Genomic DNA, 144,179 nt, shown 5'->3' on the forward strand with positions numbered 1-144,179 from the left:
TGAGTGACCCTCCAAGCACTCATCACCAATTCCTACAGAGCTGGGATTCAGATTTAGTTCATCTAGGTTTAGAGCCTGAAGTCTTTACTGTCACTAGTCCCAGCTTTGCCCTGGAATTAGTGGGGGAACTAGCTCTAGAGCCCAGGTCTTCTGAGAGGGTAGTGGCCAGGGTTCTGCCCCGACACAGAGACGAGGTAAGTCTCCCTAGCAAGCCCGTCGATGAGAACTAGGGTGAGGTAGGAGGATATGCTTTCTGCCCCACATGCACTGCACCACGGAGAAAGCCCCCTATCCTGAGGCAGAAGCACTTCCCTAGACTTCACAGCAGAGGGAAGAGGAGGAGGTCTTCTCCTGGCTGCTCACCTTCTACTCCATCCTGGAGGGTCTCTTTCTTGATAAACTAACCACTAACATCTCTACCACCCTGTACACTTTATAAAGTTCTTTCATATCTCTCTTAATTGATCCTCAGGAAAACTCTGTGAGATAAGCAGTGTTGGGATTATTTACATCCCACTTTACAGGTGTGGAAACAGAAGTTCAGTACGGGAAAGAGTTTTGCCCAAGCAATTCAACCATGAATCCACTCATGCCAGGCTGATGTTCCTGTGGACACTTTCCCCTCCCTACTCAGTCTCTGACTTGGAGTCACTGTGCCTCCCTTCTCTGCCCCCACCCTGCATTGTGTGCCTGCCACCTTCTGTCACCCCACCCCCCAATGACTTTAGGACTGGATTGTCCAGGAAGGGAAGGCAAGGCGGGAGAGGAAAAATGGAGGGAGGGGGCAGAAAAGGGAAAGGAAGAGCCCTAGGCAGCTTCTGATACCAACTGAAACTGATCAGTGCTTGTAGCCTTTCTGAACAACTGACCAATTAACCATCTTTTATTCCACATTCATTGTGGTTAAGACAGTTGGGAGTTGAGGACGGAATGCAAAGAGGTGTGAAAAACATCTTTCCTGCCTTCCAGAAACATCAGGGGAGATGAGATGAAAACATTAAATCAAACAAATAATATGTTTCTCAGTTGAGTGTTACAAAAATATGTGCTCCAAAAAAGGTAGGTATAAACTACGAATATACTTTCTAAGCAACAGGCAAAGTCGCAGTGGATTGGCTCTTACCTATTTAATAGGAGTCAAATTGGAGTTTTGATAAAGGCCCCAACCAACTAGTGATTTTGATGGTCAAAAGCAAGTAGTCACTGAATCTCCCTGATTCAGTTGTATACATTCCCCCCCTAATGTGCACAAAGGTATCAGATTATACTTTTGTAAAGAGATGTTTATTGACTTTCTCAATATAATATTTAATTTAGAATATTCAAAATAAAATCTGTGATATAAATGTCACTACTTCAATCATCACTATCATTCTCATTTTCATTAGAGCTTGTGAGAAATTTTCATTCTGATCAGTGCTCGCTCAGGAGGAGTAGATGGTCCTAAGTGGGGTGTGGTGGGCTGGAGATAGTTCTGTGAGAACCAGATAAGCTGAGTTTGCACTTATTAATCACCTCTTTTCTATGACACAATATATAACACTCCACGTAGACAGTGAGAAAGCTAAACGAATGTGCAGAATCTCTAGTCATCCATCAGTCGCAGTAGGTGAATCGCATCTTCATTTCTGTGTTTTATCACAAAGTAAATCAAGGCCTCTGTTGTCCTGGGACGCAGCTTCCTTGAAGAACAAAGCGCAAGTCCTTAGGGAAAGTCAGGCTCCAGTTAAGGTCCCATCTCTGGGCTCAACCATTAGAATAATGGGGTCTTCTAGTTGAAGAAGTACCTGACGGCTTAATTTCAGGTGCATCTACAACAGTTAAACAAACACGTGAGAATCGAATAATGAAGCAAGGCCAGCAAGAGAAACGAAGTATTGATATAGAAGATACATTATGGACAAAAATGCTTTACAAACATATAACAGCTAGTTTTAGCATCGTATACCTTTGATTCTTTTTTAAAAACTACAAATTCCATGTATTTAATAGATACAGGGATGGTCAGCTTATCTGTTTTTCATAGGGTGAACTTTAATAGTCGTGTCTTTCAAGGAACTGGCCGCATTTATGTATAAACTATATGGAGTAAAGTTGTTTGCCGCATTCCCTTATTATCTTTTTTATTCAATTAAAATTTCCACCTATTGAGACGTAACTGTCTTAGAGGAGCGCATAAGTTTAAGGTGCACAACATAATGATTTGACGTACATATATCGTGAAATTATCACCACGGTAAGTCTCATTAACATCCATCAGCTCACGGATACGAAGAAAAAATATTGTTTCCTTCAGGTGATAGCTCTCAGGATCTACTCTCCTAACAGCTTTCCTGTACACCATACAGAAAGGTTAACTAGAGCCATCACGTTGTACGTGGCATCTCTAGTACTTATGTATCTTATAAACGGAAGTTGGTAGCTTCATCCAATCTACCCTCCTTATCTTTGATTGTTTATACTTATTCTTTAAGTTATGTCAAGACGAGATAGTGAAAGCATTCATCCATCATTCTTTCCACGAAATATCTATTGAGCGCTTATTTCATACCAGGCTAGAGACAAAAATCTGGTTGGTTTGTGTTCTTTTTTTGATTTAAATTTTAGGTACAAAGGATGAGGTTTTTAAATTTACCAGATTCTTAGGCATTATGGCCAACTATCTTGAGCCATGTAAAGATAATTTTGTGTCCATTGAAACTTGCAAGGTAATCCTAGTAGGAATCACACATGTTAATTACATCGGCCTTCCTCAACTTCTGCAGAGTCCAGTCACCTCTCCCAGTAGAACCCATCCAGTTTCATGATCGGAAGAGGTCGTTGTGAAGCATTATGCCTGTTTTTTTTTTTGTTTTTTTTTTTAACATTTCCTGTCTCCCAAATGCAGTGCAAATGGTGAACTTCTGACGACCTACAGTGTTTGTTCCAGTACTTTTAGCCCTTTTCTCACCCAGTCACTCCTTCAGTGTTGGGGGAACCAACAGAGTGACCTTCTAATCTCAGTTGACTGAAGGGCAAACAAATTGTCATGGAGGAGAGAAGCCCCAGCCTGTGGATGGCTGGGTGGAGCTTCAGGGAGTATCTGTCCTTCCCAGGTGTGCCAGAGGCTCCCTTTCTCTCAGGGCTGGGTTCCCTGTCTGTACACACCTACAGGACGGCCACACAGACTCCCACAAGTAAAACGGAAACTGTCTCTATCCTCCTCTTCCCTGAGAAAGCCTACCCAAGGGGAGGAGCTGCTTACTAAATGTGTGCCTCCTAGAAATAAGCCTTCTTACAGGGCCGTGCTTGAGATGAAAAAATGGTAACTGTTCTTTGTGTGCTTCAGGAGAGATTCCAGATCTTTCTATAAATGTAACATCTTGTTGTTTTAAAATTTCAAATGACATGCATATATGTCCCCTGCAGATAGACATACACACGTACACCAGGCATGTACACAAATGTCATTTGTTAAGTTTCAGAAGTTCAAGTTGTTCACAATTTGTATCCAAGAACTCTAATCCACCGCACGTCGAACTCCTTAAGCATTTGCTGGGTGACTGGGAGGCATCGTTCAGAGTTTACGAAAGGAATAAAATGAGAGGCTACAGTTCAAGACGTTCATAGGTATAAAGAAAACATAGGAACCAGACTGGATGGTTCCATGACAAAGTGTTAAGTTAGGTCGTAGGAACCGTGATGCCAGCCTGTGGTGACTGAGACAGAGCAGAGGGGAGAGTGGGCTGTGGACTGGGTGGGGGAGGCTCCATGGAGGGGCTCAGGATTGAGCTAGAACTTGAAGAGGGAAGAACAGAATCGGGGTGGTGGGGTGGTGGGCGGGGAAGAGCACGCATAGAGTTATTATTAGAACGTAAAGGGAGCCCATCTTGATGGCAGCAGGACCCCTGGAAGGTGAGGGGGCTGTGGGAGTCCTTCACATCTGGCAGAAATGCTTTCCATCAGGGGTTCTCACCATGGCTACACAGGAGAATCCGCAGGAGTGGTTTGAATGCCACACTCCGGGCGAATTATTTTAGAATAAACGAGATGACCTAGGCATCAGGATTTTTTAAAGCACCACAGTAATTTCATTGTACAAGCAGTGGCTGAGAACCACTGCCAGGAGAGCTTCTGTAAGCTCTGGTGGAGAAGAGATCGCTGAAGAGCCATGACTTTTCATTGTGTGCTCTCATGACTGCACACACTTCCCTTCATTCCAGTGGACTTGAAATGAAATTTAAAACATTGCTGAGGTTCAAAAGACTGCAAAGAATCATGTCATGCTAACTGCATTGACTCTAGATGACCTTTATAGTTGGGTCATTACAAAGCCACAGGCTTAGCCATCCAGAGCTGAAGGACAAAGGTCACAGATGGCTCCAAATACATTCATGTCCAATATGACGAATTATTCCTTGAATAGAACGCATTCATATATGTGTGTGTATGTGTGTGTGTGTGCATATATATATATGATATCTATCTATCTATATCAGTTTTAACAACTCACAATAAACACAATTAATGCAGCTAGGTAACTGTCTGACCTGTGTTTCTTTGCAAGGTTTGAAGGAGAAGTTCTGTAGGACTTTGACAATAGCAAGTTTCGTGTTCATGATACCAAGTCTCATACCAATGCAGTTTCGGGGTCCACTTCCAAAAGGCATGTATGTGTAAGGATTTCTGCTCTCCTTGTTCTCCTTACTGAACCTGGTTCCACAACAGTAAATGAAACAAATTAATGAAACAGAAAACCCACAAGAGCTCAAAGTCTGAGGCTTAACTTAAACACTCAACTAGCAGCATTAGGGATGCCTGTGCGAGCTAGTCATTGAATCCCGCTGTGGTGATTTTGCTATGAGAAAGGTAAACTCCAGATCCTTCCCATTCCCCGGACCCTATAGGAGCTTTCAGTCCTGTTGAGGAGATGAGATGAATGCTGTTTAAAAACAAATTTATCTCTAAACACTAAATTTACATTCAGGCAGTGAGATGTTCATACTCTGAACTGATTGAAGGAAACGTGGATTCCTGCCTCCACGCACACTTATGTCGGTCATGTGCTCATGGGGGAAGGCAGCAGGAGAATCAGCTCCCAGGATTTAAATTGTCATTTCCCCCTTGTATTCCCTTCCTTCCCATCCCCTTGTGCCTGTCTGTCTGTCTCCCCCACAGCACAGAATGCTTAGGTCACATTTCCATAACTATATGACGCTACTATAGAATAACCACTGATTTCCTTGTCTATCTGTTCCACTAGCCTATAAATTCCTTGATGGTTAGACCTCTGTTTTATTCAAATTTGACTCCTCAGTGTTTGAATATATTAAGGAAAAATATGGAATTGTGGAAAGTGATAATAGCATTGCGATTATGTATATTTTAAAGAGTCCCTACTTTGCAAAACGTTTTGGAATATTTACAGACACTGTGACTTCAAATAATATGGGTAGATGGAGGAGGGTAGCAGTAGCATGTGGATGGAGCAGAGACATGGGATGGTTGTTGGGCAGGGAATGGGCACATATAGATACATTAAAAGTCTTCCACAGGCTAGTGCCTATAGAATATACTTGTGCATACGTCAAAAATTCTCCATGATGGGCTTTTTTGTAAACATTTGGATTTCTCACTGCCTGGCCGAGTCCCTGACACGCAGGTGAGCTCTAACTCTCTGCTTGACGACTGAATGAATGAATCAAAAACGAACTGGGAGATCAGGATTGACATAAACGCACTACCACGTGTAAAACAGAGAGCTGGTGGCAACCTGCGGTACAGCACAGCAAGCTCAGCTCGGTGCTCTGTGATGACCTAGATGGGTGCGATGGGGGGGAGGGAGGTCCAAGAGGAAGGGGATATAGGTATACATACAGCTGATTCACTTTGCTGTACAGCAGAAACTAACACAACATTGTAGAGCAACAATACTCCAATAAAAAAATAAATAAAGTGAACCAAAATGAACAACAGCAAAAAAGAAATAACAGTGAGTGGTCTCTGGTTTTAGGCTCGTGAAGCTGCAGGAGAGGGAGCTACTGAGCTTCAGGGAAACACAGAGGTTCCCTGGGCCAGAAAACAGAGGACTTGGTCCACTCCAACTTCCTGTTTCAGGAAGTGCTATGTGTAGAGGTTACGCTAGCACTCAGGACACTAGGGCGAACAAGATAAAGTCCTTGCCATCAGGGAGCTTATAGTCAGGGGCTCATAAAAGTCTAGATCCCAGCTAGTGCCCTAAAATATTCATCTCAAATTTTGCTCACTGTACAATAAGTGGGAAAGCATCTACTCTTTCCAGAGTCCAATCTGTACCGAAGCCAGACCTTGACTCTGAATTCCCAGAGGATGCTCAACCCCTCCAAGGAGGAAGTCTCAGACATCTAGAGAGCAGAGGACTTCTCTTTGGAAGGTCACCAAGTACTGAGGTAGAAGGGAGCTGGCCCAGGTGTGCAGCCACAGACAGCACCAGGGCACCTGTGTGCACCTCGGTCCTCAGTGAGGCTGCCTGAACCACCAGGGATGAGACCTCTAGGTCCCCAGCCTGCTCTCTCACAATAATACTAGAGGAAATGTAGCCAGTGTTTAAAGAAATGGAAATGTGGGCACATTAGTGATGAATTCAAAGAGCTAAGGAGAACAGACAGGAAAACTTAAAGGAAATAAAAGGCCTATACACCTAAAATAAGATAGTGGTTACGTAAATTACGGCATATGCATATAATCACTTATTATATATAGAGAGAGATAGCTAGATAGATACACACACAATTCACATAGAATGTTGTTTATAGTTTACTGTTAAAGCAGTTCAAAACCAAATTAAATATACTACCATTCTAGTTTAAAAAATCTATATATGCCTAGACAAATGTCCATGCGGACATACATCACATTATCAATGAGGCTTATCTTAAGGTATTAGGAACTTAGACAGCTATAATTCTTTTTTCTAGTCCACAGTTTGTAAAATTTGATTCGAACAATGATCACTCTTATATTAAGAAAAAACATCAAACAATAAAAAGAGGCACAAATAAATGATGGTACAATCGCTCACTTGTCTCCTACAGTAAGAGGCGTCTAATATGCTGGAACCACTCTGGATCAGAGAGGGTTCCCTTCCCTGGGTTCTCCTACCTTTCAGGACGGAACTCCTCAGGCTCTGGCCAGTGTTCCGGATCTCTGTGAATAGTGAAGAGTGGCACCATCACCACTGTCCCTTTGGGAATCAACACCCCATGGACTTCCACATCTTTCTTACAGACTCTCTCAAGTCTAGCAGTAAGTGGGAATAATCTGAGAGATTCATTCAACACCATGTCAAGATATTCCATCTGTTCTAGGGACTCATAGGTGGGAGGCGCCTGGAAGAAAGAAATAGATTTTGATAAATTGAGATTGGGATCAAACTTCAACTCAGTCTAAGTAGTCCTATTGAAATGGTAGGAGCTCCAGAGAATAATTTCAACTGGTAAAGGACCTTAACATTTATAGATGTTATAATATCTATCATGTCCTTTGACCTGCTCAGTGGCCCACTGAGATGTGTGGAGTGGTTATGACTATACGAGAACATTGGGACAATGCCCTAAACAGGGCCCGAAATCCCGCACGTTATCATCTAGTGTATTTTCTTTCTCACGAGAACAAACACGACTAATAGACTATGACCCTGAGTCTCAAGTGAAATGTGCAAAGTCACTGTTTCCTTTCAAAAGAGAGGCCACACATCTGTACCAAGGGAAGAAATGTATAAGTGTAAATCTTCTACTCAACAAAACATTTTTTTTTAAATTTATTTATTAAATTTATTTTTGGCTGTGTTGGGTCTTAGTTGCGGCACACGGGATCTTCGTTGCGGCACGTGGGTTTCTCTCTAGTTGTGGTGTGCAGGTTTTCTCTTCTCTAGTTGTGGCATGAAGGCTTCAAGGCACCTGGGCTCTGTAGTTGTAGCGCATGGGCTTAATTGCCCCGCAGCATGTGGGATCTTAGTTCCCTGACCAGGGATCGAACCCGTGTCCCTTGCATTGTAAGGCAGATTCTTTACCACTGGACCACCAGGGAAGTCGCCCAACATAAAATTTTTACTTGAGAAATCTCGTTTACTAATTCTTTTGACTATACCTATAAAATCTGAAAATACTTTATGATGTTAAAACTCTATAAATAATTTAGGGAGAAACACGTTCCTTTCTAAACCAAATACAAAAACAAAGAGCAAGATTGGGTGCTACAAGGAACACAATTTCAGATCCAGGGAAAGTTACAAGAGGATGAGAACCCTACCCTCAGCCACAGCCTCTGTTGCTGGAACAGTCTCCTATTGTCCCTTCAGGGGTGACTGTAAGGTCTGAAGGTCTAAACAAGCCACTCCAGCCCCAGAGGCCAGCTCTCCTCACACCACAAAGAATTCCACTTTCGGCAGAGATCTGAGACCAGTGGGGGTGACACGTGGCTGTCACGTGGGGTTATATTTAAGGGGCAACATTGTAGAGGGTAAGAGTTGGCTCAGGAGACAGACACCCTGGCACATAGGTTGGCGTTTTCACCACTAGGTACACGACTAGTATGTGAAAGTATTTCATCTCTCAGGTTTCTGAAACGTTACATGGAGATAATTAGAGTTGACACTTCATAGGCTTGTGTGGCAGACACACTCACTGCTCACCCAGTATCCACGTAGTCCCTGTATTTCCCAGCCCACTTGAAGTTACAGGAAACCAGCTTTGCCAATGGGCTGTGAACCGAGGCGATTATGTCAGTTCGGGGACAAATCATTTGAAAAGCCAGTGAGCAACGCTCGAGTCCCTTATTCCCCAGACAACAGGAAGTCCTCATGTTCCAAATAAGGCAGCTACAGGAAGGTGGAGCCTCTTGGCCTGTATCCCCGAGTAACGCTGTGGAGCAGAGCTGCCCTCTCCCATCCTCCACTAACAATCCATGTTGGTCATGTAGATATGGGTTAGAAGTAAACCTTCGCTATGAAAGCTCCGAGATTTGAGGGCTCATCTGCTACTGAGGCGTAACTTAGCCTCTCCTGACTTATACAGAATTTTATGAAGATTAAATTCGTTTATAAATAGCATCTAGAACAGACATATATAGTAAAAAAGCAAATGTTGGCCAATAGTGTTCTTGTCATTGTATTATTATAAAAGAGGAAGAAGACAATGCTTTAGCAATTCTCTCTTGCCTGGTGACCATCTTATTACAGTGAAAAGAATTGCAATATGTGGTTTACCAGAGAAGACAGATCATCTCTAACTTAGGTAGGCACTACAATCTATCCTTACCTTATATTTGAAGGACCCAGGACCCTGAAAGGTGATAAAATTTGTCCAAAACCACAGCCAGGACTCAAACTCACGTCCTCTGTTTCCTACTTTAAGCCCTTTGTTGTTACAAGGCTCCTCCTAGTCTGCAGTGTACCCAGGGAGGTAGACTGAATTAATGGTCCCAGTTCTCCAGCCCTTCCTGGGTCCATGCCCTTTGCCACCTACCTTTGTGGTTCCCTCCCATTCTGACTCTGGGGTTGGCCAGGTGGTTTGCTTTACACCAGTGGAAATCTGGCTAAGTGTGATGCTAGGAGAGTTTTGAAACTCACCCATATGAGTGGACTTTTGGTTCTTGCCATCTACCATTGCCTTGAGAAGTAGACACGTGGAGATTGAGAGGCAGGAGAAGCAAGTGTGGAGTTGAGTCAGCCTAGCCAGCTTAGCCAAGGCCAGCCTAGATCAGCCAAGAGCCAGAACCAAGCAAGTCCAGGCAATGTCAGCAGATAACTATGTGGGCACTAGAGCAATAGATGCTTACTGTTAGATGCCACTGAGGTTTTGTGGTTTTTTTTTTTTTTTTGCGGTACGCGGGCCTCTCCCATTGTGGAGCACAGGCTCTGGACACGCAGGCTCAGCGGCCATGGCTCACGGGCCCAGCCGTTCCGCAGTATGTGGGATCTTCCCGGACCAGGGCATGAACCCATGTCCCCTGCATCGGGAGGCGGACTCTCAACCACTGCGCCACCAGGGAAGCCCCGAGGTTTTGTGATTTTTATGTGGCATTATTGTGATAACTGATATGCCAGGACCAGCACTTGTTTCAAACCACTTATACTTCTGTGAGTAGTACGCATTACCTAGGTTTTCCCCCTTTGTGTTTGACTCTTGAGGTCCTTCCTAAATAGCACAATTGAAAACTTTGATACTTATGCTTTTTGCAAAAATCTCCTGAGAAGTGGCAAGGAGACATTCGTGCTAAGGCTTCACTTTCCCCCTCCCTCTCCAGGTAGCATCACTCACCTTACTGGGGAGAGCTGCATCAATCTCTTCCTGCAGCTTCTGCTGGATGTCCGGGTGAGTGGCCAATTCATAGAAAAGGAAGGAAAGAGCCTCAGTAGTGGGCTCATAGCCACCAAAAATAAAGATAATACCTTGGGCCACCACTTCTGGGTCAGACAGAGCTAAAAGGGGAGGAGAGATATTGTAGGGAAAGCATGTCAATATAAAACATCACAGGTTAGAGGATGAGAAATCCAAATGAGACTCCCAAATCCCTAGGGAAAAAAATGGAAAAGCAATTCAGAGCAAAACTGGGAGTGGTTTGCACTCTCATGTCTGTTTTACAGAGCCAGAAACAGGCAAAACTTTTCTTAATCCACTTTTTCCTCAAGGTCTGTACTATACTTGGCCCTCTGCTCCTGGTTATGCCACAGTTTCCACCAACACAGCTGAGTAATTTCAAGAGATAGCATTTCTGTCTAACACACACAGCATTATCAGTATGCCCCTTGGAGAATCCTAAATGCACTCTAGCTACAAACAGTATGGGGTAGCCATGTTTTTCCTTTAAAAAATTATATTATTCTAGCTAAAGTATAACATGATTTTTTTTGAGAAAGTTTGCAATACTAAGGCTGTACTCTAGGGAAAATTAATAGAAGACTTGGGGCACAAGTCTTCAAATGGATGATCACAGATATACAGAAACTACAGAAAAAAAAAAAGCTAGAAGAGTGCTGATTGATCCTAGTCTAATCAATGGCATTAAAATAGCAGAAGAAAGAATGTGTCCTTAGAAGGGCATTGGCCAGCATACAATATAGAAAAATAGGGTCCAGGGAGTGGAATTAGCAATGCTTATTCAGTCATGACCTGAATGTCATCTTCCTCAGTACAAGCCCCCTCTCTTTGCTCTCCCTTGTGCTCAGCAAACAGCCCTTGTGATTATAAATCGGTCTCCATTTTTATTTTCTCCTGAGAAAATCCAAGCATGGTCAGGCTCCAATCTATTTGATGGGACTATACTAGATACTTAGAACACTCAGATCAACATGGTACCTGCCCAATCATGTAATTCACAACTAAAACAATACAAAATGAGTGGAAGAAAGATCTACAGAGTTCTGATTTCCCCATGATGATTTCTGTGAAGCAGTTGTGGGTAAATTCAACTATCAAATTCTTTCCCCCAGTTAGCATAAACCCTAGGATACTAAAAGTTTAGAGCTGTACTGTCTAATATGTGGCGATTTAATTTAAATTTTAATTGATTAAAATTAAGTACAATTTAACATTTAGTTCTTCTGTGGCATCACCCGTATGTTCAATAGCCACATGTCTAGTGATTACTATATTGAACAGTACAGATATAGAATATTTCCTACAGAAATTTGTATTGGACCACGTAGTTAGATAGATGTCAGATAGATAGATAAGTAGTTAGATAGATAGACAGATAGATAGACAGGGACATAATTGTGGATATATTTATAGTGGTGTGCTAGAGTCATCTCATCCCCCTCTCAAGAATCAATCTGTAAAAATCTAAGAATATTGTGAGATGGTTGTCAAACCATTGGTATCTTGAAATTAACCAAGTGTGAGTATTCATATCATGGAAATAAACTAAAAACGAGGGCATTCTTGTTTCAAAGAGACGTTCTGTTTACATCACTGGTTATGAGTAGATATAGAAACACTTGGGGCTCCCCTGGTGGCACAGTGGTTAAGAGTCCACCTGCCAATGCAGGGGACATGGGTTTGAGCCCTGGTCCAGGAAGATCCCACATGCCGCAGAGCAACTAAGTCCATGCGCCACAACTACTGAGCCCGTGCCACAACTACTGAAGCCTGTGCACCTAGACCCCGTGCTCCACAACAAGAGAAGCCACCGCAGTGAGAAGCCCGTGCACCGCAATGAAGAGTAGGCCCCGTTCGCTACAACTAGAGAAAGCCCAGGCGCAACAACAAAGACCCAACGCAGCAAAAAATAAATAAATAAAATTAATTTAAAAAACCAAGCAAACAAAAAAAAGAAATACTTATGTTCATCAGTCTTGCATAAATATATTTGATGATATGTTTGATGGTCTTATCTTTGTCCACCGAAAGGATGTAGAAGCAAAGAAACCATAGTAGAAATGAACACTCCTAGATCCCAGGTTTTGATTTCTAAATACCATTTCTCACTAAAGGAAACCAGAGCTCCTTGCAGGACTAGTTAAGGGAAACAGAATAGATACCTGGAACGTCTTGCATCAGAATAGACACACAGATGTAGAGAATGGACATGTGGACACAGGGGGAAAGGGGAGGGTGGGACAAATTGGGAGATTAGGTTTGACATAAATACACTACCATATGTAAAATAGATAGCTGGCGGGACCCTGCAGTATAGCACAGGGAGCTCAGCTCGGTGTTCTGTGATGACCTAGTTGGGTGGGATGGTGGGGGATGGAAAGGATGTCCGAGAGGGAGGGGATATATGTATACATATAGCTGATTCACTTCATTGTACAGCAGAAACTAACACAATATTGTAAAGCAACTATACTCCAATAAAAAAAAGAAAGCGAGGAAGTTCTCAGAAAATGATACTCTATATACTATAATGGTGGATACACGTCATTGTACATTTGTCAAAACCCATAAAAAGGACAACACCAAGAATGAACACTAATGTAAACTATGGACTTTTGGTGGTAATAATATGTCAGTGTAGGTTCATTGACTGTAACAATTGTACTTTGATGTGATCTTTTGATAGTGGAAGAGGCTGTGTGTAGGTGGGGGGAGGATGTATGTTTGAAATCTCTGTACTTTCCCCTCAATTTTGCTGTGAACCAAACTGCTCTAAGAATAGTCTATTGGAAAAAAAAACCATTTAAGAATAAAAAAAGAAATAAAAAAGGATACAGGAGCCTACTTAAAAGGGATCCAGTGGACACACCTTAGAGAATTTTAGAATCAAAGTTAAAAATGATATGAGAATAAACTAATGATGAAAAATCTGAAAGTGAAATTAAGAAAACACTCCCATTTACCACTGCAACAAAAAGAATAAAATATCTAGGAATAAACCTACCTAAGGAGACAAAAAACCTGGATGCAGAAGACTGTAAGACACTGATGAAAGAAATTAAAGGTGATACAAATAGATGGAGAGATATACCATGTTCTTGGATTGGAAGAATCAACGTTGTGAAAATGACTCTACTACCCAAAGCAATCTACAGATTTAATGCAATCCCTATCAAACTACCAATGGCATTTTTCACAGAACTAGAACAAAAAATTTCACAATTTGTATGGAAACTCAAAAGACCCCGAATAGCCAAAGCAATCTTGAGAAAGAAAAACGGAGCTGGAAGAATCAGGCTCCCTGACTTCAGACTATACTACAAAGCTACAGTAATCAAGACAGTATGGTACTGGCACAAAAACAGGAATATAGATCAATGGAACAGGATAGAAAGCCCAGAGATAAACCCATGCACATATGGTCACCTTATCTTTGGTAAAGGAGGCAAGAATATACAGTGGAGAAAAGACAGCCTCTTCAATAAGTGGTGGTGGGAAAACTGGACAGGTACATGTAAAAGTATGACATTAGAACACTCCCTAACACCATACACAAAAATAAACTCAAAATGGATTAAAGGCCTAAATGTAAGGCCAGACATGATCAAACTCTTAGAGGAAAACATGGGCAGAACACTCTATGACATCAATCACAGCAAGATCCTTTTTGACCCACCTCCTAGAGAAATGGAAATAAAAACAAAAATAAACAAATGGGACCTCATGAAACTTCAAAGCTTTTGCACAGCAAAGGAAACCATAAACAAGACCAAAAGACAACCCTCAGAATGGGAGAAAATATTTGCAAATGAAGCAACTGACAAAGGATTAATCTCCAAAATTTACAAGCAGCTCATGCAGCTCAACATTAAAAAAACAAACAACCCAATCCAAAAATGGGCAGAAGACCTAAATAGACATTTCTCCAAAGAAGATATACAGATTGCCAGCAAACACATGAAAGAATCCTCAACATCATTAATCATTAGAGAAATGCAAATCAAAACTACAATGAGATATCATCTCACACCGGTCAGAATGGCCATCATCAAAAAATCTAGAAACAATAAATGCTGGAGAGGGTGTGGGGAAAAGGGAACACTCTTGCACTGTTGGTGGCAATGTAAATTGATACAGCCACTATGGAGAACACTATGGAGGTTCCTTAAAAAATTAAAAATAGAACTACCATATGACCCAGCAATCCCACTACTGGGCATATACCTTGAGAAAACCATAATTCAAAAAGAGTCATGTACCACAATGTTCACTGCAGCACTGTTTACAATAGCCAGGACATGGAAGCAACCTAAGTGTCCATCAACAGATGAATGGGTAAAGAAGATGTGGCACATATATACAATGGAGTATTACTCAGCCATAAAAAGAAATGAAATTGAGTTATTTGTAGTGAGGTGGATAGACCTAGAGTCTGTCATACAGAGTGAAGTAAGTCAGAAAGAGAAAAACAAATACCGTATGCTAACACATATATATGGAATCTAAGGAAAGAAAAAAAAAAAAGCTCATGAAGAGCCTAGGGGCAAGACGGGAATAAAGACACAGACCTACTAGAGAATGGACTTGAGGATACGGGGAGGGGGAAGGGTAAGCTGGGATGAAGTAAGAAAGTGGCACGGACATATATACACTACCAAACGTAAAATAGATAGCTAGTGGGAAGCAGCTGCATAGCACAGGGAGATCAGCTCGGTGCTTTGTGTCTACCTAGAGGGGTGGGATAGGGAGGGTGGGAGGGAGGGAGATGCAAGAGGGAAGAGATATGGGAACATATGTATGTGTATAACTGACTCACTTTGTTATAAAGCAGAAACTAACACACCATTGTAAAGCAATTATACTCCAATAAAGATGTTAAAAAAATGATATGAGAGTAAATTACACATGAGAATGTACTGATATAGATAAATAAATAAATGATGGGGGAGAATGGAAATCTCTCCCTTAAAATAGAACATCAACTGATAAATACAGAAGAATGATGAAATTACAAATTCATTTTGCAAACATCACAGTAATGAAGTTTTCAGTCAAAAACCATCCATGGGTGGTAAGACTAGTGGGTAACAATTTGAAGAGGAACACTATATTTCCAGTCTCAAAGGTTTCTCCCACCAGCTGCTTGTTAATGACAAAGGAAAAAATTGAACTTCACAGTAGACTAAGCTAGTGAACACAACTTTAACCAAGTGTTCCAAGTTAAGGTCATCAACACTGGGGCAATGTTCCTCCTGATGGGATGAAGCCTTGATGCAAATTTCCAGGCAGAGGTTCTGACTCATTGGGTCCAGAGGAGCCTGAGAATTGACATTGGAAACAAGCTCCCCAGAGGTTCGGCTGTAGGTGATCCACAGACCATGACTGACTGATGGGCATGACATCCTTGTTATACTTGCCCTTCGAGCTCTGAACAAGGTTGTGCCTGCGTACTTCTAGAAAGTACCTCTGGCTACCATTTCTGTCTGACCACGTGTCTTCCTTCAATTAGGCAAAAATCTCCAGCTGCCTGGAAAACTTCCTGCACATTTTTAGGACCACACCCTAGCTCTGCGCCTCCCCACAGCGGCCCCTCGTAAGCTCTCCCTGGTTACCTTTACGGGTGTCCACATCTTTGGAATTCTGAGAGTTAATCATCAGCTGAAGAAGATCCGATCGATGCTAGAAACAGAAAGACAAATTTCAGTGACTGAAAGTCACCTGTGAAGTCAGAAATAAATCAGGAGTGTATATTTCACCTCTTTCCTGAGAATACGGCCCCTTAAAGAGCAGAAGGCTGACTAGTACTGACTGAGACCTCAGTGAACAAAACATCCACCTACATATCTTGGAGATCATGATGTTTCCTTGAGAGAAACCCAGCCATCACGCCAAACTGCTTTTTGGTCCTCACTCTCTCTGATCTTTGGTTTCTCTGGTTTTTGAAACAGCTTCTTAACCAAAGAGTTACCTGCTCTCTCTCCTGTCATACCTGTTTGCTCAGGAGAGCAAGAAGAAAAAACCTCAATCTTTTTTTTCCCTCCAGCTTTAATTCTTAAGGAATGGCCACATCAATTAACACCCAGACATTTGCAGAGTTCACTGGCAGCTTTTGTAGAAGCACCTTCAAGAGCCCCATCCTTCCAGATTGCTACACAGCTTTCAGTGCTTTCCTGGGATACCCAGCCCTGTCCCCCTGACCTGCAGACATCCTTGTGCTGGCCTCCAGGCCTCATGAGGCAAAGCTGGCTTAACCAGCTTGCAGCCTCATTGCCAGCAGAAGACCCCTGCCCACTCCAGCCTATGAGAGGGCTCGAATTTAACACAGACTACCCTCCGCCAGGTGCCTGATGGGGCATTCTATCGGAAAATCTATAAAATAGGAGAATCGGATTTGAAGTGATTCTTTGCCAATCTAATATTTATAAACAGTAATTTTTATCCTTTGACAATTTATTGAAGGGAAATGGTAAAGTCTTAACAACCATATTTATGCAGTGATATACTAATTGGCACACCTATTTTAAACTTAAACAGTTCTCTCTGACTCATTTTCTTATCTTCTTCCCCAAAGAACTTACCCCCAAAGGTAAATTATATATTTATTTACCCCCAAAGTTTAGAACTCTTCTACTCTAAAATCTGTAGTTCTCTACCTACCTTTAAAAGTGCTGAGATGTGCATAAGTCATGTGTGTACAGCTCAATAAATTACCAAAAGGTGAACACCCTCATGTCACCACCACCAGATTTTACCGTTTCTTTATCTTTGAGGCGACTTTCTTTCATCCTTTTTATAGATTTTGTGATAAAATTCACAGCATTTTTTGGAAACACAGAGAGATTTAATATTTCAAAGACTGGACGAAGGAACGGAAAAAGTGCTGTAAGGGAAGAGATAAAAGGAAAGCAGAGTAAAAATGCAAAATTTACCTGGAGCAATTATAATTTGCACTACCAATCAGAGAGTAAGAGACACCAGGGATCTCAACCAGGACCAGTCCCTCTATGACCTTTGCTCAGACTTCCAAGCCGAGGCCTGAGCAAGGGCAAGTCCACATATAGGGGTCATCACTGTAGTAGTGAGATCAGTGGTCCTCCCTCTATCTTTCACGTGACCAGAGGAACAGGATTACATTTTGGACTTCATTGACTTTTATCTACTGAACTACAGTTTCTTTGGATAAAACAGACCATAGTCTGCTACTTCAATTAATCATGGTGTTCAAAAAAATAATGGGAGAGATTTAATACAGTGTATGTCTTTCAACCATAATGGAATGTAATTTGAAATCAAAAATAGAAAGAAAATCGGGAAACGCACAAATGTGTGGAAATTAAACAATACACTCCTAAATAACCAATGGGTTGTAGAAGAAATCAAAAGGGCAATCAAGAATTACTTTGAAGCGAATAAAAATGAAGTCAAGACATACCAAAACTGATGGAATGTTGCAAAGGGAGTGCTCAGAGAGAAACATGGATGCACAAATCCTCAACAAATGAATCCAGCAAAATATAAAAAGAGGTATACACCACAACAAAGGGGGGTTTCATTCAAGGAATGCAAGGTTGTGTAATACACAGTTTCAATAGCATAAAGAACAAAACCATATGACCATCTAAATATACAGTAAAAGCAACTGACAAAATCCAACACCCTCCTGTGATAATAACACTCAGCAAAAAGGAACAGAAGGGAATTTCCTCAACCTGATGAAGGCCATCTACTAAAAACCCACATATAACGCAATATTTAATCGTCAAAGACTGGATGATTTCCTCTAAGTTTAAGAGCAAGACAAGGAATCTTCTCTCACCACTTCTTCTCGACATTGTACTAGAGGTCCTAGCCAGGAGAATTAGGGAAGAAAAAGAAATAAAACGTATCCATATAGGAAATGAAGATGTAAACGATCTCTATCATAAGATAACATAATCTTGTATATAGAAAATTATAAAGACTCCACTAAAAACTTATTAGAACTAATTAACAAGTTCAGCAGGGTTTCAGGATACAAGACCAATACACAAAAATCAACTGTATTTCTATACCTTGCAATAAGTAATCCAAAAGTGAAATTAACTCCATTTATAATAAAGTAAAAAATAGAATACTTAGGAATAAGTTAACAAAAAAGTGCAAAATTTCTACTCTGAAAACCGCAACATTGTTGGAATAAAGATCGAAGTAAATGAAAAACATCCCATGTTCATGTATCAGGATTTAATATTTAACATTTGCTATCTTGACTTAACATTGTCAAGATAGCAAATCCACAGATTTAACACATTCCCTGTCAGAATCCTAGCTGGCTTCCTTGTAGAAATTTACAAGCTGAATTTAAAATTCATACGGAATTTCAAGGGGCCCAGAAGAGCCAAACCAATATTGGGGAAAAAAAAAAAAGGAAATAAGTTGCAGGACTCATACTTCCTGATTTCAAAACTTATACCACAAAGGTGCAATAAGCAAAGCTCTATGCCCTAGCAGCACCCCAATATATCATATAGCGGTTTTAACTGTAGTCACATTGCACATCATACCACCAGTATTTATTTATGTTATAACTCAAAGTTTGTACCTTTTGACCACCTTCATTCACTTCCCCCACCACCCCACCCCACTTCTGGTAAATCAAAACTATGAAATAGTTCTTCTATGAGTTTGATTTTCTTCTTTTTGATTTAGCATTTAAGTGTTTGTCTTTCTCTGTCTGACTTATTTCACTTATCATAATACCTTCAAGGTATATCCACATTATGCAAATGGCAGGATTTCCTTCCTTTTGATGGCTTACTAGAACTCCACTGTGTGCGCACACACACCCACACGCACGTACGTATACCTACCACGCTGTCTTCATCCATATGTCAACAGACACTTAGGTTCTAAATATTATTGAATCGTACATTTTAAATGGGTGAATTACATGGTATATAAATTATATCTCAATATAGATATCTATAAAAGGAAGAAAGAGATGGAAGGGAGGAAGGAAGGAACGAACGAAGGAAAGAAAAAGAAATATACTGGTCCACATACCTGAAAAGAAAAGGAGTGGATCAAGGAAATCAAATCTCAAGAGCTTCTTAGTATATTTCAAAAAGGGATCGTGTGGGTTGCTGAGGGAATCAATGTTCACTCCAAATGCTGTGCCAGTAATCACATCCATGCTGTAGGCCCCAAAGAAGCTGAGTAGAGAAAGATAGGAACCACTAAAATCAACACCTCTTTACTCTCCTTACCCAACACATATAACAAGAAGTGCACGTAAAATCAGATGCCCAGACAAGGCAGGTAGAGAGGCACACTCTTTCAGAACCACCTGTTGGTCCATGGAAGAGTCTATGCTACTATCACTCACACATGAGGTGTGTCTGAGGTGCCAGTGATGCAGCTGGCCCTGTGCCAGGAGGGCTGGGGACACTAAGGCAAGTTAGACGTCCCCCCACAAACTCAAGGAGCTCAGTCATACAGGGATAGACACCCATAATCAGACAAAGTACAGTAGTGTGTTTTAACTACAGGCAATAATAGGTGTATAAGGACTGTGTCTGAGCAGAACCAAGGGTGTAAAATTAACTCATCCTGGGGGAGTCAAGAAAGGGGACGTTGATCATTGATCTGGATCTTGCCTCACCACAGAACCTGTGCTCAGAGCTGATTCCTCTTCAGTGAATTACAGAACAGCAGCACCCTGTTCTGAGTTGCCAGGAACATCAGCCCTCACTGTCTTACACCCCTGCTAAGGATCCTGAAAGACCCACACTTCCTCAGCTCCAGTGGTCTGTGGTTGCCCAGAGGGCAGACTCATTTCTGTAAAAGGTAAAGAGTAAAAATGATCAATTCTATGGTCATCCTACCCATAGCCTGTATGAGGCCTTCTGTCTTTTGGGACTGACAGAAAGGGGAGTGGTGGCAAGATTTAACATTCAGCATTTGCAGGTGTCCTCAGCCAGACTCTGAAGAGATCTAAGTTGTTCCGAGTCCCATATTGTGATGACTGTCTGTCACCCACTGCCTACCAGTATGTACCAAGTCTCTTCCCTGCCACCATTCCATGCCATCCACACTCAAGATTGGTGCAGTCACGTTTCTTCCTTCTCTCCTGGCTGTCCTGCTTTTTTTTTGGTGAGCCACCTCTCTTTCTGGGATGGGCCTTTGAGAGTTGTACCACCACATACCTACTTCTGTCTGGTCACTACCGTAACTCAGCAGTGGGAATCTGGCTCCCTGGCAGGCAGCTGGGGGGTCTCAGTGGAGCTCAGGTACCAGCAGCCTCACCCCTACTTACTCTTTCACGGTGATGGGCTTGCCTTTCTCTGCTTCCTTTCTCAGGTTCCTCACCAACACATCTCCATACGTGCTAATGATGGGGAACATCTAGACACAAAATAAACACCACCCGAGGTTAAATGTGGAGACTCAAGTCCTAGAAGGACCTGACTTTCCCATGAATGGAGCAGTGACATTTGATAAGGAATCTCATAATGTCTCTTCTAGGAGGTGAAGATAAAAGGCTATTTTAGGAAGCTCAAATTTAGTAGCCTCCTCCCTGGAAAAGGACTGCAATTTTATTTTCTACCTTATTCTTTAAGTTTCTAATTGAAAGTCCTCTTCTTTTCTTACCTGCTTGAGCTTTCCACTGGTGAAGGTTGGACACAGCAATGATCGTATTTTCTTCCATTGTTCATCCTCAGCCAGTGAGATGGCATTTTTCATAACTCCCACTGGACCAAACGTCTAGAGTTGAAAAAAACACATTTTACCCTACATAAGTTTTGAAAGTCTCGACATTTTTGGAAATTGTGTTCAATGTGCACCAACTATTCAACAAATATTTAGTGACTGTCTACTTGGAAGCAGGCCCTATGCTAGATGCTCAATAAATGTTTATCCCAAATGCATAGCTTCCTGTGAGGGTCAAGGAGACATCCAGCCACCAGACATCATTTCCAGACTTTATATGCCAATCTCCTTTTAAATGAAACGACCCACATAGTAGGAAAACTGTTCTTCCAGAGGAATAGACAGGCATAAGACCTAGTTCATCCTCCTGGGCTGTGCAAAGTACAAGGGTATTGGTGACAGATAGCCAGATAGCCTTGGCAAAGTGTATGTTGACTCAGACAAGTTCTGTCTTTACATATATCTAAAGCCTGAGCAAGTGGAAAAAGGGGTGTCTTGATATGGTGATTGTTTCTAAAAACACTTGAAAGATTAGGAATCTATTTGCTAGTCTGAAGAAATAATGCAATTACACAAAAAACATTTTCCCCTATATTTTTTGCCCAGGATAAGAAGGAAAAAAGGTAATTCTATTTCTCAACTTGGGACTGGCCTATCAAACCGAGCTGCTTGGAAATTTCCACATTCTTCCAAAATAAAATTTTGTTTTAAAACGGATATTTCCAACACCCATTCATGATGAAAACTCATAAACTAGGAGGAGAGGGAAACTCCCTCTACTTGATAAAGGGCATATGCCAAAAACAAAGCAAAACGAAACAAAACAAAAAAACTATAGCAAAAAAAAAAAGAGTCAGTACTTTGCAAAGATCAAGTAAATAAATTGAAGTACTAACTTAAAATCTCTCCATAAAATATCCCAGGTCCAAATGAGTTCATTGTTAAAATATATAAAACATTTAATGAAAAAATAACCAACCAAGAATACTTTTCCCAAAAAAGGGATCCTTCAGAAATGAGGGAGGAATAAAGAAATTTTTAGACAAACAAAAGCAGAAAGAATTTGTCACTACTAGAACAGCCTTACAAGGAAGGTCTTCAAGCTGAAAAGACAGAACACTAACTAGTAATATGAAATCATATGAAATAATAAAACTCACTAGTAAATGTAAATATACAGTCAAATTCAGAATACAGTAATATTGTAATGGTGGTGTGCAAGTCACTTATGACTCTAGGGTAAATGTTAAAAGACAAAAGAGTTTTTAAAAAGTATAGCTAAAATAATTTGTTAATAGATACACAATATAAAAAGATGTACAATTCACCCTTAATCAATTCAGGCTTGAACTATGCAGGTCCACTTACAGGTGCATTTTTTGCAATAGTAAATACTACAGTACTACATGATCCATGATTGGTTGAATCTGTGGATATGAAACCACGGACCGAGGAACCTCAAATACAAAGGAACCACATAACAGAGGACGGACTATAAGTTATATGCAAATTGACTACAGGGAAGGTTAGCACCCCTAACCCCAACACTGTTCAAGGATCAACTATAAACTATGACATCAAAAACATAAAATAAGTAGGGGAGGGAGAGTAAAAACATTCAGCTTTTGAATGAGAATAAATAGGCTGTTATATGTATGTATAAGATGTTTTCTGTAAGCTTCACTAACCAGTAAGTAAAACCTATAGTTGATAAGGAGATAAAGAGGAAGGAATCAAAGATACCACTATAAAAAAATCATGAAATAACAAAGGAGACAAGAAGAAGAGAAAAGGAAGACACAAAGAATCTATGAAACACCTGGATTAAGAAAATGGCAACAGTAAGTCTGACCTACAATCCCTTTAAATGTAGATGAACAGATGAATGGATAAAGAAATGTGTGCGTGTGTGTGAATAATTATATATATAATGGAATGTTATTCAGCTTTAAAAAAGAAAATCCTGCCATTTGCTACAACATGGATGAACCTTGAGGACAACACACTAAGTGAATTAAGCCAGACACAGAAGGATAAATATCACATGATCTCACTTATACATGGAATCTAAAAAAAACCAAAAAATTCACACTGATAGTAACATAGAGAAGAATGGTGCTTAGCAGAGGCTAGTGGGAGATGGGGCAGGGGGAAGGGGAGAAGATATTGATCAAAGGGTACAAATTTTCAGTTATCAGGTGAATAAATGGAGACCTAATTTACAGTATGGTGACTCTAGTTAATAATACTGTAATGCACACTTGAAATTTACTGAAAGAGTAGATCTCAAACGTTCATACCACTCACACACAAAAGGTGATCATGAGGGGGGATGTATGTGTTAATTAGTCTGTGGTAATCATTTCACAACATATACATATATCAAAGCATCATGTTTTGAGTATATACAATTCTTTTGTCCAAAATAAACAAATAAAAAAATTTAGGTGGTGAAAGCTCAGGAAAAATGCACCATTCGTTTCCTACATTATAAAAAGTTTGAACTAGTGCAGTGAGTTCTAGCTAGTGCAGCAAGACAAGAAAAATAAATGAAAGGCATACCGATTGGAAAAGAAAAAAGTGTTCCTATTTTCAGTTGACATAATTGTCAGTATAGAAATTCTCAAGGAAATAATAGGGAAACCTCTAGAACTAATAAATGACCTGAGCGAGTTAACAGCATATAAGATCAACACACAAAACTCAACCCCATTTCTATATGATAACAATGAATATGTGACAACACATTTAAAACACAGTACCATTTACAATCACTCTAAAGAAAATGAAATAATTTAGGTGTAAATAAAACAAAACATGTATGAAATCTCATGCTGAATACTACAAACTGCTGTGAAATGATCAAAGAAAGCCTGAATAAATTGAGAAACAATACTATGTTCATAGATTCAAAGATGTGACCTAGTAAAAATATAGATTTTCCCCAAGTTGATGTAAGGGTTAATTCAATTCTTATCAAAACCTCAGCAAGTATTTTGCAAACATAGATTAGCTTATCCTAAATTTGTAGGGAAAGGCAAAGGACCTAAAATAGTTAAAACAATTCTGAAAAATATTAAGTGGGAGCGATATTCTACTTGCTAAGACTTACTGTGCAAGTACAGTCATCAAGATTGTGAGGTACTGGGGGAGGGATAGATACATAGATCAATGAACTGAACAGAGAGTAAGAAATAGACCCACAGAAATAGGCCCTAATGATTTTTGACAATGGTGCAAAAGCTATTTAATGAAGGAAGGAATCTTTCCACAAATGGTGGAGGAACAGCGCAGACATTTACAGGCAAAAAACCCCAAAAAAAACCCCAAAGACAAAAGAACTATGACCTAAGCATCACATGTTATACAAAAATCAACACAAAATGGATCATAGACTTGGGCTTCCCTGGTGGCGCAGTGGTTGAGAGTCCGCCTGCCGATGCAGGGGACACGGGTTCGTGCCCCAGTCCGGGAGGATCCCACATGCTGTGGAGTGGCTGGGCCTGTGAGCCATGGCCGCTGGGCCTGCGCGTCCGGAGCCTGTGCTCCGCAACGGGAGAGGCCACAACAGTAAGAGGCCCGCGTACCGCAAAAAAAAAAAAAAAGATCATAGACTTAAATGTAAAACATAATACTATATACTGTTTAGAGGAATAAGGGAGAAAAACTTTGGAACCTAGGACTAGGTAGAGGTTTCAGACTTGACATCAAAGGTACAACCTATAAAAGACAAAATTGGCCTCATCAAAATTAAAAAAAAAAATTTTTTGCTGTGCTAAAGACCCTGATGAGAGGAAAAGACAAGGTACTCACGGTGACTATAAAAGAATAGTAGGAGGGAACGTTATGGTGATGGAACAGTTCTGTATATTGATGGAGGTAGTTACACAAACATAAATACATGATAAATTTTCATACAGCAACACACACGCAAAAATGAGTGCACAAAAAACTGATTAAAACTGAATAAGCTCTGTGGATAGAATCAATGTCAATTTCCTGCTTTGATACTGTACTATAATTTTTCAAGATATTATCATTGGGAGAAACATGACGAGGGTACATAACATGTATTTTTTTCTTTTGAGAACATGCTGTGAATTTATAATTATTTCAAGATGAAAATTTAATAATTAATTAATTAAAAATTTAAAGTGCATGCCTACCCGCCGGTTTGTGAAGACAGAATAACATTCTTTCACTAGCACTGTTTTGATCATGTCTAGATCTGTGATAGCCAACACAGGCTGTCGACCATCAAAAAACCTGTGTAGGGAAAACAGAGCTGATTAAACTTAATGAGCCAGTTTCTGCAGCTGGAGCCACAACCAGAAGTCCAGATTTTCAACTAGATGTTACATAATCCCTACTCCTAGAGATCATGGTTAGAAATAACATTAAAACATGGGTTAGGTCTAGGTGGTGTGTGTATGGGTATTTCCTATACCAACTTCATAATTCGTAGGGCTTTAAAATATTTCATATCAAAACATAAGTTAGCTTAGTAAATAATTGAAGGCAAGTTAATTAACTTGAAACAAAAAAATAATTAATTACGGAGAGTCCACCCATTCTGTCATTTTTGAAGATATATCAAAAGCATGAAAAATGCAATGATGTAATAGCTGAAACTTGTAGACACACTGATCATAAATATGTACAATGTGTCTGCAAATGGAAGAAGATTAAGAATGCTCAAAAGTGAAAGTAGGATTATGAAAGGTTTCTTTGCTCTATTTTCAAAAATATGCTTACTTTATACTTTTTTAAAGGAAATCATATTTTAAATAACAAGGAGATATCCTTGGTAGCATCAAGGATTTGAAACAAAAGGACTGAGAGAATAAAGTAATTCAGAGGAACATGTATAAATTCATTTTTAGAATATTTTCTTTTCACTATTTATATTTATTCTTCGACGTGGGTTCCAAGAGGGCCTAGGGCTCCATGTAGGTGACATCCATCAGCAGCTAGGCAGGCCCACTTTTGACACATGTACCACACAAAGCTGACTCCTCAGATGTGATACATCCCAATTTGGCCTGATCTCCTGACTGTCAGGATGCCCGTTCATGGGAATGGGCCACTGGCACGAGGCCGACTCTAAGTTAATCACACTGTCTTCCGACATTTTGTTTCCTCTATCAATCGTTTGCAATGGCTAGAACACAATGGAAGGTTTTCTACATGTTACCTATTATTCCTCTGACTTCACACAGGAATTTCAAATGGTTTTGTGATCACATATAAAAATGAATGAGAACTAAAACTGAGAGGGTTTAAGTGAGTGTCATGTGCATTTAGTGTTGAAGCAGTGACAGAAGGGATTGAGGAGGCACTTAATCTGCTTTTTCATCTGACTGACCATATTTCTTGGATGATTTCCCTTCTTCCCATCATGTTTTTTCAAAAACACCTGGGTGGAGAAGGGATAGTGGTTTGGGGTAACCCTTTATACTCATGATATCACTCCAGCCTTAGTATTTCTTACACTCTGAGTTAAAATTCAGATTCTTGGGCCCCATCCCAGATCCTCCAGGTTCAGTGTTGCTGGCGGGTGGGGCCCAAGGCTTAATTTTTAAAAAGCCCTCCCAGGTGGTTCTTATTTACACCTAAACATGAGAAACATTTTCTAAAAAGAGAACTGGGATCTACTATGAAAGAGTGACTCCATCCAGAGCTCAAAAGTACTAAATGTTGGAGGGGCATTTGGAGCTGGTCCAGTGGCAATCCAGTGCTATGTGTTTTTCCACGCAATCACGTTGCCTTTTGGGGTCATGGCAACTCAGCAGAGCCCTATGGTTTCTGAGAACTTGATGAGAGAAGATGAAGAGGTACAGTGAGGAAGAACTTTCTCCCGCTTGCTTTTGGCAAATAGTCACCACGTTACACCTCTCCTGCTGCTCACACCAAACCTCCAGCAGCTGCAAAAGAGACCAGCCACTGCAATCAGCTGGGGCCACTCTACAAAATCATCAAGTCCTTCAGCCCATCGGAAACACTCTGGGTTAGAAATATCCCACATCTCTTCAAAGTCAGAGGAATAGAGTAGTTAAAGCAATACCAGTACACACTTCTACTGAAAAGTCTTGACTTAAAAACAACAAACTAAACTACATAAGTGCAGAGAAATTTTTTAAAAGCTGAGCAGAAATGGTTTCCTTTTCTTGTTACCTATACACCCGAGTCCTTCTTTGAAAAGGACATATTAAATCCAAAATTTAGGTAAAGGAGTTTTGGTTTTTAATTAAAAGTGAATCACGTGGGAGACGATAAAAGCATACATTTGTAAGCAGATATTAGAATGTTCTGGAATAATGCATTTTATGCAATTAAAGGTGCCCCAAGGAAGGAAAAAATGGCGAAGGGGGGAAGAGCAAGGTACTGGACATAAAGCGATGTTAGGAGTCCCTGGGCCTCAAAGTCTGGAGCAAAGTGATGACCTGTGACTCTCCAGGCCTGACTCAGACTGTGGACCTGGACACCTGGTGACATCTGGGATCCCTGGTAGAACAAGGCTCCAAAGCTTTACGATAGATGACTTCATCCTAGGAAGCTCTGGACTGAGATTGTCCTCCACACCACGGGGGGGGGGGGGGGGGGGGGGGGGGGGCGCCACATCATAACAAGTCTACGCGATGGAAGTTTCCAGAGTACTCACCCCCACGTTTTCCCATACTTTTTAAAACATTTATTGTCAAAATCCCAAATACCCTGCAAGAAAAAAAATTGGATTATTAGTTTAAATGCATTGAACTTTACCTCTAATTAGGACAAAAATTACTTGAATCGCATGGTATCAGGCTTCCTATTTCCCACTGGCAAATGCAAGGAAACACTTATCCAGAGACATCTTAAGGGAAAGAAGACAAAATAGAGGAGATATTTGAAATGGAGAATTTAAAATCACTCGAATTTTCTTTGAGTATTGTAGATACTAAACACTTACCCTTGTCAATGAATACTAATTATTCCTTGTCTTTCTGAGGGCTTTTGCTTGAGCACCGTGTTGTCTCTAAAATCTCATAACCCTCTGAGTTAATCCTCCAGGGACAAGTGAGAAAACTGAAGCATCTCCTAGTTAAGCAGCCTTTTCATTTATCTCATGAGCCCCCTCTAGAATTCTAGCAGAATAAGGGAGTTAAGGCGCCAGTAACTTCTTTGGATCTAGCAGTAAACAAAACATCTAGGGCATGTGGTGAGTGAGTGAATGAATGAATGACAAAGTAGATCGCCTTCTAGTTTTCCAGCTCAGCACGGAAAAGATGGGGAGATACCACAACTACACAAAGGACAAAGGACAGTGCGATTAAAACACTTGCCCTGATTTTTCACTTCTGTAACTTAAAAACAAACAACAACAAAAACCTTCCTGTAGCTAACTTTCTGCTGTGATATTTGATGGTTTAACGATGCAAAAGAAAGTGCCAGAAACGTGGGTCTCGGAGTCCATCTACTAAGGAGTTTCATCCGGGAAAGGTGGAAAATAAATTATTGCTTTTTCAGAGAGAAAACAGTTCATGAAGTTCACAGGCAGTAATGAGACAATGAAGACCTCAGTTGGGAGAATCAGGATCTGAGAAACAAGGCTTATGTCTGCAGGAAAGGAAATCTGAGCCAGAGAGCAGCCTGCACACAAGGCTCTGCCCCCTGGACACATGGACGTAGCTCATGACCTTCATTTCAGGGGCCAGGCCCTGGGCAAGGCATCAGAGCTGGATTAATATCAAGGCTCAGCCAGAATTCATAGTCCATATGCCACCTAGTACATTCTGTTCAGTTAAATTAAAATTTTAATAATTTTGCCAAATCATGTCCTCTCTAGTGATTGTCCGTAAGTAATTCTGCCTTGTTTTTTTGTTTTTTAACCCACAGTTCATCTAGTAGTTAAATATCTGAAGTCGACGACAACCACTACCCAGTCTCCGTTATACTCTCTCTCTGCTCAAACTCCTCCATGAGGTGCCTCCTTTGAAGACACGGAAGTAAAGCAGAAAGTTCTTGTTCCATCTCTCAAATCTCCAAAATAGTCACCGGTACAAGAGGTGGATTAGAGCATGGAAATAACTGCTGGGGTTAGCAGTTCTCAAGGGAATTCAAGTATGTGCAAATTACTCAACGGTGAGTACTAGGGTTGCCTCAGAAAGTGAAGTTTCCAATCAATCCAGGAGGAATTTCTTTTAAAAGGGTACCCACAGCACATGCTAGCAAAAGGAAAGTCTGACTGTAGTGTACACAGCTTAATGAGTCATGGCTGGGCACCCCCTTCATGCTTTTCTCCTAAGGGGGATGGTGCCTTCCTGGGAATCTGCACCTAGCAGAAAGAAAATCCTCTCCACAATACTCACCGGGTGGAAAATCAAGTCCTGTGCTGAATCAGCTAGAGAGCTGGGCTGAGGCCGCAAAACCGGAGGCTCCTAACAGCTAAAAACAGAGGTGTGTTGTAAAATTGGCCATGTGCTGGGTGGGGCCCGTGATATTTCTGGAAAGTGTGAAACCTCAGAACTTCCTCCTGAGGAGGGGCAGTTTTACTATATTATTCAGCTGAGATTTGCCACCATAAGAAGCAAAGCTGGAGCTCAAACAACACACACCTTTCGGTAGGACAGAATATTTCCAAAATAAGGCAGAGGTGTTGGCCCAGGAATCCCCAGCTTCTTAAAAAGTCCATGTGAATAAGTCCCATATCTGTAAAGTGAAAGAGGAAACCAGGTCACAGGGATTGTGTAGTAAGTGCTGGAGCTGGCCAGTCACTGACTCAGAACTGGACAGTCAACCTAGGGAGGTAACATGTAGGTGATAACTAATAACAGTGATTCCAAAAGTGATATTCACTCATCACCTGCTTTCCCTCCTGCACTGTGAGACCCATAAAAAGTAATGATGACTAGATAAAAGCAGCTGAAGTCTTCACCGTCCCAATCCTAGAGTGAATACTTGATAAATGTTTCCAATTTGAGTGTTCCCGAGAAGAGGCAGGAATCTTCCAGGGAATTAATCATGTTTATTAGTTACTTGACTCTTCCATGATTTGGAGATTCTCATTCTAGGTAGAAAGGGGAAAAGGTTTTTTTTGGTAGTACCCAAAGCTTTAGCAACTTCTGGTCCATTAACTTGGATCTTCAAAACAGACGAGGAAAGGGAGACCTGATTAGCACCCCAAGTCCAAGATCACAGAGGAGACAAGCCTGGACAGTTACTCACATATAGAGAAGCACCAGGATGGTAGCCAGGAGAACCCAGGTTTCCGTGGAAAAGCTTGAGATTAGGTCCATGGCCACTTTCCTCTGAGTTTCCCTCCTTTGAATTTCTTTTCAGCTGTGTGTGCTATTCTTTGCAGGCCTTTGTGTGTGGAGTTTCCCTTCCTGGCCAGCGGAGATGCAGTGAGGCTGGAAGGTTTATGTTCTGGGAAGGGGGTGGAGCTGGAGCTGCAGCCAGTAGAAGGGCCACCTGTGCTCCACCTGCATGAGCCCTCCCTGCCTTGATGGTTGGCAAAGCATCAGGTACACACCAGTTTGACCTCCCTTGAGTTGGTATCTGTGACAATCCAATATCAACTCAATCAGTGTTATCAGTAAGCCCAACTTACAGAAACTCACATAAAGCCACTGACCGTATCTCCTCTAAACTACCCTCGTCTCCATAACTGTCCACACTTTAAAATACCTGAAATTCTTCCAACAAGCGAGGTCTACAGATCTTTACCCATGCAGTTTCCTCTGCCTAGAAATGTCCTTGTTTCCTCTATAAGTCTCCTGTTTATCCTTCAAATCCCAGCTCAGACAGAACCCACTGTTTTAGAGACTTTCCTAACCAACTTCCTTGAACAGATATAACCTCTTCTTCATCTGGCGAACTTCCGTCCTCTGCACACAATTCTTAATATGTCCATCACCATTGTTGGATTCCTTACCTAGTTCCCCCACCAGATTGAGAGCTTGTGCACAGTCTGGGTGTTCGTCACCATCATGTCCCTGGAACCAAGACGGTGCTTTCTGCCAAGTGGGAATGAGAAAGTTTGGTGGACTTGAGCTGGTGGAGGTAAGATCACTGGGCTACTCTATGTCCTTTTCAAGTGGCTCTTTGGTGACCACACCATCTTCCTGGATTATTACTACAACAAGAGAGCCTGGCTGCACCTCGGCCACCATCCCTGCACATTCAGGATGATCCATCAGGATTCTGTTGACAAGAGGGCTCCTGAGGGAGAGACAGGATATGGAGGAGATGGTGATGGTGCACTAAGGAGTACTGATTCAGGCTGATTCCTGTCCTGCCCTCAGATAGTCCCGCATTAGACAGCAAGTTAGACAGATTCTAGAACAAAGAATGGCCCGCAGTCTCTGGAGAGGCTGCAAGTCCAAGATCAATGGGTGTAAAGAGGAGAAAGCAGCCTGATAGCCAAGTGGGCCCCACCTCTTTATCCACCAGTGTTGTGGCACACACAGTACACAGGACTCCAAAAAGATGGTATGAGGTTTTTCTATGGGGCAAAGTGGGGTCAGAGCAGATGGCTTCCTGCTTTTTGACAAGTAGGGAATTTATAATGGGTATGAGGACCTGGGAAGGAGGAGGATTATATTAGAGGTCAGTGTCATCTGTGAGCCCGCACCCCAGTCCTTATGAGAGAAACCTGAGGATTGAGGGTCTGGAAATTACATGGCCTCATTGTCATTATTCTGACCCAGGTCCTGGGATTGCTTGGCCTGGAAAACCATGAATTACGTAAAAAACAAAATCTCAAAGATTCTTAAACTCAACAGAAACACAAGACATTTAAGCTGTGCTTGTGCACTTCCTTCTCTCTTTATCCTTTCTCGCTTTAAGTCCTTCTGCAGAAAGTGATACCCACCTTTCACCAACTCTTTCCCTCCCTCTGACTTGAAAGTCCCCAGGGCTCCTGGACAACAGCCCGAGAGGGTGGATGTCTCATTGGTAAAATGCAATAAGTCCCAACTATGTCACCTGCCTTCTTTTGTTTCCTTGGGGACTTCTCATGTAGCATGAAATTTCTACCATCATAATTTGTCATCTTTGGGTTCAGACTTTCTCCAGGAGACACCTGTTAAAATCCATAGCTGCCACTGGTAAGTAAAATGCATGAATACATCTATTCATTCGTGTGTTGATTCAAGGTCAAGTGGGCGAATGTCAGGTGCAGGTATTGTGCTGGGGTGTGGGCTAGAAGCCATACAGTCTCCTTCCTTGAGAGCAGCTTCCAAGTGGAGGGAGTGAGACACACAACCATGCTTAGTATGTGGCATACCTCTGGAATCTCTGAAAAAAAAATGGAGCCCTACAGAGAGGTAGTGAAGGAGGGAAGTGGCTGCAGGCTTGAATACCGACAAAGGACATACCTGGGAAACTGGAAGATGATCCCCAGGAAAAGTAGGATAGAAAGTCTCAGAAACTCTGATACATTTCTGCCCTCTTTCGGTACCTTCTCTGGGCACTCTTAAGTAGGGTCGTGTTACAGCCCCCAGGTTACAGATGTAGAGACTGAGGCTTAGTGACTGCAGGTGGCTTCCCAACAGCTGTTGATCAAAACCTGTCATATGTAAGCTAACATGAAGATAGATTGGCAAGTCTTCTGCACTGAGATGCCAGTATTCAATGTTTGCTATTTCGTGATAAGGGTCGCTATGGGAAATAGTGAGACCCAAGACTACAACAGCAAATTGTTTACAATCTGGCTCCTATCTCCATGGCTACCCCTGCCCAGGAGCTCCCCCATGGGTCTCCAGAACCAAGGACTCTATCTCACCTCACCAGGAATAAAGATAGGTGCAGGTCATGAGGACGCTAAGGGTCTTGTGTGTAGGATCAACCTATGTTCCCAACTGAGAGGAACATAAAATACATCCCACATGGGATGATTGGGGTGTTGTCTGATAACTACTGACAACTTAATTCACTCAACTAAACTCACAGCCTTTCTTATTCTTCTTGAGAACAAAACCATTTATAGAAACTATACGATTTCATCTTCCTCCAAAACACACACTTGGCTATGATGATTTTCTCACTAAGCCTTCTATGACCATTACCTGCCCTATTCACCGCAGGGCCGGTCCAGCTGGTTGGAATCTATCCCAATGGCGATAGGATAGTCATTTCCTGGGAATAAAATGTAGCCAGTACCACGTCCTAACCAATACAAATAGCCTTGCTCTGCAAGGGGAAGTAATAGAAGGCACGATCTTTGTGCCCCTTCATTCACAGCCAGGAAGACCTAACAGGAAGCGACGTATATACTAAGATTGTGAAGGAAGACATGTGTGCCTGAAGATCACCCCACACCCCATGTCTCTCATCTAGTCGTTTGTGTACTAATGGGCTCGTCATGTACTTTCAAAGCTCTTTTCTCAATGCCTAGGGCACAAATATGACTAAAATCCAGACAGTATTCAGGCTGAAGACAGAGACAAATAGGTAGTTATAGTACAGCCAAGGTAAACTAATTATACAAGTTTCAGAAACAACTATAAATGGCTTATCTTCTCAGTCCTTAGCAATGAGCTGGAGTTGAAAATCAAATAACACTCAGGGAGGCGTTAGGCTCACTAATAGGTGAACAGGGTGTCAGGGACTCAGTGATGCAAGAAGCACTGTCAGTCTGCTATTCCTGTCCTTTTATATTGTTTGCCTAGGTGGCTCCTCTTCTGGGAAGCCTGTCCTGATGTCCACTGGCTGAAAGAATTGCCCACCATATGGGGAGGCAGTGTTGCTCTGGAGTGATTTGTGTGTTAGACTCAAATTTCACAGGTCACAACCTGGAGCGTACAAACAATGAAAGCAAGATTTTGTGTTTGTATTATATCTCTGCTCCCATGCCCTCATTCTTCTCAGTAGGGCAATGGCATGGAGCATGCCATTTCAGGGTAACAGGTGATAGCTAAGTTTTGGTGGCTTGGGGAGGTGAGTAGACAACTTTTCAGGGTCTCCTAGTATCAAGGGTAGGGAGATAGTGACAGGACATTCTGTCCTGGCCTTAGAGGAGGTGGGCACCTCACCCCAGTGTCACTGTATGTTGGTTGGGATCCATGCTTGCGTTCAGGCCACATGGCAAGCCCTGAATATAAAAAAGTCAAAATCTTTGCTCTCATGAAGCCTACACTTAAAGGGGAGAGAGACATAAACAAATAACTTCTCAAATAAGTATTGAGTTACATATCAGGACATGTATTATGACGTAGAAGAACCCCTTACTTAAGCTCCCTTACCATTGATATAGTTGACTTTTCTTTCTTTCCTTAAACTCTGTTCTCCTTGAAAGATATGAAGGCAACAGAATAAGCAGAACTTGATGCATTGGAAGTGTGTGACCTTGGGCATCCCTGGGTCTGTTTCCTCATCTGTCTGTGATGGAAATTGACCAGAATTAATCTAAAAGGAACTTATTTCAACCACGTGGTCCCTTCACTGCCTGCCTCTCTCAGCCTCTGTGTCTGTGGAGGATTTTCTAAACATTCCCTCCATTATTCTTCCTCCCTTATAGGTCATTGAGGGTCCCCAAGTCCCCCAGCCCAGTCAGGAACCAAGGGTTCTTGAGGGCAAGATGGAGAGCCAAGATGGAATAGGATGGACCTGGGAGAAGACAACCAACCATTTAGGTCTTGAGCTCTAAATTCTAGAGTGGTTTCTCAACTGGGGCTGCAGAGAGGGGCATACACCACACACACACACACACACACACACACACACACACACACACACACCACACACGCATAGAGCAAGACCTAACCTCAGGCAAGGAAAGCTAACAATTCTTTTTTTTTTTAATTTTTATTTTTTAACATCTTTATTGGGGTATGATTGCTTTACAATGGTGTGTTAGTTTCTGCTTTATAACAAAGTGAATCAGTTATACATATACATATGTTCCCATATCTCTTCCCTCTTGCGTGTTGTAAGTACTCAGCCTTCATTAAGTGATTCAGTCCCCCCCCCCAACACACAAGCCCATGAGGTAGGTGTTGTTATGATCTCTCTTTTACAAATGAGCAAGCTGGGACATGACCACTCAAGGATGCATCACTGATTACTCACAGAGTTGGGATTCAAATTTAGATTATCTAGCTTTAGAGCCCAAGGTCTTAAATTAAACCAGGCTCAGCCTTGCCCAAGAATTTAATGGGAGCCTATCACTAAAACCCGGATCTTCCAAGAGGGTGGTGACCAGTGCTCTGCCCCAAACCAGAGACAAGGTGATGTCCCCTTGCAAGCCCATCGATGAGAGCTGGGGTGAGGTAGGAGAATATTTTTTAAGACCCACACACACTGCACCATAGAGAAAGCCCCTCCCCCATGCCCCGAAGCAGAAGCACTTCCATAGACTTCACAGCAAAGGGAAGAAGAGGAGGACATCCTCAGGGCTGCTCACTTTCTACTCCATCCTGGAGGGTCTCTTTCCTGATAAACTAGCCACTAACATCTCTACCACCCTGTACACCGTATAAAGTTCTTTCATGTCTCTCTTAATTGATCTTCGTGAAGACTCTGTGAGATAAGCAGTATTGGGATTATTTAATTCCCCCTTGACAGATGTGGAAATAGAAGCTCAGGGTGGAGAAAAGTCCCGCCCAAGCAATTAAACCATGAATCCATATCACAGAGCCAGATCTTGCGATTCTAAATTGTGCCTATGGCTTGTTTGCTGAGATTCAAGGGGCCTCCTGAAATAACTTTGCAGGTTATGTCATCTTCCCATGGGATAAATATTTCCTGCCACACATCCCATCATGCTTCCACTCTTGTTCCAAATGCTGCACAGCTGGTTGTGACTACAAAAACGATATGCACATCCTTCTACCCGTTACTAAGTTGGGTATTCACTGCACTTTTGGTGTCAGCAGTTAGAGGATGTAGCAAACGGTTCAGACATGTCACAATCAGAATCATTTGGGTTTCCAGGAGAGCAGAAAGTAAAAAGTGATGAAAAGGAGTAAAAGAGGAATCAGAGAACAGAGGCAAATATCGGACAACCATATGGAAAGGAATGAACGAAATAGGAAGAGTAAGATGAAGGAAAAAAACGAGGGTCTTGGGGCATGTTGGAAAAGAAAGGAAAAGCATTGGTCTCTCCTCATTGCTGCAGTAACTTCCTAACAAGTTTTGCTTGACTCTGTGCTGGCCTCATCCAGGGAATTCCCTTCTTAAGCCACCCGACAGAGCCTGGTAAAACACAGCTCTTGTAACATTCCTCTGTGGTTCAAATCCCTACAAACACTCCCATCATCCCCAAGATAAAATCTAAGTGCCTCAGGGTAGTATCTGAAGACTCTTCTTCATCTGGCCAAGAGTGGCTTCTTCAGACTTGTCTTGATCCCATCTCCTCATGCACTTGGCCAGAAGGAGAGAAGGGGAGAGGGCATCTCAGGATGTGAGAGTGGCCCACCTTACCATCATTATCATTGTTGAGTATGCTTCTCATTTCTTGGTTGAAAAAGACAGGGTCTAAATCAAGCCAACTTTCTTACTGCTAATAAAGGAGTGATCAGATCCCAGGCCAAGACAGGGATCCTCTGCTTCTAGGGTCAATGTCTCACCCTGGTCTGGTCAACAGGGGGCTGGAGAGCGTGCAAGGCCTCTGGAAAGAGCTATTGGGCTTTGCAGGCACCATAGTGACCTGTCTTGTACTTGATAGGGTACAGTCCTGGGATTTGAAAAGTTTAACTGAGGTAACACTCATATGGCACAAAATTAACCATTTTAAAGTGAACAATTTAGTGTCGTTTAGCACATGCAAAATGTTGTGCTACCTACACCACTATCTAGTTCCAGAATATTGCCATTTACACCAAAATCAAATTTGCGCCCATTAAGCACACACTCTCCACTCTCCTCCCCCCAGGCCCTGATAACCATCAGTGTACGTTCTAGATGTTTCATATAAATGGATTCATGTAATATGTGGCCTTTTGTGTCTGGATTCTTTCATTCACATTTTCAAGGTTCATCCCTCTTGCACCATGCATCAGTACTTCACTCCTTTGATGGCTGAATACTATTCTATTTGTTTATGAAAAAATTAATTAACAGTCAATCTAGGGCTTCCCTGGTGGCACAGTGGTTAAGAATCTGCCAGCCCATGCAGGGGACATGGGTTCGAGCCCTGGTCTGGAAGATCCCACATGCCACAGAGCAACTAAGCCCATGCGCCACAACTACTGAGCCTGCGCTCTAGAGTCCGTGCTCCGCAACAAGAGAAGCCTGCACACTGCAAGGAAGAGTAGCCCCTGCTCACTGCAACTAAAGAACACCAGTGCAGGAAGGAAGACCCAATGCAGCCAAAAATAAACAAATAAATAAATAAATAAAAATTAAAAGTTCCCTTAAAAAAATAGTCAATCTAAGAAAGAAATAGAAAATTTTATTCGAGCCAATCTGAGGATCATAACCTGGGAGACAATCTTTCAGAAAGCTTTGAGGACCGTTTCAACCATTAGAGGTCAAAGCACAGTTATGTAAGTTTTTGAGTCAAAGGGTTATACATCAGGGCTTCCCTGGTGGCACAGTGGTTGAGAGTCCGCCTGCCGATGCAGGGGACACGGGTTCGTGCCCTGGTCCGGGAAGATCCCACGTGCCGCGGCGCGGCTGGGCCCGTGAACCATGGCCGCTGAGCCTGCGCTTCCGGAGCCTGTGCTCCGCAACGGGAGAGGCCACAGCAGTGAGAGGCCCGCGTACTGCAAAAAAAAAAAAAAAAAAGGGGGTTATACATCAGATGACATACTGACAGTTTACACAAGCCAGATCTGCACATTACAACCCCTTACAAGACTAAAAGGATTGTTATCTCTAAGGAGTTATCTTGCTGGCACCAGAGAAAATTGCTCTTGACAATGAAGCAGGCATTCCTGTGTCTTCTAAGGAGGTCTGGTTAATGCACACGCACAATGCACTCTAAAGGGGGAGCGTGGCCCAAATGGCAGAGACGGAATTTTTAAAGATTTTTTTCTCTTTTGATGTGGACCGCTTTTAAAGTCTTTATTGAATTTGTTACAATACTGCTTCTGTTTTCTGTTTTGGTTTTTTAGCCTCTAGGCATGTGGGAATCTTAGCTCCCCAGCAGGGATCCAACCCACACCCCCTACATTGGAAGGCAAAGTCTTAACCACTGGACCACCAGGGAAGTCCCGGCAGAGAGGGAATTTTTTTTTTTTTTTTTTGCGGTACGCGGGCCTCTCACTGTTGTGGCCTCTCCCGTTGCGGAGCACAGGCTCCGGACGCGCAGGCTCAGCGGCCATGGCTCACAGGCCCAGCCGCTCCGCAGCATGGGGGATCCTCCCGGACCGGGGCACGAACCCGTGTCCCCTGCATCGGCTGGCAGACTCTCAACCACTGTGCCACCAGGGAAGCCCCCAGAGAGGGAAGTTAATGTATGAAAAATTTTTTTCTTGTCTTGCGTTAAAAATAAGTTTGTTTCATCATACTGTATACAACATATACAACCATTTGTTTATCCATTCATCCGTGGATTTTCCTTGTTTCCAACCTTTTGCTTTTGTGGATAGTGTGGCAATGAACATGAAGATACATGTACTGGTTTTGAGAAACTGTTTCCAATCCTGTCATCTCCCCAGGAGTGCAGTTGCTGGGTCACATGGTAATTCTATGCTTTCCTTGCTGAGGAGTGGCCAAACATTTTCCGTGATTGTTGCACCACTTTACAACCCCACCAGCAATGAATGAGCCATCCAATTTCTACATATTCTCACCAACACTTGCTTTTTACCTTATTTTTTATAGCCATCCTAGTGGCTGTGATGCAGTAACATTTCTGAAATTTTGACTTTTTGTAACCACAAAATCAAAACGTCCAAATGGTTAAGAATCTGTACGAATTTGCCAGGGATAGACGGGGAAAGCGGGGAGGAAAGGGTACGGATGGGAACCTGCCCCAGGAGGTCCCTTAGCTTCCTATGGACTCCAGGGACATCTATGCTCCTGTTGTGTAGACAGCTGGCTAGTAGGGATCCACAAAATGTGGCTGATATCAGGCGCTGGGTGAGTTATTTAAACCCTCTCAACCTCAGTTGCCTAATCTATAAAATGAGCATTCATAATTATGTCTTTCCCTCCTCAAGGAGCCCAGATCAGACCAGACCCTGGTCCCTGACCTGAAGGTTTTGGGGCCTGATCTGCAAGTCGGCCTCCTGGTGGCTTTGAGTGAAGAGAACATGTGACCTTGTCCATCAGATAACTGACCCTCAGCAGACCCTCTAGAAACGTTCACTCTTGTGAGCTCATAAACTGTTCAACTAGTGCTAAAAAGGACAAGAATTATAGCGTAATCACAAATTATGGAATGTATCTTCTGTCAGCAAGAGGAGGAGACATGAGCTGAAGCTGTAGTGAAAAATCATTAAAATGTTGGGAGTTTGCTGAACGTGAACTCTTCATTTCTTTCCTCCTTGTTGTGTTTAAATGGCTCCTCTTACCACCTGCTGTGTGTGGAGACACTGAATCATAAATGTTCAGGACATTAGTTCCTGGATTCTAACTGGGGCTGGGGGTGTCCGTCCAGCTGTGTGAGCTCAGGGCCCAGAGCAGGACCTCCAGCCCCACTTCGCCCCACCTCTGTAGGACCTCAAAGTCCCCTGGGGTGATGTCCCTCCCACTCTCCTCCTCCTACCCTGGGGCAAAAATTGTTTCTGAAAAGTTTCCAAACTTGAGTCCATTGCTGGCGAGCAAAGACAGATCCCAAGGGAAAAAATAAACAAACAAGAAGAATCAAGAGAGTTCATTCCCTCCTTACAGACACCGTGTATTCATGAAATTCAGCCAGGACTTCCAGGCAGTTACCAGATCCCTCACCCTGAGCTGCAAGTTCCTCCCCCAGTTACTGGGAGTATCAGCTGCTACTGATTAAAGGCTGCCCTGCTCTCTAGAGAACCTCCCGGGGCCAAATTGAAGCCACTTCAGCTGGGAGCTTGTGCCTCCTGGGGGATAAGAAGACCAGTCTATGATGGGGTACAAAAGGCTGGCCTGTGCCTCCAAGTGGGATCTACTCTATTACAAATGTCTTTCAGGCTTCCTATGGAATCAATCTCCACAGAGAGCACATCTTCACCCAGCTTTTCCCCTTGCCCACCCAGATCCCCTCATTCCCTTCCCCTGAGATCACTCTCTCAGTAAACTATTTGTGCCAGAGCCCTCAGGCCCTGCTTTTACGGAACCAGACCTAAGACGGTGGCTGAGCCCGAGCTAATGTGTGCACAGTGGCATTCAGCTGAGGGGCATAGAAGCACTGAAATTCAGCCCAAACTCTGTGGGCCAAGCAATGCAAGGAATGGAGGGGCTTGTCTGATTTGCCCAAAGCCACTGATTAGTCTAGACTCAGTCCTGGACGGACAGTCCTGGGATTCTAAACTCAGGGGCTCCAGCTTCAGAGCCACTCCTCGGTCATGGTCACGGTCACAGTGTAGTGCCACCTCCTTAGAAAAAAAACAAGACAAAGAAAACTAAGGTGAGAGAGGGGGAGAGCTGTATAAGCCAAAAGGTACCCTTGTGACCACCACCCTAAACAAACAAACTTACCGAAGTGTCTGTTGAAAGAACCACTTTCCTGACCCATCTCAGAGCAAGTTGCCAATCTCATATTTCACACACCCTGAGTCTCACACAGACGACGACATCTCTACATGAATACAATATGACCTCCTAGTCAGGAAGTTAACGCTGACACATTACTGCCGTCTAACCTCAGAGCCCCCAGTTCCCCACCTGTTCCAACAATGTCCTTGTAACAGAAGGATCCAGCCCTCGAGGTGTGTTTAGATGTCACCCCTCTGTGGTCTCCTTCTGGAATATTTTCAGTCTATCTTTGGTTTTCATGACATTGGCTCTTTCGAAGATTCCAAACCAGTTACAGACAAGGAGGAGAATGTTCCTCCCTTTGGATTTGCCTGACTCTTTTCAGGATTTCCTTCAGGTTTGCCTTCTCGGCAGGAATATCACACAGGTGAGATGAGCTGTTCTCACGGAGTCCCATCGGGTGAAACACGATCAAGTCGTCCCATCCCTGATGCTGCTCTCTGATGAGGAAAGGGCTGTCTGCCAGGTTCCTCCACTCTGAAGTCACCCCTTCTGCTCTACAATTAATGGGTATTCTGAGCAGCACTACTTTGAAGCTATGTAAGTTTCCTCGTCAAATTGCAATTTATCCATTAATTTATTTACATATATCTGTATGTACTCATGTTTTCCTATTTTCTTGAATGGCTTAACAGCTCTTACTATCCTTATTTATTATGATGCTCAAATGGTCTCTGATTTGGGCAGTGGAAGCCCCTCAGGCTGGCTTCTGGGTCCTTTGGACACACCCCCCTCAATGTTTACAGTTCCTTGCTTTCTAGCCCAAGACGGTCCATCGTCGTCATGTACTTTCCCAGCCCTGGAATCAGCCATTTCTCTAAGGAGCCCAATTCCTTTCAGTGGAAAATGATATTTATAATCCAAGATCTGGGCACAAGGTATGCTTATTGCTATTAGGGTGTTACTGTTTCTACACTGTATCAGTGGAAAGCAATGGGTGTTATGTGTTTTTGTAGCTACACAAACACACACACATACCTATCTATCTATATCTATAACTCTCTGTCATCTGTCTATCTATCATCTATTTATCTAACTATCTATCTATCTATCTGTCTATATCATCCAGCCTGCTATCATCTACCTACATAGAAAAGCATGGATTTAATATGACCCTGCAATCCCACTTCTAGGCATATATCTGGAGAAAAACATGGCCCAAAAGGATACATACACCCCAGTGCTCATTGCATCACTATTTACAATAGCCAGGACATGGAAGCAACCTATTTCCATCGACAGAGGAATGGATAAAAAATATGTGGTACATATATACAGTGGAATATTACTCAGTCATTAAAAAGAATGAAATAATGCCATTTGCAGCAACATGGATGGACCTAGAGATTGTCATACTGAGTGAAGTCAGACAGAGAAAGAGAAATATCGTATGATAACCCTTATATGCAGACTCTAAGAAGAAATGATACAAATGAACCTATTTACAAAACAGAAACAGAAAGACTTAGAGAACAAGCTTATCATTACAGGGCGGGGGGGATAGTCAGGGAGTTTGGGATTGACATGTACACACTGCTATGTTTAAAATGGATAACAAACAATGACCTACTGTATAGCACAGGGAACTCTGCTCACTGTTATGTGGCAGCCTGGATGGGAGGGCAGTCTGGGGGAGAATGGATACATTATATATACGGCTGAGTCCCTTTGCTGTGCACCTGAAACTATCACAACATTGTTTTGTTTTGTTTTGTTTTTATATATTTATTTACTTAATTATTATTTTTATTTTTGGCTGCGTTGGGTCTTCGTTGCTGTGTGGGCTTTCTCTAGTTGTGGCGAGCGGGGGCTACTCTTTGTTGCCGTGTGTGGGCTTCTCACTGTGGTGGCTTCTCTTGTGGCAGAGCACGGGGTCTAGGTGCGCGGGCTTCAGTAGTTGTGGCTTGCGGGCTCTAGAGCTCAGGCTCAGTAGTTGTGGTGCACAGGCTTAGTTGCCCTGTGCATGTGGGATCTTCCCAGACTGGGGCTCGAACCCATGTCCCCTGCATTGGCAGGCGGATTCTTAAGCACTGCATCGCCAGGGAAGCCCTCACAACATTGTTGATCAGCTATACTCCAATATAAAATAAAAAGTTAAAAAAGAAAAGCATGGATTTACACTGATACATTCAGTTTCAATTGCTGACTCCACGGGGTTTATTCTGGTTTTCTCGCTCTCTGAATCAGTGACTCTCTTCTCCAACAGTGGGAATTCTGCCTTCCACCACCCTTTATATATTTACTCACTTGATCACCCCTCCTTTATGTACCAAATCCATGATCCATCCCTTTCCACTCCTGATGCCCCCTCCCCTTACCCTACTTGGGTGCTCCACACCCTAGTTAGTCTCTGGCTGCTGTTACAGGCCACCCCTATGAGTGGGTATTTTGGGTTCCCACGCCCATGCCGGGCTGCCATCCCTGTGGACACCCTCTATTCCCTACTTTGCCTCTGACTTGGAGTCACTGTGAACCCTTCTCTGCTCCTGCCCTGCAGTGTAAGGCTGCCCACGTTCTGTGTCCCACTTACTGGTTTACGGCTGGATTATCCAGGAGGGCAAGGCAGGGGAAGGAAAAGGGAGGGAAGGGGGAGAAAAGGGAAAGGAAGAGCCCTGTACCCTTCTGATACCAAATGAAACTGACCAGTGCTTGTAGTCTTTCTGCCCAATCAACTGACCAATCAGCCACCTTTATTCCATGTTCATTGCATTAAGACAGTTGGGAGTCGAGGATGGAATACAAAGAGGTATGAAAACATACGTGCTCCGGGACTTCCCTGGTGGCGCAGTGGTTAAGAACCCGCCTGCCAATGCAGGGGACATGGGTTCAAGCCCTGGGTCCGGGAAGATCCCACATGACATGAAGCAACTAAGCCCGTGCGCCACAACTACTGAGCCTGCGCTCTAGAGCCCACGAGCCACAACTACTGAGCCTGCATTCTGCAACTACTGAGCCCGCGTTCTGCAGCTACTGAAGCCCGTTCACCTAGAGCCCATGCTCTGCAACAAGAGAAGCCAACGCAATGAGAAGCCCGCGCACCGCAAGGAAGAGTAGCCCCCGCTCGCCGCAACTAGAGAAAGCCTGCGCACAGCAAAGAAGATCGAACACAACCAAAACTAACTAACTAAATTAATTAATTAATTAATTTTAAAAAAGAAACAAAACATATGTGCTCCAAAAAAGGTAGATTTAAACTATAAAGGTAGATTTAAAAGGCAGATTTCTAAGCACTGGGAAAAGTCACAGTCAATGAACTCTTACCTACTTAATATGTCAACCTGGAGTTTTTAAAAGGCCCCACCCACCAGGGATTGTGATGGTCAAAAGCATTTAGTCCCTGAGTCTCTCTGATTCTGCTGTATACATTCCCCCTAATGTGCACAAAGGCATCAGATTATACTTTTGTAAAGAGATATTTATTGACTTGCTCAATGTAATATTTAATTTAGAATATTCAAAATAAAATCTGTGACATAAATGTCGCTACTTCAGTCACCACGATCATTCTTATTTTCATTAGAATTTGTTGAGAAATTTTCATTCTGATCAGTGCTCAGGAGGAGTAGATGGTACTAACTACCATCAGGAAGTGGATGGAGATGGTCCTAGGAGAGCCCATGAAGTTGAGTGTCCGGCACCTACTTGTCACCTCCTTTATATGACGCAATATATAACACTCCACATAGACAATGAGAAAGCTAAATGATTGGGCAGAATAACTAATCATCCATCAAGGGCAGTAGGTGAAGCCTATCTTCATTTAATGGTTTTATCACAAAGTAAGTAAAGTCTCAGGTGTTCCTGGATACAGCTTCCTTGAAGATCAAAGCCCACGTCCTTCGAGAAAGTCAGGCTCCGCTTACGGTCGCATCTCTTGACACAACCTTTAGAACAACAGGTTTTTCCAACTGCGTAAGTCCTTGAGTGAGCACTTTCAGGGGGATCTGCAACATTTAAACAAACACATGAGAACCGATTGATGGAGCCCCACCAACAAAAAAAAGCAAAGTAGACGAGATACATTAGGGACAATAATGCTTTACAAACATGTAAAAGCTACTTTTAGCATCATGTATATTCGATTTTTTTAAACTACCGATTCAGTATGTTTGATAGATAGCGGGACAGATATAGGGACAGCCAGGATGTCTATATTTTCTTGATTGAATGTTAATGGCTTGTGTCTTTCAGAGAACTGGTCTATTTAACGCATATTATAAAACATACGGGAATATAGTTGTTCACGGTATTCCCTTTTCATGTCCCATCAGAATTTAACTTCCATTTTTATTGCAATATAGTTGACTTACAGCAGTGCATAAATTTAAGGTGTACAGCAAAATGATTTGACTTACATATATCATAAACATTAAATATATGACATAAATATATCATAACATTACCACAGTTTTGTTAACATTCATCATCCCATATAGATAGGAAAGGAAAAAAATAAATATTATTTTCCCTTTGTGAGAACTCTTAGGACCCACTCTCTTATACCATACAGAAATATTAACAATAGTCATTATGTTTTGCATTATAGCCCTAGTACTTATTCATAACTGGAAGTTTGTACCTTTCGCACACCTTCATTCAGTTTCCCCTACCTATCTTTGATTCTTTATATTTATTCTATAAGCTGTGTTAAGAGGGATGGTGAAAGAATTCATCCATCATTCATTCAGCAAAGTATCTATTGAGCACCTATTCTGTACCAGGCTTGATACAGAACCAGGTTGGCCTGTGTTCTTTACTGATTTAAATTTTAAGCAAAAATACTGAGTTTTAAAAACATAACAGATTCTTAGGCATTATGGCAAATTTCTCGGAAAAGGATATAGAGGTAATTTTGTGTACGTTGGAACTTACAAGGTAATCCTGAATAGGTATTACAATTTTAATTGTAAGCACGTTCCTCAACTTCTAAAGCGTCCAATCACCTCTCCCAGTAGAATCCACCCAGTTTCATGATGGGACGAGGTCGTTGTGAAGCATTATGTCTGTTTCTTAACACCTCCTGGCTCCAAGTGTAGTGCAAATGGTGAACTTCTGATGACCACAGTGTTTGTTCCAGTACTTTTAGCCCCTTTCTCACCTTTAGCCCCTTTCAGAGTTGGGGGAACCAACAGTGACCTTCTAATCTCAGTTGACTGAAGGGCAAGCAAATTGTCGTGGAGGGAGAAGCCCCAGCCTGCGGATGCCTGGGTGGAGCTTCAGGGAGCATCTGCCCTTCCCAGGTGTGCCAGAGGCCCCCTTTCTCTCAGGGCTGAGTCCCCTGTCTGTACACACCTACAGTACGGACACACAGACTCCCACAAGTAAAATGGAAACCGTCTCTATCCTCCTCTTCCCTGAGAAAGCCTACCCAAGGGGAGGAGCTGCTTACTAAATGTGTGACTCCTAGAAATAAGACTTATTACAGGGCCGTGCTTGAGATGAATGAACAATGGCAACTGTTCTTTGTGTTCCTCAGAGGAGAGATTCCAGATCTTTCTATATATGTAACACCTTGTATTTTAAAATTTCATATGACATACATATATTTCCCCTGCAGACAAATAGACACACACACACAAAGCATGTACTTACATGTCATTTTTTTTATATTTTAAAAGTTCAAACTGAATATAATTTGTGTCCCAGAACTCTAACTCAACTGAAAGTCACTCTGCAAGCATTTACCGGATGACTGCAAGGCAGCATTGGGAGTTTATTAAAGAAATAAAGTGAGGAGCTAGAGTTAAGGGTATTCTTAGGGGCAAAGAAAACATAAGAACCAAACTGGATGGTTCCATGGCAAAGTGTTAAGTTAGGTGGTAGGATCCATGATGCCAGCCTGTGGTAACTGATAACAGAGCAGAGGAGAGAGTGGGCTTTGGACCGGGTGGGGAAGGCTTCATGGAGGGGCTTGGGATTGAACTAGAACTTGAAGGGGGAAGAATAGAATGGGGGTGGGGAAGAGCACACATAGAGTTATTATTAGAATGTAAGGGGAGCCCATCTTGATGGCAGCAGGACCCCTGGAAGGTGAGGGGGCTGTGGGAGTCCTTCACATCTGGCAGAAATGCTTTCCATCAGGGGGTCTCACCGTGGCTGCACAGGAGAATCAGTGGGGTCTCTTTGAATGCCACACTCCAGGTGAATTATTTTAGAAAGTCTGAGATGACTTAGGCATCAGGGCTTTTTTAAAGCTCCCCATCAATTTCGTTATACAAGCAGAGGCTGAGAACCACTGCCAGGAGAGCTTCTGTAAGCTCTGGTGGAGAAGAGATCGCTGAAGAGCCATGACTTTTCATTGTGTGCTCTCATGACTGCACACACTTCCCTTCATTCCAGTGGACTTGAATGTGGGCCACAGACTTAGCCCTCCATGGATATTGACAATTAAAGATTTCAGATGGCTCCAAACAGATTCTCTGGCTAACAGAATAAATTATTCTTTGAATTGATAACATGCTTAGATATATAGAGACCCATCAGTTAAAAAAAAGAACTCCCAATAAAATGTTATTCATGCAGAAAATTAACTACTGACCTGTGTTTCTTTACAAGGTTTGAAGGAGAAGTTCTGCAGGACTCTGACGAGAGCAAGTTTCATGTTCATGATAACAAATCTCATGCCAATGCAGTTTCGGGGTCCAATTCCAAAAGGCAGGTATGTGTAAGGATTTATGCTCTCCTTGTTCTTCTTACTGAACCTGTAACCATAAAAGTAGATGAAACAAGTTAATGAAACAGAAAAACCACAAGAGCTCCAGACCTGAGGTTTAAACTTAACTCTTGGACCAGCAGCGTAAGAGATACCTGTGAGGTCTAGTCATTGAATCCTGCTGTGGTTATTTTGTGTGACAATGGATCCTTCCCATTCCCCTGACTCTACAGGAGCTTTCAGTCCTGTTGAGGAGGTGAGATAAATGCTGTTTAAAGAAAATTTATCTTTAAACACTAAAATTACATTCAGGGTGGTGAGAAGTTCACACTCTGAATCGCAGTTAGGAAATGAGGCTGGCTGAAGGAAACATGGGTTCCCATCTCCACGCACACTTATGTTGGTCACATGCTCGTGGGGGAAGGAAGCCAGAGAAACGTCTCTGAGTATTTAAATTGTTATTTTTCAATTGTTTTCCTCTCCTTTCCCTTCCAATTCCCTTGTGCCATTCTCTGTCTCTCTGTCTTTCTCTCCCACACAGGGGATGCTTAGGTCAGAATATGTACATGGGCATATGACTCTACTCCAGAATAATCACTGACATCCTTGTCTATCTGTTCCACTAGCCTATAAATTCCTTGATGGTTAGACCTCTGTTCTATTCAAATTTGATTCCTCGATATTTGAATATGTCAAGGAAAAAATGTATATTTGGGGAAAGTGATAATGGCGTTGCAGTTATGTATATTTTAAAGAGGCCCTATTTTGCAAAACATTTTGTAATATTTACAGACAATGTGACTTAAAATAACATGGAGAAGGGCAGCAGTGGCATGTGGATGGGACGGAGACATGGGCTGGTGGTTGTTAAGCAGGGAATGTGCACATACAGGTACACTGAAAGCATTTCAGGTGGCTCCACCCCCGTTTCTCACACTTCAGCTAGGCCCGCGCTTTCTGTGCATCACCTCAGGGAGTGCTCGCCTACTGAAGAAGCTCAGGGTAAGGCAGGACTGAGAGCAAGTTGACGCCGGGAAGGAGACCCCAAAGAGGCCACAGCTGCAGGAGGCCAGGGTCTGGGCTGCCGTTGGCCTTCCCCGAGGGCTTCGACAGGGCCCTTCAGGCCGCTCGCCTAACGGACCCCACCCTGCCTCACTGACCCAGTTGCCCTCTTGCCAGAATGAGCTGAAGTCTGAAAATTGCTCAGCAGGACCAGGCATAGCACGGGACTCTTCTCTTGTGGTTTCACTTGCCAGTGACCACTATCTTGATAATTCCGTGTGGCTAACAGGGTCTTGGTGCTCTGGCCAGGTGTCAGGCCTGTGCCTCTGAGGTGGGAGGGCCGAGTTCAGGACACTGGTCCACCGGAGACCTCCCGGCTCCACGTAATATCAAATGGTGAACGCTCTCCCAGAGATCTCCATCTCAATGCTAAGACCCAGCTCCACTCAACGACCAGCAAGCTACAGCACTGGACACCCTATGCCAAACAACTAGCAAGACAGGAACACAACCCCACCCATTAGCAGAGAGGCTGCCTAAAATCATAATAAGGTCACAGACACCCCAAAACACACCACCAGATGCAGTCCTGCTCACCAGAAAGACAAGATCCAGCCTCATCCACCAGAACACAGGCACTAGTCCCCTCCACCAGGACGCCTACACAACCCACTGAACCAACCATAGCCACTGGGGGCAGACACCAAAAACAATGGGAACTATGAACCTGCAGCCTGCGAAAGGGGACTCCAAACACAGTAAGTTAAGCAAAATGAGAAGACGGAGAAACACACAGTAGATGAAGGAGCAAGGTAAAAACCCACCAGACCAAACAAATGAAGAGGAAATAGGCAGTCTACCTGAAAAATAATTCGAGTAATAACAGTAAAGACGATACAAAATCTTGGAAATAGAATGGAGAAAATACAAGAAATGTTTAACAAGGACCTGGAAGACCTAAAGAGCAAACAAACAATGATGAACAACACAATAAATGAAATTAAAAATTCTCTAGAAGGAATCAATAGCAGAATAACTGAGGCAGAAGAACGGATAAGTGACCTGGAAGATAAAATAGTGGAAATAACTACTGCAGAGCAGAATAAAGAAAAAGGAATGAAAAGAATTGAGGACAGTCTCAGAGACCTCTGGGACAACATTAAACACACCAACATTCGAATTATAGGGGTCCCAGAAGAAGAAGAGAAAAAGAAAGGGACTGAGAAAATATTTGAAGAAATTATAGTTGAAAACTTCCCTAATATGGGAAAGGAAATACTTAATCAAGTCCAGGAAGCACAGAGAGTCCCATATAGGATAAATCCAAGGAGAAACACACCAAGACATAAATTAATCAAACTATCAAATATTAAATACAAAGAAAATATATTAAAAGCAGGAAGGGAAACACAACAAATAACATACAAGGGAATCCCCATAAGGTTAACAGTTGATCTTTCAGCAGAAACTCTACAAACCAGAAGGGAGTGGCAGACATATTTAAAGTGATGAAAGGCAAAAACCTACAACCAAGATTACTCTACCCAGCAAGGATCTCATTCACATTCGATGGAGAAATTAAAAGCTTTACAGACAAGCAAAAGCTAAGAGAATTCAGCACCACAAAACCAGCTTTACAACAAATGCTAAAGGAACTTCTCCAGGCAGGAAACACAAGAGAAGGAAAAGACCTACAATAACAAACCCAAAACAATTAAGAAAATGGTAATAGGAACATACATATTGATAATTACCTTAAATGTAAATGGATTAAATGCTCCAACCAAAAGACATAGACTGGCTGAATGGATACAAAAACAAGAACCATATATATGTTGTCTACAAGGGACCCATTTCAGACCTAGGGACACATACAGACTGAAAGTGAGGGGATGGAAAAAGATATTCCATGGAAATGGAAATCAAAAGAAAGCTGGAGCAGCAATTCTCATATTAGACAAAATAGACTTTAAAATAAAGACTATAATAAGAGACAAAGAAGGACACTACATAATGATCAAGGGATCAATCCAAGAGGAAGATATAACAATTGTAAATATTTATGCACCCAACATAGGAGCACCTCAATACATAAAGCAAATGCTAACAGCCATAAAAGGGGAAATCGACAGTAACACAATCAGAGTAGGGGACTCTAACACCCACTTTCACCAATGGACAGATCATCCAAAATGAAAATAAACAAGCTTTAAATGATACATTAAACAAGACGGACTGAATTGATATTTATAGGACATTCCATCCAAAAACAACAGAATACACATTCTCCTCAAGTGCTCATGGAACATTCTCCAGGATAGATCATATCTTGGGTCACAAATCAAGCCTTGGTAAATTTAAGAAAACTGAAATTGTATCAAGTATCTTTTCTGACCACAACACTATGAGACTAGATATCAATTACAGGAAAAAAATATGTAAAAAATACAAACACATGGAGGCTAAACAATACACTACTTAATAACCAAGAGATCACAGAAGAAATCAAAGAGGAAATCAAAAAATACCTAGAAACAAATGAAAATGAAAACACAACGACCCAAAACCTATGGGATGCAGCAAAAGCAGTTCTAAGAGGGAAGTTTACAGCTATACAAGCCTACCTCAAGAAACAAGAAAAATCTCAAATAAACAACCTAATCTTACACCTAAAGCAATTAGAGAAAGAAGAACAAAAAAACCCCAAAGTTAGCAGAAGGAAAGAAATCATAAAGATCAGATCAGAAATAAATGAAAAAGAGCTGAAGGAAACAATAGCAAAGAGCAATAAAACTAAAAGCTGGGGCTTCCCTGGTGGCGTAGTGGTTGAGAATCTGCCTGCTAATACAGGGGACACGGGTTCGAGCCCTGGTCTGGGAGGATATCGTATGCTGCGGAGCAGCTAGGCCCGTGAGCCACAACTACTGAGCCTTCGCGTCTGGAGCCTATGCTCCGCAACAAGAGAGGCCGCGATAGTGAGAGGCCCATGCACCGCGATGAAGAGTGGTCCCCGCTTGCCACAACTAGAGAAAGCCCTCACACAGAAACGAAGACCCAACACAGCAAAAATAAATAAATAAATTACTAAAAAAACCCTCCTACCCCCAACATCTTCTTAAAAAAAAAAAAAAAACTAAAAGCTGGTTCTTTGAGAAGATAAACAAAATTGATAAACCATTAGCCAGACTCATCAAGAAAAAAAGGGAGAAGACTCAAATCAATAGAATTAGAAATGAAAAAGGAGAAGTAACAACTGACAGTGCAAAAATACAAAGGATCATGAGAGATTACTACAAGCAACTATATGCCAATAACACGGACAACCTGGAAGAAATGGACAAATTCTTAGAAAAGCACAACTCTCCGAGACTGAACCAGGAAGAAATAGAAAATATAAACGTACCAATCACAAGCACTGAAATTGAGACTGTGATTAAAAATCTTCCAACAAACAAAAGCCCAGGACCAGATGGCTTCACAGGTGAATTCTATCAAACATTTAGAGAAGAGCTAACACCTATCCTTCTCAAACTCTTCCAAAATATAGCAGAGGGGGGGGTTCACTCCCAAACTCATTCTACAAGGCCACCATCACCCTGATACCAAAACCAGACAAAGATGTCACAAAGAAAGAAAACTATAGGCCAATATCACTGATGCACATAGATGCAAAAATGCTCAACAAAATACTAGCAAACAGAATCCAACAGCACATTAAAAAGATCATACATCAGGATCAAGTGGGGTTTATCTCAGGGATGCAAGGATTCTTCAGTATATGCAAATCAATCAATGTGATACACCATATTAACAAATTGAAGGATAAAAACCATATGATCATCTCAATAGATGCAGAAAAAGCTTTTGACAAAATTCAACATCCATTTATGATAAAAACCCTCCAGAAGGTAGGCATAGAGGGAACTTACCTCAACATAATCAAGGCCATACATGACAAACCCACAGCCAACATCATTCTCAATGGTGAAAAACTGAAACCATTTCCACTAAGATCAGGAACAAGACAAGGTTGCCACTCTCACCACTATTATTCAACATAGTTTTCAAAGTTTTAGCCACAGCAATCAGAGAAGAAAAAGAAATAAAAAGAGTCCAAATCAGAAAAGAAGAAGTAAAGCTGTCACCATTTGCAGATGACATGATACTATACATAGACAATCCTAAAGACTTTATCAGAAAACTACTATAGCCAGTCAATGAATTTGGTAAAGTAGCAGGATACAAAATTAATGAACAGAAATCTCTTGCATTCCTATACACTAATGATGAAAAATCTAAAAGAGAAATTAAGGAAACACTCCTGTTTACCACTGCAACAAAAAGAATAAAATACCTAGGAATAAACCTACCTAAGGAGACAAAAGACCTGTATGCAGAAAACTATAAGACACTGATGAAAGAAATTAAAGATGATACAAACAGATGGAGAGGTATACCATGTTCTTGGATTAGTAGAATCAACATTGTGAAAATGACTATACTACACAAAGCAATCTACAGATTCAATGCAATCCCTATCAAACTACCAATGGCATTCTCCACAGAACTAGAACAAAAATTTTCACAATTTGTATGGAAATACAAAAGACCCCAAATAGCCAAAGCAATCTTGAGAACGAAAAACGGAGCTGGAGGAATCAGGCTCCCTGACTTCAGACTATACTACAAAAGCTACAGTAATCAAGTCGGTATGGTACTGGCACAAAAACAGAAACATAGATCAATGGAACAGGGTAGAAAGCCCAGAGATAAACCCACGCACCTATGGTCAACTAATCTATGACAAAGGAGGCAAGGATATACAAGGGAGAAAAGACAGCCTCTTCAATAGGTGGTGCTGGGAAAACTGGACAGCTACATGTAAAAGAATGAAATTAGAACACTCCCTAACACTATACACAAAAATAAACTCAAAATGGATTAAAGACCTAAATGTAAGGCCAGACACGATCAAACTCTTAGAGGAAAACATAGGCAGAATGCTCGATGACATCAATCACAGCAAGATCCTTTTTGACCCACCTCCTAGAGAAATGGAAATAAAAACAAAAATAAACAAATGGGACCTAATGAAACTTAAAAGCTTTTGCACATCAAAGGAAGCCATAAACAAGACAAAAAGACAACCCTCAGAATGGGAGAAAATATTTGCAAATGAAGCAACTGACAAAGGATTAATCTCCAAAATTTACAAGCAGCTCATGCAGCTCAACATTAAAAAAACAAACAACCCAATCCAAAAATGGGCAGAAGACCTAAACAGACATTTCTCCAAAGAAGATATACAGATTACCAACAGACACATGAAAGAATGCTCAACATCACTAATCATTAGAGAAATGCAAATCAAAATTACAATGAGGTATCACCTCACACCAGTCAGAATGGCCATCATCAAAAAATCTAGAAACAATAAATGCTGGAGAGGGTGTGGAGAAAAGGGAACCCTCTTGCACTGCTGGTGGGAATGTGAATTGATACAGCCACTATGGAGAACGGTATGGAGGTTCCTTAAAAAACTAAAAATAGAACTACCATATGACGCAGCAATCCCACTACTGGGCATATACCCAGAGAAAACCATAATTCAAAAAGAGTCATGTACCACATTGTTCATTGCAGCTCTATTTACAATATCCAGGACATGGAAGCAACCTAAGCGTGCATCAATAGATGAATGGATAAAGAAGATGTGGCACATATATACAATGGAATATTACTCAGCCATAAAAAGAAACAACATTGAGTCATTTGTAGTGAGGTGGATGGACCTAGAGTCTGTCATACAGAGTGAAGTAAGTCAGAAAGAGAAAAACAAATACCGTATGCTAACACATATATATGGAATCTAAAAAAAACAAAAATGGTTATGAAGAACCTAGGGGCAGGACAGGAATAAAGACGCAGACGTAGAGAATGGACTTGAGGACACGGGGAGAGGGAAGGGTAAGCTGGGACGAAGTGGGAGAGTGGCATGGACATATAAAAACTACCAAATGTAAAATAGCTAGTGGGAAGCAGCCACAAAGCACAGGGAGATCAGCTCGGTGCTTTGTGACCACCTAGAGGGATGGGATAGGGAGGATGGGAGGGAGATGCAAGAGGGAGGAGATATGGGGATATGTGTATGCGTAGAGCTGATTCATTTTGTTATAAAACAGAAACTAACATACGATTGTAAAGCAATTATACTCCAATAAAGATGTTAAAATTTTTTTTAAATGAAGTATTTAATAGGCTTGTGCCTATAGAATATTCCTGTGTACGTGTCAAATCACACATACTCGTGAGTATTTTTTAAATTCTCCATAATGGGCTTTTTTCCTAACCTTTGGATTTCTCACTGGCTGGCCCAGTCCCTCACCCACAGGTAAGCATTTATTCTCTGCTTGATGACTGAATGAATCAAAGGGAAGTACAGTGAGTGGTCTCTGGTTCCAGGTTCGTGAAGCGGCAGGACAGGGAGCTACTGAGCTTGGAGGAACTGCAGAGGTTCCCTGGCCCAGAAAACAGAGGACTTGGTCCACTCTGACTCTTCTGTCAATAAGTGCTATGTGTCACCATTGTGCTAGCACTCGGGACTCCATGGCAAACAAAACAACTCTTGGCCATCAGGGAGCTGATAGGGTGTAATAAAGGTCTAGATCTCAGCTACTGGCCTAAAAAGTTCATTCCAAATTTTGCTTACCATACACTAAATGGGAGAGCATTAACTCTTTCCAGGGTCCAATCTGTGCCCAAACCAGATCTTGGCTCTGAATTCCCAGAAGAGGATGCTCAAGACCCATCCAAGGAGGAAATCTCAGACATGTAGAGAACAGATGACTTCACTTTGGAAAGTCATCAAATACTGAGGTAGAAGGGACCTGACCCAGGTGTGCAGCCACAGACAGAACCAGGGCATCTGTGTGCACCTCCGTCCTCAGTGAGGCTGCTTGAACCATCAGGGATGAGACCTCTAGGTCCCAGCCTACACTCTCACAATAATGCTAGAGGAAATGTAGCCAATGTTTAAAAATATGGAATGTGGGAACATGGGGTGAATTCAGAGAGCTAAGAGAGAACAGAGAGAAAGGCTTAAAGGGAATAAAAAGACAGTGGTTTGGTAAGTTATGGCATATGCATACAAACATATACACATAGAATGTTGTTTATACTTTACTGTTAAATAAAGAAGTTCAAAACCAAATAAAGTATAATACCATCCTGTTTTTAAAATCTGTATATGCATAGAAAAATGTCCATAAGGACATATATGACATTATAAATGAGGCCTATCTTAAGGTATTAGGAATGTAGACAGCTATAATTTTCTTTTTCTAGTCTATACTTTGTATAATTTTGACTCACATAGTGAACACCCTTAAACAGAAAAATCTTCCAACAATAAAATGATATACAAATAAATTATTGCATGATCACCCACTTGTCAACTATAATAAGAGGTGTCAAAATATGCAAGCACCAAAAAGGATCAGGGTGGGTGTCCTTTCCTCAGGGTCTTGTACCTTTCAGGACGGAACTCCTCAGGCTCTGGCCAGAGCTCTGGGTCATTGTGAAGAACGAAGAGTGGCACCACCACTGTTGTCCCTTTGGGAATGAACACTCCATTGACTTCCACATCCTTCTTACAGACCCTCTCAATTCTACCAGCAATTGGGAATATTCTGAGAGATTCATTCAACACCATGTCAAGATACTCCATCTGTACCAGAGCCTCATAGGTGGGAGGCGCCTGGGAAGAGAAAAAGAGATTTTGATAAATTTAAGATTTCGGATCAACCTTCAACTCCATCTGTGTAGTCCTACTGAAATGTTAGGAGCTCCGGGGAATAATTTAAATTGGTAGAGGACCTTAGCATTTATAGACATTTTAATATCTATCATGTGCTTTGACCTGCTCAATGGCCCACAGCGGTGTGTAGAGTAGTTATGACTGTGGGCGATGTTAGGACAATGCCCTAAACAGGGCCTGAAATCCCGCACGTTATCATCTAGTGTATTTTCTTTCTCATGAGAACAAACGTGACCAATAGACTATGACCCTTAGTCTTAAGTGAAATAGGCCAAAGTCACTGTTTCCTTTTGAAAGTGAGGCCACACATCTGTACCAAGGAAAGAAATGTATAAAAGAGCAAATCCCCTGTTCAACATAAAGGTTTTTAGTTGAAAACTCGTGACTGCTAATTCTTTTCATTATACATATAAAGTTTGGAATCACTATATTATATGAAAACTCTATAAATAATTTGGGGAGAAACGAGTTCCTTTCTAAACCAAATACAAAAACAAAGAGCAAGATTGGGTGCTACAAGGAACACAATTTCAGATCCAGGGAATGTTACAAGGGGATGAGAACCCTACCCTCAGCCACAGCCTCTGTTGCTGGAACAGTCTCCTATTGTCCCTTCAGGGGTGACTGTAAGGTCTGAAGGTCTAAACAAGCCACTCCAGCCCCAGAGGCCAGCTCTCCTCACACCACAAAGAATTCCACTTTCGGCAGAGATCTGAGACCAGTGGGGGTGACACGTGGCTGTCACGTGGGGTTATATTTAAGGGGCAACATTGTAGAGGGTAAGAGTTGGCTCAGGAGACAGACACCCTGGCACATAGGTTGGCGTTTTCACCACTAGGTACACGACTAGTATGTGAAAGTATTTCATCTCTCTGTCGCTCAGGTTTCTGAAACGTTACATGGAGATAATTAGAGTTGACACTTCATAGGCTTGTGTGGCAGACACACTCACTGCTCACCCAGTATCCACGTAGTCCCTGTATTTCCCAGCCCACTTGAAGTTACAGGAAACCAGCTTTGCCAATGGGCTGTGAACCGAGGCGATTATGTCAGTTCGGGGACAAATCATTTGAAAAGCCAGTGAGCAACGCTCGAGTCCCTTATTCCCCAGAAAACAGGAAGTCCTCATGTTCCAGATAAGGTAGCTACAGGAAGGTGGAGCCTCTTGGCCTGTATCCCCGAGTAACGCTGTGGAGCAGAGCTGCCCTCTCCCATCCTCCACTAACAATCCATGTTGGTCATGTAGATATGGGTTAGAAGTAAACCTCTGCTCTGTAAAGCCACTGAGATTTGAGGGCTAACCTGTTACTGAACCATAACCTAGCTTCTCCTGACTTATACAGAATCTTATGAAGGTTAGATTCATTTATAACTAGAAAGTACTTAGATAGACATATATCGTAAGAAGCAAATGTTAGCCAATAGTGTCGTTATTATAAGTATTATTATAAAAAGGGGAGGACACAATGCTTTAGCTAGCCTGTCTCTTAGTGACCTTTTCACCTTATTGCATCAAAAGAATCCCAATATGAGATTTACCAGAGAAGACAGATCATCTCTAACTTAGGTAGGCACTACAGTCTATCCTTATCTTGTATTTGAAGGACTCAGGATTCTGAACGGTGATAAAACTTGTCTAAAACCACAGCCAGGACTCAAACTCACGTCCTCTGTTTCCTACTTTAAGCCCTTTGTTGTTACAAGGCTCCTCCTAGTCTGCAGTGTACCCAGGGCGGTAGACTGAATTAATGGTCCCAGTTCTCCAGTCCTTCCTGGGTCCATGCCCTTTGTCATCTAACCCAGTGGTGCCTCCCATTCCGACTCAGGTTGGCCAGGTGACTCACTCTGAACCAGTGGAAAGTTGGCTAAGTGTGGTGCTTGCAGAAATTTGAAAGTCACCCACGTGATTGGGCTTCCTGCTCGTGCCATCTGCCATTGCCCTGAGAAGCAGACATGTGGGGTATGAGACACATGTGGAGCACGTGTGGAGCTGAGTCACCCTAACTGCATAGCCAAGGCCAGCCTACATCAGCCAACACCCAGAACCAAGGAAGTCCAGCCATATCAACAGATAACTATGCAGACACTGGAGCAATAAATGCTTACTGTTAGATGCCACTGGGGTACTGTGATTTTTACATGGCATACTGTAATGTATGATATGCCAGTACCAGCATTTTTTCCACAGTACCTATATTCCTGTGTGTACCACACATAACCTATGTTTTCCCCTTTGTTTTGTACGCTTTAGAGCCTTCCTAAATAGCACAGGTTAAAGATTTGAGGCTCATGCTTTCTGCAAATATATTCTAAGAAGTGATGAGGAGGCATTCTTGCTAAGGCTTCACCTTCCCCCTCTCTCTCCAGGTATCATCACTCACCTTATTGGGGAAAGTTGCATCAACCTCCTCCTGCAGCTTTTGTTGGACGTCAGGGCGAGTGGCCAATTCATACAAAATGAAGGAAAGACAACTGCTAGTGGTCTCGTAGCCAGCAAAAATAAAGATGATACTTTGGGCCACAAGTTCTGTGTCAGACAGAGCTAAAAGGAGAGGAGAGACATTTTAGATAAACCACATCAATATAAAACATCACAGTTTAGATGAAATCCAAATGAAGCTGCCACATCCCTGGCAGGAAAATGTAAAAGCAACTGAAAATTAAACTGGCAGTGCTTTGTGTTCTCATGTCTTCCTTAAAGAGCCAGAAAAAGGCAAGAATTGTCTGAATCCAGCTTTCCCCAGTGCCTATACTCTCCTCGGCCCCTGCTGCTGACTACGCCACCTCCCTCACGGCACAGCTGGGTAATTTCAAGAGACAGCAATTTTGTCTAACTTACACAGTACTATTAGTATGTCCCTTGGAGAATCCTACAAGTGCTTTAGCTGTAATTAATATGGGGTAACATTCTCTTCCAGAATAATTTAAATTATTCTAGCTGAAGTAAAACTTGATTCTTTGGCAGATTTTACAAGACTAAGGCTATATTATAGGGAAAATGAAGTTATCTTTTATCTAAACATGTTTGTGGGAACTTAAGAGAACAGTATCAGGTTGTTTCTACTCAAAGTGTGTTGATGGACCTCGAGCATCACGAACATCTGGGAACTTATGAGAAATTCAGAGTCTGCAATCCTAAACTAGAACTACAGAATCAGAACTTTCACGATACGTGATGACTTGCGAGCAAAACCTGGCCTGAGAAGCATGGATTATACATTTGACAGGCATCAGGCAATGGAAGACCTGGGGCATCAGTCTTCTCTGGGGGATCTCAGATATGTACAGAAACTACAGGGATTGACTAAAAGCTAAAAGAGTTGTGATTGACCCTAGTCTAATCAATGGCATTAAAGTAGCAGAAGGAAGAATGTGTCCCTAGAAGGGTATTAGTCAGCACACAATATAGAAAAATAGGGTCAGGGAGTGGAATTAGCAATGCTTATTCAATCATGGCCTGAATGTCATCTTCTCAGTACACGCCCCCTCTCCTTGCTCTCCTTTAGCCTCACTAAACAGCCCATGTAATTATAAATAGGTCTCTCTTTTTATTTTCTCCCAAGAGACCAAGCGTGATCAGGCTCTTATCTATTTGATGGGACTGAAGTAGGACCTTTAGTTACTTAGAGCGCTCAGATCAATGTGGTACCTGCCCCAACCAAGCAATTCACACACACACACACACACAATACAAAATGAGTGTGAAAAATATCTACACATAGTTTTAGATATATTTATAGTGGTGTGCTGGCGTCAGCTCGTCCCTGCTCAAGAACAATTTTTTTAAAATTCAAGAATTTTGTGAGATGGTTGTCAAACCATTCATAGCTTGAAATTAACCACATGGGAGTATTCATGTCATCGAATAAACTAAAGATCAGGGCCTTCTTGTTTGAAAGAACAAGGCTGTTTATATCACTGTTTATGGGTGATACAGAAATCCTTATGTTCATCAGTCTTATAGAAATATATTTGATGTTCTTAACTTTGTCCATTGAGAGGATCTAGAAGCAAAGAAACCCTAGTAGCAATGAGCATTCCTAAGATCCCAGATTTTGATTTCTAAATACCATTTCTCACTAAAGGGAACCAGAGTTCCTTGGGAAAAAAATGGCTGATTCCAGGGCTACTCAGGGGAAATAAAAGAGAAACCTGGACTGTCTTACATCAGAAAGTGAGGAAGTTCCCAAAAAATGATAGATTAAAGAATACTGGATACTTTGTGTGCTGTAATGGTGGATATAGCTCATTATACCTTTGTCAAAAACCCATGGAATGTACAAAACCAAGAATGAACCCTAAGGTCAACTATAGACATTGGGTGATAATAATGTATTAATGTACGTTCATTGATTGTAACAAGTGCACAACTCTGGTATCATCTTTTGATAGTGGGGAAGCTGTGTGTAGTTGGGGTAGGATGTATATACTGGAAATCTCTGTACTTTCCACTCAATTTCGCTGTGAACCTAGCTGCTCTAAACAATAGTCCGTTAAAAAAAAAAAGATTTAAAAAGAAGAAAGAAGAAAAGAAAAGAGAATACAAGATCGCACTTGAAAAAGCTCCAGTGGACAAAACTGAAAGAACCTGAAAATCAAAATGAAGAGTGATGTAAGAGAGTAACTTAGTTATACATGAGATCATGCTGATATAAATAAACAAATAAATGATTGGGGGAGAATGGAAAGCTCTCCCTACAAAAGAACATCAATTCATAAATACAGAAGAACGATGGAATTAGAAAGTCATCATATTGCAACCACCATAGTAACAATGGTTTCAGTCAAAAACCATCCATGGGTGGTAAGACTAGTGGGTGACAATTTGAAGAAGAACACTATATTTCCAGTCTCAAAGGTTTCTCCCACCAGCTGCTTGTTAATGACAAAGGAAAAAATTGAACTTTACAGTAGACTAAGCTAGTGAACACAACTTTAACCACGTGTTCCAAGTTAAGGTCATCAACACTGGGGCAATGTTCCTCCTGATGGGATGAAGCCTTGATGCAAATTTCCAGGCAGAGGTTCTGACTCATTGGGTCCAGAGGAGCCTGAGAATTGACATTGGAAACAAGCTCCCCAGAGGTTCGGCTGTAGGTGATCCACAGACCATGACTGACTGATGGGCATGACATCCTTGTTATACTTGCCCTTCGAGCTCTGAACAAGGTTGTGCCTGCGTACTTCTAGAAAGTACCTCTGGCTACCATTTCTATCTGACCATGTGTCTTCCTTCAACTTGGCAGAAATCCCCAGCTGCCTGGAAAACTTCCTGCACATTTTCAGAACCAGCCCCTAGCTCTGCGCCCCACCGACAGTGGCCCCTCTGAAGCTCTCCTTGGTTACCTTTATGGGTGTCAATTTCTTTGGAATTCTGAGAGTTAATCATCAGCTGAAGAAGATCCACTCGGTGCTAGAAGCAGAAAGAGAAATGTCAATGGCGGAAAGTTACTTGTGAAGACAGAAATAAATCAGGAGTGTATATTTCACACCTCTTTCCTGAGAATATGACCCCTTAAAGAGCAGAAGGCTGACAAATACTAAGTCCTCAGTGACCAAAACATCCACCTACAAATCTTAGAGAGCATGATGTTTCCCTGAGAGAAACCCAGCCATCATGTCCATCTGCTTTTTGGTCCTCACTCTCTCTGATCTTTGGTTTCTCTGGCTTTTGAAACAGCTTCTTAACTAAAGAGTTATCTGCTCTCTCTCCTGTCATACCTGTTTGCTTAGGAAAAGATCCATGACATCAGTCCCTGTTTTCCCTCCAACTTTAATTTTTTATTTATTTATTTATTTATACAGCAGGTTCTTTTTAGTTATCAGTTATCCATTTTATAGATATTAGTGTATATATGTCAATCAAAATCTCCCAATTCGGGCTTCCCTGGTGGCGCAGTGGTTGAGAGTCCGCCTGCCGATGCAGGGGACACGGGTTCGTGCCCCGGTCTGGGAAGATCCCACATGCCGCGGAGCGGCTGGGCCCGTGAGCCATGGCCGCTGAGCCTGCGCGTCCGGAGCCTGTCCTCCGCAACGGGAGAGGCCACAACAGTGAGAGGCCCGCGTAACGCATAAAAAAAAAAAAAAAAAAAAAAAAAAAAAAAAAAAAATCTCCCAATTCATCACACCACACCTGTGAAGCCATCTGGTCCTGGGCTTTTGTTTGTTGGAAGATTTTTTTTTTTTGCGGTGCGAGGGCCCCTCACCGTTGTGGCCTCTCCCGTTGCGGAGCACAGGCTCCGGACGCGCAGGCTCAGCGGCCATGGCTCACGGGCCCAGCCGCTCCACGGCATGTGGGATCTTCCCGGACTGGGGCACGAACCCGTGTCCCCTGCATCGGCAGGCGGACTCTCAACCACTGCGCCACCAGGGAAGCCCATGTTGGAAGATTTTTAAGCACAGTCTCAATTTCAGTGCTTGTGATTGGTATGTTTATATTTTCTATTTCTTCCTGGTTCAGTCCCGGAAAGTTGTGCTTTTCTAAGAATTTGTCCATTTCTTTCAGGTTGTCCATTTTATTGGCATACAGTTGCTTGTAGTAATCTCTCATGATCCTTTGTTTTTCTGCAGTGTCAGTTGTTACTTCTCCTTTTGCATTTCTAATTCTATTGATTTGAGTCTTCTCCCTTTTTTTTTTTTTTTTTTTTTTTTGTGGTACACGGGCCTCTCACCGTTGCGGCCTCTCCCGTTGTGGAGCACAGGCTCCAGACGCGCAGGCTCAGCAGGCATGGCTCACGGGCCTAGCCGCTCTGCGGCATGTGGGATCTTCCTGCACCGGGGCAGGAACCCATGTCCCCTGCATCGGCAGGCAGACTCTCAACCACTGCGCCACCAGGGAAGCCCGAGTCTCCTCCCTTTTTTTCTTGATGAGTCTAGCTAATGGTTTATCAATTTTGTTTATCTTCTCAAAGAACCAGCTTTTAGTTTTATTGGTCTTTGCTATTGTTTCCTTCATCTCTTTTTCATTTATTTCTGATCTGATCTTTATGATTTCTTTCCTTCTGCTAACTTTGGGGGTTTTTTTGTTCTTCTTTCTCTAATTGCTTTAGGTGTAAGGTTAGGTTGTTTATTTGAGACATTTCTTGTTTCTTGAGGTAGGCTTGTATAGCTATAAACTTCCCTCTTAGAACTGCTTTTGCTGCATCCCATAGGTTTTGGATTGTCGTGTTTTCGTAGTCATTTGTCTCTATGTATTTTTTGATTTCCTCTTTGATTTCTTCAGTGATCTCTTGGTTATTAAGTAGTGTATTGTTTCGCCTCCATGTGTTTATGTTTTTTATGTTATTTTCCCTATAATTGATTTCTAATCTCATAGCATTGTGGTCAGAAAAGATGCTTGATATGATTTCAATTTTCTTAAATTTACTGAGGCTTGATTTCTGGCCCAAGATGTAATCTATCCTGGAGAATGTTCCATGTGCACTTGAGAAGAAAGTGTAATCTGCTGGTTTTGGATGGAATGTCCTACAAATATCAATTAAATCTATCTGGTCTATTGTGTCATTTAAATCTTGTGTTTCCTTATTAATTTTCTGTTTGGATGATCTGTCCATTGGCATAAGTGAGGTGTTAAAGTCCCCCACTATTATTGTGTTACTGTCTATTTCCTCTTTTATAACTGTTAGCAGTTGCCTTATGTATGGAGGTGCTCCTATGTTGGGTGCATATATATTTATAATTGTTATATCTTCTTCCTGGATTGATCCCTTGATCATTATGTAGTGTCTTTCCTTGTCTCTTGTAACATTCTTTATTTTAAAGTCCATTTTATCTGATATGAGTATTGCTACTCCAGCTTTCTTTTGATTTCCATTTGCATGGAATATCTTTTTCCATCCCCTCACTTTCAGTTTGTATGTGTCCCTAGGTCTGAAGTGGGTCTCTTGTAGACAGCATGTATATGGGTCTTGTTTTTGTATCCATTCACTGAGCCTGTGTCTTTTGGTTGGAGCATTTAATCCATTCACGTTTAAGGTAAATTATCAATATGTATGTTCCTATGACCATTTTCTTAATTGTTATGGGTTTGTTTTTGTAGGCCCTTTTCTTCTCTTGTGTTTCCCACTTAGAGAAGTTCCTGTAGCATTTGTTGTAGAGCTGGTTTGGTGGTGCTGAATTTTCTTAGCTTTTGCTTGTCTGTAAAGCTTTTGATTTCTCCATTGAATCTGAATGAGATCTTTGCTGGGTAGAGTAATCTTGGTTGTAGGTTCTTCCCTTTCATCACTTTAAATATATCATGCCACTCCCTTCTGGCTTATAGAGTTTTTGCTGAGAAATCAGCTGTTAACCTTATGCAGTTCCCTTGTATGTTATTTGTCATTTTTCCCTTGTTGCTTTCAATAATTTTTCTTTGTCTTTAATTTTTGTCAACTTGATTACTATGTGTCTCGGTGTGTTTCTCCTTGGGTTTATCCTGTATGGGACTCTGCACTTCCTGGACTTGGGGGCTAATTCCTTTCCCATGTTAGGGAAGTTTTCAACTTATAATCTCTTCAAATATTTTCTCAGGTCATTTCTCTCTCTCTTCTCCTTCTGGGACCCCTATAATGCAAATGTTGTCCCAGAGGTCTCTTAGGCTGTCTTCATTTCTTTTCATTCTTTTTTCTTTATTCTGTTCCATGGCAGTGAATTCCACCATTCTGTCTTCCAGACCACTTATCTGTTCTTCTGCCTCAATTATTCTGCTATTGATTCCTTCTAGTGTAGTTTTCATTTCAGTTATGATATTGTTCATCTCTGTTTGTTTGTTCTTTAATTCTTCTAGGTGTTTGTTCTTTAATTCTTCTAGGTTTTTGTTAAACATTTCTTGCATCTTCTTGATCTTTGCCTCCATTCTTTTTCCGAGGTCCTGGATCATCTTCACTATCATTATTCTGAATTCTTTTTCTGGAAGGTTGCCTATCTCCACTTCATTTAGTTGTTTTTCTGGGGTTTTATCTTGTTCCTTCATCTGGTACATGGTCCTCTGTCTTTTCATCTTGTCTATCTTTTTGTGAATGTAGTTTTTGTTCCACAGGCTGCAGGATTGTAGTTCTTCTTGCTTCTGCTGTCTGCCCTCTGGTGGATGAGGCTGTCTAAGAGGCTTGTCTCCAACTTTAATTCTTAATGAATGATCACATAAATTAATCCCCTGATATTTGCAGAGTTCATCGGCAGCTTTTGTAGAAGCATCTTCAAGCCCTTCACCCTTCCAGAATGCTACACATTCTTCAGTGACATCCTGAGTACCCAGCCCTGTCCCCTGACCTGCAGACATACTTGTGCTGGCCTCCAGCCCTCATGAAGGCAAAGCTGGGTTAACCCACTTGTGGCTCCATTGGCCAGAGAAGACTCCTGCCCACTCCAACTATGAGTGAGCTCAACTTTTAAAATGACTACACTGCATCAGGTGGCTGACAGGGCCTTCCATTGGACAACCTGTGAAATAGGAAGCTTGGAACTGAAGTGATTCTTTGCCAAGCTAATATTTGGTGAAATACCAGTGAAATCATTTTTAATCAGTAACTTTTATCCCTTAACCATTTATTGAAGAAAAGTGGTAAACTCCTTATCTCAATAATATTTATGCAGTGACATACTAATTGGCATGCCTATTATTATATTTAAATATTGCTCTCTGGCTCATACTCTTATTTCCTTCCCCAACTTCCTCCTTATTCATTCCCCCCAAATTTTAGAGTCCTCCTATTCTAAACTCTATAGTTTTCTACCTACATTTTAAAAATGTAGAGATATGCATAAGAAATATGTGTACAGCTCAATAAATTATCAAAAAGTGAGCCCCCTCATGTAACCACCACCAGACTTTACCGTTTGTTTATCTTTGAGGCGACTCTCTTTCATCCTTTTTATAGACTTCGCCAAAAAATTCACAGAATTTTTTGGAAACAGAGTAATATTTAATACTTCAAAGACTGGGGTGAGGAATGGAAATAATACTGTAGGGAAAAAGATAAAAGGAAGCACAGCGAAAATGCAAAGTTTACTTGGCGCAATCATAATTTGCTCTACCAATCAAAAAAGTAAAACCACCAGGATACTCAATCATGACCCATTGCCTCTATGACCTTTGCTCAGACTTCGAAGCCAATGACTGAGCAAGGCCAAGTCCACATATAGGGGCTATCACTGCAGCAGTGAGATCAGTGGCCTCTTCTGCATCTTTGGATTGACTAAAGGAACTGGATTACATTCTGGGACCTCATGGCCTTTAATTCTTGGACTAGCATCTCTTTGGACAAACCAGACTGTAATCTGTTGCTTCAACTAATTGTGCAGTTTAAAAAATAATAATCATGATAGAAATAATATAGTGCGTGTCTTTCCACCACAATGGAATGTAATTAGAAATCAATAACAGAAAGAAAATTGGGAAACACACAAATATGTGGAAATTAAATAACACACACTTAAATACCCAATAGGTTGTAGAAGATATCAAAAGGCAATCAGAAATTACTTTTAGATGAATAAAAATACAATATACCAAAACTGATGGGATGGAACAAAAGTGGTGTTCAGAGAGATATTTATGGCTATATGTTTAGATATTAAAAGAACAGAGATCTCAAATCAAGAAGCTAAATTTCCACCTTAATACACTGAAAGGAGAAGAGCAAACAAAACATAAAGTGAGGGCTTCCCTGGTGGCGCAGTGGTTGAGAGTCCGCCTGCCGATGCAGGGGACGCGGGTTCATGCCCCGGTCCGGGAAGATCCCACATGCCGCAGAGCGGCTGGGCCCGTGAGCCATGGCCGCTGAGCCTGCGCATCCGGAGCCTGTGCTCCGCAACGGGAGAGGCCACGACAGTGAGAGGCCCGCGTACCGCAAAAAAAAAAAAAAAAAAAAAAAACATAAAGTGAGCAGAAGGTAGAAAATAGTAAAGATAAGTAAAGAAACTATAATGAACAGGAGAATAAAAAACAATGGAGAAAATCAGTGAAAACAAAAGCTGATGTTTTGAGAAGGTTTTTTAGATAGATTGGCCAAGAAAATAAGAGAAAACACTCAAATTTTTAGCATCAGAAATTGCTACTGACATTTTAAAAATGAAAATGACTATAAAGAAATCTACATATACTCAATAACTTGTAATAACCTATAGGAAAAGAATCCGAAAAAGAATACATATACAGGGACTTCCCTGGTGGCGCAGTGGTTAAGAAACTGCCTGCCAATGCAGGGGACACGGGTTTGATCCCTGGTCTGGGAAGATCCCACATGCCTCAGAGCAACTAAGCCCCTGTGCCACAATTACTGAGCCTGCGCTCTAGAGCCCGCGAGCCACAACTACTGAAGCCCCTGCGCCTAGAGCCCGTGCTCCGCAACAAAAGAAACCACCACAGTGAGAAGCCCGCACACCACAGTGAAGAGTAGCCCCCACTCGCCGCAGCTAGAGAAAGCCCACACGTGGCAACGAAGACCCATCGCAGCCAAAAATTAATTAATTGATTTAAAAAAAAGAATACATATACGTGTGTGTGTCTGCATAGCTGAATCACTTTGCTGTACACTTGAAACTAACACAACATTGTAAATTAACTTTATTTCAATACAAAAAAGTAATCTATGAACAACAGTATGGCAATAAATTAGACAATTTAGATAAAATGTATGGATTCTTAGAAAGACACGAACTATAGAAACCGACTTAAACAGAAATAGACAATCTGATATACCTATAAGAAGTACAAAGTTTTAGTTAGTAATCAAGAAACCACCCACAGTTTGGCAAAGAAAAGCTCATGTCTAGATGGTTTCAGTGGTGAATACTACCAAATGTTTAAAGAATTAACACCATTTTTTTTTAACAAACTCTTCCAAAAATTGGAAGATGTTGGAACACTTCCAAATTGTATGAATCTGTACTAAAACCAGGCAAATCGGATAAGATGGTTCTTTGGGACACCAGTCCACCATCTTCCTGGTCTACTGGCTTTCCTAATAAAGTCACTATACCTTGCTTCAATCAGTCAATCAATCAATCAATCACTCAAACCAGCACAAGTAAAGAAAGCTACAGACCAACATACCTTATACCATGGGTGCACAAATCCTCAACAGAATACTAGCAAACTGAATCTAGCAACATATAAAAAGTGATACACACCATAACCAAGTGGGGTTTATCCCAGGAATACAAAGTGTTATAATAAACCGTGTCAAAGGAATAAAAAACAATGACCACATGATCATCTAATAGATGCATAAAAAGCATGTGACAAAACCCAACACTCTCTTGTGATAAAAATACTCAACAAACAGGAACAGAAGGGAATTTCCTCAACTTTAGAAAAGGCATCTATGAAAAACTAAGCTAACACTATACTTAATAATGAAAGACTGCATGCTTCCCCTAAGCTTAAACTTTCCCTAAGTTTAAGAACAAGACTAGGAAAATCATAAAGACAGAAAGTAGGCTGGTGGTTACCAGGGGCTGGGGGCAAGGAATAACAGGGAGTTATTGTTTAATGGGTATAGAGCTTCAGTTTCACAAGATGAAAACAGTTATGGGGATGGACAGAGGTGATTTTTATACAACGATGTGAACGTATTTGATACCGAACTGCACACTTAAAAAATGGTTAAGATGGAAAAAAAATGTTTATCATGAAATATATCAAATACAAAGTGTAAATAAAATACATATGTATAATTTAAAGAAGAAAAAAAAAGAACAAGACTAGGAAGCCTCTCTCATCACTTCCACTCCACACTGTACTAGAGGTTCTAGCCAGGGTAATTAGGCAACAAAAGGAAATAAAATGTATACGTATAGAAAATGAAGTAAAACTCCTCCACCATCAGATAACACGATCTTGTATATAAAAAATCCTAAATAATCCACTAACATCCTATTAGAACTAATACACAATTTCAACAGGGTTTCAGGAAACAAGGTCAATATACAAAATCAATTCTATTTCTATACACTGTAATAAATAACCCAAAAGTGAAATTAAGAAAATAACTCTACTTATAATAACATAAAAAAAGAATATTTAGGGCTTCCCTGGTGGCGCAGTGGTTGAGAGGCCGCCTGCCAATGCAGGGGACACGGGTTCGTGCCCCGGTCCAGGAAGATCCCACATGCCGCGGAGCGGCTGGGCCCGTGAGCCATGGCCGCTGAGCCTGCGCGTCCGGAGCCTGTGCTCCACAACGGGAGAGGCCACAACAGTGAGAAGCCCGTGTACCACAAAATAAATAAATAATAATAATATTTAGGAATAAGTCAACGAAAGAAGTGCAAAACATCTACCCTGAAAACTGCAATACTGTTGAAATAAAGAAAATCTAAGTAAATGAAAAACATCCCATGTACATGTATAAGAATACTAAACATTGTCAAGACAGCAACTCTACAGATTTAACTCATTCCCTATCAGAATTCTGGCTGGCTTCTTTGTAGAAACTGAAAAGCTGAATTTAAAATTCATATGCAATTGCCAGGGGCACAGAAGAGCCAAAACAATCTCGAAAAAAAAAAGAATAAAGTTGTAGGACTCGTACTGCTGATTTCAAAACTTATCATAAATCTATAATAATCAAGGCAATGTCATACTGGCATAAGAATGGACATATAGATAAATAGAATAAAATTTAGACTCTGGAAATAAATCCACTTGTCTATGGTAAACTGCATGTTGAGAAGGGTTACAAGACCATTCAATGGAGACAAAATAGTCTTTAATAAAAGGTTCTGGGATAACTGGATAGCTGCATGCAAACGAATGAAATAGACCCTTACCTTACACCATATACAAAACTAAACTCAAAATAAATCAAAGACCTAAACATATGAGCTAAAACTGTACGACTGTTAGAAGAAAACCAATGAATGGGTAGCTCTTCATGACCTCAGATTTGGCAATGGATTCTTAGACATGACACCAAAAGCACAGGGAAAAAAAGGAAAATAAAGAATTTGTGCATGATGAAAATAAAAATTTTTCACTTTAAAGCAAACTAGCAAGAAAGTGAAGAGACACCTACAGAAAGGAAAAAAAAACTTTCCAAATCATGTCTGATAAGGGACTCTTACCTAGAATACATAAAGAACACTTACAACTCAACAACAGAAGTACTGAATATAATCCAACTATAAATAGGCAAAATATTTGGATAGACATTTATCTAAAAAAGATTGTGGGGTAACAGTTTGGCAGTTACTTATAAGTTAAACACAGTTACTATATAACTCAGCAAATTCACCTCTGACTACATACCCAAAGAATTGAAAACAGGTATTTAAACGAAAACTTGTACATGAATGGGCACAGCAGCACTGTTCGTAAGAGCCAAAAGCTGGAAATGACCCAAGTGTCTGTCAACTGATGAATGGATAAACAAAAGGCAGAATGTCCATATAATGGGATATTATTTGGCCATACAAAGAAATGAAGTACTGATATATGCTACAATTTAGATTACCCTTGAAAACATCATGATAAGTGAAAGAAGCCAGCCACAAAAGCCCACATATATGATTCCATCTATACGAAGTGTCCAGAATAAGCAAATCTATAGAGGTAGGAAGTAGATTAGTGGTTGCTTAGGGCTAAGAGGAGTGGGAGGTTATAGTTAGGTACAGGGCTTGTGAGTTGACAAAAATGTACAACAATTGACTGGAGTGATGGTTGCACATATCTTTGAATGTACTAAAACCCTTTTTTTTTCAACCTTACTGAGTTATAGTTGAGATACAGTACTGTATTAGTTTGGGTACAGCATAATGACTTAACATACATATATTGTGAAATTAACCCCGTAAGTTTAGTTAACATTCCTCACCTCATATAGTTACAAAAAAATATCTTCCCTTGTGATGAGAACTTTTACGATCTACTTTCTTAGTAATGTACAAATATATCATACAGCAGTGTTAACTATACTCACATTGTACATTACACTTTCAGTACTTTTTATGTTACAACTGAATATTTACACCTTTTGACCACTTTTATCCAATTCTCTCACCACTCAACCCACACCTCTGGTAACCAAAAATCTGATCTTGTTTTTCTATGAGTTTGGTTTTCTTCTTCTTCCTTTTTTTAGTTTAGTTTTTTTTTTATTCTACATATAAGTATTTGCCTTTCTCTGTTTGACTTATTTCACTTAACGTAATACCCTCTAGGTCCTTCCACTTTGTTGCAAATGGCAGGATTTTCTTCCTCTTCTGGGTGAATAATATTCAATTGTGTATGTGTGTGTGTGTATATGTATATATATATATATATATATATATATGGAGACTCAAGTCCTAGAAGAACCTGGCTTTCTCATATATATATATATGTATATATACCTATATATACACACATATATGTGTGTGTGTATATTTACACACGCGCACATACAATATCCAGTTGTGTATACTGAATGTTGTATATATTTTGCCTGTCCATTTCATCTGTTGATGGATAGGTAGGATGTAAAAACCAATGAATTATACATTTTACAGTGGTGCATTATATGGCATGTGAATTGTATCTCAATAAAGCTATTATTTAAAAAAGAAAGATAGAGCTTCCCTGGTGGCACAGTGGTTAAGAATGCACCTGCCAATGCAGGGGACATGGGTTCGAGCCCTGGTCCAGGAAGATCCCACATGCTGCGGAGCAACTAAGTCCGTGTGCCACAACTACTGAGCCCACGAGCCACAGCTACTGAGCCCATGTGCTACAACTACTGAAGCCCACACGCCTAGAGCCCATGCTCCACAACAAGAGAAGCCACCACAATGAGAAGCCAGTGCAACACAACAAAGAGTAGCCCCCGCTTGCCACAACTAGAGAAAGCCTGTGTGCAGCAATGAAGACCCAATTCAGCCATAAATAAATAAATAGTTAAAAAAAAAAAAGAAAGATAAAGGAAGAAAGGTGGAGAGGGAGGAAAGGAGGGAGAGAAGGAGGGATGGAAGAAGGAATAAAGAAAAAGGAATAAAAAAAAAGGAATAAAGTAGTCCACATACTTATTGAGAAAATTAATGGAGAGAGGAGATTAAATTTTAACATCTTCTTGCTATATTCCACAAAGGGATCTTGTGGGCTGTTGAGGGAATCAATGTTCACTCCAAATGCTGTGCCAGTAATCACATCCATGCTGTAGGCCCCAAGGAAGCTGAGTAGAGAAAGATAGGAACAACTAAAATCAACACCTCTTTACTCTCCTTACCCAACACATATAACAAGAAGTGCATGTAAAATCAGATGCCCAGACAAGGCAGGTAGAGAGGCACACTCTTTCAGAACCACCTGTTGGTCCATGGAAGAGTCTATGCTACTATCACTCACACATGAGGTGTGTCTGAGGTGCCAGTGATGCAGCTGGCCCTGTGCCAGGAGGGCTGGGGACACTAAGGCAAGTTAGACGTCCCCCCACAAACTCAAGGAGCTCAGTCATACAGGGATAGACACCTATAATCAGACAAAGTACAGTAGTGTGTTTTGACTACAGGCAATAATAAGTGTATAAGGACTGCGTCTGAGCATAACCAAGTGTATAAATTTAACACATCCTGGGGGAGTCAAGAAAGGGGACGTTGATCTGGGTCTTGCCTCACCATAGAGTGTGCACTCAGAGCTGATTCCTCTTCAATGAATTACAGAACAGCAGCACCCTGTTCTGAGGTCCCAGGAACATCATCCCTCACTGTCTTACACCCCTGCTAAGGATCCTGAAACACCCATACTTCCTCAACTCCAGTGGTCTGTGGTTGACCTGAGGGCAGACTCATTTCTGTGAAATGTAAGAACTAAAAATATTTCTAGTTAAAAAAATAATAAATTACTCCAAATTTGACTTAGGGAATCCCATAGCTAAGTGATCTTATGTCCTCAGTTTTCCCGGGACATTCTCAGTTTATACCTGTTGTTACAGCAGAATTTAAAAAAAAAAATCTCAGTTTAGACAACAAATGCTATGATCACTCTACCCATAGCCTGTACAGGGCCTTCTCTCTTTTGAGGCTAAAGGAAGAACAAATGGTGGTTAAGAATTAATATTTAGCATTTTCCTCAGGAAAACTGTGAAGAGATTTAATTTGTTTCAAGTTCCATACTGTAACATTCCTGCCCAGTGCACTGTCTGCCAATATGTACGAAGAGCCTTCCCCACCTCCGCTCCACACCCTCTACACTCAATACTGTGCACAACGTTTCTCCTTTCTAAACTATGTGTTTTGCCTTCCAGAATACCCAAAGTGACAGTTAAGCAGATAAGTTCATCCTGGCTCATGTACACAGGAGAAGACCCTTTCTCTCCCCGCTGCCCTGCTTTCTTTGGCGAGCCACCACTCATTCTGGGGTGGCCCACTGGAGTGGTACCACCACACACTTACTTCTGTCGGTCACTACAGTAACTCAGCAGTGGGAATCTGGCTCCATGGCAGGCATCTGGAGGGTCTCAATGCAGCTCAGGTACCAGCAGCTTCACCCCTACTTACTCTTTCATGTTGATTGGCTTGCCTTTCCCTGCTTCCTTCTTCAGGTTCCTCACCAACACGTCTCCAATCTGGCTAATGATGGGGAACATCTAGATACAAAGTACAACATCACCTGAAGTTAAATGCAGACTCAAGTCCTAGAAGTACCTGGCTTTCCCAAGCATGGAGCAGTAAGTGGCATTTTATAAGGAATCTTAAACTGTCTCTTCTAGGAAGTAAAGATAAAAGACCATCATTAGAAAACTCAAAATCAGCAGACTTCTCTTTGGAAAGGGACTATGACCTTATTTTCTACCTGTCCCTAGAGTCATTCCTTAAGTTTCTAGTTGAAAGTCTTCTTCTTTTCTTACCTCCTTGAGCTTTCCGCTGGTGAAGGCTGGAGACAGCAATGATCGTAATCTCTTCCATTGTTCATCCTCAGACAGAGAGACGGCATTCTTCATAATTCCCATTGGACCAAAAGACTAGAGTCAAAAGCAAAACACAGAGTCTTATTGGCACTGTCCCAAGGTGATTGACCAGATCTGGGAGCCTATTCTTGAAGCTCCAAAGAAATAGCTATCTGGAGAGGGCAGAAAGCAGAAGCAAGAAGAACTACAATCCTGCAGCCTGTGGAAAAAAAACTACATTCACAGAAAGATAGACAAGATGAAAAGGCAGAGGGCTGTGTACCAGATGAAGGAACAAGATAATACCCCAGAAAAACAACTAAAAGAAGTGGAGATAGGCAACCTTCCAGAAAAAGAATTCAGAATAATGATAGTGAAGATGATCCAGGACCTCGGGAAAAAAATGGAGGTAAAGATCGAGAAGATGCAAGACATGTTTAACAAAGACCTAGAAGAATTAAAGAACAAACAAACAGAGATGAACAATAAAATAACTGAAATGAAAACTACACTAGAAGGAATCAATAGCAGAATAACTGACGCAGAAGAACAGATAAGTGGTCTGGAAGGCAGAATGGTGGAATTCACTGCTGCGGAACAGAATAAAGAAAAAAGAATGAAAAGAAATGAAGACAGCCTAAGAGACCTCTGGGACAACATTAAACGCAACAACATTCCCATTATAGGGCTCCCAGAAGGAGAAGAGAGAGAGAAAGGACCTAAGAAACTATTTAAAGAGATTATAAGTCGAAAACTTCCCTAATATGGGAAAGGAAACAGCCACCCAAGTCCAGGAAATGCAGAGAGTCCTGCACAGGATAAACCCAAGGAGAAACATGCTGAGACACATAGTAATCAAATTGGCAAAAATTAAAGACAAAGAAAAATTATTGAAAGCAACAAGGGAAAAACGACAAATAACATACAAGGGAACTCCCATAAGGTTAACAGCTGATTTCTCAGCAGAAACTCTATAAGCCAGAAGGGAGTGGCATGATATACTTAGTGATGAAAGGAAAGAAGCTACAACCAAGATTACTCTACCTGGCAAAGATCTCATTCAGATTCGATGGAGAAATCAAAAGCTTTACAGACAAGCAAAAGCTAAGAAAATTCAGCACCACCAAACCAGCTCTACAACAAATGCTACAGGAACTTCTCTAAGTGGGAAACACAAGAGAAGAAAAGGGCCTACAAAAACAAACCCATAACAATTAAGAAAATGGTCATAGGAACATACATATCAATAATTACCTTAAACATGAATGGATTAAATGCGCCAACCAAAAGACACAGACTTGCTGAATGGATACACAAACAAGACCCATATATATGCCGTCTACAAGAGACCCACTTCAGACCTAGGGACACATACAGACTGAAAGTGAGGGGTGGAAAAAGATATTCTATGCAAATGGAGATCAAAAGAAAGCTGGAGTAGCAATACTCATATCAGATAAAATAGACTTTAAAATAAAGAATATTACAAGAGACAAGGAAAGACACTACATAATGATCAAGGGATCAATCCAAGAAGAAGATATAACAATTATAAATATATATGCACCCAACATAGGGGCACCTCAATACATAAGGCAACTGCTAAGAGCTATAAAAGAGGAAATCGACAGTAACACAATAATAGTGGGGGACTTTAACACCTCACTTACACCAATGGACAAATCATCCAAACAGAAAATTAATAAGGAAACACAAGCCTTAAATGACACAACAGACCAGATAGATTTAATTGATATTTACAGGACATTCCATCCAAAAACAGCAGATTACACTTTCTTCTCACGTGTGCATGGAACATTCTCTAGGATAGATCACATCTGGGGTCAGAAATCAAGCCTCAATAAATTTAAGAAAATTGAAATCCTATCAAGTACCTTTTCTGACCACAACGCTATGAGATTAGAAATCAATCACAGGGAAAAAACCGTAAAAATCCCAAACACATGGAGGCTAAACAATACATTACTAAATAACCAAGAGCTCACTGAAGAAATCAAAGAGGAAATCAGAAAATACCAGAGATAAATGAGAACGAAAATACGATGATCCAAAACCTATGGGATGCAGCAAAAGCAGCTCTAAGAGGGAAGTTTATAGCTATACAAGCCTACCTCAAGAAAGAAGAAAAATCTTAAATAAACAATTTAACCTTACATCTAAAGGAACTAGAGAAAGAAGAACAAATAAAACCCAAAGTTAGCAAAAGGAAAGAAATCATAAAGATCAGAGCAGAAATAAATGAAATAGAAACAAAGAAAACAATAGCAAAGATCAATAAAACTAAAAGCTGGTTCTTTGAGAAGATAAACAAAATTGATAAAGCATTAGCCAGACTCATCAAGAAAAAGAGGGAGAGGACTCAAATCAATAAAATTAGAAATGAAAAAGGAGATGTTACAACAGACACCACAGAAATACAGGGCATCCTAAGAGATTACTACAAGCAACTCTATGCCAATAAAATGGACAACCTGGAAGAAATGGACAAATTCTTAGAAAGGTATAACCTTCCAAGACTGAACCAGGAAGAAATAGAAAATATGAACAGACCAATCACAAGTAATGAAATTGAAACTGTGATTAAAAATCTTCCAACAGGGCTTCCCTGGTGGCGCAGTGGTTGAGAGTCTGCCTGCCGATGCAGGGGACACGGGTTCGTGGCCCGGTCTGGGAGGACCCCACATGCCGTGGAGCGGCGGGGCCTGTGAGCCATGGCCTCTGAACCTGCGTGTCCGGAGCCTGTGCTCCGCAACAGGAGAGGCCACAACAGTGAGAGGCCCACGTACCACAAACAAACAAAAAAACCTTCCAACAAACAAAAGTCCAGGACCGGATGACTTCTTAGGTGAATTCCATCAAACATTTAGAGAAGAGCTAACACCCATCCTTCTCAAACTCTTCCAAAAAATTGCAGAGGAAGGAATGCTCCCAAACTCATTCTATGAGGCCACCATCACCCTCATACCAAAACCAAACAAAGATACTACAAAAAAAGAAAATTACAGACCAATATCACTGATGAATATAGATGCAAAAATCCTCCACAAAATACTAGCAAACAGAATCCAACAACATATTAAAAGGGTCATACACCATGATCAAGTGGGGTTTATTCCAGGGATGCAAGGATTCTTCAGTATATGCAAATCAATCAATGTGATACACCATATTAACAAATTGAAGGATAAAAACCATATGATCATCTCAATAGATGCAGAAAAAGCTTTTGAAAAAATTCAACACCAATTTATGATAAAAACTCTCCAGAAAGTTGGCATAGAGGGAACCTACCTCAACATAACAAAGGCCATATACGACAAACCCACAGCAAACATCATTCTCAATGGTGAAAAACTGAAAGCATTTCCTCTAAGATCAGGAACAAGACAAGGATGTCCACTCTCAGCACTATTATTCAACATAGTTTTGGAAGTCCTAGCCACGGCAATCAGAGAAGAAAAAGATACAAGAGGAATACAAATTGGAAAAGAAGAAGTAAAACTGTCACTATTTGCAGATGACATGATACTATACATAGATGACATAATACTATACTAAAGATGCCACCGGAAAACTACTAGAGCTAATCAATGAATTTGGTAAAGTTGCAGGATACAAAATTAATGCACAGAAATCTCTTGCATTCCCATACACTAATGATGAAAACTCTGAAAGAGAAATTAAGGAAACACTCCCATTTACCATTGCTACAAAAAGAAAAAATACCTAGGAATAAACCTACCTAGGGAGACAAAAGACCTGTATGTAGAAAACTGTAAGACACTGATGAAAGATATTAAAGATGATACCAACAGATGGAGAGATATACCATGTTCTTGGATTGGAAGAATCAATATTGTGAAAATGACTATACTACCCAAAGCAATCTATTCAATGCAATCCCTATCAAATTATCAATGGCATTTTTAATGGAACTAGAACAAAATAATCTTAATTTGTATGGAGACACAAAAGACCCCAAATAGCCAAAAGAGTCTTGAGGGGAAAAAAATGGAGCTGGAGGAATCAGACTCCCTGACTTCAGACTATACTACAAAAGCTACAGTAATCAAGACAATATGGTACTGGCACAAAAACAGAAACATAGACAAATGGAACAAGATAGAAAGCCCAGAGATAAATCCATGCACCTATGGTCAACTAATCTATGACAAAGGAGGCAAGGATATACAATGGAGAAAAGACAGTCTCTTCAATAAGTGGTGCTGGGAAAACTGGACAGCTACATGTAAAAGAATGAAATTAGAACACTTCCTAACACCATACACAAAAATAAACTCAAAATGGATTAAAGATCTAAATGTAAGGCCAGACACCATCAAACTCTTAGAGGAAAACATGGGCAGAACACTCTATGACATCAATCACAGCAAGATCCTTTTTGACCCACCTCCTAGAGAAATGGAAATAAAAACAAAAATAAACAAATGGGACCTCATGAAACTTCAAAGCTTTTGCACAGCAAAGGAAACCATAAACAAGACAAAAAGACAACCCTCAGAATGGGAGAAAATATTTGCAAATGAAGCAACTGACAAAGGATTAATCTCCAAAATTTACAAGCAGCTCATGCAGCTCAACATTAAAAAAACAAACAACCCAATCCAAAAATGGGCAGAAGACCTAAATAGACATTTCTCCAAAGAAGATATACAGATTGTCAACAAACACATGAAAGAATGCTCAACATCGTTAATCATTAGAGAAATGCAAATCAAAACTACAATGAGATATCATCTCATACCGGTCAGAATGGCCGTCATCAAAAAATCTACAAACAATAAATGCTGGAGAGGGTATGGAGAAAAGGGAACCTTCTTGCAGTGTTGGTGGGAATGTAAATTGATACAGCCACTATGGAGAACAGTATGGAGGTTCCTTAAAAAACTAAAAATAGAACTCCCATACAACCCAGCAATCCCACTAATGGGCATATACCCTGAGAAAACCATAATTCAAAAAGAGTCATGTACCAAAATGTCCATTGCAGCTCTTTTTACAATAGCCAGGACATGGAAGCAACTGAACCATCCATCAACAGATGAATGGATAAAGATGTGGCACATATATACAATGGAATATTACTCAGCCATAAAAAGGAACAAAACTGAGTTATTTGTAGTGAGGTGGATGGACCTAGAGACTGTCATACAGAGTGAAGTAAGTCAGAAAGAGAAAAACAAATACTGTATGCTAACACATATATATGGAATCTAAAAAAAAAAAAAAGCTCATGAAGAACCTAGGGGCAAGATGGGAATAAAGATGCAGACTTACTACAGACTGGACTTGAGGATACAGGGAGGGGGAAGGGTAAGCTGGGACAAAGTGAGAGAGTGGCATGGACATATATACACTACCAAACGTAAAATAGATAGCTAGTGGGAAGCAGCCACATAGCACAGGGAGATCAGCTCAGTGCTTTGTGAGCACCTAGAGGAGTGGGATAGGAAAGGTGGGAGGGAGGGAGATGCAAGAGGGAAGAGATATGGGGACATATGTATATGTATAACTGATTCACTTTGTTATAAAGCAGAAACTAACATACGATTGTAAAGCAATTATACTCCAGTAAAGATGTTAAAAAGAAACAGTAAGTGATTTCACGAAGTGTTTTAGTATGGATAAAATAATAAACTATAAAAATACCAAAAAAATTGCTCTACTAAGACCCTGATAAGAGGAAATGACAAGCTACTCACTGTGACTATAAAAGAATGGTTAGAGGGAGATTGATGGGGAAGTAACATTTCTATACATTGATTGTGGTGGTAGTTACACAAATCTACATCTATGATAAATTTTCATAGAGTAACACACACGCACTCACAGCAAATGAATGCACATAAAACTGATAAAATCTGAATAAGCTATGTGGATAGTATCAATGTCAATTTCCTACTTTGATACTGTACTATAATTATGCAAGGTATTAACCTTTGGGAGAAACAGGATGAAGGGTTTCCTTCACAGCACCTTCCTGTATTTTTCTTTTTTGACAATATCCTGTGAATTTATAATTATTACAGAATAAATATTTAATAAATAAATAATATTTAAACTTTAAAAATGGATGCTTACCCTCCGGTTTGTGAAGACAGAATAACATTCTTTCACTAGCACTGTTTTGATTATGTCTGGATCTGTGACAACCAACAGAGGCTGTCGACCTTCATAACACCTGTGTAGGGAACAGAGATGTGATTAAATTTAATGATCTGGTTTCTGCAGCTGGACTCACAGCTTAAGTCCAGACTCTCATCCTGACATTACATAATCCTTACTCCTAGAGATCATGGTTAGAAATAACATTAGAACATTTGTTAAGTCTAGGTGTTGTTTACATGGGTTATTTCCTATGCCATTCTCCATAACTTTTATAGGTTTAAAATATTTCATTATCAAAAAGGAAGTTAGCTTAGTAAATAACTGAAGGCAAGTAAATTGTCTAAGAATGAAAAAACTAATTAATTAAGGAGTCCACCCACTCATTTTTGAAGATATATCAAAAGCATGAAAAAGGCCTATGAAACTTATAGACACATTGATCATAAATATGTAAAATGTGTCTGCAAATGGAAGAAGATTTGGAATACTCCACAAGTGAGAGTGGGATTATGAAAGATTTTCTCTGCTCTATTTTCTAAAATTTGCTTTCTAGTTCATAATTTTTAAAAGGAAATATTATATTAACTAATAAGGAGATAGCCTTGGTAGCATCAAGGTTAGAAAAATTTGAAACAAAAGGACAAAGAGAATAAAGAAATTCAGAGGAGCATGTATAATTCATTTTTAAAATATGTTCTTTTCATTACTTATATTTATTCTTCGACATGGGTCCCAAGTGGGCCTCAGGCTCCGTGTAGGTGACAGCCATTAGCAGCAGGGCAGGCCTATGTTTGACCCACCTAACCACATAAAGCCAACTCCTCAGATGTGATACATCCCAATTTGGCCTGATCTCCTGACTGTCAGGATGCCCGTTCATGGGAATGGGCCACTGGCATGAGGTTGACTCTAAGTTAATCACACTGTCTTCCGGCATTTTGTTTCCTCTATCAATCGCTTGCGATGGCTAGAACACAATGGAAGGTTTTCTACATGTTACCTATTATTCCTCTGACTTCACACAGGAATTTCAGATGGTTTTGTGATCACATATAAAAATGGATGAGAACCAGTGCATTATTTCCCCCCCCCCAAAAATTCTAAAACTCAGAGGGTTTAAGTGGGTGTCATGTGCATTTAGTGTTGAAGCAGTGACGGAAGGGATTGAAGAGGTACTTAATCTGCTCTTCCATCTGATTGACCATATTACTTGGATGATTCCCTTCTTCCCATCATGTTTTTTCAAAAACACCTGGGTGGAGAAGAGATCGTGGTTTGGGGTGACACTTTATATTCAGATGTCACTCCAGCCTTAGTATTTCTTATATTACCAGTTAAAATTCAGATTTTTGGCCCTATCCCAGATCCCAGATCATATTGATTTGGTATGCTGATGGGTGGGGTCAAAGTTCTGTATTTATAACAAGTTCTCCCAGGTGGTTCTCATTTACACCCAAGCATGAGAACCATTTTCTAATGAGAGAACTGGGATCCACCATGAAAAAGTGACTCTATCCAGAGCTCACAAGTATTAAATGTTGGAGGGGCAGTTGGAGCTGGTCCAGTAGTGATCCACAGGCTATGTGCTCTGTCCACTCAATCACATTGACTTTTGGGGCCATGGCAACTCAGCAGGGCCTTATGGTTTCCGAGGACTTGATCAGAGAAGATGAAGAGGTACAGAGAGGCAGAGCCTTCTCCCATTTCCTTTCGGCAAACAGTCACTACATTACACCTCTCCTGCTGCTCTCATCAAACCTACAAAACTCCTAAAGTCTGTGAGCCCACATGACACACTCTGGGTTAGATATATCCCACATCTCTTCAAAGCCAGAGAAAAATAGTAGATAAAACAATAACTGAATACAATTACATTGGAAAGTCTTGGCTGAAAATGAAAAACAATAACAAAAAAACCTCCATACTTGTAGAGAATGTAAAAAGCTGAGCAGAAATTGTTTCCTATTTTCTTTACCTGTAACCCCCAGCTCTTTTTCCAAAAGAACATATTAAATGCAAAACTTAAATAAAGGATTCTTGGCTTTTAATTAAGTGAATCATGTGGAAAAGGGTCAAAAATGCATTTATGGGCACATATTAGAATGTTCTGGAATAATGCATTTTATGCAATTAAATGCAACCTAAGGAAAGAAAAATGGAGAAGGGGGGAAGAGTGACACTGGACAGAAAGCGATGTTAGGAGTCCCTGGGCCTCAAAGTCTGGAGAAAAGTGATGACCTGCAAATCTCCAGGCCTAATTCAGACTGTAGACCTGGACACCTGGCTGACACCTGGGATCCCTGGTAGAAAGAACAAGACTCCAAAGTTTTACAATAGACTTCATCTCAAGAAGCTCTGGACTGAGATTGTCTTCCATACCACAGGGGGCGCCACATCATAACAAGTCTATCCGATGGAACTTTCCAGAATACTCACCCCCACATTTTCCCATACTTTTTAAAACATCCATTGTCAAACTCCCAAAGACCCTGCAAGAGAAACAAAATTAGATTATTAAACTAAATGTATTGAACCCTACCTCTTTTGGGGACAAAAATACCTTGAAACCCATGAAATCAGGCTTACTATTTTCCACTGGCAGGTAGAAGGAAGTTCATATTCAGAGACTTCTTAGGGGAAATGAAGGGAAAAAAAGGAGATATTGGAACAGAGAATTTTAAATCACTCTTGCATTTTCTCTATTACAGATACTAAATGTTTACCTTTGCCTGTGAATACTAAGTACCTCCTTGTCTTTCATGAGAAAATTGAAGCGAAGGGTAAGTTAGATTGGCCTGTACACACTTTCATCTCCTTGTTAAGCAGCCTTTTCATTTATCTCATGAGCCTTCTCTAGATTTCTAGAAGAATTAGGAAGTTAAAGACACCAGCGACCTTTTCAGTCCAGCAGATTTAAGTAAGTCTAAGGGGTGTGTGTTGAGTGAGAAAATAAATGAGTGAATGAATGACAAAGTAGATCACCTTCTAGTTTTCCAGCTCAACACAGAAAAGATGGGGAGTTACCACAACTACAAACAACACCACCAATTAAAACACTTGCCCTGAATTTTCCCTCTGTTGCTTAAAGGAAAACGAACTTCCTGTTACTAAGTTTCTGCTGTGATATTTGATGGTTTACCTATGAAAATGAAGGTCCCAGAAACATGGGTCTTGGAGTGCATCTACTAAGGAGTTTATCCGGGAAAGGTGGAAAATAAATTATTGCTTTTTCAGAGAGAAAACAGTTCATGAAGTTCACAGGCAGTAATGAGACAATGAAGACCTCAGTTGGGAGAATCAGGATCTGAGAAACAAGGCTTATGTCTGCAGGAAAGGAAATCTGAGCCAGAGAGCAGCCTGCACACAAGGCTCTGCCCCCTGGACACATGGACGTAGCTCATGACCTTCATTTCAGGGGCCAGGCCCTGGGCAAGGCATCAGAGCTGGATTAATATCAAGGCTCAGCCAGAATTCATAGTCCATATGCCACCTAGTACATTCTATTGAGTTCAGTTCAATTTTTAATAATTTTGTCAAATCATATCCTTTCTAGTGATTTTGTATATGTGATTCTGCTTTTTTTTTTTTTTTTTTTTTTGCGGTATGTGGGCCTCTCACTGTTGTGGCCTCTCCCATGGCGGAGCACAGGCTCCGGACGCGCAGGTTCAGTGGCCATGGCTTACGGGCCCAGCCGCGCCGCGGCATGTGGGATCTTCCGGGACCGGGGCACGAACCCGCGTCCCCTGCATCGGCAGGCGGACTCTCAACCACTGCGCCACCAGGGAAGCCCGATTCTGCCTTTTTTTTTTTTTTTTTTTTTAAAACCCCACAACTTATTTAGTGGTTAAATACCTGAAGTAACTAGACAACCACCATCCTGTCTCCGTTACACCTACTCACTGCTCAGATGCATCCATAACGTGCTTTCTTTGGAGGCACAGAAGTAAAGCAAAAAGCTCTTGCTCCACCCCTCGAAACACAGAAGATGTCAGGGTTATAGCAAAAATGGAGTAGAGCCACAGAAATAACTGCAGGCATTAGTAGTTCTTGAGATAATTCAAGTAGGTGCAAATTACCCGACATTGAATACTCAGGCTGCGTTAGAAACTGAAGTTACCAAGCAATCCAGGAGGAAGAAAAAAATGCTACCCAGAGCTTATGCTACCAACAGGAAAGCCTGACTGTAGTGTAGGCAGCTTAATAAGCCACGACCAGGCACCCTCTTCATGCTTTTCTCCTAATACTAAGGGGATGGTGCCTTCCTGGGAATCTGCACCTGGCAGAAAGAAAATCCTCTCCACAATACTCACCGGGTGGAAAATCAAGTCCTGTGCTGAATCAGCTAGAGAGCTGGGTTGTCTGAAGCCGCAAAACCTGAGGCTCCTAACACCTAAAAATAGAGGTGTGTTGTAAAATTGGCCATGTGCTGGGTGGGGCCCGTGATATTTCTGGAAAGTGTGAAACCTCAGAACTTCCTCCTGAGGAGGGGCAGTTTTACTATATTATTCAGCTGAGATTTGCCACCATAAGAAGCAAAGCTGGAGCTCAAACAACACACACCTTTCGGTAGGACAGAATATTTCCAAAATAAGGCAGAGGTCTCGGCCCAGGAATCCCCAGCTTCTTAAAAAGTCCATGTGAATAAGTCCCATATCTGTAAAGTGAAAGAAGAAACCAGGTCACAGGAATTGTGGAATAGTGGTGCTGGAGCTGGCCAGTCACTGACTCAGAACTGGAACAGTCAACCTAAGGAGATAGCATGTAGGCAATAAAAAATACCAGCAGCTCCAAAAGCAATCATTACATTTACTCATCATCTCCTTGCCCACCACCAATACGAGACCCATTAAAGGTAATGATGATTAGCCAAAGTCAGCTTAAGTCTTCACAGTTCCAATCTTAGAGTGAATACTTTATAAATGTTTCTAATTGGAGTGGTCCTGAGAGGTTCAGGCTGGAATTCTTCCAGGGAATTCACTCATATTTATTTGGTAACTTGACTCTTAGATGATTTGGAGATTCTCATTCTAGGTAGAAAGGGAAAATTTCTTTTTCTGTTCCAATAATGAGATTTTGCTTAACTTCGTCTGCAAAACAACAGTTATTGAGAGCCTACTGTGACATTGTTCTTACAATTTGCATGGAGATTTTTATGCTTTTCTTTCCCTCTGTATCCTGACCCCATTTTAGGATTTAATTCTTCTTAAGTCCAACTTCATAATCAAGCCTTAGAGAATAACAGTGTCCTAATTTCTATAAAATACAAACTGTGTTCAAGGCTTCCATTGGCATCATAGAAATGTGAGCACCTTTCAGCTACACTCAAGTCTCTGTTGTCAGGCAATTTGCTTGATTTGCCCTACAGAGAAGGGTGACTGACCATATGTTCCCTGAATATAACTGTATAAGTGAACCAACGACTAGAGGATCCATTTCCAGACCGTTCTTTCTCAAATGGTATCTGGTCCTCCAACCTGTGATACTCACCTGCTAAACACAGTACCAGGTACACTCATTATTTTCAAGATCCTCTATCACAGATTAGTTTGTTTACTGCCTCTGTGCGCCAACTACCTCAAAAAGCCATTAAGGCTGGTGCTTCCTACAGCTGGTGTACGTGAAACTCATCTTCACGTGTTCTGTGTGGAATCCCCCAAATGGGGGGTTTGAAATCTTGCAGGTCTTCTCAGTCTGGTGTTTCTGAGAATTGACAGAGTGGAGGAAAAGAGAGGTTGAGGGGAAGAGGTTGCTGGCAATGGTTTTAGTGATGAAGTTGCTAGGCCGTCAAAACTAACTCTGTAGGGGCAAATTAGAAAGGTATGGCTGAAAGTGTGCTATGTAGAAATGCTTCAACATGCTCTGCAAGCCCTTTTAGCTAAAAGTGGGCCTTGCAAACTTCAGGTACCTCCCTGAAGACAGCAAAAGAGGCATTGTGCAACACAGAATGAATAACCATAAAATGTTCCAGAATGTTTAAGACTTTTTTCTTCTTTGAAGCTTAGTTTTTAAGGTCTTACAGGTTCCAAATATTCTGTACAAATCCATCAAATCTTATGTGATAAAATAAACCCAAAAATTGCCTAAAAGGAACTGTGCTTGAAGAGGCAGCAGAGGCACTTTGGCCAAGCCCAGCTGGGTGTTTAGATCCTTCCTCCAGAAAAGTTGGAGGTGTGAGCACCAACTTCCAAAATGGGAGTGACTTGGGCTATTCCAACCCCCGTTTCTTCCTTCACCTTCACAACCAGGGCAAATCAATTTCCCTTTCTGAACTTTCAACGTGTTACATGAACTCTCAGATTTCTATGCTGATGCTAAAGCTCTCAGAGACGAGAGGAAAAGCTGAAAGAAATGAATATAATTTCAAGGTTTCTGCCAAGTGTCCTCTCCTCTAAAGATTTCTCATTTGGGGGTAGATGGTTCTGCATAGTACAGGGTGGGGGAATTGAGCCTTGGAAGAGGCTGCCGTAGGAGGGACACAGGAAAGGGGGAAGAGCTGATATGAAGTGAAGGGCAATCAATTTCCAGCCCCTGGGTGACAAGGTGCCCTGTGTAAATGACATCTGGGGAGGGAGGGAAGGAAGCAGGAACCCCCTGAGTGACACAGGGGCCAATCCTTCTACACGGCTCTTGCAGCAGATACTGAACCCAGAAGGTGAAGATGAGACAAATCCCAAGTTACTTCACGCCTCCAGGATCCCCAGAGCTTGGGAAGGGGACAGCACCCCACTGCGCAGGGACCAGTTGTTTTAAATCTTCCCCTGGTGGATTCTGGTTGATTAGTCTGGGTCCATGGAAACTGGCAGTCAATCATCCCCAGGAGTAAACAACGTCACTAAACCCTCCCAGCTACAGAAGATAAAAACTTGGCGGGGTGGTGGTAGGGGGGGTGTTTGTTGATTACTCATTCAACAGAACTGGGTTAAGATCGATAATAACCCCTTTGGTGTTTGTAGCACCCACAGCTTAAGCAACTTTCCCTCCACTAACTGATCCTCAAAACAGTAAAGGGAAAGTGGGACCTGATGAGCACCCCAAGTCCAAGGTTACAGAGGAGATCAGAATCACAGATACTCACAGATAGAGGAGTACCAGGCTGGTAGCCAGGAGAACCCAGGTTTCCACGGAAAAGCTCGGGATCAGGTCCATGGCAACTCTCCTCGGTGATTCTCTCCTCTGAGTTTCTTCTCAGCTGCGTGTGTTACTCTTTGCCTGCCTGCTTCCTTTCACACTCAGGGATGATTCATTGAGGCTGAAATGTTTATGTCCTGGGAAGGCGGTAGAGCTGGAGCTGCAGCCAATAGAAGGGCTACCTGTGCTCCACCTGCATGAGCCCTCCCTGCCTTGATAGTTTGGCATCAAGGACAGTCCAGTTTGACCTCCCTTGACTTCATATTCTGTGGCCATTCAAGAACAACTCAATCAGTGTTATCAGTAATTTCAAAGGTTACAGAAACTCAAATAAAACCACTAGCCACAAATATCCTCTAAACTGCCCTTTTCTCTGTAACTGCCTGAACTCCAAAACTTGAAATCCTTCAGACATGCTAGGTCTACTAATCTTTACCATGCAGTTTCCTCTGCCTAGATATCCTGGTTTCCCCATAAGGCACCTACTCATCCTTCAAATCCCAGCTCAGAAAGCACATTGTTTTAGAGACTTCCCTAAACAATAGGAATAACCACTTCCTCTTCTGGATGACTTCTGTCGTGCCCCCCCCAACACACACACACACACACACACACACACACACACACACACACACACACACACACAATCCTATTATTGTCCTTCTATCCTCCAGAACCATTGTTGGTTTCCACACCTATTTCCCTTAAGAGATTGAGAGTTTGGGCTACAGTCTGAGTATTAGTCACCCTTATGCCCCTGGTACCTTGCAGAATGCTTTCTGCAGCATGGACATCAGAAAGGTTGGTGGACTTGAGTTGGTAGTAGTGAGAACTCTGGGCCCCTGTGTGTCTGTTTCCTGTGGCTATTTGGTGACCGCATCATCTTTCTGTATCGTTAATACAACAAGAGGGCCTGGCTGTGCCTTGGCCACCATCACTGCACGTTCAGGATGATCCATCAGGGTTCTGTTGACAAGAGGGCCCCCAAAGGAGAGACAAGACATGGATCATACGGTGATGGCTGCACCAAGGGGTATCCATTCAGTCCTCCTGTCCCGCCCCTCAGAGGGTCCTTCAGTGGACAGCAGTTACACAGATTCTTAACGAAAGAATGACCCCCTCTCTCCGGAAAGGCCACAAGTGCAAAATCAATGAGGGTGAAGGGAGTGAAGCGGAGAGAGCAGCCCAGTGACCAAGTGGACCTCCAACCTCCTTATCCACCAGTGATGTGGCACATACAGCAAACAAGACTCCATAAAGAAAACATGAGGTTTTTCTATGGGGCAAAGTGGGGGGAGGGGGGCAGTCAGAGCAGATGCTTCCTTATCATTGACTAGATGGAAAATATTTAAGGGGCAGCAAGGTGTTACTAAGGAGGAGGTCTGTAGTAGAAGTCAGTGGCATCTGTGAGCCTCCACCCCATTCCTCATGGGAGAAATTAGAGGACTGAGGGTCTGAAATTTACACTGGTTCACTGTCTTCCCTCTGACCAAAATGCTGTATCTCCTTGACTGAGAAACTGTGAATTATATGAAAAACAAAACCTCAAAAGTTCTTAAACTCAATAGGAACACAGGACGTTTAAGCTGTGTTTGTGCACTTCCTTCTCCCTTTATCCTTCTCATTTTCAGTCCTTCTGGAGCAAGCGATACTCACCTCTTGCCAATACATTCCATCCCTCTGGCCTGAAAGTCCCCAGAGTTGCCCAACACTGGCCTGAGTGGGTGGAGGTCTCATTGGTAAATTATAGTAAGTCCCAACTATGTCACCTGCCTTTTTTATTTCCTTGGGACCTTGTCATGCAACATGAAATTTCTACCATCATAGCTTGTCAACTTTGGGTTCAGACTTTCTCCAGGAGGCCCCTGTTAAAATCCATAGCTGCCACTGGAAATACAATGCCTGAATATATCTGTTCATCCACGCGTTGATTCAAGGCCAAGTGGGTGAATGTCAGGTGCAGGTATTGCGCTGGGCTGGGGGCTAGAAGCCCATACAGTCCCCTACCTTGAGAGCAGCTTCCCAGAGGAGGGAGTGAGACACACAACCAAGGTTAGTATGTAGCATACCTCTGGAACCTCTAGGATAATGGAGCCCTACAGAGAGGTCATGAAGGAGAGAAGTGGATACAAGCTTGAGTACCAACAAAGGACAGGCCTGGGAAGCTGGAAGATGATCCTGAGGAAAAGTAGCATAGAAAGTCCCACAAATTCTTATGCGTTTCTGCCCTCTTTCGGTACCTTCTCTGGGCGCTCTTAAGTAGGGTCATGATACAATCCCCAGTTTATAGATACAGAAACTGAGGCTCAGGGACTGTAGGTGGCTTCTCAACAGCTATTGATCACAACATGTCACATGTAAGCTAACATGAAGATAGACTGGCAAGTCTTCTGCACTGAAATGCCAGTATTCAACGTTTGCTGTTTCACGATGAGGGTCACTATGTGAAATAGTGAGACCCAAGACTACAACAGCAAATTGGTTACAATCTGGCTCCTACCTCCATAGCTACCCCTGCCCAGGAGCTCCCCCACGGGTCTCCAGAACCAAGGACTCTATCTCACCTCACCAAGAATAAAGACAGGTGCAGGTTATGAGGATGCTAGGGTCTTGTGTGTAGGATCCACCTCTCTACGTTCCCAACTGAGAGGAACACAAAATACATCCCACATGGGATGACTGGGGTGTCATCTGATAACTTCTGACAACTTAGTTCACTCAACTAAACCCACAGCCTTTCTTACTCTTCTTGGAAACAAAACCATTGTGGAAACTATATGCCTTCATCTTTCTCCAAAACACATACTGGGCTACAATGATTTTTCTCACTAAACCCACAGGACCGTCTGCTTCCCTATTCGCCTCAGGGCCTGGTCCAGCTGGTTGGAATCTATCCCAGAGGCGACAGGCTAGTCATTGTTTAGGACTGAAATTCTGCAAGTACCCTGTTCTAATCAATGCAAATGGCCTTGCTCTGCAAGGGGAAATAATAGAAGGCATGATCTTCGTGCCCCTTCATTCCACAGCAGGGCACACCTAACTTAAAAGTCTGACAGACTAAGATTGTGAAGGAAGACGTGTTCCTGGGTATCACCCCCCACCCCAACATCTCTCATCTACCCATTTGTGCACGAATGGGCTTGGCATGTACTTTCAAAGCTCTGTTCTCAGTGCTTAGGGTACAGATACGACTAAGACCCAGACAATAATCAGGTTGAAGACAGAGACAAATAAACAGGTAATTATAGTACAGTACAACCCAGTGAAAGTAATTATATAGATATAAGAAACACAGTGTCCGCATCAACTGTAAATGGCTGATCTGCTTTTTCAGTCCTGAGTAATCAAAGTTGAGTTAACAATTTTGTATTATAGTCTTGAAGGTTACTAAGAGAGTAGATCTTAAATGTCCTCACCACACACACAAAAACTGTAATTACGTGAGGTGATGAATATGTTAACTGACCTTATTTTGGTAATCATTTTGCAATATACACATGTATCAAATCAGCATGTTGTACACCTTAAACTTACAAAATACGTGTCCCTTTTTCACAAATAAGCAAACTGCAGCACAGAAAGGTTAAGTGACCAGCCAAGGACGCATAACTAACTACTAGCAGAGCTGGGATTCAAACCTAGATCTTCTAGTTTTATAACCCAAGGTCTTAACTTTACCAGGCCCTTCCTTGCCCAAGAATTAGTGGAACGACTGGGTCTAGAGCCCAGGTCCTCTGAGAGGGTAGTGACCCAGCGCTCTGACCCAACCTAGAGACAAGGCAAGGCCCCCTAGCAAGCCTGTCAGTGGGGAGTGGGGTAAGGCAGGGCTATGCTCTTTCTGACCCACACATACCTCACCATGCAGAAAGCCCCGCTACACACCCCCTCCCCTATGCCCAGAAGCAGAAGCACTTTCATAGACTTTACAGCAAAGGGAAGAAGAGGAGGAAGACTTCCTCTGGCTGCTCACTTTCTCCACAATCCCAGAATTTTTATCATTATAAACTAACCACTAACATCTCTACTGCAAAGTACAGTTTATAAAGTTCTTTCATGTCTCTCTTAATTGATCCTCATGAAATCTCTGTGAGATAAGCAGTGCTGGGATTATTTAATTCCCACTTTACAGATGTGGAAACAGAAGCTCAGGGTGGGGAAAGGTCTTACCCAAGCAATTAAATCATGAATCCAGGAAATAGAGCCGCATCTTGTGATTCAAAATTGTGCCAGTGGCATATATGGTTGGGCTCCAAAGGGCCCCCTGAAATAAGTTGGCAGGTTTATAGCTTATCACATGGGATAAATATTTCCTTCCACTCCTCCCACCATGCTTCCACTGTTGTGCAAATGCTACAGAGGTGATTTTGGCCACAAAAATGACAGCACACCCTTCTGCCTACTAAATTTTATGTATTCACCGAACTCATGGTGTCAGCACATAGGGGATGTTGCAAACAGTTCTGACATGTAGCAATCAGAATCATTTGGGTTTCCAAGAAGCAGGAAGTAAAAAATGATGAAATGAATGAGTGGGGCTTCCCTGGTGGCGCAGTGGTTAAGAATCCGCCTGCCAGTGCAGGGGATGTGGGTTCAAGCCCTGGTCTGGGAAGATCCCACATGCCACAGAGCAACTAAGCCCGTGCACCACAACTAGTGAGCCTGCCCTCTAGAGCCTGCGAGCCACAACTACTGAGCCTGCGTGCCACAACTACTGAAGCCCACACACCTAGAGCCCCTGCTCCACAACAAGAGAAGCCACCGCGATGAGAAGCCCGCGCACCACAATGAAGAGGAGCCCCTGCTGGACGCAACTAGAGAAAGCCTGCGTGCAGCAACGAAGACCCAACGCGTCCAAAAATAAAATAAATAAATTTATAAAAGAAAGAAAAAAGAAATCAATGAGTGAAAGGGGACTCACAGGCCAAGAGGCAAATTTCAGAAGACCACGAGGAAGGTAATTAATGAAACAGCAAGTGTAAGATGAAGGGAGAGATGAACATCGCAGGTTATTTTGCAAAAGAGGGGGTGAAGGGCTGGCAGTCTCTCCTAATTTTTGCAGTAACCACCTAATGAGTTTTGCTTAACCCTACGCTGGCCTCATCCTGAGAACCCCCTACCCTGCCACCAGACAGAACCTGTTAAAACCCATTAAAATGTTACACTTATAACATTCTTCTGTTGTTCAAATCTCTCCAACCACTCCCATCATCCACAGGATAAAATCTAAATGCCTTGTGGTGGCAACTCAAGAACCTTGTTGGACACTTAGGTTGCTTCCATAGCTTGGCTACTGTAAACAGTGCTGCAGTGTGCAAATTTATGTTTTCATATTCTTGGGATAAATGTCCAGAAGTGGAATTGCTGGGTTATATGGTAGTGCTACTCTTAGTTTTTTGAGGAACCTCCATCCTAGTTTGCATAGTGGCTGGACCAACTTATATTCCCACCAACTGCAGGAGAGTCCCCTTTCTCCATTTCACTGCCAACACTTGTTGTTTCTTGTCTTTTTTTTTGCGGTACGCGGGCCTCTCACTGTTGTGGCCCCTCCCGTTGCGGAGCACAGGCTCCGGACGCGCAGGCTCAGCGGCCATGGCTCACGGGCCCAGCCGCTCCGCGGCATGTGGGATCTTCCAGGACAGGGACACGAACCCGTGTCCCCTCCATCGGCAGGCGGACTCCCAACCACTGCGCCACCAGGGAAGCCCTTTCCTTCTTATTGATCGTGTTTAAATGGCTCCTCTTACCACCTGCTGTGTGTGGAGACACTGAGTCATAAATGTTCAGGACATTATTTCCTGGATTCTAATTGGGGCTGGGGGTGTCTGTCCAGCTGTGTGAGCTCAGGGCCCTGAGCAGGCCCTCCAGCCTCAGGTCTCCCCACCCCTGTAGGATGTCAAAGACCCTGGATTGAAATCCCTCCCACTCTCCTCCTCCTACCCTGGAGCAGAAATTATTTCTAAAAATTCCCAAAGTGAGTGCATTGTTGACACAGAAAGAACAAATCCCAAAGGAACCAAAAACAGGAGTAAGGAGAGCTCATTCCCTCCTTACAGACACAGTGTATTTATAAAATTCAGTCAGGACTTCCAGGCAGGGCAGGGAATAGGGCGAGGAAAGTAAGGCATTCCACTTGAGCAGAAATTTGCCAAAAATCTGTGATCAAGACAAATTATATTCTAACCTACTATTTAAAAAAATCAATATTAATGCAAAAAAATCTAGGAAGAACAAAATATCAAAATTTTAAAGAAAGATAGTATCAGTAGATCAGTTTTATTTAGTCATCACGGTTCATCTAGTTAATGACACTCCTGCTGCAGTGTTCACGGGTAAAGTATTCTCATTCTGCACGTACATTGAATTGAGTCAGAAAGTGAAATGGTCTGATGGATGGATAGAGGGATGGGAAGATGGGTGATGAAACAGAGAAAGCAAAATGCGAATTATTCAGTCCAGAAGGTGGTAGATAGGTGTTTACTATAAGATTTTTTCCATCTTTCTGTTCAAATTTTCTGTATTTGAATTTTTTAAATAAAATTTTACGAAGGAATAACTAACAATATTTTTAAGAGTTTCAATATCTTTCAAAAATTTCCTCTCTTCTCACTCCCCTCCCCCATGCAGACCCTCACCATTTCTGACCTAGACAATGACCACAGCCTCCTGTCTGATCACCTATCACAGGGCAGCCTTTGCACATCTAATCAGGGCATCCCCGATTGACCCCTCCCACAGCCCCACACGGCCTGTGCCTCATCTAGGTGATAGGTGACACCCCAGCTGTGTCCCTGACCCCCCGCCTCAGACCTTATGCTGCATTGGACTGGAGTTTTTGCAGGTCCCTGCACAGCCCATGTGACCTCATACCTCCCCACCTTTGCTCAGGCTGCTCCACCTGCTTATTCCCTCCTGAATGCCTCTTCAACATTCCTCTCAGAAGCTTAAACATGGTGGGTTTAACACAAGCATTTACTTCTGAAGCTGCCTGAAGCCCCCATAAAATGCACTAAAGAGCTTTCTTTTTTAAATAATTTTTAAAATATTTATTTATTTTTATTGGGTTGCACCAGGTCTTAGTTGCAGCTCGCAGGCTCCTTAGTTGTGGTTCTCTGGCTCCTTAGTTGTGGCACACAAACTCTTAGTTGCAGCATGCATGTGGGATCTAGTTCCCTGACCAGTGATCGAACCCAGGCCCCCTCCATTGGGAGCGCAGAGTCTTCACCACTGGGCCACCAGGGAAGTCCCTAAAGAGCTTTCTTAAAAGGCATAAATCCATAGGAACAAAGACAACCAGATAGGAGACCACAGCCACCAACTGTTTGAACCTACAAGTAGATGTAGCCAAGCGTCATCAAGAGCTCTTCGTGCAAGACACCTTCCTAAGTTCTCCCTTTAGTCCTCAGAATAACAGTACATAGAAGGTTCTCTCATTATCACTCCCTTTTTACAGGCACAGGGGAGTTAGGTCACTTGGACGAGGTCACACAGCCACAGAGCCAAGCTTTAAACCCAGGTGGTCTGGCTCCAGAGTCTATGCCCATGACCACTGTGTATCTGCCATGAAAGCACTCACTTGGCAGAGCAGAGAAAACTGAAGCTGAGCCCACAGCACTCAGGAGACCAGGAGTAAACAGAACCACGCCACTGGAGGCCAGAAAGACTCAGGAACTGCATGCACCAGGTACCTCTGTAACTGGAAGTGTTAAGTGAGGGTGAAAATAGAGGACTGTTTAAAGTCTATGTAATAAAGTATTAGACTTCCCTCTTGTACTTGGTTGAATAATGTTCCCCCAAAATTCATGTCCACCAGCAATTTCAGAATATGACCCTATTTGGAAATAGGACTTTCAGATGTAATTAGGTAAGTAAGATGAGATTATACTGGAGTAGAGTGGGCCCTAATTCAATGATTGAACAGACACACAGACACACACAGAGAGAAGGAAGCAATATGAAGATGGAGGCAGACACTGAAGTGATGCTGCCACGAGCCAAGGACACCAAGGATTTCCAGCAATCACCAGAAGCTAGGAAGAGGCATCGAGCAGATCCTCCCTCAGAGCCTCCAGGAAGAACCAACCCTGCTGACAACCTGACCCTGAGCTTCTGGCCTGCAGAACGGTGAGACAATACATTTCTATTGTTTTAAGCCACCCAGGTTGTGTTACTTTATTATGGCCACCTCCCCTAGCCTGTAGAAGACTGGGGGATATTCTCTGCACATGTTGAACTGGACGTACTCTGGACTTGGAGACACCTGGCAGAGAGGATGTCAGGATGCATTACTGAAAGCAGAAGGAGTCATGAGATTTCCACCACCCTCCGTCTCCTGGGCAGAAGACGAGGGAATTCCTTCTTGGGAAGCAGAACAGCCCAAAGGATCTACAGACCCTGATATTCAGGGATTCTCCAGCCAGATAGCTCTACACCGAAGCCCACCATTGACAACTCCCACACATCCTCAAACACAAGCAGACAGGCAAGACAGCATTAAAGGGAAAGATCCAAACGAACAGAAAAAGGAGCTCAGAGGAACAGAAGCAATGTGGGAGGAGGAAGGGAGCTTTGGAAAACAGTCACAGTGGCCTGAGTCCTGTGCTGATGTGAAATCAGAACAGAGAGCAAAAAGGCGCTCATAGAAATAAAAATAACACAAGATGTAGCATCCCATTGAAAGGTATGAAAGTGAAGTTAAATGATTCACTCCAAAAGAAAAATAGAGACAAAGATGGAAAATGGGAGAGAAAAAAATAAGAAAAATAAAGAACCGTTGCAGGAGTTTCATCATCTGACCAATAGGGGTTTCAGAACAGATAATTTTTAAAACTTAAAAGAAATAATTCAAGAAAACTTCCCAGAACCAAAGGGCAAGAGTCTCCATACTGAAAGGTCGTTGAAGTGCAATGACCAATCCAACATGGTAGCCCCTAGTCACATATGGCTAATTAAATTTAAATATAAATTACTTAAAATTAGATAAAACCAGACAAGCAGTTCCTTGGTCACATCAGCCAGATTTCAAGTGCTCAGTAACCTCAAGCAGCTGGAGGCCACAGTATTGAACAACACAGGTAGAGAGCGTTTTTATCAGCGCAGAAAGGCGGATGGACAGCTCTGGCCTAGAACAATGGACGAAAGCAGATCCACCAGGACACAGAGTCATGACATTTCAGAAGACCAGGGACAAAAAGAAAATCCCAAAAGCTTCCAAAAGGGAGTGGGGACAAGAAACAGGTCACACACAAAGGAACAGAAATCAGAGGGGCATTAAACTTCTCAACAGCAATACCAGAAGCAAGACTCTGTGTCTTCAAATTCAGACAGAAAATTCTGCCCCACCTAGAATTCTATGCCCAAACAAGCATGAATGCAAAACAGAACATTATTCAGACACGGAAGTTCTTAAAAAAAAAAAATTTACTCCTAGGCATCACTCCTCAGAATGTGACGAGACGATGCCCTCTACCAAAACAAGGGACAAAACCAAGAAAGAGACAGATCCAGGTAACTCAGTGCAGCAGAGAGGCAAGGGGAATGCCCAGCATGACGGCCATGTAGAAGCAAGCAGCCTAGGCCTAAGCAAGGAGAGAGCCTGGGGAGGGCTTGAACGTCCTGAGAGGGGAGTTACACTTCTGGCGGAAAACAGGTGATAGATTGGGACACAGAAAACTCGTCACTACTAGAGGAATTATTGGTTCCAAGGAAAATGAAAAGATGTCAAGAACAGAAACAGAAGCATAGACGTGTGCACGGCTTCAGTGTGAATAATGAGAACTTAGGTCATAATGAGGCAAACAGCAAATAAGAATTCCATTCCTTTCCCTGTTTTGGGAAGGCGGGAAGTGGGTGTGAGGCAAGAAGGATACCGGAAACCTGAACTCTCATCTCCCAGAATAAGCAAGAAACAGTAGGATAAGCATGTCATTTAATGACATGGCAACAAACCCCAGAAGAAACTTCTAAGTGGGGTGAAAATGGACACTGGAGGGAAAAACCAGAGTGGGGATCAGGTAGAGCAAGGCAGCTCTAATTTTGTTGTGAACTGGGTAGGACTGTTCCGCTTTTTAAAGCGTGTATGTCTATGAATTTGGTTTTTCACAATAAATTTTAAAAGCACCAGCTCAGCGGTCACTTCCTCCCAAACCCCTTTGGGACGAAGCGCTCTGTCTCTTGCTCCCAAAGCCCCGGGACCAACCTCTCACCATATTGAATTGGTCTGTTCATGGGTCTGACATTTCCCCACCAAACTGGAAGCATTTCATGCCTGACCCAGAGAGGTACCCAGGAAATCTCTGTAAATCCAAACAGAAGCCCGGACAAGAACCCCCTGCTGACCTCCCAGGCATGTTTGAGGTTCAGATGAAACTCCTGATAGCGGATGCTTGGAAATCCCCAAATGGCGTAAGGATGAGCGGTGCCCCTGGGCGTCCACAGGGTGTTTCACAAACAACCAGGAGATGTTTGCGCAAACGGCCTGCAATGTGCTTAGCAGCGGGCTGGGCCCTAAAAGGACACCCATGGGGCCAACATTAGCCTCAAAGCCCCCATGCCCTTTGGGTGGTTCATCCCAGCAGGGGGACTGATGAGGTTGTTTGGAACGAGCACAGCTTAATGATTAAGGTCACAGGTCTGATTCTATCTGATCTAAGAGACACCCCTGCTGACCTGGGCCCTTCTCACTGGCCCGGGTCCCAACCCCTCACTCCACCCAGCCTTGGTGACAGTACACACGCACTGCTGCAGGTCCCTTTTGCCCTCCTGTGACAGCTATGTGCAGGCCCACGGGCTCTCTCCTGAGATCCTGTTATGGGCTGAATTGTGTCCCCTCCAAATTCATAGGTTGAGGTCCTAACCCCCAGTACCTCAGAATGTGACCGTGGTTGGAGATGGGGCCTTTCAAAAGGTAATTAAGGCTTAAACAGGTCATATGGGTGAGTACTACCCAATACGACTAGTGTCTCTTTTTTTTAAATTAATTTTTATTGGAGTATAGTTGCTTTTACAATGTTGTGTTAGTTTCTACTGTAAAGTGAATCAGCTACACATATAGATATATCCCCTCTTTTTTTGCCTTCCTTTCCATTTAGGTCACCGCAGAGCACTGATCAGAGTTCACAGTAGGCTCTCACCAGTTATCTATTTTAGACATAGTTTCAAGAGTGTATATATGTCAATTCCCATCTCACAATTGACTGGTGTCTTTATAAGATGAAGAATAGGACAGACAAGCACAAAGGGGAGACCATGTGAAGACACAGGGAGAAGACTGAAGGAACCAACCCTACTGACACCCTGATCTTGGACTTCCAGCCTCCAGAACTGTGAAAGAACACATTTCAGTTGTTTAAGCTGCCCAGTCTGTCACACATTGTTACGGCAGCCCTGGGAAACTAATACAGTCCCTTCTCCTTCCCTCATGGAGGACTTCTGGGACCCTGTCACCACACTTGGAGCAGAGGTTCCTGGGGGCAAGCAGGGGAGGGAGACCCGTGGGCTTTCTGCAGACTAGGCTCTGCGTGCAGGGCCACACTCCAGACGTCTCGGTGCAGCTGGGGCTCATCCTGCCCAGCAGCCTCCTCCCCCACCAAGACATCTAAGTGAGGAACCTCAGTGTCCCACCGCCCCTTCAGCCTGGAGGACCCTCCCTCCAGGCTGGAAGCCACAGAGCAGAGCTCAAGTGAACCCCACTCCTGCCCATGGAGGCCTGCGAGGCCCACTTTCTTATTCCCAAAAGTCCTAACCCCTCCCTACACACCAGACATCATCTTGGAGGATTTGGGAAACAATGAGTCAGTTGCCAAGACTAAACTCAAGGAGCTCAGGTTACCCAACTGAGACTGAGAAGCCACTAACTAAGCACTTTAAGGCATGAAGTGGGCAATCCAGTTCCCCTGCCTGGCCTCTTGTTCCGCTTTTCTGGGCTTTAATCTCTCATAATGGAGCCCCAAAGAGTCAGACCTGAGTCCCCAAAGCACAGCAGGTATGTATGGCACAGGCCGGAAGGGAAGCCACTGTGAGTGACGACAGGCTGCCCAGGCCAGGACCCTGGGTTCCTCTCTCACTCACCCCTACCTCCAGTCCATCCTCAAGGCCTGTCTATTCGTCCCACAATACACATTTCTGCTGTGTCTGCTCTGAACCACCTCCACTTCCTGAATCTTTCACCTGAATACCTGGGCAGCTCCCAGCCAGCCCCCCACTTCCACTCTGCCCCCTCCTGGCCAGTCTCCCCACTGCCCCTGCAGGGGAAGCACCCTGTGTTGCTCTCCTGCTAAAGACCCACAGGTGGGTTCCAGATGCACTTATTAAAAGTCAGCCTCCTGCCACTGGCCCCTGAGGTCCCTGCCCACCCCTTCAGCCTCATCTCCTTTTACTACCTGCCTCACTCATGGCCCTCCAGACACATGGTCTTCTGTTATTGTCAGACAAAGCCAAGACGTTTCCTGCCTCAGGGCCTTTGCACTTGCCGTTTCCGCCACCTGGAATGCTCCTCCCCTAATTCTTCATGTCTCAGCTCAGAATACTGCCTCCTCAGAGAGGCTTCCCCTGACCATCGGGGCTAATTGGGTCCCCCGTTACTTGCCATCTCAGCACCACGTTCATTTCCGTCTTGGCGCTTAGGTGATATGTAATTGCTGTATTTGTCTCCTCATTGTCTCTCTCCCCACTGGGATGTGAGCCCCTTGAGGGCAGGGACCCCGTCTGTCTAGTTTGCCCTCACATCTTCAACACTGAAAAAGTACCTGGCACACAATAAGAGTTCAACAAACACTGATTGAAGAAACTAAAACTCTGGAATGCTATGGAACATATGCAAGGTATGTCCACATGGCTCCAGTCTCCTTTGACAGAACCGATGGCTTCTGACAGTGACTGACGCCTGGCATGACCAGGGCCCCTGCGAGGGCATTTCCTCTCTTTACTCTGAATGAGTGAGCCGCCCAGCTGTCCCCAAGGTCTCATGCCTCTGCAGGAAATGGAACTGGTTTTCTGCTGATTCAGCACCCGTCATTCCCTTAGGAGGGAAACTTAACAGACTAGTTAGTCACTGGCAAAGGGGATGACGGCAACATGCGGCTTTGACCAGTGATCCATCACCTATTGACCTTGCCACTCAAATGAAATTTCTGTTGTTTTAAGCGATCCAGTTTATGGTACTTTGCTAGGGCAGCCCTAAGGCATTAATACAAGTGTCATTCAAACCTGCCTCTAATAAGATTGGCTTCCACTGGGCATCTTATGAACTTCCTGCTGGAATGAAGTCATCAAGCGTCACAGTTCTGAAGGGAGAGACATGCTTGTCATCTCAGGAAGTGCCAAATCATTACCAAAGAGCCCCAAATAACAGGAGAAACCACAGGTGAGGTTAGCATCCTGATTAACAAGTCATATTAGCAAAACCGGGGAAGAGGAAGGAAGGCAGGGGAAGAGGAAACCCTGGGAGAGCCTGAGGGTGTGGGACTTTCGAGAAGAGTCATTCATTCAACAAGCATTTCTCAGCACCTGCTCTTGCCTAATAGCCTTCAGAACTTTCAGGTAGAAAAATCATAGGAAAAAGTCTTTCTTTACAAGAACTCAAAATCTAGTTTAAAAACTATGAATACTTTAACTTGATTAATGGTCATTTAAAGCTAGAAGAGATATTAGAAACTAGCCTACGGTGGTCCAGATTCCTTCATTCAGCAAAAAGCGTTTATTATTCATGACTATTCTTTGCCATCCTCTGTTCCTGGCATTTGAGATACAACATGATCAACAAAATCTCCACCCTCAAAGAATTTATATTCTAGAGGAGAAGGTAGACGACACACAAACAAGAAAACAGATGGCAAAGAGCAATGATGACACAAACCAAGGCAAAACGGTAAGAAATGATGAGGGTAGTTCAGGATGGTCGGTTGGCAAAAGCCTCTAAGGAAGTCGTGTTTGTGCTGGGTCTTGAATGACAAGGAAGAGCTATGAAAGTGTGCAGTAAAGGATTAACTCAGCAGACCTGAGTTGTCCAAACCCTGCACATTCCAAAGAAAGGTCTGATCCTGTCCAGCTCCAGGGAGATAACCTTTAAATATGTAAATGAGATTTAGGCCAAGAACAACCAAGGGGTCTGCCCAAGGTCACACATTGATGTGGAGGAAGAACTGAACCCAGAGCTTAGGTCTGCTGACCCTGACGCAGGGGGTTTTCCCTGAAACAGTAGAAATGGTAGAAATGGGACAGGCTTAGGAGTCACACAGACATAGTTCCAAACACTGGTTCTACCCTCATTAGCTATGTGACCCTGGGGAATCTTTTAACCTCTCTGAACCTCAGCATCCTCATCTCTAAAAAGGATTCGATGTATATTCCATGGCTTGTGTGAAAAGTATATAAGAAAATGGATATAAAACCCCAGGTACGGGCTTCCCTGGTGGCTCAGTGGTTGAGAGTCTGCCTGCTGATGCAGGGGACACGGGTTCGTGCCCCGGTCCGGGAAGATCCCACATGTCGCGGAGCGGCTGGGCCCGTGAGCCATGGCCGCTGAGCCTGCGCGTCTGGAGCCTGTGCTCTGCAACAGGAGAGGCCACAACAGTGAGAGGCCCGGGTACGGCAAAAAAAAAAAAAAAAAAAAAAAAACATACATAATAGGTACATAATAGGTACATAATAGGGCTCTTAGTTTTAATTTCCCCCAAACAGACCCTGAGATAAATACTTGGATATAAATAGTTAATTTAGAGGGTGATCCCAAGAAGTATTTTGAGAGGATAAAGAATTGACTCAAGGAAGGTAGGAATGCAAATACAGTGTAGTCATACCTTGGAGATACTGCAGGTTCGGTGCCTGACCACTGCCATAAAGTGAATATCGCAGTAAAGCAAGTCACACAAATTTTTTGTTTTCCCAGTGCATATAAGTTATGTTTACAATCTGTTGTAGTCTACTAAGTGTGCAATAGGTTATGCCTTTAAAAAAATAACAACAATGTACATACCTTACTTTCAAAATACTTTACTGCTGAAAATTGCTAAACACCATCTGAGCCTTCTGCAGGTCATAATCTTTTGCTGGTGGAAGGTTTGAAATGTTGTGAGAATTGCCAAAACATGACAGAGACACGAAGTTGAGCACATGCTGTTGGAAAAAAATGGTGCTCATAGACTTGCTCCATGCAGGGAAGTAAGTTTGCTTTTATTTCTCCACCATCAAGCACGATGCCTGGCAAGAGAGCTTAGGAAAACATGCTTATCTAACTGAATGACAGTGAGGGCCTTTTGAGGCCCAGCCTTTCCCTCCTGCCCTGCCAACTGCTGACGCTGGCCCTACCTCCTGTTCCAGAGCCTTCTACAAGCCACTCTCAAGTGCCTACAGCCCTCCCCATGGAGCCCGGCACAGCCCTGGAAGGCAAAGTCTCTGCAGGGAGACAATACACAGAATTGCTGGGTTGGAACAAAGGACATGTCTAAGAGATGAAAGATGGAGCAGAAAGGAACAGGGCAGCAGCTTAAGTGAGCACTGCAAGATCAGCCAAAGGGTCAAGTCTGACCCTCTGGATCAGCTCTTTTCAAGCAAGGACCACCCCTAAAGGTGGGAAACAGATGTCAGAAGATGACGATGCTAAGTGGACAAGGCCCAGGCCTCCCATCAGCTTCACCCAGAACAGCTTTGTAAACTGAGGCTAAGCATTCCTTCTAAGAATGTAGTCAAGGGCCACAGAGGGTCTCTGAGGCACAGAGTGACCTATGGAAGGGAGCATTGGAGAAGGCAGGGAGTGGAAAGCAGGAACCAGCTGGATCTGACCAGACATGAGATTACAGAAGAAATGAAGGAATAACCGGAACAGTGTTGTTGGGAGGACGTCATCGTGAGAGTCCAGACCCCAAGGTCCCACTCCAATCTGTCGTTCACTCACTTGATGGACAAGACCCTTGCACTCTCAGCTCCCTATCTGTCACATATGGAGGTTGTACAGCATGTTCTCAGCGCCAGGTACTAGGATTCCATGAGCTAAGTTCAAAACTTCCAAGGTTAGAGACCTAGAAGACAGAGATACAAGGCAAGGGTGGTGACTGAGATCATTAACCAGGTGGAATATGTTGCAACACAAATCCAGTCGCAGCAGTGCCAACACTTAACTGATGTTTTCCTGCAGCACTGCTTTGCTGGCATAATCCCTGTTGAATATTAAACAACAACCTCAATGTGGTAATGAACTTTATGAAGTTCAGAGTATAATCAGACTAGTTTACGAAAGTTGAGAATATGCATTCAGCTCACCCCAGGAACACACTATTATGGGACAACTCCGGTGCCAGCCACTAAAAGTCAAGATTTCTTTGACAGTTTCAATTCTCTAAGAATATGTACATTGAAAGGCAACCTAAAAGTTTGTTACCTGCATGCCCAGAAATTATATTCACCCCCAAAAAAGGCCTTATGTATATTGCCTGAAATATTATAGGCTCATACCCATTAAATTATTAATTAAATTATTAACTTATTTAATTAATAAGTCAATGCTTATGAAGTTACTTTAGAAGTAACAGAAGCCAGAAATTTTCAAATACCTCTCAAGAAGGAGGCCCTTAGTCTCTGATAGGCTGGTAGAAATGGAGTCACATTTTTTTTTCTACACAGTAACTCAAAACCATACAAAAATATATAGATCTATAGTAAAGGTAAATATATGGCCAAATATAAATACCTGTGTTATTGTAACTTTGATTTCTAACTCCACTTTTTATTCTACTATAGGATTTAGAAGACAAATGCATAAAAAATAATTATACCTCTATATTAATGGGTACACAACATATAAAGATATAATTTATGACATCAATAACATAAAGTGGGAAGGTGCAGAGCTGTAAAGAGGTAGAGTTTTATGTAAGTGAATTTGAAAATAGGTTGTTATGGGACTTCCCTGGTGGCACAGTGGTTAAGAATCCACCTGCCCTCGATATCAAAAAAACAAACAACCCAATGCAAAATGGGCAGAAGACCTAAATAGACATTTCTCCAAAGAAGATATACAGATTGCCAACAAACACCTGAAAGGATGTTCAATATCACTAATAATTAGAGAAATGCAAGTCAAAACTACAATGAGGTATCACCTCACACCAGTCAGAATGGCCATCATCAGAAAATCAACAAAAATAAATACTGGAGAGGGTGTGGAGAAAAGGGAACACTCTTGCACTGTTGGTGTGAATGTAAATTGATACAACCACTATGGAGAACAGTATGGAGGTTCCTTAAAAAACTAAAAATAGGGGCTTCCCTGGTGGCGCAGTGGTTGAGAGTCCGCCTGCCGATGCAGGGGACATGGGTTCATGCCCCGGTCCGGGAAGATCCCACATGCCGCAGAGCGGCTAGGCCCGTGAGCCATGGCCACTGAGCCTGTGCGTCCGGAGCCTGTGCTCCGCAACGAGAGAGGCCACAACAGTGAGAGGCCCACGTACCACAAAAAAAAAAAAAAACAGAACTACCATATGACTCAGTAACCCCACTACTGGGCATATACACTGAGAAAACCATAATTCAAAAAGAGTCATGTACCAAAATGTTCATTGCAGCTCTATTTACAATAGCCATGAAGCAACCTAAGTGTCCATCGACAGATGAATGGATAAAGAAGATGTGGCACATATATACAATGGAATATTACTCAGCCATAAAAAGAAATGAAATTGAGTTATTTGTAGTAAGGCATATAGACCTAGAGTCTGTCATACAGAGTGAAGTAAATCAACCTAGGGGCAGGACAGGAATAAAGACGCATATGTAGAGAATGGACTTGAGGACACGGGGAGGGGGAAGGGTAAGCTGGGACAAAGTGAGAGATTGGCATTGACATATGTACACTACCAAATGTAAAACAGATAGCTAGTGGGAAGCAGCCGCATAGCACAGGGAGATCAGCTCCATGCTTTGTGACCACCTAGAGGGGTGGGATAGGGAGGGTGGGAGGGAGACGCAAGAGGGAGGGGATATGGGGATATATGTATACATATAGCTGATTCATTTTGTTATACAGCAGAAACTAACACAACATTGTAAAGCAATTATACTCCAATAAAGATGTTAAAAAAAAAAAAGAATCCACCTGCAAATGCAGGGGACACGGGTTCAGGAAGATCCCACATGCCATGGAGCAACTAAGCCCATGCACCACAACTACTGAGCCTGCACTCTACAGCCCGTGAGCCACACCACTGAGCCTACATACCGCAACTACCAAAGCCCACGTGCCTAGGGTCTGTGCTCTGCAACAAGAGAAGCCACCAAAATGAGAAACCCACGCACTGTAACAAAGAGTAGCCCCTGCTCGCCACAACTAGAGAAAGCACGTGCGCAGCAACGAAGACCCAACAAAGCCAAAAATTAAATAAATAAATATTTTAAAAACAGGTTTTTATAATTTTAGGATGTTTTATGTAACCCCCATGGTAACCACAAAGAAAATATCTATAGAATACACACAATAGGAATAAGAAGGAAATCAAAACATGTCACTACAAAAAAAATCAACCAAACACAAAGGAAGGCAGTAAGGGAGGAAATGAGGGTCCAAAAAAGCTATAAGACATACAGAAGACAAATATCAGAATGGTAATAGCAAGTCCTTCTCTATTAGTAATTACTTTAAATATAAATATAAATGGATTAAACTACCCAATCAAAAGACAGAGATTGTCAGAATGGGTAAAACAAACAGAATCCAATGATACTGTGTCTGTAAGAGATTTGTTTTAGATCTAATGACATACATGGGTTGAAAGTGAAAGGTTAGAAAAAGATATTCAGTGTAAATTATAACCAAAAGAGAGTAGGGATGGCTATTCTAATATCAGACAAAGTAGACTCTAATTCAAAAACTGCAGGCTCCCACAGATATCTCAGTGGAGGGTCACACAGTGTTCATCAGCATGGATCCCAAGGACCAGCTTTGCAGAGGACACAGGTAGCCTTTGTGACTACAGACTACTTGAAGAGGGAGACACCACTCCACACCCCTCCCAAGAAGGAGTTGCTGTTGCACCACTTCAGGATGAGGGCTCTCAGCCCTCCTTAACCTTGTGAATATCCCAGGCCCCAGAGCCATGGCTGCTCTGCCTGCACCCACACTTCAGACCCTGACTCCATTACCACTCTGCATGCACAGAGTAGCTGAATGGATTAAAAAATAAGACCCCTCCCGTGAGCTATGGCTGCTGGGCCTGCACGTCCGGAGCCTGTGCTCCTCGACGGGAGGGGCCACGGCAGTGAGAGGCCCGTGTACCGCAAAATAAATAAATAAATAAATAAGACCCATTCTATGCTGCTGATATGAGACTCACTTTAGCTTTAACGACACCCATAGGCTGAAAGTAAAGGAATAGAAAAAATATATTCCATGCAAATGGAAACCAAAAAAGAGCAAAGGAGTTATACTTGTATCAGACAAAATAGACTTTAAGTTAAAAACTGTAATAAGAGACAAAAAAGGTCATTATATAATGATAAAGGGGTCATTTACTCAAGAAGATCTAACAAGTGTAAATATACATGCACCCAACCTTGGATTACCTATATATATTAAACAAATATTAACATATCTGAAAGCACATATTGATATACCCCACTTTCAACAATGGGTAGGTCATCCAAACAGAAAATCAATATGGAAGTATTGAACTTGGATTACATTTTAGACCAAATACACCTAGCAGACATATACAGAACATTCCGTCCAACAGCAGTAGAATAGACATTCTTCTCAAGTGCACACAAAACATTCTCCAGAATAGATCATATGTTAGGCCACAAAAAAAGTATTAACCAACATAAGAAGACTGAAGTTATATCAAGCAACTTTTGTGACCACAATGGCATGTAACTAGAAATCAATAACGGGAGGAAACTTGGAAAATTCACTAATATGTGGAAATTAAATGACACATTCTTGAGAGTAGCATTGACATACATACACCACCGAATGTAAAATAGTTGGCTGGTGGGAAGCAGCGGCATAGCTTGGTGCTTTGCAATGACCTAGAGGGGTGGGATAGGGAGGATGGGAGGGAGGCTCCAGAGGGAGGGGATATGGGGACATGTGTATGCATATAGATGGTTCACTTTGTTGTGCAACAGAAACTAACACAGTATTGTGAAGCAATTATATTCCAATAAAGATCTATTTTAAAAAATTGGAAGAAGTCAATGACACATTTCTGAACAATTAATGGGTCAAAGAAGAAATCATAGGGAAATCAAAAAATACCTTGAGACCAACGTAAATGGAAACACAACATACCAAAACTTAAGGGATGCAGCAAAAGCAATTCTAAGACAGAAGTTTATAGCAGTAAATGCCTACATTGAAAAGAAAAAAGAACAATCTCAAATAAACAACCTAAATTTACACCTCAAGGGACTAGAAAAATAACAAGCTAAGCCCAAAGTTAGGAGAAGGAAGTAAAGAACAAAGACCGTAGCAGAAATAAATAGGGACTAAGAGGACAATAGAGAAAAATCAATAAAACTGATTTTTTGAAAAAATAAAACTGACAAATCTTTAGCAAGACTAAGAAAACAAAAGAAAAGAAATAAATTAAATAAAATCAGAAATGAAAGAGGAGACATCACAACTGACACTGCAGAAATGCACAGTTTCATAAGAGACTACTATGAACAGCTGTACATCAAAAACTTGGCTAACCTAGAAGAAATGGATAAACTCCTGGAAACATACAACCTACCAAGACTGAATCATGAAGAAACTGAAAGTCTGAACAGACCTATTACTAGTAAAGAGATTGAATCAGTAATCAAAAATATCTCAGAAAAGAAAACTCCAGGACCAGATGGCTTCACGGTGAACTCCACCAAACATTTTTAAAACTTAATGCCAATCTTTCTCAAACTCTTCCAAAAAATCAAAGAGGAAGGAAGACTTCCAAACTCACTTTTATGATACCAGCATTACCCTGATACCAAAGCCATGCAAAGACACTACAAGAAAGAAAACTATAGACCAATACACCTAATGAATATTGATGCAAAAATTCTCAACAAAATACTAGCAAACAGAATTCAAAAGAACATTATAAGGCTCATACACCATGACCAAGTAGGATTTATTCCTGGAATGTAAGGATGGTTCAACACACAAAAGTCAATCAGTGTAATAAAACATATTAACAGAATGAAGGGGGAAAAATCACTTAATCATCTCAATTGATACAGAAGAATTATTTTACAAAATTCAACATCCTTTCATGATAAAAACACTTAACAAATTAGAAATAGAAGGAAACTACCTCAACGTAATAAAGGCCATATATGAAAAGCTCACAGCTAACATCATACTTAACGGTCAAGAGTTAAATGCTTTACCTCTAAGATCAGAAACAAGACAAGGGCCTTCACCACTTCTGTTCAACATAATACTAGAAATCCAAGCCAGAACAATTAGTCAAGAAAAAGAAATAAAAGGCATCCAAATCGGAAAGAAAGAATTAAAATTATCTCTGTTCACAGATGAAAGGATCTTATATGTTGTAAACCCTAAAGATTCCACACACACAAAATGTTAAAACTAATAAACAAATTCAGCAAAGTTGCAGGATATAAAATCAACATACAGGGACTCCCCTGGTGGCACAGTGGTTAAGAATCCTCCTGCCAATGCAGGGGACACAGGTCCGAGCCCTGGTCTGGGAAGATCCCACATGCCACAGAGCAACTAAGCCCACAACTACTGAGCCTGCGCTCTAGAGCCTGTGAGCCACAACTACTGAGCCCGCATGCCACAACTACTGAAGACCTCACACCTAGAGCTCATGCTCCACAAGAGAAGCCACTGCAATGAGAAGCCCTCACACCACAACGAAGAGTAGCCCCCGCTCGCTGAAACTAGAAAAAGCCCACACCCATGCAGAGCAACAAAGACCCAACACAGCCAAAAATAAATAAATAAATATATTTTTTAAATACAAAAATCAGTTGTGTTTCTATACATTAACAATGAAGAATATGAAAAGGAAATCTTAAAAACAAGTCCATTTACAATAGCAGCCAAAAGAATAAAATACTTAGAATTAAATTTAACCAAGGAGGCAGAAGACCTGTACCCTGAAAGCTATAAAAATTTGCTGAAAGAAATTAAAGACACCAATAAATGGAAAGACACCCCATGGTCATGAATGGAAGAATTAATGTTGTTAAGATGTCAATACTACCCAAAGCAATCTACAGGTTTAATTTAATTTCTATCAAATCCCAAACAGCAGGGTTTTTTTCCCTAGAAATAGAAAAACCCATCCTTAAATTCATATGGAATCTCAAGGGACCCTGAGTAGACAAAACAATCTTGAAGAACAAAGTTGGAGGTCTCACACTTCCAGATTTTGAAACTTACTACAAAGCTACAGTAATCAAAACAGTGTGGTACTGGTATAAAGACAGACAATATAGACTAATGGAACAGAATAGAGAGCCCAGAGGTAAACCCTCATAAAAATGGCTAGGTGATTTTTGACAATAGTGCCAAGACCATTCAGTGGGGAAATAACAGTCTTTTCAACAAATGGTGCTGGGAAATGTGAATATCCACATGCAAAAGAATGAAGTGGGACCCTTACCTTATACCACATACAAAAATGAACTAAAGGGCTTCCCTGGTGGCGCAGTGGTTGGGAGTCCGCCTGCCGATGCAGGGGACACGGGTTCGTGCCCCGGTCCGGGAAGATCCCACATGCCACGGAGCAGCTGGGCCTGTGAGCCATGGCCGCTGAGCCTGCGCGTCCGGAGCCTGTGCTCCGCAATGGGAGAGGCCACAACAGTGAGAGGCCCACGTACCGAAAAAAAAAAAAAAAAAAAAATGAACTAAAAATGGATAAAAGCCCTAAATGTAATACCTAAAACTATAAAACACTTAGAAGAAAACATAGGGGTAAGACTTCATAACACTGGATTTGGGAATAATTTCTTGGATATGACACCAAAAGCACAGAAAACAAAAGAAAAAATAGATAATCTTGATCATCAAAATTAAAAATATCTGTGCATCAAAGGACACAATTAACAGAGTGAAAAAGCAACCTATGAAATGGGAGAAAATATTACATATCATATATCTTATAAGGGGTTAATATCCAGAATACATAAAGAACTCCTACTACTTAACAACAAAGAAAAAAATTTGATTTAAAAATTGGAAAAGGATTTGAATAGACATTTCTCCAAATATATACAAATGGCTAAGCCATTTGTTTATTCAAACATGAAAAAAATCTTCAACAGCACTAATCATTAAGGAAGTACAAATCAAAACCACAGTAAGGTACCACCTCACACTCATTAGGATGGCTACTATTATATATATATATATTTTTTTATATATATATATGTATACACACACACACAAGCATACCTCAGCGATATTACACTGCATGTTTGGTATCAGAGCACCAAAATAAAGCAAGTCACACAAATTTTTTGGTTTCCCAGTGTACATAAGAGTTATTTTACACTATACTATATTCTATTAAGTAAGCAATAGCATTGTTTATTCATATATATATATATATCACTTTGCTGTATACCTGAAACTAACACAACATTGTAAATCAACTATACTTCAACTTAAAAAAATCACAACTTTTAAAAAATGACCATCAACATGAACATTAGAGTTCTGATCTGATTGAATAAACAAGATGAGTTCCCTGGACTGAAGATTAAAAGAAACTATTGAGATAACCCCTGTAGACAAAAGTTACAAATTAAACCGTTAAAGCAATAACTTTCCAGTAGAAAAACCCTAAGGAGATGATGTGGAGCCCAGGAGAACTGGGCCCAGCCAGACCCAAGGTAATCACTGCACATTTATTTTCAACACTGCCCATTGGGTACTGCTCCCTAGAGGCCACGAGTAGCTCTGCAAATAATCCAAGTGTGAGGCCCACACACCTCTCTGAGGCCCAAGAATCAGGGACTGGAGCCTCCTTGCTCACCCTGCATTCCAGGCACAGATGCACTCCTCGCCCTGCTTTCCATGGGGCCAGAGGTTGTGTCTCTGGCTGTAGGCTGCTTCTGAGCTGTCTGCCCCTCCTTAGGAAGAGAAGTAAGTCAGAAGGAGGCCGATTCCTTGGGTGGGGTTGCAGAAATCAGAAGAACTGGACAGGACAGTGCCAGTGTAGGGACGAGAGGAGACACTCCTCTCCCAATGCCCCCAAAACATATAAGCACAAAGGCATCTCCTCCACTTCTCAAAGATAGGCAGGACCAGAGACCAGCCCGGGACCTTGGAAACCAGCTAGGACTCCAACCCCATCACTTTATAGAGAAGAAATCAGAGCACAAACTTCCTAAAATCACACAGGATTCAATTCCTGGACAACCTCACTCAGTCCCTGCCCTCATTACCGACTATGGAGGCCTATCCAGTAATTCCACCCACTTCTAATGCTTATCCCTGGTAGATAAAATTGATAATGTTTGCTGACATTAAGACCGGTTCAGAAGCAGAGCAAGTGACTGCCCACCATGGCCTATTTCACATCACGTTGAATGTAAGCAACTTGGCAAGGAAAGAACTAGTGGAAATTAAACCTCAAACTGTTCCCATTACCCTCCAAATTAACATCTTATTTTTGTTGGCGGATGTACATTCTGAAATAGATGTCATCTGTATGTACATGCTATCTTATGTTCTGCTTTCAAAGTCTGTAACATAGACAAATAGCCACATATTGACACATTCTTTTGTTTTGTTTGTTTTGCGGTACGCGGGCCTCTCACTGCTGCGGCCTCTACCGTTGCGGAGTACAGGCTCGGGACGCGCAGGCTCAGCGGCCATGGCCCACGGGCCCAGCCGCTCCGTGGCACGCGGGATCCTCCCGGACCAGGTGCACTAACCCGTGTCCCCTGCATCGGCAGGCGGACTCTCAACCACTGCGCCACCAGGGAAGCCCAGCATTCTTTTGTTTTTAATATCTGTATAGTATTCCACTGCATTGATACATCATAGCTGCAAAGCTATTCTCTTACTATTTTGAGCATTTGGTTGTTCCAATTTTTTTTTAATTTAGGAAGGAATAATGTTTCAACAAATATCTGAACAAATGACCTTATTTTTCCTGCTGTACAGTCCCTAATGTAAAATTCTTACATTTATTACATTTACTTAACTTGTAAACCTCTGTAAGTTAGATAATAGAACCTACCTGTTGAGTCTGGGGTAGAATTTAAAAGCTAGTATTTAAGCACTTAGTACAGTGCCTCCTGTATATATTTATTATTAATTTATTACTAATAATAAAATATCTATATACTTACTTGGAAAGCATGATCACCTAAACATACCTAAACCTTTCAATTAAAATCTATTTATATCATATATATACCTTTATCCATTACAACTTTCTTTGAACAAATATTTCATTTTTAAGTTAAATTAAAATCCAAATAATCTATTTTATCATTAGTGGGATTTTTCAGTGCTTTTTTTGTGGTTTTATTATTGATATATCAGTAACCAATTTACTGATTTTTGTGTGACATTATAGCCTACAACTTTACTCAACTAACTTTATTTTTAGCAATAACTTCATTTCTATTAAGACTTTAGTTATAAGAGATATTGTGTAAAAAAGTTATGTTTTTAATCTCTTTAAGATAACCATCACCAGCATTTCTAGTGAAATATTATATAAGGAATAATAACAGAGAACATCCATTTCTTGTTCTTTTGCGGGAAAAGGTTTAGGTCTTCAGTAAACAAGATGTTGAATTTTGTTTTTAAATACACAGCTTATTATATTAAGAAAAAACTCTCCTAATGTTTTCAGAGTTTTAATCTATAAGGCAATGATACATTTATCTGGATGCTCTATCCAGGTCTAATTACATTATTTTTATATTTTGTTTATGGTGAACGAGGTTACTGGATTTCCTTGAGTTTAACAGTTAATTCTTTTAATGTGTTATTTTCTTTGCAGATATTTTACTTGGGGCATTTATATCTGTATCTATGATCAAAATTGGTCTAAAATATTCCTTTCATTGTCTTTGTTTAGCTTGAGTTTAAAATATTTGCCTCTAAAAGTGAACGGAATAATAATTGTAATAGCCTGGTTAACTGCTTACTATGTACAATGCACTGTCCTATACAAGTTATGGGAATTTCCTCATTTAATCCTCACAACAGCTCCTTTAAGCAAATATTATTACTCTATCCAGTTTACAGATTATTAATATGCTATAATTTTCTATATTTAAAAAATTTTTATTACTGAATGAATTATTGGTTCTTAGAAGATTTTGAAGACATTGGAATCAGATGCCCCTTTAGAAACTATTTAATAACTTTATGTTTCTTTCTCTATTATCATTATATTTATGTTCTCTAATTCATTTTTGCATCTTTGGGGATATTCCATACATTTGTAAGTAGCCATCTATTTTTCATTTGATAAGATGTAATAGCCCACAATTGAAAAGAATATTCAACTTAAATATAAATCTTTTGTATTATGTTTTCCAAATCCTGACTTCATTTTAATTTTCATTCTCATTATCAAAATTGATATTATCAATTGTTTTTCAAATAATCAATTATCAGATTTCTGCTTTAATTATTTTTCTTCTATGTGGTTTGTTTCCATTTTTTGTTTTATTATCTATATTTTGCTAGCACCTTTAATTTGTTGTTTCCCCCTCTAAATTATTTAAAAAGGGTTAATTATGGCTCAATGATTGGAGAAAATTAAACATGAGAACCTCGAAGTCAAAGACAAGCATTTTTCTCCACCCCTTGGGCTTTCATAAAATAGGTCCAGTGTTCAGGCTGACATAAACCCCAGAGCTGCAGTGGTCACAAGAGAGAGATGCAACTGCCGATGACGCAAGAAAACCAAGTCAACCCATGTGCTGGCTGCCCAAGGATCAGGAACAGAAATGAAACCTGAACAAACAGGTGTCCAAGTCCAGGCATGTATGGGTTAGTGCAGTGTTGCCCACAGTGTGAAGCCCATACCTACAGGGGTCTGAAAGTTGGCATTAGGTGGTTTACAGAGATGGAGACAAATAGCACCAAATAGCCTGGTGAGAAAGTGATTCCCTTTTGAGTTCTTTCTACTTCTCCTCCAACCCTTCTGACCACCTCTCAGAAAAACACTCAGGTTGGTGCTATTTCCCTAACTCCTCTCTACAACTTTGCATTCTCCTTTTTTAACCAAGTAAACGTGGGTTTCAGACTCAGAACTCTCTGCAGGTAATGGTATTGGCTAAAATTCAACAAGCGATACTTTCTTATGTTATAATGGTGTACAAACTTTCTTTTCTAATAAATGAATTTCAATTAACAAAATTAGTGAATTAAATAACTATTAAGGAAACAAAAATACAGGTGATAAGTAAATATGATTGACATTTGGAAGACACTAGGTTGATATCAGGTGAACGAGGACTATCTTTAAGGTCTCACCCAATCTCAAAGGCATGAGGTCACAAAGGGGGACGTTAAGAACAGCTACCCATTCGTTCAACAACACTGATGTCTCCTATAGTCCAGACACGGTCCTAGAAACTGGGAATATGGTAATACATAAAAATAAAGTTCCTGCTCTCATTCTCATGAGCTTATATTCTAGAGAAACACAGTGATGATAGATAGATAGATATACAGATAGATAGATGGATAATAGATGATTAGATAGATAATACAGATGATAAGAGAGAGAGATGGTGCTGAGAATAAAAACAAAGCAAAAATAAGAAAGAAGACAGATTCAGGGGTACTATTTTAGATAGCTGGTGGGGGAACCCTGAACAGAGGTGACATTTTAGCAGAAATCAAACTGAAGTAAATCATAATGGAGCAGAATTCTCGGCAGTGGGATAACAAGTACAAAGACCCTAATGTAGGAATGTGCTTGATGTGTCCAGGTAGAGTGAGGAGGCCATCGTGGCTGGCCTGCCAAAAGTGAGGGACAATAAAGGAGGTGAGATCAGGGAGAGGGCAGAGGCCCAGGTCATGCGTAGCCCCGTGGGATTTGGCAAGAACTCTAGGTTTCGTTCTGAGTGAGACGGGAAGCCACTGGAGGATTCTGAGCAGAGAAGTAACATGATCTGACTTACATTTCTTAACATTCAACCCTGGATGCTGTGTAGAAACAGACTGCTGAGGCTTTAGGGAGCCCGGTTAAGAGACGATTGTAGGGCTTCCCTGGTGGCACAGTGGTTAAGAACCTGCCTGCCAATGCAGGGGACACGGGTTCGAGCCCTGGTCAGGGAAGATCCCACATGCCGCGGAGCAACTAAGCCCGTGCGCCACAACTACTGAGCCTGCGCGCTAGAGCCCACAAGGCCATAACAACTGAGTCCGCGAGCCACAACTACTGAAGCCAGTGCATCTAGAGCCCATGCTCCACAACAAGAGAAGCCACCGCAATGAGAAGCCCTCGCACCACAACGAAGAGTAGCCCCCGCTCGCGGCAACTAGAGGAAGCCCGCGCGCAGCAACGAAGACCCAATGCAGCCAAAGATAAAAATAAATATAAATAAATTTTTAAAAAATAAAGAAATAAGTAATGAAATCACTTTACATATTTAAAAAAAGAAGAAGGGGAAAGTGACCAGCAGTGCTGGCTCCAGCTTGTTGGGTTTCTGTTGGGTTTCGGGAGATGGAGCCTGAGTAGACGAGCAATGGTGGCCTTAAGGAGGGAAGTTCCAGGAACTGGTGGGGAGGCCTGAAAAGGGGGCTACGTGAGAGAACAGGAAGGGGAAACTGGAGAATGAGTACTGACCACATTTTGAGGACTTTTGCGGAAAAGGGGAGTAGACGAATGAGCTGATGGCCGGAGGGGAATGTGAGGTCAAGGGTGGATTTTTCAATCTGGGGGATGTCTGCATGCTGACAGGAATGGTCCAGATGCTATGGGGGTGGTGATCCTTTCTGTTTGAAGTTAGACGTTTTGAGCTTTGGTGTTCTTAAAATAGGAGTACTAGGAAAGACTATCTTCCTAACCAGTGGGACATAGTAACAAGGAAATTTTCTTCTCCCATACCTCTGGGGAAGTGGGAGGATGGGCAGGAAAAGAGAGGATGGAGACAGCCTGGTTCAAAAGGAACATTCGTCAAGAAAGAGACAGAGCTTTTGTCACTGCAACACACGTGTCAGTCTCGGCACCTATGCTGCAGCCACACGAACAAGCCCTCTCTCCCTAGTACAGGCGACCCTCTTCCACCATGTCCCTGCCCTATCCAACCTGCTCCACACTCCCCTCCTCCTGCCCCTGTGCTGGTCACTGCAGGATTCCCTGATCCATTTGCACTGATGCCCCCAGTAGTACTTCCTTGGTCTTTTTGAGAAAATCAAAGTACTGCTTTGAAATCAGACCAACCTGGAATCAAATCCTGATGTCTTCCGGGGAAATTATTCAAACCCTCTAGGTGTCAGTTTACTCATCTGTAAAATAAGAATAATAACACCTACCTTATATACGTCGTGAGGATTAAATTAAATACATGCACATACATGCACACGCCTAGTCCTGTATATGACACCCAGTAGGTGCTCAATGTCAGCTCCCTAGGCTAAGGAGCTATCTTTCCATTCAAGAACAAGAACCATTCCCTTCATTGTTTTCTCATCTCTCACATCACCCAGTTTTAGAGCTGTTTTAACCAGTACTGATCAAATGAGGATTTAACCCATATTAAATACATGTTTCCCTTCATTCTTACTTTTCACCAAACAGATTTCTCTTAGCCTCCTGCATTTGTATCTTATGGTTGTCCTTTACCAAAGATTCTTGCCTTTGGGTCACCAAATACTCAAATTCTTTTAAAAAAAATCACATCAGTAAAACATTCATTCAAAACGAGCCATTTATTTTCCATACTAAGGCATAGCTCAACAGAGGCCAAGAGCTCAGCTGGGTCCTGCTGCGGAGCTGAAATCTCCATCCCTGCTGTACGCTGCCCAATTGAGCTGGTAAGCTCCTTTGCTCCAAGCAAAATGGCGGCACAGACAAAGCCTTCCAAGACCGTTTACCCCTTTCACTGCCTGCCCAGTTCCCAGGTGGGCCATACCGATTCCCATAGCTTTTCCAGACTGATTTCCCCCGTCCGCTGTTCCCCACCCCCAAACAGCACAGTAACTCCAGTTGCTTCTTTCTCCCCCTCCCTCTTGATGATTTACATTCTATAGGACCCAAATCCCAACTAACTATGTCTTGTGAAGCACTGAAACATCATTTCTATCTAGTGAAACTTCAGCTGAGCTCACCCTGAACTGTTACGAACTCCAGCTTTGAGGGATCCCTATGCTGCCCTGCTGCCCAGTCTGTTACTCTGGGCAACGTTACACCTTCAGTTTCTCTTTGTAATCTGCAGGGGCAACTCTTTCCCACCAGAGGTGAGGCCCTTCCTGGGTCAGCCCCAGCAGAGGGTTGGCTGAGCTGTCCCAGTCACCAGGCTCTTCTGTCCACGTTTGCTCTGGCCAACTCCATCCCACAGCATCATCACCAGGACCAAGGTGGCCCAGAGTCGGTGACGAGTGGCAGCCGGAGCATCTTGATCCCTGGGCTCCATGTGGGTGGAAGAACATGGGAGATAAAATACTGGTGGGGAAGGAGGTTTGTGCGGAAGGAGGGTGTTTACAAATATTACCCTCAGGTTCCATGTATGTGCCATTGCGGTTCCAGAATTCTGTATAGCAAGGGCCTTCGGGTGGCAATCCTATTGGGAGTAGGAGGAAATTACATTCCTATAGCTCTTTACTTACATCACAACAAAGAATGAGAGTGTGATAGAATTTTGGGGGGCTATAACACCCTAAGTACCCCCCTTGTTGCCACCACTGAGTACCAGGCCATATGTCACAAGGATTCTCCTTGGAGAGATGGCACATGGGGCTTTGTGGGGCTCAGGTGCAGTAGTATTTTGGTGGCAAAATCATTAAAATCCTGACTTTGGGATCTGTTGAGGCCACAGGACTCCCTGGTTGATAGGCAGAGAGACTTCTTTTGGGTTTCTACCAAATGAACACAGAGATATGAGCTGAGGGATTATATGAGGGAAGGAGGGAGGCATGGGCGCCTCCATCTTCTCTAAAGTCTGCTCCTGGTCTGGATCTCCTAGCAGGACCAGCCAACCATGGAGAGGTGAAACCACACACAAGCGCTTCTGAGTTCATCCTCCTAGGGCTCTCAAGCCAGCTCGAGAGGCAGGAGCTGATCTTCGGGCTCTTCCTTGTCATGTACCTGGTCGGGGCAGCAGGGAACTTGCTCATCATCCTGGCCATTGGCTCAGACTCCCACCTCCACACGCCCAAGGACTTCTTCCTCAGCGACCTCTCCCTGGTAGATTTCTGCTTCATCTCCGCCACAGTCCCCAAGATGCTGGTGAACATCCAGACACAGACTCAGTCCATTTCCTATGGCTGCTGCCTAGCCCAGATCTACTTCTGAATTTTGCTTGTCAACATGGACAACTTCCTCCTGATGGCCATGGCTTATGACCTCTACACAGCGACCTGCCAGCCCTTGCACTACTCCATGGTGATGAGTATGCCAGTCTGTGCCCTGATGCTGGGGAGCTCCTGGCCCCTCGCCAACTTCCACTCCCTGCTACCCACCCTCCTCGTGGCCCGGCTGGAGTTCTGTGCCAGCAACGTCATCCCTTACTCCTTCTGTGACCTTGCTCCCCTGATCCAGCTCTCCTGCCCCAACACCCAACTCAACCAACTCATGATTCTGCTGGAAGGGGGACCTGGCGGTCCTCATCCCCTTCCTTGGCATTCTCGTCTCCTACATCCACACTGTGTCTGCTGTGCTACAGGTGCCATCTGCCCGGGGCAAACCAAAGGCCTTTTCCACCTGTGGCTCCCACCTTGCCGTGGTCATTCTCTTCTATGGGACCATCACAGGGGTCTACCTGAGTCCCTCATCCTCCCACGCAGCTGACAAGGATTCTCTGGCTTCAGTAATGTAGATGGTGGTCACCCCCATGCTAAATCCCTTTATCTACTGCCTGAGGAACAAGGACATGAAGGGAGCTCTAAGGAAACTGGTCAACCTGAAGGCTTTATCCCATGGGCTGTGACAGCAGAGCTCTCCTTCAGGGCCTCTGTGCTAGGAAGAGGATGAACCCCAGGGACAGGCTCCACACAGAGAGGGTGGGAGTAGCACAGACCTCATTGTCCTGGGTTGTCACCATGGCCAGGGAAGCCTCTCATTGCTCCATAAGTAATCTGCAAGTCCCAAACTTCTTGGCCCCTACACTGACTGCCCAGACTACCAAAGGGGAATAAACTCTCCCGTAAAGACAGGACCACATAAACAGGTATAAACTAGCTCTATCTGCAGACCTTCTGGAGGGGGTTCATGTGAAGGGTGAGCTCATAGGAATCTGTGACCTATGCTGACAGCCTGTGCCAAAGAGATGCCCTCTGAGTGCCCCCATGCACCCCACAGAGCCTCAGACCCTTAACCCTCAAGCATCCCAGTTTCCAAACTCCTCCAGTTCCTCCACCACCACCCCACACTCTGGGTTGAACCTAGCTTTGGAGACAGGCTTCACGGTCCTCCTCAAAGCTGCCCCACTCTCGGCCTTGGGTTCTGCCGGGTGGAGCTCCACAGCTCTCTACCTACTTGTATCAGGAATGCCTATAATGACTGTCTCAGCTGAACACCTACACAGGCCCCATACTGTCCCACTTATGTGCTTTTCTTAGGAAAGAGAGGTCTGCTGGCCACACGGTAAAGAGAGAAGAGAGGCTAGACTTAGAGCTGGTTCTCTGGGTGTGAAGCACATAAAAGGCATGAGCCACAATAATCCTTATGAAGGTGCTTCTCTACAGGAAGGACCTGGAGAAGGAGACAAAGGGGAAAGGCCTCATGTAACAAGTTTATGGCTGAAGAAGTTGTATGTGGCCTCCTGAGCAACAGGATAATATCCTAGGCTGCAAAGGGTATGGCAGAGCTGGGAGAACATTACCCAGAAAGTCAGCACAACGGGCATCCAGTCCTGGCCCCTCCAATTACCAACCATTTGACTCCAGTCCCTCTGAAATTGACCATTCTACCAAACACACCGTGCATTTTTGTCCCTCTCATGCTATTCCAGCCATCCCATTTTGCTCATTTCTGTCAAAACTCTCGCTGTCCTTCAAGCTCGCATAAAACACCACGCCCTTCGTGAAGCCACCTCGAGTCTCCCCAGTCAAAAGGAAGTATTTTTTTCTCCTCTGGAATTCCATATAATTTGAATTCTATTATAGCCCCTTTCATACTCTGCTTTGCATTCTTCCACTTTGCAGAGTTCACCTCAACTCTACCCCAAACAGGATTGTTGGAGTTGAGTTTAAAGACTTTTTAAAATTTTAATGTTTTGATTTAAATTGACAGCAGACATGGAAAAGGAACACTTATGGCCTTTCTCCCCATGATTTTGCCTTAACCAATACTTTTATATTTCCCCAACACCAGACAAGGAAAAAGAGTTTACCAAGCTGGTTGATCAGAGCCCAGGGAGTTCTCTGGTCCATATTTTATGAAGGGCAGTGTGCCCTAAAGGGTCATCATCCAGGCATGAAGCTCCCTTCCTTCCAGCCTGGCCCCCGACTGCTCATCTTCTATCCGTATGTCTGGTTGGAGTCTCCACTTAGGTCCAGTCACTTCTCTCGCTCTCTGTCTCTCTCTCTCCCCACCATGCCTGAGCACACAGGTCCTCAATTCAGATCTGGCGCTGAGAGTGGGAAGCAAGGGAGGCCAAAGCTACTTTTCAGCCCACCTTTTACCAGTGAGCCCATGATGGAGGTTACTGGGTATAACTCAGATACTAACAGAGTTGTACTTTGGCTCAAAGTTTGCTATTTTTCCTTGAACATATTGTTTCCTTGGGATTCCTCAGGAGTTGGGACTATTGGATTTCAGCTCTCCTGGCTCTCTAATCATAGAACTACAATAATAGCCATAAAATCTCACCTCAAACCCATGAAAATGATGTGAAGAAAAGCTGACGTCAGCATGGAGAAGAGGTCTTCATATGCATTTACTATAATGGTGAATAATACAATGGTTTGGCCTCAAGGTAAAAAATAAAAAAAAAGAAGAAGAAAAAGATTTTTAAAAAAAGTTGGGGGGGAGGCAGCAACAAATAAATTTGAAAGACCTTCAACTGACCTTGCTCATCCATGGGTTGTGAGGACACTGCCTGCTCTGATGCCTACTTTTCCAAGGAAGGGCGTAGGATAAGATAACCCTTCTCTTACAGCAAACACCTTTTCAGCCTGGTTCAAGTCCTGGTCTGGAGGCTGCTTGCTACAGGGTAAATAAGAAGGAATGACCTGCACACAGGTCAATTATAAAAAGTTCAGAAGCTCAGCCACTCTTATAGACTTGATAACATAAACCCAATCGTGTGAAGATACCAAAATGTTAACTTCTATTTAAAAATAAAATGTTCAAGAAGAAAGGGTAAGGGACTTCCCTAGTGGTCCAGCAGTTAAGACTCCAGCTCTCAATGCAGGGGGCCCGGGTACGATCCCTGGTAGGGGAACTGAGATCCCACAGACCACAACTAAGCCCGCGTGCCGCAATGAAGAGCCCACGCGCCACAAAGAAGACCCAGTGCGGCCAAAATAAATAATAAATTAAAATAAATTTTTTTTAAAAAGAAGGGGAAAAAATAGTTCCATTATCTACGTTTTTTAAATAGTTTGTTTTTGTTTTTGCAGCACGCTGGCCTCTCACTGTTGTGGCCTCTCCCGTTGCGGAGCACAGGCTCCGGATGCGCAGGCTCAGCGGCCATGGCTCATGGGCCCAGCCGCTCCGCGGCATGTGGGATCCTCCCAGACCAGGGCACAAACCCGTGTCCCCTGCATCATTAGGTGGACTCTCAACCACTGCGCCACCAGGGAAGCCCCCCCAGTTACATTTTAAACAAGCTCCCCAGGTGATTTTGATGTAAGTGGTCTTCAGATGACACTGAGAATCTCTGTTGAAAAGCATTGTTAAAAGATAAACTGAGGCATAGTAAAAATTTTAAGAGTTTATCTGAGCAAAAATCATTCCAGCCACAGGATGTAGGGGCAAGACATTCACAGAGAAGACAAGAAGGCAAAGGGAGGAAATTATTTGAGTGGCTATAGCTTAGGCTGCCTTATACAGGAAAGTCAAGTTGGCTGTTTGTGACTGGTTGTCCTTAGGTTTCGATTTTTTTTAACCTTGAGGCATTTACAGGCTGAGGTTTTGATTTGCTTATATAGGCTGCCAAGGCTTTAGAATCACCTCTAACGGTCTCCTTGTTTAATTAATTTAACAGCATGACCAGTGATTTGAGATACCATCTTTATTATAAGTTAAATTTCCATATAGAGCTGGGTCTATTTCTGAATCCTGTATTCCACTCCATCCCTCCATTTGTGCTACCACCATGCTGTTTAAACTCTTGGTTTTTCCACCTCTTATTTTCCATTCTTTCCATTAACACTTTAGAATGCTTAGAACTGAAGACTGGGAAAACCTAGTGGGAACACTGGTTCTCAACGATAAACTGCTTATCGTTCACTCTGTTCTTCCAGTTCACAGCACATGCTGAGCCCTTCCACAGGAGTCAGCGAAATGTCTAGATGATAGAGATCGGATTTTCTCAAATTCTTCACAGACGTGGAGATGGTGTAAGACTCAAACAGCTTCTGCAGGTGGGACTCAAGAAGGCAAATACAGACTTCTACCACCACTTTTTCCCAGTCTCTCTAAAAGCTAATATACCACCTTCTCAATAAAACACATTTTTTAACTAGGAAGGGAAAACATGAAGCAAGCTCTTATGTCTGCCCTATTTCCTGGTCTCTGGCCACTTAGACAGTGGTGCACGTGGCAGCGATGGCAGACCTTTTACTGGAACCTCTCTGCTCTTCCAAACTGCTTCTCTTAAGTCCCTCTGCTTCTCAGGGCCCAACATCTGCATCACCCACCCCCACTTCCATCCTCACTCTCCCAGCAGTTTAAATTCCCAGCGACAAACACAAGGAAGACAATTGCCTACCTTCCCCACTTTATAACAAATGTTTCCTGAAATTTTTTATTGAAACAGGTCAGTCCTGGGAATGGGCTGGATAAGACCAATCTCTAGAAATATGCCCTTCACTGAAGATAATAAAGAAAAATAAGGCAAGATAGGAATATGAAATTGTAAGAAGCCCAAGTGAATTTCTTTGACTTGTAGAATTTCTAAGTGAATTCAACATAACTGCAATTGGCAGGACAGCAGCTACAGATGACTGCCAGATCGGGGGCCGCTGGGGGGCAACTTGCTGCAGGGTTCTTCCCTCCTAAGGCACCCGCAAGAGAGCCTTCTAGCTACGAAAAAGGTAGAAATCCAGGTCTTTGATCCATTCAAGTATTTATGACTACTGTGGGCCTTAGGAGACCTTATCATGGAGGCAAAAAAGTTGGAACTGGCTGCACCGTGCTTCACTGGCTCTCACTGCGCATGCGTTCACTGAGGATGGTGAACCTAGCCCCAGGCAAAAGCTCGCTGCTGTGTGGAGAAGTGCAGCAGGTGCTTGCCTGAAAGGAACCCAAAGCAACCACCCAGGCTGCCTGTGATAGACCCCAGCACCCCATCCTGAGATTCTACTCCAAAAGCTCTTGGCTCTGCTTGGCAACACTACATTTAACCCACGTGATCTCTAGTAACTCCTTTGTTTTCTAGAAATTAGGCCAGGGCTCTTTAAGGTTAGCAGGAAATAGCTCCAGGCCTTGGAAGCCCAGTCCTTTCAATAGCTAAACCATCTAAGTCTTTTCAGCTCTTACCCTGAACCCTAAGGGCAGGGGTTCTCGGCCAGGGTCAGTTTTGCCCCCAGGGGACATTTAGCTAGGCCTGGAAACATCTTTAGTTGTCATCAAGTAGATTGAGGCCAAGGATACTGCTAAACAGCCTACCATGCACAAAAAAGCCAGGGCAGCCTCCAAGACAAAGAATTTCCTGACACGAAGGGAGAATAGTGGGGAGGCTGAGAAACTTGGGCAGAGTTTAAAAGAACAAGTAGACTCTAGAGAAACGTGTTCTGCCAGTTCCTTTCCCTGTCTCAGAAGTAACTTGAAACCAGCTTATTTTTTAAGAAACAAAGGTTCTCATACTTTTCCCTAGGCCGGGATAAAATAGGTACGGAAAGTATTTTTAGCACACTTAATCAGCCCGCAGACAACAGTCACCCTGGCATACACTTTGAGAAGCAATTTTTTAATGCGTTAGCTCCCCAGGACACACCTTGGGCAGAAAGTTACCTGGTTCTGTTAACACCCAGGGGATAAAATGGGGTTTCTCTTACAAAGGTCACACCCCTTGGGAGTGGCACCTTTCCTGTCACAGCAGCATGGCCCACGATGCGCAGCCAGGCCCTGAAGTGCACGTTAGCCCTGTGTGAGGGAACTGCAGACACCCAACCATACACAGTGAAGGCTAAATATAAAGCGACCAAATACCCCTGTTTGTCCTGGAGTCCCATTTACACCACTGTCCTGACATAATTAATAGCACTTCCCTTCACTCCCAAAAGGGGCAGGAAATGCACAAGATGATCTTGTAACAACTTGTCACACCAGACAGTAGAGAAGCTATCAAAGATGATTAGGGTTATGTCCATTTAGGAGCCAATGTGAAGAGGTTCCCACTGGCCAAAAGTGAAATGATTTGAGGATCAATAAGAATAACAATTGTGGTGGATTGGTTTGGATTCATTAATGCATTTTGATTAAAAAATAATAATAACTGATCACTTTTATAAGAAGCAAAGCCACCAGATCATTATTATTGTGAAAACAGGTAAATAAAGGGAAGGAAGAGTCAAGCATTTCCTTTCCTCTAGGAACTGTATCTAATAGTGAGGGGAAATTTCTTTTTTTTTTTTTTGAGGGGAAATTTCTTACAGAAGCTTTCCAGCTAATAAACGAAGAATCTTTTATAATCTTTTATAGAATTAATGAAATAAATGCATTTAGGCTCCCAACATCATATAATGAGAAACAACCAGACATGCCACCATCTGCAATGTGTTCTTGCCAAAGTGTGAAATACAAATCTGGCTACACCTCTACACCTAAGTTTTTAGTTAATCAGATGGCAGAGAGCTATATTAAATTATGCCATGAGTATGCAAACAATAAAATTCAGAGTGTGAGAAACTCCACAGGATAAATAATTCAGTTGTTTCAATAAATGAATTTCAAGGGGAGGGGAATTTCCCTGGCGGTTCAGTGGTTAGGGCTCCACGCTTCTATTGCAGGGGGTGTGGGTTCGATCCCTGGTCGGGGAACTAAGATCCCACAAGCCATGCAGCCCAGCCAAATAAAAAATTACAATTAAAAAGAAAATTCTTTTCAAGGGGAAAAAGGGATAGGAACTATAGATTATTAGCCTTAGAAGACAAAGCAATAAATTAAAATTTACGGCTCTTACTTTTTTTTTTTTTTTTGGCTGCATTGGGTCTTCGTTGCTGCGCACGGGTTTTCTCTAGTTTTGGCGAGCAGGAGCTACTCTTTGTTGTAGTGTGCGGGCTTCTCATTGCGGTGGCTTCTCTTATTGTGGAGCACGGCCTCTAGGTGCACTGGCTTCAGTAGTTGTGGCACGCAGGCTCAGTAGTTGTGGCACGCAGGCTCAGTAGTTGTGGCTTGCGGGCTCTAGGGTGCAGGCTCAGTAGTTGTACTGCACGGGCTTAGTTACTCTGTGGCATGTGGGATCTTCCCAGACCAGGGCTCGAACCCGTGTCCCCTGCATTGGCAGGTGGCTTCTTAAACCACTGCGCCACCAGGGAAGTCTTCTTACTTTGATCTTAAAGAAGGTTTTTTTTTAATTGTGGGGTTTTTTTAAAATATTAATTTGGAATTAAGCAACTGCTCAGTTTCTTAGGTATGATAATAGTATTGTGGGGTTTTGGGTTTTTTTTTTAAGAATCCTTACCATTTAGAGGTATACACTGAAATATCTATAAACAACATTTGGGATTTGCTTTAAAATACTTCAACTGGGGAGGAAGATGAGGAGGAGGATGGGGTAGAGATAAAACAAGATTGGTTATGAGTATATATTAAAGTTGAATGGGCTTCCCTGGTGGCGCAGTGGTTGAGAGTCTGCCTGCCGATGCAGGGGACACAGGTTCGTGCCCCGGTCTGGGAAGATCCCACGTGCCGCGGAGCGGCTGGGCCCATGAGCCATGGCTGCTGAGCCTGCGCATCCGGAGCCTGTGCTCCGCAACGGGAGAGGCCACAACAGTGAGAGGCCCATGTATCGCAAAATAAATAAATAAATAAATAAATAAATAAAGCTGAATGATGAATACATGAGGATTCATTTATCTATGTTTGAAATTTTCTATTATGAAAAATTCCTAAATAGAAAAATACAGAAAACAATATTTGACATTTGAATAGATACCAAAAATAAGGCTACTACAACTCCATGGGGAAAGATTTCTTCTGAGACTCTTTTGAGGAACTGTCCATGAGCTTTGGTCTCAAAGCAGACAGGGGAGCCCACGTGGGAAAGACAGCAAGGCCTCTTACAGAAGCTCCCTCAAGAGATCTCAACTGACTGGAAACCCAGTGTATGACCAGAGAATCTACCACTTAATTCAGGTAAACAGAAGCCCATTGATGAGCAACTCGGAGGCCACGCTGGCCCCAAACTCCCCACCTAGCTCTGGAATACAGACCTTCCAGAAAAGGCCAAACTCAGGTCAGGTCAGCCCCCACGTCACACAGACTACAGGCCAGAGGCTTAGGAAAAGCCTCTTACTGGGTTTGGCCTCCAGGTGGCTGTAAGCCTTGCCTGGCTTGTCTGGGGCATGGGGAAGAAAAGAGCTGACTCTGCATCTGGCCCTCGATGTTGCTGAGAAGTAGCAGCCCAGCATCTCAGAGAACGGACATCTCACAGCGCCCTGGTCAGCGCAGCCTCATGGGGACAACTGAAGGGCCAGGAGATCATTCGCTAAATCAAAAGTAAACACCACGGTTATCTGCCAAGAAATGAGTGATAAAATAATGTTTTTCAAGGTGGACTGAGTAATGTAACTCTCTGTTTTAAAGTCATTACCATTTACCTTATTTACAATGGAAAATGGGGGGAAAAATATCCCAGTGAAAGAATATAATGTCAAGAGGCACCATGAGACAAATCACATCTTGCAATTACAGGACACAGTCCAAAGACAGACTAACTTACAGTCCCGTCAGAAAACTAATCACTCAGCAGCCGGCGTCCAAAGGCACAGCATTACGACACTGCAGCACGGTCCAGGCTAGTTAGGCGGTTTCCAGAACGTCCAAGAGAAAGGGAAACCTTTAATGACGGCAAAATAATATAAGAAAGCTTAAACACATTTACAATCACTGCATCTTCTCATTTTTTAAAAAATGTGTGTTTTTGATGCCTACAAACATCTTTGTCTTTCGTTAATTGGCACTCATGCAAAACAGACTGCTACCGTCTCATCATCTCCAGGTGGCCCTGAGGACCCCAAGTACCTCTCAGATGACAAGGACCGAGATGCACTGAGGACAGAGATGATTCAGGAACAAGAGGTAGGTGGTGGCGAATGCATTTCAGGGCCAGCTGACAGGACTGAGGCACAGGCTCAGATGCCAGGTCCAAAGGGTCCCGGGGAACAGCCACGGGTTCCACTTTGGGTGGTTCTGAAGATCAAATACATTGACCAACACGTAAGCTCCACGAGGACAGGGATTTCCCACCGCACCTCCACACCCTGCCTATTTTATTCATTGATGTACTTCAAGCACCTAGAAGAGTTCCTGGCACACTGTCGGGCCTCAATAAATATTTGTGGAACAAGTCCAGTGAGAAAACAGGGAAGCAGCACATTTTATATACTGTAAAGTGCCATCAAATACAGGGTATTAATACTAGTTCATCTTTCGGCCCCATTTAATTAGAATTTTATACAGACCTGGATGTTTGTTTAAAATACTCTCATGTTTATACACTGATCAAAAGCAAAATATTAATTTCCTAACAGATGTGTGGACAGTTGTTATTGTTCAAGGAATAATGGAATGGGGAAACCACCAACGAGTAGACTGTCACAGAGACAAAGGGGGCCGCAAATAAAGTAAAATAAAGGAGGCTGCCTGAGCGACCCCAGCTGGGAGGAAAAGATCAGGCACCTGGAGGGGCAGGGCAGAAGGAGCGCGGAATGAGCCTGAGAGGACTTCCTCTCTCTCGGCACTGGCTGTGAAGGGAACTGAGGGCGCTCTGCGTTATTAACGAGTCTGCTTCCAGGGCCCAATCACAAGCTCCAGGGGAATGAGGTCTCATCTGTCTCGTTCACTGCACTCCCAGAACCAGGCGCACAGTAGGTGTTATTTAGCAAATAAATATCTGTTAAATGGAAAAGAGAATTGGGGGAAGGAAGGGAGACAGAGCTAATGTTCTTGAAGGGACACAGCCCTCAGAAAAACGAGGTTCAAGCTGCCGACACGGGACAAGATTTCACCTTGACAACCAGACTCGCTCAGGAGGTGGACGTGAACATCCACTGAAGGAGAAAAACCAGGACCTGAACTGAAACTCCGGATACCGCTTCCTCAAAAAGGGTAAGAGAAAGTACGAGCACCACTTGGGTAGGAGACGTGAGATGCTGTGCCCTCTGGCCTCTCAAATAAACCAGGCCTCTCCCTTCCCCTATGTGTAAAACGAGTGGAAAGAAAATGGGTGAAAGCGCCTCTCTGCCCCCAACGTCCCTCGACGCCCCCAACCCTTCAGTGAGTAAAGGGGGGCACATCCTCCAATGAGGTCTCCCTCCGCCTGGCGGTTCCAGAAGGCCCCACCTTCTCCGGCACCTTCTGTGAGCAGAAGACGGGCATTTCGGCCGGGCGCCCTCACTGCCCTGGGGTCTCCTGGCGATGCTGCGTCTTCTGGTGCCGGTTGAGGATGGACCGCTGGTTGAAGCTCCGGCCGCAGGCAGGGCAGCAGTAGGGCTTCTCCCCAGTGTGGATCCTTTGGTGCCTGACCAGCCGCTCCCCCTTGCTGAACCGCTTCCCGCACACCTGGCAGCCGTAGGGCTTCTCCCCGGTGTGGGCCCGCCGGTGCACGGCCAGGTTGGCATTCCTGCTGAAGCGCTTGCCGCACTCGCAGGTGTAGGGCTTCTCCCCGGTGTGCGTCCGCCGGTGCACCTGCAGGTGCTGCCGGCGGCTGAAGCTCTTCCAGCAGTCCCCGCACTGGAAGGGCTTCTCGCCCGTGTGGCTCCTCTGGTGGACCTCCAGGTGGTGCCGCTGGCTGAAGGTCTTCCAGCACTCGCCGCACGCGTACGGCCGCCTGCCCAGGTGGGTCCGCTGGTGCTTCAGGAGGTACTCACGCAGCGCGAAGCCTTTCCCGCACTCCCCGCAGCCGTAGGACTTGTCTTCTTCGTGGGTCCGCTGGTGTCTGACCAGATTTGAGCTCCGACTGAAGCCTTTTCCGCACTCGGGGCACTGGAAAGGCTTCCAGAAGGAGCTGTGGGTCTTGAGGTCATCAGGCAGGGGGGCAATGCCGCGCTGGGGAGGGGGTGGCCCGGGCGCGTTCCCCACCGAGCTCCCGGCCTCCTGCTCACAGGTTCTTCCGAGCTCCGGGACCTGGAGAGAGTCTTCCCCAAACCTCTCTGCCGGCCCCCGGGCAAGCGGCCCCTTGGGGTCTGCCGGCTGGGTCTTCGCCTCCTTTTCCTTGCTCCCCAGGCCTACAGGACAAGGGAGATACAGACCGATACTGAAACACATCTGAAGGTAAACTTCCATGTTAGAACCTGGCTTCTAAGGGTGTCCCACTAACAATTCCTTCTTTTTTCCTTTAACCAACAACCTCAGTACATTTGACGTTCTCTGACTCTAAAACCAGACATTCCTTTACTTCTTTCCATCTGTTACGGACTGTTTGTGTTCCCTCCTAAATTCACAGGTTGAAGCTCTAAGCCCCCAGGTGCTGCTATTAGGAGGTGAGGCCTCTGGGCACTAATTAGCTGAGGGCATGAGGGTGGAGCCCCCAGGATGGGATTATGTCCTCTAAGAAGAGAAGCCAGAGCTGGCTCTCTGCACACACAGAGGCCATGTGAGCATGATCCTTCATGATGGGATTAAGGTCCTTATAAAAAAAGGAAGAGACACAAGATGTCTCCCTCCCTCAGCCACGTGATGACAAGGCAAGAAGGTGACCACCCATGAACCAGGAAGAGAGGCCCTCACCAGACAACAAATATGCCAGCAACTGGATCCTGGACTTCCCAGCTTCCAGAACTGTGAGATATAAATGTCTGTTGTCTAAGCCGCCCATTCTCTGGTATTTTGTTACAGCAGCCCAAGCTCAGACAATCTCCATGCCCTTTTACAGAACAGTCTGCTAAATTTTAATGCCCTCCCTCTTAACTTCCTACTAAGTCAGACTTTGCTTTCCTTCAAAATCTAACTCAATGGTTTCCTCTAAGGAACTTGCCCAGATTACTGCCCCATCCTGGGTCTCATCAACACGTATACTCAATTAGCACCGTTTATTCCACACTTACTTACGACTGACCTTGTTGCGCGTGCTATTCTACGGTCATCTGAGATGTTCAGCTTCCCCAGGATCACAGACCTGTTCCAGCAATGGGGAGCTCCCGGCACTGCATGTCCTCCCTCAGCTCACTATCCCTGCTCGCACTGTGCCCTCCACCTCACCCTGTTTTATTAACCTGGGTCTCTGGGAGCCTGGCACAGGGACTGACTCAGGGGAGACGCTTCATGACTGTCGGATGAGTGAATGAACCCAGTCTGTACCAGACTACCTCTACATTGGCGTATTTATTAGGACTGAAACGCCCTTCTACAAGTCCTTCCTGTGATCCCTCTTATACCCTCTCTAAATTAATAGTTGTTTATAGAAGATCAAGAGGAAGGGAAGGAGAAGAGAGAAAAGAGGTACTAGGGAGCAAAGAAGCCAAAAAGAAAAGAGGGAAATGACAGGTGATGCTTAAACAGGAAAGAGTCGTTTCAGGCAAGCCCATTAAAAGATAAAGGGAGGGACTTCCCTGGTGGCACAGTGGTTAAGAATCGTCCTGCCAGGGGACTTCTCTGGTGGCGCAGTGGTTAAGAATCCGCCTGCCAATGCAGGGGACATGGGTTCAACCCCTGGTCCAGGAAGATCCCACATGCCGCGGAGCAACTAAGCCCATGCGCCACAACTGCTGAGCCTGTGCTCTGGAGCCCGTGAGCCACAACTACTGAGCCCATGTGCCACAACTACTGAAGCCCACACGCCTAGAGCCTGTGCTCTGCAACAAGAGAGGCCACCGCAATGAGAAGCCCGCGCACCACAACTAAGAGTAGCCCCCTCTCTCCGCAACTAGAGAAAGCCCATGCTCAGCAACAAAGACTCAATACAGCCAAAAATAGTAAATAAATTTCTTTAAAAAAAAGAATCTGCCTGCCAATGCAGGGGACACGGGTTCGAGCCCTGCTCTGGGAAGATCCCACATGCTGCGGAGCAACTAAGTCTGTGCGCCACAACTACTGAGCCTGCGCTCTAGAGCGCACGAGCCACAACTATGAAGCCCACATGCCTAGAGCCCGTGCTCCACAACAAGAGAAGCCACCGCAATGAGAAGACCGCACACCACAACGAAGAGGAGCCCCCCGCTCGCCGCAACTAGAGAAAGCCCGCGCCCAGCAATGAAGACCCAACGCAGCCAAAAATAAATTAATTTTTAAAAAAAAAAGCTAAAGGGAAAAAGAACGTTTCATGCCTCGTGACGTGATAAAATATGAAGGACACAGCTCTCACTTCTGATGTATTCTTTTATTTTGCACCTTTCACAAAAGTAAGTGTGCAAAACATAAAGAGCTGAAAGAATTTTCATAATGAAGATGACCATTAAATAGCAGCCACTTCAAGAAACAACATCACGAGCACCCAGAAGCCCCTCCAGTCCCCTCCGGAGACTGGTGACACCATCCTGCCCCCAGGGTAATGTGTTATCCAGGCTTTTATCACCATAAAGTATGGTGATAAAGTTCCCAAGCTTTACATATTTGATTCACACATTGTGTCTGCTTCTTCTGCTCAATATTACGCGTGTGCGGTTCACCTGTATCGTGGTGTAGCTGTAGCAGCACTACATTCCCTCTCATCAGTGTATGATGTTATACTGTAAGAGTACGTGACACTCTCCTTATTAATCTGGCTGATATTCATCTGGGTAGTTTCCAGGTTTGAGGTGTTACGTACAGCAAAATTAAAATTAAATGCAATGCATGAACCTAACTGGACATGGGGAAATGTGAGTACGAGCTAGATATTATGTATCATGGAATTTATGTTTATTTTCTCAGGCCCAATCCTAGACAGCTGTCAATGCAAGAGCTGCAATCACATGGGAAGAACTCTCAGGAAGACTCAAGGTTGAGACGGCTAGAGGATGCTATGCTTGGGAAGCAGACCTCCGGCTCACCCAGTCTCAGCGTAAACGTTAGGGAAGTACGGGGGTTGTTTTGAAACAGTGAGCAGATAAGAGGACAAGCATAAAGCCAGAGTCTCTAGAACAGTCAGAATGGCCAGGAGGGTGTAAAAACTTGCTGGGAACACAGTGGCGGCCTTGGCAGAGGCCCATTCCCAGCGCCAGGATGAAGGCGCTAGGATGCTGGCACCTCCATGGGTGCACCACGCACGGCTCCTGCGCTCTGCATTTACCTCAGAGGGGTTCCACGTCCTTTGCCATCACAGAAATCGCACATCTCTTCATCATGGGTGACAGCCTTGTACTGGACCCAGGCCTCCCAGTATACTGCCACTGACACTACTCTGTGATGACCGCTAGTCAAAACTCCACATTTAACTTTACAGTCGGCCCTCCGTATCCAAGCTTCCTCATCCGCAGATTCAACCAACAGCAGATCATGCGGGACTGTAGTACGTATTCATTGAAAAAAATCCACGTGTAAGTGGACCCACACAGATCAAACCTCTGTTGTTAATGGGTCGACTGTACGACACGTTTGCATGTTTTAAGATGAAACATGTTTTAACATGTTTTAAGATGAAAAAAGACCAGGAGACGTCAGTACAGGTGAGTGGTCAGCACATGACTTACAAAGAAGTGATGAGAGGAGGAAAGAGAGAATCAGAGGGAACAAAGGAGGGGGCCCTTCGCAGCCACGGTTCCCCTCTCCCCACCGCCCACCCCAAGCCGCGGGGCTGTCACCCCTCGTCCCTAGCCCTCCGCAGTGTTCACCGGCTGTCCCTGGTGGGCCCTCGGTGTGCACTTTCCAGGCTCACCCTTCCCTCCTACCTTCTCCTGCTGCTTCTCCCCCACAAGCACCTTTCCTCCCAGCTCTGACCCCAGGTAAAACCCGGCTGCCACCTGAGACGCCCGGCCAGGGCCCCGCTTGCTCTGCAACACCAGCCCACACCAGCCCCATCCACTGCTGAGATCCCACTGCAGCCCCGTGCCCTCCTGCACCCACACACTGTGGGCTCCGAGGTTTCATGAACGTCAGTCCTGCCCCAACACAGAACTGCTAACGTGGGGCCTGCAAACAAGGGAGCGCTCCATAAACACAGGCTGGTGAAAGAGATCAGAGGATCCCCCTTTCGCTGCTTTTCTCTTGCTCTCAAGCCCTCAGTCCCCTTCAACTACAGACACAGTAGGAGTTCGTTCAGGGCATCCTAACAACCGACCTGTCTCATTTCAGCCAGAATAACTACCTGGTGTTTTCTTGCTCCTTGTCTGCTCCTCTCCTGACCCAGGAAAGCACCTCACCAGCTCCTATGCGCCTTGGTCCACGCACTTTCCACAGACCCATTTACTCATCTGCCGTGATATTCCCTTCCTTTATCAGTAGCATCAGGTTCTGAAATCTGGGGCAAGGACAACAACCCTGACCTACAGCTTTCACTCCTCAGTTTCTTACCTCCGGGATGGAAACAGTCTTACCTGGAGGTGAGACCCCGCAGTCCTGGGGCTCCACGTACTCCCCAAGGCAGTCTATCTGGGCTGGGGTCACGTGCCTCCACTCCTCCTCGGGGAAAGCCAGGGCCATGTCTTTAAAAGGGCCCAACCCCTGAAACAGCACAGGAGATGGTTATGGATAAAGAAATAATCCCGAGGCAGGAGCAGTGGAAAAGCAGAGAGACACAGGGGACAACATTCCAGGGGAGAACAGAGCAGGAAGACAGAAGGAATGCGGGTCCCTAGATGGTTCCGAGTGGGGCCAGAAGGGCCTCCCTCTCGACAGTTTAATGGCAGAGAACGATGGACTTGTCTGAGCCACTGTATTTTTGAGCCTCTGCTGCAGCCACTTGGCTGGTACCCAACAACTGCGGCCTCTAACTTCCACCGTTCAATCACCTGCACTCGAGCCTCATGTTTGATGGAGACTGGGGGCTGCTGTTTAGCCCCTCAACCAGAACTGACTTTCCCTCAGAGATAAGTAAAAACTCGGGCTGGCCCTGCCTCAAGAACAACGTTGTGTTGAAATCAATGTGTCGTCGTCACGACACCGTGAAGAACTACTGTGGTAGAAGGAGAGGCTCTGACCAAATTCAAAAACTTTGATGTCCTTTCTTCATCTCCTCTAAACAATATGCTTGGAAAACAGAAACAGCAAACAGCACAGGCATCAACCCTTGCCCAAATACGGCTTTAGTGAGCTCAAACTTGAGTCACTTCTGGGAATTCCCACAGAAGGGGCCAGAGAGACCACTCGGCTCAGGGCTCCTGGGAGCGCCCACCCGAGTCGCTTCCCTCCTGCTGACGTGGGGGGAGGATGGGGTCCAGAGGAAGAGCAGCGGCAGAAGTATCCATAAAGCGCATCCACAAAGGGCTACTGACCTCCTGGCCATCCACCACACCCTAGATCACGCCTCTGGGATTTCCACCACTAATGTCTTCCTCCTCACAATTACAAGAGTAATACTGAGTCGATGGAGGAAAAAAAAGAAAAAAAAAAAAAACAAAGAGTAATCCAAATGAGTGAACTGAGCCTCATGCCTAGACCCTAAGGCAGGGGTCCCCAACCCCCAGACCGGTACCAGACCGCGGCCTGTTAGGAACCGGGCCGCACAGCAGGAGGTGAGCAGTGAGCGAGTGAAGCTTCCTCTGCCGCCCCCATCACTCAAATTACTGCCTGAACCATCCCCCCACAGCCATCCGTGGAAAACTTGTCCTCCACGAAACCAGTCCCTGATGCCAAAAAGGTTGAGGACCGCTGGCATAAGGCTCAATTCAAATTAATAACTGAGGATGTAGTGGAGAAAACAAAGCTGTCACATCTATCAGAACAAGAAAGGTAGAATAATTCAACTCTGCGGACGGTGCTCTCCTGTGAGGAGAAATCTTGGGGAAGGTGAGCCTCATTCAAAGCGACATCAGGATCCCTGAAGAGCAGTCACAGCTCACCTGGGATCCAGCTGTAAGGAACCCCACTGCCATCTCTTGGTCTCTGGTGCTCACTGCAGGGAGGCCAGGACCAGCCGGAAGAACTGGCAGAGCTGAGCAGGGAAATAAACCAGGAGCAGGATTAGCGCTGTCCTGCAGCAGCTCGTCCACAGGCGTCTAGTGCCTGACACAGAACCCCAGGAACCATAAGGAGACTCCAGACAGGTAGGTGTGGGTGTACCCTACCCTGTTCTAACCCTGTTCTCAGCTAGGAAAAAGGGCCCGACCCAATATGCACTGCCCTTCAGGGCTGTTCACGCTCCCAAGTCACGCTACAGCAATAACCCGCCTTGAGATTCAGCAACACAGTAAGTCACATGTCACTCTTAGGGATTCAGTTTATCTGCCCACTTAAACAAAATATCCCTACATGTCAGCTACATACTTCCTGGCAGTTTCTAGAAGGGATGTGAGGGAAAGGAGAAGAAATGATAAGAGAGCGTGATACCAGATATCCCCCGCAGAAATCAGGAGATCGAGCTATAGAAAACAATTTCACTTCATCTGTTTCTTACTGAAGTCCAGGAAGTAGCCAGGAAAACCCAGAACTGCACGCTACAGGTAACTTAGTTTATCAACTGCAGGGTTTGTAAAGGAAAGGGGAGGGGGCAGGGCACGAAGCACCCTTTTCTGTGCCCTTTCTTCCTCACTGCTTGCAGCTTACCCTGCTCCTGGAAGGCCTGTGTCCCCTCTCCAGGATCCTGGTTGAGCTGCTCCTCAGCGCCTTGGTCGAGGCCTTGAATTCCTTCCCCGTGGGGCAGCCCCCACTCGGGCTTGACCTCCACGGGTCCCAAGTGGACACTTGGCTCCCAAGGACCTCTGCAAAGTGCTGTCTCCTCCTGCTCTCCCGGCACACGGCACGGAACCTAAGAACAGGCCCCAACACCTATTAGAATGAGGCCTGCATAAGGCTGTTATGAAAGGGGTTGAATTAAAACCTAAAAAAGAGACCCACTGCAGCTGCAGGGGAGACAAGGATAAGCCGGCTCAGCTCTTCCCCAGGACGTGAGTGAGAAGGTGAAAAGGAGGCTAAACTGCCTATCAGGCGCTGAGCAGCTTCTATGCATCCATGCCATTTTACAAGGGTCCCTTCTGCCCATGCCAATACTGATCAAATTCCACCATGAACAGTATCACAGAGAGATGTTATTACTATTCCAATGAGAACTTTAGCCCAAAACACTCACTATTAGAAAAAAGATTCCCCAATCACAGATGCTGAAAGTAAAAACTACAAAGCCTAGACTGTGCGGTGAATCAGTGAGAAAAAAACTGCTCTAGAAATAGCAAGGAAAACCAGAACTCACAAGAACAGGCCTTTCCTGGTCCACTTTTAAGCTCCTTGGTAGGGAGTAAAAAAAACAAAACAACTCTCTTAGGACTATACAGGAAGTCAGGGGTGACTGCGGTGGGAAAAGGGAGAACAAAATGAAGACAGATTGTTACCTGCAAGCAAGACAGTAACGTTCAGTCCTGCCCTCTCTTTCCCAGACGGCAATTGGGAAACTACCAGAGAGGGACAGACACATGGCCAGAGTCCCAAGGGAGCATCTGAGATGCAAAGTCACTCACTACGTGAGCCGTCTCAGCCAACGTCCCAGACGTGGAAACGGCACTGTTCCAGACAATGCTTCTCAGGAAGAATACTCACCAAGTGGAATTCCGGAATTCCCTGCATCACCACATGCATCTCTGCCCAAAGAGGAATGAGTCTACCAGGGCCCTTGAAATAGATCACAACTGCCTTCTTTGGACCTGAGGCTCACAAGGGAAATATGGCCAGGCCTCTGCCCTGATGACCAAAAAAGGAGCTGACAGCCCTTCCACCGGCCCTGCGTCTTCCCTGGGTATGGCTTCCCTCCTCTGCCCTCCAAAATGTACCCCAGATGGTCGGGGAGCAGAGGAGGGAGATTCTGCACCTCATCCACTCCCACTGCTTCCTCAAACCTCTCGCTTCCCGCACCAACAGAACGAGACCCAGATCCCCCTTCTCACCCACCGCCTTGGCCTCCAGGGCTCCCTCCGTGAAGCCCTCCACCACGGCCACAAGGGCTTTGCCGCTCTCCGGGCTGTGCTCCCGAATCCAGGCGTAGAACTCCCGGGGCAGGATGGTCAGGAACTGCTCCAGCACCAGCAGCTCCAGGATCTGCTCCTTGGTGTGCAGCTCGGGGCGCAGCCACTGGCGACAGAGCTCCTGGAGCTCCCTGAGGGCCTCCTGGGGACCAGCCGCCTCCTGGTAGCGGAACTGCCGAAACCTCAGGCGAAAAGTCTCCGGGCTGGGGCCTTCCCTCGCCCTGCCCCACGGCAACTCTTTCTCCAGTTTTACCACAGGGACACCCATTTGCTGCTGACGATCTTCTGCCATCCCTGGACACTCTTTAAGCATCTTCACACTCCCTCCCAGAAGACTGAGGGTCTGTTGGGAAGACCAGACAGACAATGAGAACAGCATAAATAAGACACAGGGAGAGCTTCCCTGGTGGCGCAGTGGTTGAGAGTCTGCCTGCCGATGCAGGGGACGCGGGTTCGTGCCCCGGTCCGGGAAGATCCCGCGTGCCGCGGAACGGCTGAGCCCGTGAGCCATGGCCGCTGAGCCTGCGCGTCCGGAGCCTGTGCCCCGCAACGGGAGAGGCCACAACAGTGAGAGGCCCGCGTAACACACAAAAAAAAAAAAAACAAAAAAAAACTTGGTGACTTGGAGAAGGCTTTTCTGAATAAATAGTGCTTAGGCTAAGACCCAACGAATGAATGAGATGAGCCAATCATTGAAAGAGCATTCCAGGCAAAAGCCTTGGGGCTAGAAATTACTCTGCAGTCTGAGAACACGCCCCAGTGCAGTGTGGCTTCAGCAGGGTGAGGGAGGGAAAGAGCTCAGAGGCAGGCGGAAACCACATTACCGAGGGCCTGGGCACACACTAAGAATTATGGGCTTTACTCTTATTCCTTATTTTAGTGGGGAGATACATGTTCTTCAAAGGTCACTCTGCCTAGGAAGTGTCAATAGAGAACAGATAAGAAGGGTCAAGAAGGGAAACTGCGCTTACCAGTGGTCCAAGCAGGAGATAAGAGACTTAGATCAATGTGGTGACAGAGAAGCAGACAAAGTCAAGACATCTGGGAGGTAAAACCAATAGACATGCTGGTTGCTAGGATGTGACGGTGTACTCGGCCTAAAGAAAACAACAGAATATATATATATATATATATATATATATCTCATTACTTTAATTGATCAGAAGATTTCTAACTTGTGTAGGCTTTACCATTCAGAAAGCATGTGAGCACATACTCTCATTTAATACTTCAACTGTCTGCTTAACATTCTATTGGAAGTTTCTGTATCTACCTATCTACCTAAGTATCTACCTACCTACCTACCTATCTTAAATCTATTTACATTTTCAGTCTATTCATTTTCTCTGCTGCATCAATTGAGATTTCTCTTTCCTGGCTTTCTAGCTATTGCATTTGTTCATGGTTGCATTTACCGCATTATAGTACGAATGTTTACCCCTGTGTCTCCCTCCGTCTGCCAGATTCCCTTTAGTCAGGAAAGGTCCTCACTCATCTTTTACCCCTAGCACTCGACAAACAGGCTTCCCATGGTTTCTTTAAATGAGCGTCTGGTTCTAGAACGACCACTCCCACTCTTCACAGTGTTCCGCTTTGGTTCAAGAGATCAGGGTCGTGGACACCCCTCCGTTAAGGCAACCCTGGCCGGGCGGGATCAGCCTGGCTCCTACCTGAGCCCAGCGCGGTGCGGCCCCCAGGGTCCCGACCCGCAAAGACTCGGTGCCGCGGGAGTCAGCTCCGGGGAGACGCGCCGCCCGCGGCGACAGCCTCGCAGCTACCGAGGCCCGCAGCAGGCCCTCAGCCCAGCCCCAGAACCCCGGCCACTTCCGCCCGCAGCCCCGCACCTGTGCCGGGCTCGCCAGGCCCGCGGCGGATCGGAAGTGGGCGACGGACGCTGTCAGACAGGTGCGTCAAGGAAGGGCCCCTTCCGTTTCCCCTCTAGGACTCTCGGAGGCCGGTGCGTCTCGATGGTCGCTCGTCCCCGGGGACCTTTCGGGAGCGCGCGCTGGACCGCCAGGGGCTCCTACCCCGCCTACCTACTCCCCTGGAGGCTCGCGGTCGCCAGGCCCCTTTGCGCCTCCGTGCCTTTGCACCTGCGTTCCCCCGGTGGGAAGGACCCTCCGGACGCGCCGCAGGGTACCGCGCCTCCCACAAAGACTTTAGAGACCCGTCGGCCGACAAGTGTTTATTGCAGCCTCCGGCGCTTTTTGCGAGGGTTAGGGGCGGAGGGTGATGGAGGGTAGCACCGAGTATTGTGGGTTCACATAAGGGACCTCCACCCTGGGTAGTGTTGGGGGGCGTAGGCGTAGGCGCTAGTCAGGGAAGCCTTCCTGGAGGAACCGACGCCTGAGCACAGATTTGATGGATGGACCCAATAGTGAGGTCAGGTGCCCCCAGCGGAGGGAGCACGACGAGCCCAGCAAATGGTGGGGACTGGTGGCTTTCCCGCACCCTCAGAGCCGCTAGAGCAGGCGGCTGAGCTAGGTAACCTGGAGGCAATGGGAAGCCGCGGAAAGATTTGAAGGCGGGAAGGGACAGATTTTAGAAAGATACTACAGAGAAACCTGCAAGAGAGACTGAGCAAGAGGCGAGGGAGGTGGGGAGATGAGAAGACTGACTGTGGGTTAAACGAAGCTAAATAATGCAGTCCCCGAGAGAAAGGATGAGAGACAGGACCGGGGAATTCGTGAGACTAGAGATCGCAAGGAGAGTTTGGATATCAAACATATTGGGAAAGTAAAATTGGCAAAGTTTAGGGATTGATTGGATTTGGAGGATGAGAGAGAATGTGGAATCATTTAGTAAATGACAAAGGCTACATCTCATATCAATAAGAGTGGACCTTTAGAAAGCAGACAACTGGTTGGTCATCTGGAAGAAGGTAACGTTGGGTCCATTCCTTATACTACATGCCAGGGCAAAGTCCAGCCCTGCTCACAGGGTCTCCCATCCTTTTATATTACAAATTTCGTTATCAACCCATCTTGCAAACATTGTTGGCTAGCCTCCTCATTCGCTAATAACATGCCCTCACATCCAAGAAGGACAAGGCTGAACCTTGTCATCGAGGACCAAGAGAAACAGCCTGATGGACTTAGTCTGTCTTGGAAAACTGAACTATACCTAGCGACTTCAAAAACCATCGTTCAGCTTGCCATGGAGAAGACACAAGGAAGAAGGCATTCTGGAAGAGGCAAAGAGAGATTGGATCAGATCACAGGTTTCCAGGTCAGCCTTGGAGAAGAGAAAGGGGTTCCTCTGAACGGGGAAGAAAAGAATCAAAGATGGGTTATGGTCTAGGTTAGGGCTCAGCAAACTTTTTCTATGAAGGGCCAGATGGTAACTATCCTAGACAGAACACATAGTGTGTCGCCTGCTCTTCATTTTTACAATCCTTTAAAACTGTAAAAACCATTCTTAGCTCACAGCCAGGGCTGGATTTGACACAAGGGCTGTAGTTTGCTTACCCCTGAAATAGATTATTTTAAAATTATTCTAGAGAAGTGTTTAAGGAGCTCATTCTTAACCTCTTTTCTCAGTGATGTTACCTGCTGAGAGTGCAGGGGACAATGGTAGGTTGGAGCCTAAATAATGGAGTGAAGATTAGAATATCTGTTGTGAGGAATGATGTAGTAGGAAAAAAATCATAGAATGAATGAAAAGATTGTCAAGCAACACTGAACGACTGATATTGAAAACAAAACAAAATAAGTGACAGACTCAATCCACACAATTGTCTATGCAGTCTGGGGGCTAAGAAAACAGCTGGATTAATCCAATAGTAGGATTGGCCATAAGGATGATTATGAAAGAATGCCAAGGGCGTGGGGGGAATGAGGGCTCTAGTGGGAGAAGGTTGTACTGAGTGACCATGGAGTCCAAGCTGAGTGGGGGAGGGACCAAAACCAACAAGAAAAACACGGAGACCTGAGGAATCAGAGGTTAGGATGAGGCCATGAAGCAGGTTTCAGGAATTTTTTCGGAAATGTTATAGGCAAACTAAGCATAAAACGCATTATCCTGTTTGTTTTCCATAAACAGAATCATACTATATTCTGTTCTGCTCTTTGCTTTTATTCAGTAAACAACATATCTTTCCACATCTACACATACTGATCTACCCCACTCTTTACCAGCTCTACAGTATTCCACTGTATGTTCTGTGTTCCCCATGATTTATAAAGCTTATCAGTGGACATTTAGGCGGTTTCCAGCATTCAGATTTACCAGAAACCTGGATGAACATCATCATACAGAATTCCTTGTGCACTTTTTTTTTTTTTTTTTTTTTTTTTTTGCGGTACGCGGGCCTCTCACTGCTGTGGCCTCTCCCGCTGCGGAGCACAGGCTCCGGACGCGCAGGCCCAGCGGCCATGGCTCACGGGCCCAGCCGCTCCATGGCATGTGGGATCCTCCCGGACCGGGGCACGAACCCGCGTCCCCTGCATCGGCAGGCGGACTCTCAACCACTGCGCCACCAGGGAAGCCCCCTTGTGCACTTTTTGGCAAATAAATCTAAAGGATGAGTTCCCATAAATGGAATTACGGGATCTAAAAGTCACATGCATTTTAAATTTTGTCAGCTATTTCCAAATTATCCTGCAAAGAGTCTGCACCAATTTCCACTCTCACAAACAGTGGGGGATAGCGTTCATTTTCCCACAATCTCATGAACACTGGATGTCATCAAACTTTTTCATCTTTGCCAATCTGATGAGTGAAATCAGTGATGCCCACATTTTTGTTTGGACTTCTTAATTATAAGTGAAGTCGTTTTTCCTACCTTCATTAGCTACTTGTATTTCCTTTTCTGCAAACTGGCTGTTTTTACCCTTTCCTCTGTTTCTGTTGGGCTTGTTTATCTCTTTCTTACTGATATATGAGTTTTTTGAAAATTAAGGAAAATAGCCCTTTTTCAAATGTTTTGCAAATATTTTCCAATTTGCCTTTTGTCTTTCTTAATGGAACTCTGTGCACTGCAAAATATTATATGTTTTACATATTCAAATTAATCCTTCCCTTTTCTTTAAATCTTCTCCATTTTGTGCCTTCCATCCTCCAAGATGATTTTTTAAATCCCCTGTACGCACTTCTAAGACATTTATTGTTAGGTTAAATCTGAGATCTGTTGGAAATGCATTCTGATCAAAGGGAAAAAAAAAAAAGAAAATCCAGCCAGCCTTTTTTTTTTTTTCCAAATGGCTAGCAAGTTTTCCTCAACCATTTATTGAAGGATCAATAACCCTTCCTGGGCTTCCCTGGTGACACAGTGGTTGAGAGTCCGCCTGCCGATGCAGGGGACACGGGTTCGTGCCCCCGTCCAGGAAGATCCCACATGCCACGGAGCGGCTAGGCCCGTGAGCCATGGCCACTGAGCCTGCGCGTCTGGAGCCTGTGCTCCGCAATGGGAGAGGCCACAACGGTGAGAGGCCCGCGTACCGCAAAAATAATAATAATCCTTCCTGATTTAAAAGGTTAATTTTATCAAATATTATATTCCTCTATAAAGTAGGCTTTATATTAGTACTCTTATTCTGTTCTGTAATCTATCTGTATCCTGTGTCAGGACCTGCCAAACTGTTTTAATTACTGCAGTTTTATGTTGTGCTTTTGCATCTGGAAGAGATTTTCTATATCACTGACCGTAATTTCCCATGGTTTAAAGAAGAGATTGTTGGAGAAAAATTAAGAATGGTACCCTGAAAACTGCAAAAGGAACCAGATAAATTCTGACCTCATGCTCCTGGCCCTGAGAGACCAGACTAGAACTAAGGATTGCTAGGGAAGTGGCATTGTCAGAAAGAAGGCAGATTTCAGGAAGATGAGCAAATGAAGGCTTTTTTTTTTTTTTTTTTTTGGCAAAGAACATGGTACTGAATGAATTGAGAGCATGGGGGCGGGGCAAGAAAGAAGAAGGGAAAAGGGAGGAAGGGAAGGAGAAAGGGACAGATGCAGAGGGAGAGAGGAAGAAAATTATCTGACAAGAGACAGAAGAGATGAGGTTACGTGGTGAAATACAGAAAGCCGGGAGAAGTTGTCATGACCGTAAAGAGGAAACAGGTTAAGAGGCAGCAGAGTTTACTTTAAAATTTTAAAAACCTGTACTGAACATCAGAGGGCTTCACCTCTCTGGTTCTTTAATAAGAAAATGGGTAGAATCATAGCTGGCCTGTCTTTAGCAGGACAGAGTGAAATGGCAGATGTGAACGTTGTTTCAGCATTAACTATAGAAATGAAGGTTATAGGAGTTCAGAGTGCTGGTATGGACAGTGTTGGATATTTGACTTATATTACCCAACTTACCCTTTAAGATTTAATATGAATTTTTGAATAGGTAATACATGTACATGATTCAAGAGCCAAACTCATATAAGAAGTTACACACAGAACTATTACTCCTCCCTCTGCCCACTCCACCCACCCCATTTTTTAAAATATAAATTTATTTATTTATTTTTGGCTGTGTTGTGTC

The 144,179-nt window shown here is 43.1% G+C and overlaps 3 protein-coding genes and 1 pseudogene across 6 annotated transcripts; 1 reads left to right on the forward strand and 3 right to left on the reverse strand.

Moving 5' to 3' along the window:
• Positions 1-1,319: 1,319 nt before the first annotated feature.
• On the reverse strand, positions 1,320-30,379 carry LOC116739892 (cytochrome P450 3A29-like). The gene is made up of 13 exons (XM_032604774.1): positions 30,231-30,379; positions 29,621-29,714; positions 27,688-27,740; positions 25,193-25,292; positions 20,967-21,080; positions 20,632-20,720; positions 19,380-19,528; positions 17,090-17,217; positions 15,950-16,016; positions 10,278-10,438; positions 7,120-7,346; positions 4,530-4,692; positions 1,320-1,811 (listed from the first exon to the last, which is right to left on the reverse strand). The coding sequence occupies exons 1-13, from the start codon at positions 30,299-30,301 to the stop codon at positions 1,716-1,718; spliced, it is 1,512 nt and encodes a 503-aa protein (XP_032460665.1). The 5' UTR covers positions 30,302-30,379; the 3' UTR covers positions 1,320-1,715.
• Positions 30,380-44,054: 13,675 nt separating this feature from the next.
• Positions 44,055-118,567, reverse strand: LOC116739882 (cytochrome P450 3A29-like). The gene is made up of 16 exons (XM_032604746.1): positions 118,437-118,567; positions 116,574-116,638; positions 87,969-88,170; positions 87,152-87,341; positions 84,637-84,730; positions 82,513-82,565; positions 80,050-80,149; positions 73,888-74,001; positions 73,538-73,626; positions 72,065-72,213; positions 65,903-66,030; positions 61,439-61,505; positions 58,474-58,634; positions 55,806-56,032; positions 47,161-47,323; positions 44,055-44,566 (listed from the first exon to the last, which is right to left on the reverse strand). The coding sequence occupies exons 4-16, from the start codon at positions 87,220-87,222 to the stop codon at positions 44,471-44,473; spliced, it is 1,512 nt and encodes a 503-aa protein (XP_032460637.1). The 5' UTR covers positions 87,223-87,341; positions 87,969-88,170; positions 116,574-116,638; positions 118,437-118,567; the 3' UTR covers positions 44,055-44,470.
• LOC116739889 lies at positions 117,391-121,190 on the forward strand (annotated as a pseudogene).
• Positions 121,191-126,388: 5,198 nt separating this feature from the next.
• ZSCAN25 (zinc finger and SCAN domain containing 25) lies at positions 126,389-139,613 on the reverse strand. Of its 4 annotated transcripts, XR_004345731.1 has the most exons (8): positions 139,378-139,542; positions 138,679-138,804; positions 137,634-138,050; positions 136,299-136,500; positions 135,596-135,687; positions 134,132-134,258; positions 129,024-129,907; positions 126,389-127,871 (listed from the first exon to the last, which is right to left on the reverse strand). XR_004345731.1 is itself a non-coding variant. In XM_032604744.1 (7 exons), the coding sequence occupies exons 3-7, from the start codon at positions 138,018-138,020 to the stop codon at positions 129,075-129,077; spliced, it is 1,641 nt and encodes a 546-aa protein (XP_032460635.1). In that variant the 5' UTR covers positions 138,021-138,050; positions 138,679-138,804; positions 139,552-139,613; the 3' UTR covers positions 126,389-129,074. The 4 variants fall into 4 exon arrangements, 3 of the variants coding, with proteins under 3 accessions (XP_032460635.1, XP_032460634.1, XP_032460636.1); XM_032604744.1 differs by lacking the exon at positions 139,378-139,542 and adding an exon at positions 139,552-139,613 and having other exon boundaries at positions 126,389-129,907; XM_032604743.1 differs by having other exon boundaries at positions 126,389-129,907.
• Between the last annotated feature and the right edge of the window lie 4,566 nt (positions 139,614-144,179).

This window comes from Phocoena sinus, chromosome 15, assembly GCF_008692025.1.
Source record: "Phocoena sinus isolate mPhoSin1 chromosome 15, mPhoSin1.pri, whole genome shotgun sequence".
Lineage (NCBI taxonomy): Eukaryota > Metazoa > Chordata > Mammalia > Artiodactyla > Phocoenidae > Phocoena > Phocoena sinus.

What these genes read in the sequence shown, in the direction of transcription:
- LOC116739892 (XM_032604774.1), bottom strand. Translation starts at nt 30,301, where the DNA reads ATGGACCTAATCTCAAGCTTTTCCACGGAAACCTGGGTTCTCCTGGCT. An exon ending in ATCCTGGTGCTTCTCTATAT is followed by an intron (nt 29,715 to 30,230) that starts GTGAGTAACTGT and finishes TTCACTTTACAG; the next exon opens with ATATGGGACTTATTCACATG. An exon ending in TCCACTCCTTTTCTTTTCAG is followed by an intron (nt 17,218 to 19,379) that starts GTATGTGGACCA and finishes CTTCCCTTACAG; the next exon opens with CACTTTTTCCGTTCCTTCGT.
- LOC116739882 (XM_032604746.1), bottom strand. Translation starts at nt 87,222, where the DNA reads ATGGACCTGATCCCGAGCTTTTCCGTGGAAACCTGGGTTCTCCTGGCT. An exon ending in CCAGCGGAAAGCTCAAGGAG is followed by an intron (nt 73,627 to 73,887) that starts GTAAGAAAAGAA and finishes CTTTGTATCTAG; the next exon opens with ATGTTCCCCATCATTAGCCA. An exon ending in AGAAATTGACACCCATAAAG is followed by an intron (nt 58,635 to 61,438) that starts GTAACCAAGGAG and finishes CTCTCCTTTTAG; the next exon opens with CTCTGTCTGACACAGAACTT.
- ZSCAN25 (XM_032604744.1), bottom strand. Translation starts at nt 138,020, where the DNA reads ATGCTTAAAGAGTGTCCAGGGATGGCAGAAGATCGTCAGCAGCAAATG. An exon ending in GAGCCCTGGAGGCCAAGGCG is followed by an intron (nt 136,501 to 137,633) that starts GTGGGTGAGAAG and finishes GCCTGTTCTTAG; the next exon opens with GTTCCGTGCCGTGTGCCGGG. An exon ending in CTGCGGGGTCTCACCTCCAG is followed by an intron (nt 129,908 to 134,131) that starts GTAAGACTGTTT and finishes CTTGTCCTGTAG; the next exon opens with GCCTGGGGAGCAAGGAAAAG.